The sequence below is a fragment of the Phalangium opilio genome, unplaced genomic scaffold (genome assembly GCF_054372755.1).
Source record: "Phalangium opilio isolate 3A_F unplaced genomic scaffold, DU_Popi_V2 ptg000390l_1, whole genome shotgun sequence".
Classification (NCBI taxonomy): domain Eukaryota; kingdom Metazoa; phylum Arthropoda; class Arachnida; order Opiliones; family Phalangiidae; genus Phalangium; species Phalangium opilio.
The window spans coordinates 609919-731658 of NW_028324234.1; the positions used below are offsets into that span (position 1 = coordinate 609919).

The 121740-nt window shown below is 38.1% G+C and overlaps 6 protein-coding genes across 20 annotated transcripts; 4 read left to right on the plus strand and 2 right to left on the minus strand.

Annotated features, from left to right (window-relative positions):
• Positions 1 to 5895: 5895 nt before the first annotated feature.
• Positions 5896 to 34649, plus strand: LOC149594148 (uncharacterized). Of its 4 annotated transcripts, none has more exons than XM_089861500.1 (4): positions 5896 to 6339; positions 9208 to 11191; positions 33659 to 33708; positions 33952 to 34649. In XM_089861500.1, exons 1-4 carry the CDS (start codon positions 6055 to 6057, stop codon positions 34207 to 34209), a joined length of 2577 nt encoding a protein of 858 aa, XP_089717626.1. In that variant the 5' UTR covers positions 5896 to 6054; the 3' UTR covers positions 34210 to 34649. The 4 variants fall into 4 exon arrangements, with proteins under 4 accessions (XP_089717626.1, XP_089717624.1, XP_089717625.1 ...); XM_089861498.1 differs by having other exon boundaries at positions 33659 to 33672; positions 33709 to 34649; XM_089861499.1 differs by having other exon boundaries at positions 9208 to 10919; positions 10956 to 11191; positions 33659 to 34649.
• Positions 15511 to 21197, minus strand: LOC149594149 (uncharacterized). Its single transcript, XM_089861509.1, has 3 exons — positions 21027 to 21197; positions 20638 to 20939; positions 15511 to 16076 (listed from the first exon to the last, which is right to left on the minus strand). The coding sequence occupies exons 2-3, from the start codon at positions 20932 to 20934 to the stop codon at positions 15594 to 15596; spliced, it is 780 nt and encodes a 259-aa protein (XP_089717635.1). The 5' UTR covers positions 20935 to 20939; positions 21027 to 21197; the 3' UTR covers positions 15511 to 15593.
• Positions 34650 to 34773: 124 nt separating the features above from the next.
• LOC149594150 (chymotrypsin B-like) lies at positions 34774 to 59757 on the plus strand. Of its 6 annotated transcripts, none has more exons than XR_016379437.1 (9): positions 34774 to 35476; positions 41778 to 41920; positions 45243 to 45471; positions 46185 to 46295; positions 48985 to 49195; positions 52795 to 52921; positions 54347 to 54476; positions 56199 to 56273; positions 58171 to 58308. XR_016379437.1 is itself a non-coding variant. In XM_089861503.1 (9 exons), the coding sequence occupies exons 3-9, from the start codon at positions 45246 to 45248 to the stop codon at positions 59702 to 59704; spliced, it is 1110 nt and encodes a 369-aa protein (XP_089717629.1). In that variant the 5' UTR covers positions 34774 to 35476; positions 41778 to 41920; positions 45243 to 45245; the 3' UTR covers positions 59705 to 59757. The 6 variants fall into 6 exon arrangements, 5 of the variants coding, with proteins under 5 accessions (XP_089717629.1, XP_089717633.1, XP_089717631.1 ...); XM_089861503.1 differs by lacking the exon at positions 56199 to 56273 and adding an exon at positions 59540 to 59757 and having other exon boundaries at positions 58171 to 58310; XM_089861507.1 differs by lacking the exon at positions 58171 to 58308 and having other exon boundaries at positions 56199 to 58159.
• A 19617-nt stretch (positions 59758 to 79374) lies between these two features.
• LOC149594151 (uncharacterized) lies at positions 79375 to 80603 on the plus strand. Its single transcript, XM_089861468.1, has one exon. It carries the CDS (start codon positions 79398 to 79400, stop codon positions 80595 to 80597), a length of 1200 nt encoding a protein of 399 aa, XP_089717594.1. The 5' UTR covers positions 79375 to 79397; the 3' UTR covers positions 80598 to 80603.
• A 136-nt stretch (positions 80604 to 80739) lies between these two features.
• On the minus strand, positions 80740 to 82576 carry LOC149594152 (uncharacterized). Of its 4 annotated transcripts, none has more exons than XR_016379427.1 (3): positions 82244 to 82576; positions 81510 to 82018; positions 80740 to 80960 (listed from the first exon to the last, which is right to left on the minus strand). XR_016379427.1 is itself a non-coding variant. In XM_089861469.1 (2 exons), the coding sequence occupies exons 1-2, from the start codon at positions 82542 to 82544 to the stop codon at positions 82011 to 82013; spliced, it is 309 nt and encodes a 102-aa protein (XP_089717595.1). In that variant the 5' UTR covers positions 82545 to 82576; the 3' UTR covers positions 80997 to 82010. The 4 variants fall into 4 exon arrangements, 1 of the variants encoding a protein (XP_089717595.1); XR_016379425.1 differs by lacking the exon at positions 80740 to 80960 and having other exon boundaries at positions 80997 to 81725; positions 81887 to 82018; XR_016379426.1 differs by lacking the exon at positions 80740 to 80960 and adding an exon at positions 80997 to 81452.
• Positions 82577 to 100452: 17876 nt separating this feature from the next.
• Positions 100453 to 106356, plus strand: LOC149594153 (adhesion G protein-coupled receptor L2-like). Of its 4 annotated transcripts, none has more exons than XM_089861370.1 (16): positions 100453 to 100487; positions 100555 to 102122; positions 102185 to 102300; positions 102495 to 102708; positions 102774 to 102886; positions 102955 to 103286; positions 103350 to 103592; positions 103655 to 103983; positions 104045 to 104543; positions 104607 to 104760; positions 104819 to 104885; positions 104959 to 105025; positions 105086 to 105168; positions 105236 to 105362; positions 105508 to 105630; positions 105696 to 106356. In XM_089861370.1, the coding sequence occupies exons 2-16, from the start codon at positions 101983 to 101985 to the stop codon at positions 105975 to 105977; spliced, it is 2889 nt and encodes a 962-aa protein (XP_089717496.1). In that variant the 5' UTR covers positions 100453 to 100487; positions 100555 to 101982; the 3' UTR covers positions 105978 to 106356. The 4 variants fall into 4 exon arrangements, with proteins under 4 accessions (XP_089717496.1, XP_089717498.1, XP_089717497.1 ...); XM_089861371.1 differs by having other exon boundaries at positions 100478 to 101878; positions 101960 to 102122; XM_089861372.1 differs by having other exon boundaries at positions 100476 to 102122; positions 105508 to 105621.
• The last annotated feature ends 15384 nt before the right edge of the window (positions 106357 to 121740 follow it).

Sequence of the window (121740 nt, forward strand, 5' to 3'; positions counted from 1 at the left end):
GCACCGACAAATATTAATGAAGATGAATTTGATATTGTCGAAGATGAGGGTGCAGAGTCTAAGAACTGGATTCCTCTCAATGAAGGGAAAGGATATATTCGTAAAAGAGGGAAACCCAAAATAATTAGATTTCGGCACTACAGCTTGGAGAAGGATGAAGCCAATTTTTACCGAGAGCAACTAATGTTATTTTAGCCATATAGAGACGAAATTGGGGATATTATAAACAAAAGCAGCGAAGAAATGTATAAATCAAATCTATCAGCGTTAACCGAAAAAAGAAAACAGTTTTTCCACGAATCTGATGAACAAGCTATAGCAGAAGCGATGGCTGACTTTCAGCTTAGTGAAGTTGTGGATGTTGAAAATACCCAGCCTCTTATGGAGCATCAAGACGCAAGAAATAAGACATTCACAATGGATGATCCTGATTTTGCTGTCGAGGCTTTGCAGACTGCTGTTGGAGACATCAGTAGGGATATATCGGATAACGGGACTGTAGACAACACTATCATCCAAAGAGTTTTATATTCAACGAACGAAGAATATACAAACTTAGTTAGAAGTCTCAATTTGAGGCAAAAGGAGGTTTTCAACTACATTTTGGGCCGTTTTAAGACGAACGAAGGAAAACCTCTGCGATTGTTTGTATCTGGGGGAGCTGGAGTTGGGAAAAGTGTTTTGATCAATGCTGTCTTTGAAGGAATTACAAAATATTTCCATAAGCAGCCTGGTGCGGACAACTCCAATCTTGTTGTTCTTAAAACAGCACCAACCGGGAAAGCGGCCTTTAAAATAGGGGGCTCTACACTACACAGCACTTTCAATCTACCCGTTAGTCAATACGGTGGGCAAATGGCCCGTTTGGAGGCAGAAAGCTTGAGTAAAATAAGGGTGGCGTTGACCGATTTGAAGTTGCTCATTATAGATGAAATATCCATGACGGGCGTAAAAATGTTAAATCAGATACATGCCAGACTTCAGCAAATAATGGGTTCCCAAGAACATTTTGGTGGAATTTCTGTATTAGTAGTAGGAGACTTTAATCAGTTACCCCCGGTTGGTGGTAACTTTGTTTTCCGGGCCCCTCGGCCCAGCGAAAATGTTTATGCGACATTGATCGACAGCCCGTTATGGGAAAAATTTTCCCTGTTTGAACTTTCGGAAATTATGCGTCAAAAAGAAGACAAAATTTTCGCATTGACTTTGAATCGAATGTCCGTACCTGAAGATGTGATATTTTTCGAAAATCGTCAGGTTAAGGAAGGCAATGAGCCCCCGTCAGACGCCATCAATTTATTTGAGAAAAACAAGGATGTGGACCGGTTCAACGAAGATCGCTTGATGCAGATGACAACCGAAACTTGCATTGCGTTAGCCTTCGATTGCGCTGGTGGAGACGTCCGGAACGATATAAAGAAAAAGGTTCTAGAAAACGCACATTTATGGAAAATTTCAGATACCTATGGCTTGCCACGAGAATTAAGACTCACAGTAGGAGCTAGATACATGATGACAAACAACTGCGATATAAATGACGGTTTGTGGTGCGACAGGTAGTCTTAGACGGATTGACTATGGAACAACTAAAAGAGGTACTAGAGTTCCGGTTAGGACGTGGGTAGAGTTTGATCATGATACTGTTGGAAAACAATCTCGTAAGACGTCGGCCGGGTTAATAGCTGCCACGAATGCGGATAAAACGTGGACTCCAATTGAAAAGATTGTTAGATCGTTTAATCGAAGATTTGACCAAAAAAATATACCCGTCACCAGGAAGCAATTTCCTTTGAGAGTAGCCGAGGCCATAACGGTACAGAGTCAAGGTGACACTTACTCGTCGGTTGTGGTGCACACTAAAAACAAACGTCTTCAACGTCCCAAATTGTACGTCGCTTGCAGTAGAGCAAAAACAGCGCAAGGCCTTTTTATAGATGGTGAATTTAAAATACCCAATAATCAGGCAGAAGATAAAGACTTGGTAAAAATAGAAATGGCCAGACTGAGAAGAGATGCAACCCTTGTCATACCAACACTGGTTTCTCAACCAGTTTTTCATTTCCAAAACGTTACATCATTGCGGAGTCATGCGGATGATTTGCGCTGTGACAATCTTATTATGAACGCCGAAATTATTTGTGTTGTTGAAACGTGGATGAAAAAGTCTGGTGGATTTTTGCATTTGGGTGGAATATTTTTGGATGAAGAAGTGTCTCAAAGAGTTGCCTTTGGTTCTTCTATATATGTTAAAAATAGTGTCAAAAACAGTACCCTTAATTCGCAATTTATGCACCCCTCGCTTCCCGCTGGAAGAGGTATTAACCGAAAAGCTCACCTTGAGCGTGTGTGGATGGAATTCGAATTTGAGAATGAAAAAATGGTTTTGGTATTGCTGTACAAATCGCCCAACGCTTCTTTAGCCTTAGTACTACAAAATCTACAGGCTTCATTCCGCGAGAAGTACAACAAAAACGTTCCTACTGTTGTAGTCGGCGACATAAACGTCGATTTCTTGAAGTCTAGCACCGCTTTGACGAAATTTTTTTCCAAATGGGATATTGAGTTAATGCCAAATCTGACTGGCAAATTTTCGACTGACTTTTTGGAAACAAATTATTCAACGAAAAGTATTGGGCGGACTATAGGGAGTCTTACTATTCCTATCACAAATCCATATGTTTTTTTCAAAAGGGTATACTGATGACTCTCCAGAATATTCGGAGTTGAGGTAAAAGAAAACTTTATAACTTGAAGCCAATCCACCTTCGCCAAATTTAATTAAATTTTTTTGTAGATATAACTGCCGCAACATTATACACTGCCTTTATAACCGAGATCAAGATATACGAAGAATAAATCCTCGTTTTAAATATGATTTATATTTCCAACCCCTCGGCGATAGAATTTTGCAATCTGAAATAAAACTGCGCTAGAGAAAGTTATTAACAACTGTTTTTAGTTTTTGTTAATAGTATTAATACAACACATGGTTATTTTTGTATTAAATTTAATTCAAGTTGGCAACCTCAAACAGCTGCATTCCTTTAGGTTAAGCCTATCTCCAAAGACATCCCTAGCCATTTTCATTTATTTTAATAATCTTCAGAGCCTCGCTCTACCCAATAGTGAATTACCGCGAGTTACCCGGACCTAAATTTGAGTAGGAACTCAGAAACCTAACCTAACCATCCAGCATAATCTGATGTATCACGCGCACAAAGTGCAGTAGTGCACGGAAATTATCATCTTGTTTCCTTCACAACAAAAAAGCCCGCGACTCCTCTCCGAGCGGGATGCCCCTCTCCCTCTAAACCGTCCCCTCTATTTTACGAAACCTAACCTAACCTAACCATCCAGCATAATCTCTGATGTATCACGCGCACAAAGTGCAGTAGTGCACGAAAATTATCATCTTGTTTCCCTTCACTCAAAAAAGCCCGCGAGATTTAAACTACCTTTCTTTCCTCTCTCTCCTCTCCGAGCGGAATGCCCCTCTCCCTCTTCCCCCTCTCACTAATATACCAGGCAGGCAGTTCTCTCTCTACGCGGTAGGGCCGTGCAGACTATTCGTTACTATTTGGTCGGACCAAATAATTTGGTCAAAATTGACGTTTACTATTCGCACCGACGAATCGAATAATGATTTTCAAAATTCTAGAATACCAAATAATGAGCTTCGAAAAACCGACTATTCTATAGCGGATAAAACAATTTGAAAGTGAATGTTTTTAACAGTCTATTGACCAAATTATTTGGTATTCGCAACCAGTTTTTGAATTTTTCTGTTGATTTTGTGAATTTGAGGGCGCTGTCATAGAGATAGAAACATAAATGTAATGCTCTTCTCCCTATGGGCGCTGTGAAAGTGTCCGCTGGACCGTGGCCTCATAGATGACGCGACTCGGCAGACACAGCCTTAAAATTCTGACGTGGCTACTGTTATTAAAAGTATTACCCGCGTTCACCGAGTCGCGTGATCTAGGAGGCAATAGCTGGAATCAGCCACTCAGTCTTTAGAAGTTCATAGACCAGGGATAAGGGAGTCAGATGGATTGGAAATGATGATGGGCGACCTGCGGCACCATATCTCTCCCAGTGTACCTCGCGCACGCCCCTACCCTTCCGTAGGCGATTGCTAAGTGCTGCCGCGTAGCGCCATTTTATTTGAATGAGAACTAGCTTCTATTTTTGAGATAGAGGGAGCGTCCTTTACAATTTCGTCCGGCACGACCCTACCTAACCGCTGGGGATGATGGGAGGACTATGGTGCCGTAGGTGGGGGTACAAAGTCAACGCTTATAAGGTATGGGGGTTTCCACTCCATTACTCTCTCTTTCAAGCATAGACAAGAATAAATCATTAAAGGTTTTAACTTAAAGGGTACTGGTTATTATCAACTTCTCGCTTCGGAGCTAACTATATTGAACTTCCTAATAATATGTCACTAAGGTATACCTATTAAAAAATATAGTATCATGAAAGAGGTCATACATTGCAAAGCGAGTAGAGATATATTGACAACTAACCTAATTTTGATTAAAATAAAACCTTTGATTCGTTCAAAAATAAGTTTTCAGCTGTTCAAAAGTACCTTTCCGTGTCCCATTATTTATAAATTTGAAATTTGGTAGAATAGTTTTATAGAAATTTAAATTTGGTCGAATTTTTGAACTTCACACTATTTGGTCAAATTATTTGGTCATTTTCCTATTCCGAGCCGAGAGATGGCTCCCAAAAACACTGCTATTTGGTATTCGACGAATACCTTAAAAAGTACTATTCGCACAGCCCTACTACGCGGAGCTTCGTATCGCCATCGCGTACGCTAGCGATCTCTCCCCCCCCGCACACTTTCGTTTTCCCTCTCTCTCTCAACGTAAGCGTTCGTTTCGCGGACGCGTCCGGCACAGGGACAGGGACAGGGGTTTGGTGCCCTTTCTTAAATTTTACAGGAATAAAATTCCGTGTAAATTTAAAAATGGGCCTAATATCTGAATCATCACCAAAAATAGGTCAAATAACGAAAGTCGGCCAAATATCTGCACCAGAAGTAGGTCAAATAACAAAAATAGGCTTAATATCAGAACCAGAAACAGGCCTAATATCTAAATCAAAAATAGTCCAAATAACAAAAATATGCTTAATATCAGAACCAGAAATAGGCCTAATGTTTATGCTGAACTTTCTGCCATCGTAGTCTCGTACTCTTACCTGATGATGAGACTGTAATCTTCAGCCTTGTTGCCAGATTGAAAATGAAAACCTAGAACCGGCCGCCAAAATAAAATTGTAAACAAGCCCAAAAACCGCCAACCAATATTTCGAAAACAGGGTGGGAAATAAGGCGGTGGCAAAGGCCCGCAAATGACCAGTTTAAAAATTGCCTGGTCCAGTTTAAAAGTTAAATTGGAGGGGGTCAGGGGTCCTCGGGACCTCTAAGAAAAAACAAGGGTAACCAGAGTTCAGACATTAAAACTCTAATATTTAAATTATCCACTTCTGGTCCATGACCATTGACCAGGTCGCGTCGTCTGCTAAACTAAAGGAGTGGTAAATTAAAATACCTGATCCTGGCCAGGCTGGGAAATAGCACACTTCCTCTGGTCCAAAACCAGTTTATTAATTGCTTGGACTAGTTTTTTAATTCAAGAAGTGGGGGTTACTGGTCCTCGGGACCAGTTTATTAATTGCAAATCTATTGGAGAGCAAAGGCTGGGACCAGTCCGGAGACCAGTAAATAATTTCAGACACTAGGGGGTCACTGGTCCAAAGGACTAGTTTAAAAAATATCCTTATTTCCCAGCCTGATCCTGGCTACGGAGTACGGATCCCTTTTCGGTGCCATTGTGAGTGAGTGATCGAGTGGGCTATGTTCATAGCAAAAAAAAAAAAATAAAAAAATTAAAGAGCAGACAATCGGAAATTGGGAAATGGCACTCAGTTGAGAGTAGAGTTTAATATTCAGACAAGATCCGGGTCATAATACTGTTGTTGAAAGTTTAAAACTGATGCATAATGTCGTTCTTGAAGTGATTAATACGTAAAGTTGCGAATATGAAGCAGTGTATGTACTCACTGTGCCGAAATACTACTACATACGCTAAGCCTCACGAGAAACCGGTTAAATACTACCCATTTCCGAGACCAAAAAAAGACTTGGACAAGTGCTTAAGGTGGATATCGGCTTGTAACAGATACGATGAAAAATTGAGTGTTGAAAGACTTAAAAAACAAACATTATACATATGCTCTAACCACTTTGTTGGTGGTAATGGGCCAACAACAGAGCACCCAGATCCCATAGTCTTCGAAGAAACTGGAGAAACATTGGATTTAATGGTAGGGTATTTTTTCTTTAAGTTCATACCAAGATATGTTACATCCATAAGTTTGTCACTGGTTACAAACTGGTCCGTAGTAGGTCATTGATTCGTGGTAAAGCGACATACGCCTGATGGTCAGAGTCAGACGCTGCTGTCAAAGGCTTAGTAATGCAGACTCAATAGGGACTTGGCAATTCGGGCTTAACTCCGCCCCCAGCGCCATTATGGTATGTTTTTTTAACAGAATGAAAGCTACATAAGCCCCTCCTCCTGGTATGTTTGTTAGCACTAGTGGAAGGTAGCCTGACGTTGCATGACGTAGTACTGCCAAGTCCCTATAGGACCTAGCTGGAAGTCCTGCCAAATTAACCCTAGGTAGTGTCATACTTATGGAAGGAACATATCTTATAAACTTATGAAACTATGTATACATAATAGAGTAATGTCAGGTCTACGTATGCAAACGTCATACCCTTCTATCTCTTAGCTCAGTGTCATCCCCCCTACCAGGCGCGTACAGTATCCTCTCTTACAAAAGCGCGCCTAGAGGGAGGGGTACACAGTCTACTCCCCTCTCTACCGACACTACTCTATAGAGCCATCTTAGTTGTGACGTCAGTGTCTAGGTAAAACTTCACGGCTTTAGGTTAGGCAGTGGGTAGCCATGTTTGGTACCTCTTTGGTTCTATGGGCAAATAGCATGGGTGACGTCACACTAAGCCTTCTGAGATAGCTCTATAGAGTGCTGTCAGAAACGCCGGTGTGACGTCACCCATGCTGTTTTCCCATAAAGAAAAAACGGTAACTGTCATGGCCGCCCATTGCTAAAGGCAGACTCGTGACGTTTAACCTTGGATCTGGCGTCACAACTGACAGCACTCTATAGAGCTATCTTAGTTGTGACGTCAGTGCCTAGGTAAAACGTCACGCGCTAAGGTTTGGCAGTGGGTGGCCATGTTTGGTACCACTTTGGTTCTATGGGCAAATAGCATGGGTGACGTCACACTAAGCCTTCTGAGATAGCTCTATAGAGCTATCTATGTTGCTTTGTACGTTGCCTACGTTAATCAAGGCCTGTGCACATTAATTTCGAAGGGGGGGGGGGACTTTTAAGAAACGCGACTCCTTATTTTCTGCCTATTTTTACCGCGAGACGGCATTGATAGCTGGACCAAAACGCGCGCGAAAAAGAGTATTTAAACTTCCAAGCATGAGAAAATGAACATTTCAAATTCCAAGCGCGAGAAAATGAACATTTCAAATTATTTAGGTCCAGCTAATAGCGCCTCAGCTGAGAGAATTTGGCAACTTAAATTGCCAAAATAAAAACAAAAATCGGCGCCGCGCAAGGCTTTGATTAACGTAGGCAACGCTTTGTACAATTTGGGCTGATATTTGGTTGTCAAGACAAAAATCCAGTTCATTTTGAATCAGTTCTTGAGCAACTTTACTTGACTCTCAGATGGGGTGGCAACACTGTATTGAGATTGAAGCAAAGAGAGGAAGGAATTTGTTATAGTGAAAATTTTATTGAACCACGAACATATTCAGGATAGCAAAAGTGTATAGATATAAAAACAAAAAGTACACTTCATACAAACTTGCTGGCACTGTGTAATATGAGAAGCCCTAACTACTTTATCCCCCCCCCGTAATCTGCTGAGTATGATTACCTTCCATCTGCGTGGCACAGGGAACAAGCCGTCAAGTGAATAGGCTCATAAAGTAGTGCTCAGGTGCTAACTCTAGTACCAAAAATGAATGTAGAGTTTCGCCGTAGTTGACCGTTTTATTGGCGTAGCTATACTGGGCCTGTTCACTCCCTTAAAATAGGTCTTGTGTAAGTTGTGTTAATTCGCGGTTACGCGGTTACCGTCGTCTGCTATTGTGTATGCTTGAACTTCCTCGATTTGTGTTTGTAGTCAGGACAGAGTAGCTGGTAATGTTTTAAAAGGTATTTGAAGGTATAATATGGATTGTAGTAAGGTTATCGAAGCAATAGAAGAGCGCATAAAACTAGATACGTTTAAAATAAATCTCGGTAATTTAGCTATAGCGCGAGCAGCTTGCGTCGTGATGCGCGTGATCGAGTGGGCTATGGTTAAACCAAGGAGCATAAATGTCTGAACTACTTTCAGTCGCGAGTTTGCAAATCCATCAGTCACTAGTAAACTACATAGTCATTGGCGAAACTTTGATGTCCGCGTTTTTCAACACAGGCTCTATGGCACTTGTCATACTTTCCCTCTCATCCACATACGCCACGTAAATAGTTCCCTCATCATTACTCTATTATCGCTGACTATTTGCCAAGGCGAATGCGCTTGTGGATTAATTTTTGTCCTGCGTTAAGACGTCTGAACCAAAAATAGGCCAAATATGTGTGCCAAGAGAAGACCTAATTCAGGCTGAAATAAACTTAATAACGGAACCAAGAATAGGCCCTATATCTGGACCAAAGTAGGCCAAATAAGAAAGATTTACATAATATCTGAATCAAAAGTAGGCCAAATATCTGAACCGAAAATAGGCCCAATATATCTGAATCAAAAGTAGGCCTAATACTGTGCCAAAAGAAGACCTAATAACGGAATCAAAAATAGACCAAATATCTGAACCAAAAATAGGGCAAATAACAAAAATGGCTTGATCGCTGGGCATTTAGTAAAGACATACCAAACAATTATAGAATTGACCCTTGCACAGTGCGATAGTTACCCATCTGAGTTAAGTTTGATGAGCGGGAGAGCAAACAAAAAGGGTTCCCTCGCCTGGGAAGAATCATGTAACATATCTTAAGTATTATGAGGATACAGAGTGTCACACTTCTTCTATTATCCCCTTCCGCTAATATTAATTTTTTCAAATTATCTTTATTAAATAGTATCAAAGCTACGAGCCACCAAAAGCCACCGCCATTGGTCGCAACAAAGAGAGGAACCAGCTGAGCATTACATCGGTGACAAGTTTATTAGCGGACGGAATTCACCAAATCGGCCCTACAATTGAAACCCAAAATATCTGTTACACGAGTTATGGCACTACCGATGTTCGACTAATCAAGCAAGAACCGGAAGTAGACTTTTTTATCCAAAACGATTCGAAGGAAAATTCAAACGAAGCGATATTGCCTTCCATAAGTGAACCGGAAATAGATCAAAGCGAACATAATTTATCTTATTCGAATTACGACGACAATTGCGTTAAATTAATTAAGCAAGAACCAGCTTCGGACGAAAATAGCAATGAGGCCATACTACCTTCTATAATATCTGAACCAGAAATAGGCCTAATATCTGAACCAGAAATAGGCCTAATATCTGAACCAAAAATAGGCCTAATATCTGAACCAAAAATAGGCCTAATAACTGTACCAGAAATAGGCCAAATAACTGTACCAAAAATAGGCCAAATATCTGAACTAGAAATAGACGAAATATCTGTGCCAAGAGAAGACCTAATAACTGAATCGAAAATGGGCGGCCTTAGCTCGCAATTACATCAAACTTTGGGTAATTATCCCATTCCCAATGGTTGGGTTGTCGGCCGTCTTGAAAACGGAGTCACGTGTTGTAAGCTTGATTTGAAAGCTGGACTCGTAATAACTTCGTTGATTGTCACGGACAATTCAACACGGGCTTTATTGAAAGTCTACGGTAAAGACGTCCCACTTGATCACGTGATATTCCAAGAACTTCCGTTAATCGAAAATGTATCATCGTTAATTTACGCTATGGCAGTGATAGATCTTTACAAAATTTGTAAAGGGATCAATTCCCAAGGACTAATTAAATATTTCGACGAAACTCCAAAGACGAAAGGATTTAAGGATAAGCAAACGAATGCGATTCACGCTTGCGATTGCGAAATTGTGGTAAAATCTACGAGAGAATGTCGCAAAAGGGAAACGGAGAATTTGTGTAATTGCTGTTTGAAATATCGAGCGTCTTTGTTAAAAAGCGCCGTTCGAGCCAATAAGAGACGACCTTTACAAATTGCAAATGGCGGCAGTTCAATTTCGAAAATGGATGATGAACTCTCGAACAGTTCAACTTCTAAAATAATGGTTGAACTCTCGAACAGTTCAACTTCTAAAATAATGGATGAACTCACGAACAATTCAACTACTAAAATTGAATTCATCTCAAATAGTTCAACTTCAAAAATGGGTTTTGAACCCGGTGGCAGTTCAACTTCTAAAATAATGGATGAACTCACGAACAGTTCAACTACTAGAATTGAATTGATCTCAAATAGTTCAACTTCTAAAATGGGTGATGAACTCGGTGGCAGTTCAACTGCAAGAATTGAAGACTGTACAGTTCGAGCCAATAAGAGACGTTTGCGAATAGAAAATGGCGGCAGTTCAATTTCGAAAATGGGTGATGAACTCTCGAACAGTTCAACTTCTAAAATTATGGATGAACTCTCGAACAGTTCAACTTCTAAAATAATGGATGAACTCTCGAACAGTTCAACTTCTAAAATAATGGATGAACTCTCGAACAGTTCAACTTCTAAAATTATGGATGAACTCTCGAACAGTTCAACTACTAGAACTGAATTGATCTCAAATAGTTCAACTTCTAAAGTGGGTGATGAACTCGGTGGCAGTTCAACTTCTAAAATGGATGATGAACTCTGTGGCAGTTCAAGTGCAAGAATTGAAGAATGTACAGTTCGAGCCAATAAGAGACGTTTACGAATAGAAAATGGTGGCAGTTCAACTTCGAAAATGGGTGATGAACTCTCGAATAGTTCAACTTCTAAAATAATGGATGAACTCTCGAACAGTTCAACTTCTAAAATAATGGATGAACTCTCGAACAGTTCAACTACTAGAATAGAATTGATCTCAAATAGTTCAACTACTAAAATGGAAGAATGTACAGTTCGAGCCAATAAGAGGCGTTTACAAAATGACGTTTACAGTTCAACTAATAAAATGGATGAACTCTCAAACAGTTCAACTACTACAAAAATGGATGAACTCTCAAACAATTCAACTACTACAAAAATGGACAAACTTTGTGATTTCAATTTGTTAAAGAAAAGATTAACGTGTGCGACGAGCTTTGAAGATTAATTCGTGTTTAGAGTGACGTTATTTATTATATTAAGCACGTCATCAATGACGTAGTAGTTGCTGGGTAATCAGTATTAACAAAGGTTCATAGGTGAAAACAAAAGTGTACTTCGTTCACAGTTTCCAGCCGGCTCAATGTAAAAGGAGAAGCTAGTGACCCTTCTCTCAGAGAATAGGCGTTTTCAAAGGGAATGAAAAGCTTCGTTTGAAAAACCTCTGATTTATATAACAAAAGATAGAATTAATTTCTGTGAATTCTAAAATATCAAACTTTTAATTCTCCGTTTTCTGGTTATTTGACAATATGCATTTCAAAATGCTTCATATGAATTTATTTGAAATCCACATTTTATGAAAAGTAGCCTATTATCGGCTACTATATTGGGCCTAATCCCGCGTGGGGAAGGTAATACTCAAAGGGAGGTCGACACTATTCTGATTGTAAAGGGGGGTTCTCGTATTACACGGCGGGGGAAGCTTCAGTGAAGTGTACTTTTGCTTTAATCTATAAGCTTTTGATGTTGAACGAAAAATAAAGGTTTTAAATATTTATCAACTTTTCTTAAAATTCCGAAAAAAAAAAATAAAACAGTATTTCCTCTAGGATATTTCCAGGTTTCAGGGCCCCCATAGATCCTATAATTCCTATAAGATCCTATATTTTTGGCAGAAATCCTACAAAATCGAGGGGTTAGTCACTTGAATAATAGGGTGTAGAAAACGCAGAAATCGATTACTTGATTTCTAGAATTCTTAGAAAATCATCAGGAATCACAATCATTTTTGTGGGTAATCAAAGAAATCTCCGATAATCACCGGAAATCACGTGAAATTTCGAGAAAATCAGAAATTATCACATGATTTACTAGTAATCTTTGTAATCACCTCGGTAATCACACCTCTCGTGAAATAATCACGCATAATCAATCGAATCGACGAATTCGAAAATCCAAAATAAAAATCGTAAGCAGTTGAAATAGAAATAATCGCTACATTCATCGTAATTCACGAAGAATCCGGTGGTAATCAAGGCATTCACCAACAAATCACCGGAATTCAAACAGAAATCACACGTAATCTGCGGCAATAGCGAGAACCATTCCAACTTTTGAAAATCGGCATGGTCGCTTCATTGTTAGTCTCGATGCTCGGTTTTCAGTTCGCTAGAACTATTACAGACTCATTCTAGAGTATAGACGCTAGCATGAGTTAATAATATGTTAGCTCCCTATAAGTTACTCAGGCAATTCATTTTTATACTCCAGCGTTTTCTCCCGCGCCGCCGGCTTCCAAATTATATGCGACGCTCTGCGGCCGCCACCTGAACGAAAATCTTATTTACTCTTCATTCCGGTTTTTCCCCGGAAGCGCGTGTAGTGGAAGCTAGCCAATGATATCGGAGCTATTTAAGCAGCCGAATATTTCGCTCAGTAGCCTCGGTTATGAAAACAGTTAAGTGGATTGCATTTAGCTTAGATGTATAATTTTCTGGTTTCAAGTCAAAATAACAACTCTTATCTTTAGCATTCTTTATCAATTTCGGCAAATTGCATTGAGTTCCTGCACTTTTTATTTTGTCTTAGTACTGACACAAACGCCATGATTTAATGTTAAATTGTTAAAACATAAACATTCACGACTAAAACACTTCCTTGGTGAAAAAGCAGCCGACGACTCGAGGTCGAAGAGCCGTACGAGCGGGATTTTTTTTTTTCGACAAGAGAGAGCGCAACATTCGGTTTTTTCCGCGCGGGCGAAATGGGAAGAAATCGCTGGATACATTACGCCTATGGAGCCTGAATAACTTATAGGGAGCTAACATATTATGAACTCATGACGCTAGTCAAGATCAAAAGTCAATAGACTCAAAGAATATACACGCTCCAGGAATGGAAGCTCGGGACTTTTTTGTCTCGACCTTTGCTTCCGGCTTAAGAACTTTGGAGTTTGGGAACGAACCGGAAATTGATATTTTATTTTCTTTCTGCTGCTTTGGCCATGGATTAACTAACGCTAGGGATTGTTCACTAACTGTGTTTCCCATGTAATGCTATCGCCAACTACATGTTCCGAATTATTCCTTGATTCCCCTCTTCATTCCCCCAATTTATTGGACCAAAACGAATGTAGATATAGCGCCATCTCTAGGCAAAATAAATCGTTTTTGCCCAATTTAGGCAGTATTTCAATTTTGACGTCATAGACCACGTGATATTTGGTCCAATTTTCTTATAACTTCCTGTTAGGGATAGTAGCTGCTGCTAGGGGGCGTTTGGAACATGCATACTTAATCTTTTTGGGGGAACGAACTATCCCTAGCGTTAGTTAATCCATGCTTCGGCTCAGCTGTTCGGCTTTGCTTCGGCGCAAAACTAAGGCTTAGCGCTAAGATTTCTTCGCTTTTGTTTTTGAGCACGGATAACATGAAAGGAAATTTGGACTCAAAAATGATATAAACATAATTTTGGATTTAGTTCGTGTTAATTACTACATAATATATGTTACTCTAATAGATTCGGTTTTGTCTGCATTGAAAAGCAGCTTAGCTACCATGGCTCAGCACATAAGTGATTATTCCGCGGGGTCGGTCATTCATGAAATCCCGTACGCTACCCGTGAAATCCAACTTAAGAAATCCGAAATCAATGCTGATTTCGAAATCAAATAAAAAATCCGAAATCAGCAACGAAATCACAAAATCAGTAAAGAAATCATAAAATCAGTAAAAAAATCACAAAATCAACAAAGAAATCACGAAATCAACATAGAAATCACGAAATCAGAAGCAAAATCAGTAAAGAAATCGTGAAATCCACTACAAAATTCACGAAATCCAAAATCAAAAGAAATCTCAAAATCCGACGATATCACGGGGAAAATCTCAAAATCCGAGGAAATCACGCTAAAAACCTCAAAATCCAACGAAATCAAGGGAAATATCGCAAAATCAGTCGAAATCACGGTAAAAATAGCAAAATCCGACGGAATCACGGGAAAAATCTCAAAATTCGATGAAATCCATTGGATTTTATCGAATTCTGAAATCAAACAAAATCCGATGAAATCAAACGTAATCCGATGAAATCCGATGAAATCAAACGTAATCCGATGAAATCCGACGAAATCAAACAAAATCCGATGAAATCAAACAAAATCCGATGAAATCAAACAAAATCCGATGAAATCAAACAAAATCCGATGAAATCAAACGTAATCCGATGAAATCCGACGAAATCAAACAAAATCCGATGAAATCAAACGTAATCCGATGAAATCCGACGAAATCAAACAAAATCCGATGAAATCAAACAAAATCCGATGAAATCAAACAAAATCCGATGAAATCAAACGTAATCCGATGAAATCCGACGAAATCAAACAAAATCCGATGAAATCAAACGTAATCCGATGAAATCCGACGAAATCAAACAAAATCCGATGAAATCAAACAAAATCCGATGAAATCAAACGTAATACGATGAAATCCGACGAAATCAAACAAAATCCGATGAAATCCGACGAAATCAAACAAAATCCGATGAAATCAAACGTAATCCGATGAAATCCGACGAAATCAAACAAAATCCGATGAAATCCGACGAAATCCGATGAAATCAAACGTAATCCGATGAAATCCGACGAAATCAAACAAAATCCGATGAAATCAAACGTAATCCGATGAAATCCGACGAAATCAAACAAAATCCGATGAAATCCGACGAAATCAAACAAAATCCGATGAAATCAAACGTAATCCGATGAAATCAAACAAAATCCGATGAAATCCGACGAAATCCGATGAAATCAAACGTAATCCGATGAAATCCGACGAAATCAAACAAAATCCGATGAAATCAAACGTAATCCGATGAAATCCGACGAAATCAAACAAAGTCCGAAGAAATCAAATTGGATTTCGAAATCCCGTACACTTTTTCCTAAACGTCCGACCCCTCGGATAATTATTCACATTTAGATGTTAATTTGTCCCTTTCAGTTTCTAAAAGACCCGTATCATTTAAATGAGGAGCTGTTGTTAGTCAAAATCTTTATGAGATTATTTCTGAAGATATTAAGAAGAGTAGGTAAAAGCCACGAAGATTATTGTTTTAAAACACACAAATTTTATTATGCTTAGATGTAATGATCAACGAAAAAGGTTTAAAGGAATATTATTGAATCATTTAAGCAGCGCGTAGTTTCATTTTCCGTAATGTTGCTCGGTAAACTTTACAGTGTGAGCAGCGTTTTTGGAGAGTCTTCAATTTCATAAAGCGCACACACCTTATACTATGTACAGATTTGAGTCTATCATTGTAGTAGCCTTTCTTTCTGCAAACTAGATCACCCTTTGAATTACGTCTTTTAAACAATTCTATCAAATCATTTTCCGTATTTCCAGCGCATAACTGAAATTCATCGATCTTGCTTAATAGTTTCATAATATCATCATTGCATTCTATATTCAATTCTGAGCGTATATTTTCAAAGGGAAACGTTTCACCCAAAATCTTCAGGCTATATTTCAAGCTCGCTTCAAAATCAACGATGCATTCTATAACTTTAAAATCATTTTGATGCTTGGAAAAGATCACGGCAGATTTCTCTATTTGCATTGCCCAACCGGGAGGAGGTAATAATTTGGAAGGTGTCACGCCACCTGGTACCTTTACATTTTAAAAGGCCAGTTAAATATTTATTGAAACTACGGAAATATAGAGCTATTTCAGTGGGGGAAAAATTTCGTCTGCTACGAAAATTGGGCCTGCCTAGCAGGCTGGGAAATAAGGATATTTTTTAAACTAGTCCTTTGGACCAGTGACCCCCTAGTGTCTGAAATAATTAACTGGTCTCCGGACTGGTCCCAGCCTTTGCTCTCCAATAGATTTGCAATTAATAAACTGGTCCCGAGGACCAGTAACCCCCACTTCTTGAATTAAAAAACTAGTCCAAGCAATTAATAAACTGGTTTTGGACCAGAGGAAGTGTGCTATTTCCCAGCCTGCTGCCTAGGACTGTTCACGCCGAGGGGGCCGTCGCTCCTTCAAATCTCGTACACCTGGTTTTTTAAATCATTTAAATTAGTGATGCCACGAATATTCGGTTACTATTCGGTATTCGGCCTATTCGGCCATCTTTTTCGTATTCGGTATTCGGCCGAATATTTCGTAATATTCGGCCGAATACCGAATATCCAATCATGAAGGAAAAAAACGGAAAAATTACTCAAAAAATTATTTATTTCAATAACAATTTTTACTTTAATATTTATAATTTATCAGTGGTAAGTTGTGATGAATAAAAAAAAGCATATAGGGAGAGGGCGTTTGTCAGGGAGGGAAAGAACATCCGACGTCGTTTTATACCTCTACTTAGGGGAGCGTTTGTAGGCGCGATACTGAAATTCCCCCGTTAGGGGGATGGAATCAAGGTAAGAGATATAAGCCTATGACGTGGCAAGAATGGGTTTGCCCTCTCCCTATAGTGACACGATCTACTCGCAAATGAACCAAAAACCTAAAGACGTTATAGACGGGTCCTATAGTGTTAAAGAGAGCGCGTTGAAAAATCGCCCTTTTCATTCCCTCCTTCCCGAGTTTATCACCAACGTTGAAAGCTTCCGCGCAGGCGCCCTGTAGCAGAGGCGTTAGAGAGCGGATCTAAACAGTGTATCCCTCTCTCTGCTTGCGCGCCAATATTGCGCAGAGCAGTAATCGCGTTACAGCTAGTGCCGAGAGGAGAGGAGAGTTTTCCCACGTGACCCTACATTTCGCCAAGGAATATGGAGATAGGGAAGTTTCGTGTAACGCTATAACTCCGGTCGCCCAAAAATCCCGTTTTCGGCGTGGATGTGCATGTGCGCACGCGCCGCACTTTTCTCGCGCATCGTGTTGAGGATACTCGGCACTACCGGTTTCCTGCGCAGTTCAAACTAACGCCGAATATAAGTCACGTGACCTGCTACATTTCGTGAAGAGAGATTCCTATACTGACCAAACTTCCCTATCTACATCTTCCTTGATTTCGCGTAGCCGTCTGCCTATTCACCTCACCATGAGACCTGTCCCATAGAGTGCTGTCAGAAGCGCCGGTGTGACGTCACCCATGCTGTTTTCCCATAAAGAAAAAACGCACACTGTCATGGCCGCCCATTGCTAAAGGCAGACTCATGACGTTTAACCTTGGATCTGACGTCACAACTGACAGCACTCTATTGCGGTCCGTGCGGGGGATGTACGTATTTCGCGGAACGGGTTACAGCTCATAACCGGTTTCGCGCGAGTTGCACATATCTCACGGCCGAATATTCGGTGGCCGAATATTCGGTGCTTCGGCCGAGAGCATGGCCGAATATTCGGTATTCGGCAAAATCAATATTCGCGGCATCACTAATTTAAATCACATAAATCACTTCCCAAATCTAGAAAATCACTAAAATCGCTATGAAATCAATCAAATCCTTCAAATCGCTGCACAAATCAGTGAAATCGCTAGTAAATCATTCAAATCAGTGAAATCAATCGTAAATCAGTCAAATCAAGAAATCATCAAATCAATCAAATCATTAGAATCACTATGAAATCACTAGCAAATCATTCAAATCACTAGCAAATCATTCGAATCACTAGCAAATCATTCAAATCACTAGCAAATCATTCAAATCACTAGCAAATCATTCAAATCACTAGCAAATCATTCAAATCACTAGCAAATCATTCAAATCACTAGCAAATCATTCAAATCACTAGCAAATCATTCAAATCACTAGCAAATCATTCAAATCACTAGCAAATCATTCGAATCACTAGCAAATCATTCAAATCACTAGCAAATCATTCAAATCACTAGCAAATCATTCAAATCACTAGCAAATCATTCAAATCACTAGCAAATCATTCAAATCACTAGCAAATCATTCAAATCACTAGCAAATCATTCGAATCACTAGCAAATCATTCAAATCACTAGCAAATCATTCAAATCACTAGCAAATCATTCAAATCACTAGCAAATCATTCGAATCACTAGCAAATCATTCAAATCACTAGCAAATCATTCAAATCACTAGCAAATCATTCAAATCACTAGCAAATCATTCAAATCACTAGCAAATCATTCGAATCACTAGCAAATCATTGAAATCCTCGACAAATCATTCAAATCGCACCAAATCATTCGAATCACTAGCAAATCATTCAAATCACTAGCAAATCATTCAAATCACTAGCAAATCATTCAAATCACTAGCAAATCATTCAAATCACTAGCAAATCATTCGAATCACTAGCAAATCATTGAAATCCTCGACAAATCATTCAAATCGCACCAAATCATTCAAATCACTACCAAATCAAGCAAATCGCACCAAATCATTCAAATCCTCGACAAATCATTCAAATCGCACCAAATCATTCAAATCACTACCAAATCAAGCAAATCGCACCAAATCATTCAAATCCTCGACAAATCATTAAAAGCCACATTAAGTCACCAGTCATTCAAATCGTACAAATCATTCAAATCATTTCCAAATCCTTCAAATCACATAAATCGAATCGAAATCATCGTAAAATCGTGAAAATCACTCCCAAATCATTCAAATCGGCTCCAAATCAGCAGCTCAGTCAAATCATTCTTAAATCATTGAAATCATCAAAATCGCGAAAGATTTCAAATCTCGTACGCTCTCATGAGTAATGAAGGCCCCCTCGGCTATTTCAGTGGGGGAAAAATTTCGTCTACTACGAAAATTGGGCCTGCCTAGGACTGTTCACGCGCTCGAGCCAGCTCGGGCTCGTGACGAGCCGAGCCGCCACTTTTGCGGCTCGATTAATTAACGAGCGAGCTTTTTTATTGTCGAGCCGAGCCGAGCCGACAGGCATCGAGCCTCTACGACTCGCGAGCTTAGTCACTGATATAGTGCTTTCCTTTTAGTCTTTATTCTCTCCACCAATAGCGTTCCGTTGTATTTTTAAATGAAATAAAGCGTGGGAAAAATCTCTCCTCTAACCTTGAGCATATGTTAAAGAGCGGGTTTTACTGAACCACTCACTACATTCCTAAACATAGGATGACATTTATAGTCATTCTCAAGTTTGACGTTGGTAGTAGCAATTTTTTTTAAACATGTATATATTAATCGAGCCAGCTCAGCTCGGCTCGATCATTTTCGAGCCGAGCCGAGCCGAGTCGAGCCTAGCCGCCGTTTTTTTGACTCGAGCCGAGCAAGGCTTTTAAAAAGCTCGCTCAGCTCAGCTCGGCTCGTGAACAGTCCTAGGCCTGCCTTTGAGTGTAGGGCGGCCATTTTAGGAGGGTTTTCTCTATGGGCAAATAGCATTGGTGACGTAGCCATTACCCCGAGGGGGCCGTCATTACTCATGAGAGCGTACGAGATTTGAAATCTTTCTCGATTTTGATGATTTCAAAGATTTAAGAATGATTTGACTGATTTGCTGATTTGGAGCCGATTTGAATGATTTGGGAGTGATTTTCACGATTTTACGATGATTTCGATTCGATTTATGTGATTTGAAGGATTTTGAAAATGATTTGAACGATTTGTACGATTTGAATGACTCGTGACTTAACGAGGATTTGAATGATTTGGTGCGATTTGAATGATTTGTCGAGGATTTCAATTATTTGATGCGATTTGAATGATTTGGTAGTGATTTGAATGATTTGGTAGTGATTTGAATGATTTGGTAGTGATTTGAATGATTTGTCGAGGATTTCAATGATTTGGTAGTGATTTGAATGATTTGGTAGTGATTTGAATGATTTGTCGAGGATTTCAATGATTTGGTAGTGATTTGAATGATTTGGTAGTGATTCGAGTGATTTAATGTTGATTTCATAGTGATTCTAATGATTTGATTGATTTGATGATTTCTTGATTTGACTGCTTTGTATAGTGATTTGACTGATTTACGATTGATTTCACTGATTTGAATGATTTGCAAGCGATTTCACTGATTTGTGCAGTGATTTGAAGGATTTGATTGATTTCAAAGCGATTTTAGTGATTTTCTAGATTTGGGAAGTGATTTATGTGATTTGAATGATTTAAAAAACGAGGTGTACGAGATTTGAAGGAGCGACGGCCCCCTCGCCTGCCTTTGAGTGTAGGGCGGCCATTTTGAGGGTTTTCTCTATGGGCAAAGCCGCAAATAGCATTGGTGACGTAGCCATTACCCCCCTCTGAAATAGCTCTATACTTAATCTTACAGTGTGTACTATCACCGCTGTTGGAGACATCACATCCAGGAAAGGAATGGGATCAGGAAATTCAGGGGTTGGACCTCGAAAGCCATGAAAATGTTTTGAGCAGATGTGACTCCATTGATTTATTTTAGCAATCGATAGGTCTTCTCTACCACAGGCCAAAACCCACCGCTCACACCTTTCCCTGTCAGTTTTAGGTGAAGGAAATTTAAAAAACATAATTCCCGGTGCTCCATTTACGCTTTTAGTTTTGGGATTCTGCCTAGAGTTGCATGGCCCATAATAGCACGTTTTCACCATAATTTCTATATGTAAACAACATAGATTACGTTTCACTACAGTATATTTCTTGTATCATATCAGTGACTAACATTAAAATAGGTATAGCTCACCTTTTGACAATTGATGAGCATATATCAATTATTGCACTTGCAACAAAAACGACTACGTAATATTAATTGATATAGTAATACTTAATTTAACAGAGTAAATAGATCATACTATAATAGGACGGCATTCACTAAATTACCGCCAACTTGAAATCTGCCGAAAATTGCCGAAAGGAAAAAACTCTACAATAGTACTTTTTCCACTATGCGTCGTCTGCTAGAAAACACCCTTTGGCTAGATTGACTTGGCTTTCGACTTAGGCGGTAAAATAGAGTATTAATTCGGCAAATCAAAAGACTAGGCGGTAAAATCCAAAAAGCCATGATTAAAGCTAAATATCGACTTCATTTGAATATAATAACGCAAGACCATTTAAATACGTTTAAATATTACAAATCAAAGTAATTAAAACGTTTTCTCTCAACAAAAAAGCCTGTGAAATAGTGGTGGTACAGTAGTGTGTTTATTTTCGTCATTTTTCGAAACCAAAAAAAATATTAAAGCTAATTATCGACTTAAACAAGTTTTAATTAATCTTATAAATGCTCTTTCAAAATTTTCGGACGTTTAAACTATACTTAAAATCCACTAAACTCCTCCATTGTCTAACGCAATGCCATTTAAACACGTTTAAATAATACTATAATCAACGTAAATTCGAAAGTTTACTCTCATAAAATAACAGCGCGAAAACTTAGCGGTAAAATTGTCTCTTCACTTTTGGCATTTTCCCAAAGAAAGAAAGAAAGAAAGAACACTAATTAAAACTTCTTTTGGTTCTATCCAACTATTTCACGCAAAAAAAAAAATTAAAGGAATAGCGACGTGATTTAAAAATTATCTCAAATCTAAAGAAAACCTTACTTTTTTGAGAGTTTAAACTCTTCTGATTCCAAAAATATGCTTGAAAAATATTTAATTATGAGGGAAAACACAGAAAAAACACTTTGAAAACTTGAAATTTGGGGGACCAAGGCAAATTTGCGGAGAAGATTTTTGGCGCGTTTTTCTCCCTGATACGTCACTCACAGCATCTCGCGGAAAAGCCAAGCGCGAGACTCCCGAGTCTACTAATGCGGCGCGCGCGCGAATCTGAATAAATTAGGCTTAACGCGGCGCGGCGAAACTAACAGGCGCGTCACGTGAGCGACATCTAGAGTGAAAATTTCTCCTTACTACGTCATCAAACGAAAGAAAATCTCAACTAGGCCTTTTCCAAACACAAAACTTTGATTGCAATTTAATAAATTGCTACGAAACCAAATGAAAAAGTAAACATATCATAATAAACTAGATTTTTCAAGGATTTTTTTCGCATTTTAAGTTTGAGGATGAGGAAAATTATGTCACTAACACTTTAAATTTGGGCAATTTCCAGAAAAACCCTAAACTACTTAAGATAATTGTTTTCAGATACCAAATCGTTTTGCTAGTTGTACCCCGAACCACGTAGCACATAAATTGACAACAATGACCATAAATATTACTTTACAATTAACTTTAATCATTCTCGGCGTATTAATATTCTAATTTAAACATCAATTAAGTAGAGAATTCCTTTAATGCTGATTACGTTCCATCATCGTCGCCTTTACACACCTTTAATCATTAATTACCAAAGTTAATTATACTTAAATGACTTCGTTACGATTTATCTCATTCAAATATCCCGCGACAAAAACATGGCTGTCTAAAACCAGCGGTAAATTAGAGTATGGATACTTCCATGAGTTAATAATATGTTAGCTCCCTATAAGTTACTCAGGCTCCATAGGAGTAATGTATAGAGCTATTTCAGAGGGGGTAATGGCTACGTCACCAATGCTATTTGCCCATAGAGAAACCCTCACAAAATGGCCGCCCTCTACACTCAAAGGCAAGCCCAATTTTCGTAGCAGACGAAATTTTTCCCCCACTGAAATAGCTCTATTCAGCGATTTCTTCTCATTTCGCCCGCGCGGGAAAAAATCCGAATGTTGCGCTCTCTCTTGTCGAAAAAAAAAAATCCCGCTCGTACGGCTCTTCGACCTCGAGTCTTTGGCTGCTTTTTCACCAAGGGAGTGTTTTAGTCGTGAATGTTTATGTTTTAACAATTTAACCGGAGCCTCCGAAATGAACTAGGCCCATGCATGTCAAATTTTATGTGGGGAAATATCCAGTTTGTTAGAGAAAATATTTTCACCATAGATGGCGCTAATTTTACCGTTGTGACAGGGCTCTTCCTTAAATTATCGTTGATATTTTAGGGGTCAGTCATAAAATTTTTATGATAGAGCAAAGTTTAATTCTAAAATTAACGTAAATGTTTTTGAGGCTATTCACTTTTTATTGAATTTTTCGGTCCGATGGCGGTAGGTGCAGGGCCGAAAATAAGCACAGGACACTGGACATTGTCCAATAAAATTTTTAAATGTCCTATAAATTTTTTCAAAACTAAGGGGGTCACTGGACAGTTTGACCAATAAATTTTCCTAAGTTTTTATAGCTTGAGTATGGAAAAGCGACACTATTTTTGCACACTCCTGTGGACAATGTCCTATAAATTTTCCAGTGAAACAGGGGGTCACTGGACACACGTCCTATAAGAAATTTTTCTTATTTCCGGCCCTGGGTAGGTGTGCGCTTGCCTTTAAATCGAAAGCAAATCAATCTAGCCCAAGGGTGTTTTCTAGCAGACGACGCATAGTGGGAAAAGTACTATTGTAGAGTTTTCTACTTTCGGTAATTTAGTGAATGCCGTCGCGAGTCGTTAGGCTTAGAAATTTGAAACTATGTTTTTTTTCACGTTTTAGTTATAATAATAATAGCTTTATTAGGGATATTTCCATTCAGAATGAATCTGGTTTACAAGGAAAATTAAATAGTTATATATAAAGTTAAAAATGCCTAAAACTAAGGCGTGTTATTACAAAGATTGCATGAACAATAGTCGCGCTATGCATCAAGAATATATGGAAGGGATATTTTTTATTCCATTCCCAAAACCCAAAAAACAGCTTGAAAAATGTAAACGTTGGATAAACGCGTGTGGTAGACCAGATTTTTTTACTATTGATAAGATAAAACCACATCATTTCATATGCTCGGAACATTTTGTCGGTAGTCAAGGTCCCACCCAAGAATATCCAGATCCAATGGTTTATCATCCTACCGAATATATGATTGTAAGTCAAATCATAAGAAAATAATATATAGCTCCCTATAAGTATGAAACGTAGTACATTTTCATACTACAGCATTTGCTCCCAAATTTGGCGTGCTTACGCTTTTACGCCCCGCGGGAGAAAGTTCGGTACTACGAGTAAAAGGGGGGGGGGCGAAACCGGCGCCGCCACCTAAGGCACTACTTCCTATATAAGTATCAAGGCCCGAGTATACTCCCTCGTCAGATGGGGATTTGAACTTGTATATAATTGTGCGGTTTCCCCGTGAGGTGGAGCTCGTTTCAGGATTTCTTATTTCAAATCACGCCCGTTCGCATTAGCACAATGACTTTGACTATTTGGCCAACATTGGTTAATTAGAACTATTTTATGTTTAATATTAATAGACTTAATTCAATACCAGTTTCATACTTTTAATTTATAATTATAGGCAAGCTTAAAAAACAGGTGTTATTAAAGTTGAAAAATAGTTTTATTAAAACTCAGTGCATCAGTTTTAATTTTAAACTTTTAATAAAAACAATATCTATTAAAATTCAAAATTATCTTATCAAATTTTTACTTTTAAATATCATTTAAATGAGTGAACTAAAACATCAACTTATCTTGTTTAAATAGTTATATTCAGGGAACCATTTTGAACCTGTTTTGAAATACTCTTAAGAAAGAATTGAAAATTTATTTCTACACTAGCTGTTACCCGCGGCGTCGCTCGCGTGTAATAAGAACTACCATCAAAATGATACAAAGAATGGGTAGATTTTACTGATGACTAATATTTTTGTAGCATCCTAGGCGCGAAGGCACTCGGCGTTGCCCGTCAGCCCGTCGGGACATTTTTTATTACTTTTCACGCGGACATTATTCTATAAAGAAGGGTTTTTTAGTTTTTGGCCGCCATTTAAAAAGATGGCAACAAATCGAACCCAAAAGAGCATTCAGTCTGTCTATAGGTTAAACGAAACCCGTGTACTCAATATCTGTGAAATCGGTTGAAACGCGCGGACTTTGTTGCATAGAGAAGAGTTTTTACATTTCTGGGCGCCATTTTTTAAGATGGCGGCGGATTGCAAAAATCTTTCTTAGTACGCGCCTACTACTTATGAGTAACGTTCCTGCAAATTTTCAGCCTTCTAGGGCAAGCGGTTTGGGCTGGGCGTTGATTATCAGTCAGTCTGTCAGTCAGTCAGGACTTTGATTTATATAGATATAGATTTCCTATTATGAAAATAGACCAAGGGTTAAATGCAACCTTCAAATTTTAATAATGCTTTTTAAGTCAATATTTAATACAAGTAAATCGATAATCAAATATTTAGTACTTCTTCAGTATTTTGAAAGAAAAAGTTAAAGAAATTACCTTAACCAAAAGTAATATAAGAAACATCCCTACGGGATGTTTCTTATATTATTTTTGCCTTAACGCATAATTCACAAATGTGACGAACAAAAAGTTCTCGAGCAGTCCCTCCCAATCCGCCAAGACAACCAAGAGAGCCTCTCGTCTGCTACAGACGTCACAAACACGTGATAGCTGTGACGTCAAAGTCTGGAAACGAGCGCCGCGCTGCGTCTAAATCCCGCGAATTAAAATGCCTCATTTCGAAGATAAAAAAATTCCCATACTCGGGCCTTGATACTTATATAGGAGGTAGTGCCTAAGGTGCCCGCGAAAGGCACGATGGGCCAGGGAAATATCGCCGCGCCCGTAGGGACACAAGTCTGCTCCTTACCTCGTAATAGTGTAGGCGCTAGCCTCGGTCGTCCAAACCTCGCGCCATCTATTAATTTATTGTGATAATTTTGACATGTACTTAATCAGTTATAATTATCATAATAATAACTTCTAGAGCTTTAACTATTTAATTACAATATAAATTTGAAAATTTTCTAAACAAATATTTCATCTTTTTAACGCCAAAAACTCTTAATAGGTGGCATTAGTAACTTTTTACAAATTCCAATTGAAGAGAATGCTGTTTACATGGCTTAAATGGAGAGTTTCATACTTATAGGGAGCTATATATTATTTTCTTATGATATTACTCTAAAGAAAATATTTCACGAGTATACCCTCGTAATACTATAATTATATCTATTAGGATCCAAGAAAGGCTGATTTAGATGATGGAATCAGTGCCTTAGTTGAAAATTCAGTGAGTAAACGCAATAACTCAACTGAAAATGTGCAAATGGAAATTAATTCCACGCGTCATGAACTTTTCACTGGACAAAATGCTTCCACAACGAATTCTGAAGAGTCCAGGGTTCATGCAAGCCTGGAAAACAGGGAAAACCTGGAAAAATCAGGGAAATAAATAGTTAACAAAAACCTCGGGGAAATTTAGAATTTTTACTAAAATTCAGGGAAATTTGCGACGAACAGGGACCGAGCAATTAAGGAAAATGTTCGTGAACATAGCCTCCATGGGATTAACATTAGACTATACTTTGGAGGCTCGTAACTCTGGTTCTACTAGAGATACAAGGATGCCCTTTGAGTATGTTATAGTCCTATTTGTCCCCCCCCCCCTTCCTTCGTTAACATTTGCTCGATATACGGGAAAAACCTGGGAAACTCAGGGAAGTATATGGGAAAAAACCTGGAAATCTCAGGGAAATTTGTTTTCCAAAAGTTGTATGAACCCTGGACCTGTTAGACGTTAATATTTGTTTTCCAAACCAACCCGATATTGAATTTTCCTCATTAGAAGAAATGTTTTCAGCATTTTGTCAATATCAGTTAGAAAATAATCCAAAGCTGTTTTGGGTCTTTTACCGAAAGCCAAATTCTCCGTGTTTAGTTGCAATTAGCGCAGAAAGATTTAACGAAGTTGGGTTCAGCATTGAAATTAATGAGTCCTTCATGTTCGAAATTAAAACATTTGGAAGAAACATTAATAGTGTGTTACCACGAACTTTGTAGTGACGTCTTACCTTATTTTCAGGCGACCATATTGGAAGTCGCGAGGCGTCGTCAGCTTGGGCAATACAAATTCGGGACCCAATATTGACGTCACAGTTTCCTCCCCCCAGCTTCGCGGTAGCACACTATAGTATGCCTAATTGCGAAAGAAAAATATTCGAAACTTTTCCCAAAATCAACTAGTTGATTTCCTAGTATTTTTGGATTCATATGAATCATGTGCTGGTAACGATGATGAAGCTTTCGTGTATTATTCAAAATCTGCTTTCAAGAATCCCTACACCAATGCATTACATTCGCCTAATTGCCTGGGGATCATTGTTTGTATTTGTAATAATAAACAGCGAAGATGCCATAACTGCATGCGTAGGATTACGAGCTCAGAATCCCTCAGATTGGGAAAAAAAAATATCAAGGGCTAAATTAAGGGATGGAATAAATAAGGGAATAAACAAATCACTACAGAAAAAATGAGAAAAATGAGAAATGAGAAAAGATCCCAAGAAGTAAAATCATAAGGAGATTATTTCTCTCTAAGGGCCCAAGCGCATCTATTAGCAAAAACATCTAGTTCTGCTAGATGTGACGTAGATTTTGTATTGGGGCTCCTTCCGAATTTTTCGTGAAATTCGCGGGAGAGAAAAATAATTTTCAAAATCAGCCGCGACCGATATCCTAAGCCGGTCGTGGTCTAGACGCGAGCTCTGAGATAACGCTCCCAAGCGGTTGGGAATCAAACTAAAACAGGCGGGGAGGCGAGTGGCGAGACGCGAGAGAGGAAGGACTGAGGGGAAAAAATAAGTAAGAGAATTTCCAGAATCCCCCAGCTCTCTCAGACACAAGAGGTAAATTCGCGCTTAGTAAAAATCACGAAGAGCTGTCGTGAGAAATCTTTGAAGGAGGGAAAATGTTCAATGCCGGGTTACTCTGCAGCGAATGCGCTCGGCCTCTGTTTAGGCTATACAATTATTATACCACTTGAGATGAGACGGATAGCTGACCAAATCGGACATACATACATTTCAACCGTAACATAGAATCTTGGGCCCTTAGAGAGATGATCTCCTTACGGTAAAATTTGTAAACTTCAGTGGAAAAATCAATGAATAAGCAGAAAGTTGAGGCATTTGGAGGCCTTTTCTCAGAAATGAAAACCCATTCTGTAGTAAGATCAACTTTTTGAAAATTCTAATTTCTAAACCCTTCATTTGTTAGGAACTTTAAACCACCCCTGCTAAGTAATTCTGTCCAATTTGAAAAAGAGTTTCCCGCCGATACTTGTTTACCAACGCAATTAGCAAAAATAACTGTTAATTCACATTCTTCAAATCGTTTCGATAGTTTTTTCATAATATATCCACCAATATGATAAATAGTCATTTCTTCTTTGCGCATAATTTCCCTGGTTGTTAAGAGTCGTGACTCATTCGACCCAAATTTCGTGAAACTAAACTCTGGCAGAGAATTGTCTGGCTTTAGCGAAACCAAATATGGATGAAAGGGAAAGTATCATGACAATGGCCATAGAACCTGTGTTAAAAAAAGCGGACATCAAAGTTTCGCCAATAACTATTTAGTTTACTAGTGACTGATGGACTTGCAAACTCGCGACTGAAAGTAGTTCAGACATTTATGCTCCTTGGTTTAACCATAGCCCACTCGATCACGCGCATCACGATGCAAGGTGATCGAGATTTGTTTTAAACGTATCTAGTTTTACGTGCTCTTCTATTGCTGCCATAACCTTACTAAAATCCATATTATACCTTCAAATGCCTTTTAAAACATTACCAGCTACTCTGTCCTGACTACAAACACAAATCGAGGAACTTCTAGCATACACAATAGCAGACGACGGTAACCGCGTAACCGCGAATTAACACAAGACCTATTTGAAGGGAGTGAACAGGCCCAGTATAGCTACGCCAATAAAACGGTCAACTACGGCGAAAATCTGATGACTCGCGACTTTTGGACATTTTCATACGCGAAACCCACTTACAGAGAGTTTCTTCTAAAAAAGATCTTATCCAGTTCGCAACGACTAGCTCCAGATTTTGCTCCGTTAGATTCTGAAGCATCTCCATCTTTTGAAAATTATTGAATAATTCGTCCAGAAGCTCAAAATCATTTCTTAAAACTCTAGCTTGAATCATGAATGTCGCCTTGTCTTTTACGTGCTTTGTGTTAAGTGAAGCTAGTTTTTCCAAAACATTGTCGCTTAACTTAAGAAAATCATTCTGGAACAAACTACTCAACTCGATGGGCAAGAAATGAGAGTTTTCCATATTTTGACGGGTCTTCTCAACAAGCTCCTTTTCATTAGTTTTGAAAAACTCTTTGTCAAAATCTGTGGGAAATAAATTTAATTTCCACTTTTTATGCCTTGCTTTTACTTGTTAAGTTCATTAATGATTTCCTACCATGTTGACCAAAGTTCTGGTCATTATAGAGTTTTGGCTTTTCAGGCTTTTTTGGGGTCTCAATTGGAATTTCAACAGCTTTTTTGACAGATAAATCTAACGGCGAATTTTCATCATTCTCCTAATAAGAAAATCCATTTTGAGCAACTACGTTAGAAATATTTGTACCTTAAAGGGGCTAACCGGCGCTGTTGGGGTGAAGTCCGCCCTTAGTTCAGGGGGAAAACACCCAGCTCTTTGGCTATAAGGAGTGGGCGGGTAAGCAATATGCTAACCAACAGGTTGACCCCCCCTTCACCCCAACAGCTCCGGCCAGCCCCTTTAAGGAAATATTTTACTTACATCAACAACACCAAAGTTAGCTGAGGGTTCTACACTCCCGTTAAATCAGGGTTCATACAAACCTGGAAAACAGGGAAAACCTGGAAAAATCAGGGAAATAAATAGTTGACAAAAACCTCAGGGAAATTTAAAATTTTTAGTAAAATTCAGGGAAATTTGCGTCAAACAGGGGCCGAGTAATTAAGCAAAATGTTCGTAAACATACCCCCCTCCATAGGATTAACATTACACTAATCTTTGGAGGCTCATAACTCTGGTTCTACTAGAGATACGGCGATATCCTTTGAGTATGTTATAGTCCTATTTGCCCCCCTCTTTCGTTAACATTTGCTCCATAGGATACTCCATATAAGGGAAAAACCTGGAAATCTCAGGGAAATTTGTTTTCCAAAAGTTGTATGAACCCTGTTAAAGTGCTCTGAACATATGTAGTGGCGCTTATTTATTTTTTCAGGCACCAAGTCACTTCTTCCAGTCGCCATAATCCACTTTTTACATTGTTCCAGTTTTGTTTTAGGTTTGGGAAACGGGTGGAAAGTAATGTTTTTACTATAGATGACCCACTAGCGTCCTAAATAGTAAACTAGTTTGTAGGACTGGTCCCTTCTTAAATTTCCTATACATTTTGCAATTAATAAACTGGTCCCGATGACCAGTGACCCCCTATCGTCCTCAATAGTAAACTAGTTTGTAGGACTGGTCCCTTCTTAAATTTCCTATACATTTTGCAATTAATAAACTGGTCCCGATGACCAGTGACCCCCTATCGTCCTCAATAGTAAACTAGTTTGTAGGACTGGTCCCGTCTTAAATTTCCTGTAGATTCGCATTTAATAAACTGGTCCCAAGGACCAGTAACCCCACTTCATGAATTTTAACACTGGTCCAAGACAAACTTTCTTTCGATATCCTGAATGTGTTCCTGATAATTAAAACGTATATTATATTAACAGAAGTATATAATACTTCTATTCGAGAGAAGTGTACAACCACAAAGCGGGCGGGGTAATTGTAACATGATTCTTCCCAACATCAGATTAACATTTGGAGTGCACTAGGTTACTAAACCGAATCACATACTCCACGTATATAGTTCCTTCATCATTACTCTATTATCGCTAACTATTTGCCAAGGCGAATGCGCTTGTGGATTAATAGAGCTATCTCAGAAGCCTTAGTGTGACGTCACTCATGCTAATTGCCCATAGAACCGAAGCGGTACCAAACATGGCCGCCCACTGTCAAAGCTAAGCCCGTGACGTTTTACCTAGGCACAGACGTCACAACTGAGATAGCTCTATTTTTGTCCCGCGTCAATAGGTCACATATGTGTGCCAAGAGAAGACCTAATTCAGGCTGAAATAAACTTAATAACGGAACCAAGAATAGGCCTTATATCTGGACCAAAGTAGGCCAAATAAGAAAAATTTACATAATATCTGAATCAAAAGTAGGCCAAATATCTGTGCCAAGAGAAGACCTAATTCAGACTGAAATAGACCTAATAACGTAACCAAAGTAGGCCAAATATCTGTACTTAAAATAGGCCAAATATCTGCATTTAAAATAGGCAAATTATATCTGCACCAAAAATAGGCCAAATATCTGCACCAAAAATAGGCCAAATATCTGGATTAAAAGTAGGCCTAATATCTGTTCCAAGAGAAGACCTAATATCTGAATCGAAAATGCGCCTAATATCTGAACCGAAAATAGGCCCAATATATCTGCACCGAAAATAGGCCCAATATATCTGCACCGAAAATAGGCCCAATATATATGAACCGAAAATAGGCCCAATATATCTGCACCGAAAATAGGCCCAATATATCTGCACCGAAAATAGGCCCAATATATCTGAACCGAAAATAGGCCAAATAAGAAAAATTTACATAATATCTGAATCAAAAGTAGGCGAAATATCTGTGCCAAGAGAAGACCTAATTCAGACTGAAATAGACCTAATAACGGAACCAAAAATAGGCCAATTGAAAAGTAGGCCTAGTATCTGAATCAAAAGGCCTAATATATGTGCCAAGAGAAGACCTAACAACGGAATAAAAAGTAGGTCTAATATCTGAACCAAGAATAGGCCTAATATCTGAATCAAAAGTAGGCTTAATATCCGTGCCAAGAGAAGATCTAATAACCGAACCAAAAAAAGGCCAAATATCTGTACTTAAAATAGGCCAAATATCTGCATTTAAAATAGGCCAAATATCTGCACCTAAAATAGGCCAAATATCTGAATCGAAAATAGGCCCAATATAACTGAACCGAAAATAGGCCCAATATATCTGAACCGAAAATAGGCCCAATATATCTGAACCGAAAATAGGCCTAATACTGTGCCAAACCAAAAATAGGGCAAATAACAAAAATGGCTTGATTGCTGGGCATTTAGTAAATACATACCAAGCAATTATAGAATTCGATCTAGCACAGTGTGATAGTTACCCATCTGAATTAAGTTTGATGAGCGGGAGAGCAAACAAAAAGGGTTCCCTCGCCTGGGAAGAATCATGTTACATAACTTAAGTATTATGAGGATACAGAGTGTCACACTTCTTCTATTATCCCCTTCCGCTAATATTAATTTTTTCAAATTATCTTTATTGAATAGTATCAAAGCTACGAGCCACCAAAAACCACCGCCATTGGTCGCAACAAAGAGAGGAACCAGCTGAGCATTACATCGGTGACAAGTTTATTAGCGGACGGAATTCACCAATTCGGCCCTACAATTGAAACCCAAAATATCTGTTACACAAGTTATGGCACTACCGATGTTCGACTAATCAAGCAAGAACCGGAAGTAGACTTTTTTATCCAAAACGATTCGAAGGAAAATTCAAACGAAGCTATATTGCCTTTGATAAGTGAACCCGAAATAGACCAAAGCGACGAGAATTTATCTTATTCGAATTACGACGACAATTACGTTAAATTAATTAAGCAAGAACCAGCTTCGGACGAAAATACCAATGAGGCCATACTACCTTCTATAGTGTCTGAATCAGAAATATACCTAATATCTGCACCAGAAATAGGTCTAAAATGTGATCCAGAAATAGGCCTAATATGTGAATCAAAAATAGGCCAAATATCTGCACCCAAAATTGGCCTAAAATGTGAACCAGAAATAGGCCTAATATCTGGATCAAAAATAGGCCCAATATCTGAACGAAAAATAGACCAAACATCTGTGCCAAGAGAAAACCTAATAACTGAATCGAAAATGGGCGGCCTTAGCTCGCAATTACATCAAACTTTGGGTAATTATCCCATTCCCAACGGTTGGGTTGTCGGCCATCTTGAAAACGGAGTCACGTGTTGTAAGCTTGATTTGAAAGCTGGACTCATAATAACTTCGTTGATTGTTACGGACGATTCAACACGGGCTTTATTGAAAGTCTACGGTAAAGACGTCCCACTTGATCACGTGATATTCCAAGAACTTCCGTTAATCGAGAATGTATCATCGTTAATTTACGCTATGGCAGTGATAGATTTTTACAAAATTTGTTACGGGATCAATTCCCAAGGACTAATTAAATATTTCGACGAAACTCCAAAGACGAAAGGATTTAAGGATAAGCAAACGAATGCGATTCACGCTTGCGATTGCGAAGTTTTGGTAAAATCTACTAGAGAATGTCGCAAAAGAGAAACGGAGAATTTGTGCAATTGCTGTTTGAAATATCGAGCGTCTTTGTTAAAAAGCGCCGTTCGAGCCAATAAGAGACGACCTTTACAAATAGCAAATGGCGGCAGTTCACCTTCGAAAATGGGTGATGAACTCTCGAACAGTTCAACTTCTAAAATAATGGATGAACTCTCGAACAGTTCAACTACTAGAATTGAATTGATCTCAAATAGTTCAACTTCGAAAATGGGTGATGAACTCTCGAACAGTTCAACTTCTATAATAATGGATGAACTCACGAACAGTTCAACTACTAGAATTGAATTGATCTCAAATGGTTCAACTATTAAAATGGATGAATGTACAGTTCGAGCCAATAAGAGACGTTCACAAAATGAAAATCGTGGCAGTTCGACTTCTAAAATAGATGAACTCTCTATCAGTTCAACTCCTAGAATTGAGGAGATCTCAAATAGTTCAACTACTACTAAAATGGAACAATGTACAGTTCGAGCCAATAAGAGACGTTTACAAAATGACGTTTACAGTAACGTCCCCTACAATAGTTCAACTAATAAAATGGATGAGCTCTCAAACAATTCAACTACTACAAAAATGGACGAACTTTGTGATTTCAATTTGTTAAAGAAAAGATTAACGTGTGGGACGAGCTTTGAAGATTAGTTCGTGTTTAGAGTGACGTTATTTATTATATTAAACACGTCATCAATGACGTAGCAGTTGCTGGGTAATCAGTATTAACAGAAGTTCATAGGGAAAACAAAAGTGTACTTCGTTCACAGTTTCCAGCCGACTCAATGTAAAAGGAGAAGCTAACGACCCTTCTCTCGTTAGGCTTTTTTAAGGTCTAAGGTTTGTAGAAAATAATACATGATGCTGGCGATACAAACGTTAATTTTTGGTTCTAAGCCTATTATCGGCTACTATATTGGGCCTAATCCCGCGTGGGAAAGGTAATCATACTCAAAGGGGGGTCGACACTATTCTGATTGTAAAGGGGGGTTCTCGACTTACACGGCGGGGGAAGCTTCAGTGAAGTGTACTTTTGCTTTTTATCTATAAGCTTTTGGTGTTGAACGAAAAATAAAGGTTTTTAATGTTTATCAACTTTTTCTTGAAGTTCCGAAAGAATAAAAACATTTCCTCCAGGATATTTCCAGGTCTCAGGGCCCCCATAGATCCTATAATTCCTATAAAATCCTATATTTTTGGCAGAAATCCTACAAAATTGAAGGGTTAGTCACTTGAATAATCAGGTGTAGAATTCTTAGGAAATAATCAGTAATCAAAAAATAATTTTTGTGGGTAATCAAAGGTAACCAGAAATATCCCATTATCACTGGAAATCACGTGAAATCTTGAAAAAATTAGAAATAATCACATGATTTACTAGTAATCTTTTGTAATCACCTCGGTAATCACACCTTTCGTGAAATAATCACACATAATCAATGGAGGAATTCGAAAATCCAATATAAAAATCGTAATCAGTTGAAATAGAAATAATCACTGCATTCATCGTAATTCACGAAGAATTCAGTGGTAATCGAGGCATTCACGAAAAAGTCACCGGGATTCATTGAAATTCAAACAGAAATCACAAGTAGTCTGCGGCAATAACGGGAAATCAGTGTAAAGACTATGGAAATCACCTAAAATAATCGTAATCACGGAAATCAGAAAATTCATTCAGTAATCAACGGAATTCACATAAAAATTCAGAAATAGTTAATCAGGCGTACAAAATTTTGGCGAATGACTAGCCCCTTGCTCTATTATTATCCAGTTGGCTATGGTTGCTATTTATACTTAATCTGAAATTTCAGAAAAATCTCTTTGGAGTTTAACATTACGAGTTCATTTTTTTGCCAGTTCGACCAAAGGTTTCCAGACACTACCTAACTTCATAGCACTTGCGAAGGCGGAAAAGGTATAGTATCTCAATTCTTGTAGTATGAAGTTAAGTTGAATAGGTTTATGAAAAACAAGTCGGGAAACCAAATAAAACCTCTCCGAGTCGAGACGCAATTAAGAGGTTTTTCTTAAATATTTAAATAAATATAATTGGTATTAATTATTTTAATCGTCATTAATTTACATTAATTATAGTTAAATCGTTTTAAGAAACTTTATTCCTAAAATCATTTTAAACATAGCTATTACTGACGTTTGAATTCAAGCGTACGCCTCTTTAAGAATTTTTGGAAGTTTAGGGTATGTAAGGCGATTGATTCCCGAGGACCAGTAACCCACTTTAGAGTCCTCAATAGTAAACAAGTCCGTAGGACTGGTCTCTTCTTAAATTTCCTATAGATTTGCAATTAAGAAACTGGTCCCAAGGACCAGTAACCCACTAGAGCAGGGTTGGAAATAAGCTGAATTTTGTTAGTGGTCCTCGGGACCAGCGACCCCTCATGTTGGAATTATTAAACTGGTCCTTGGGACCAGTGACCCTCGCATTAATTATTATTTTACCGGTCCCACTATAAATTAAATTTCTAAAATGGTTAGAATAAAAAGCACGTAAAGACACAAAAGTAAAGAAGCTGAAAATTCTAATTGATTTTGAATTTTTTACTGTACGAAAAAGTAGCATATAGATAGTTTTCACACATGGAGGATTCATACCATTTACACCAGGAGGCCGGGCTATCTGGCGGACAAAAACCCGTCTGCTTTTGTCCTCCAGATAGCCCGGCTTCCTGGTGTAAATGGTATGAATCCTCCATGTGTGAAAACTATCTATAACAATCCATAACAGTTAACTTTTATTTCTTATCACAATTTTTCAACTAGTTGCCACTAAATATCAATCAACATGTCTAATGATATTTGAAGTTCTTAATCCTTTTCTGAACTATCCTTATTCCTTATTGCATTTTACATAAATTCGGTGGCAATATCTTCTCTCGCTATCAGTAAGCCAGATCAAAATCCTGTAATGTGACCATACACTACGGCCTAATACGACTACTGACAACTAGTACTGGCTATGGCCTAGACTGTCAACTACAAGAGACTCATTCTAGAGTATAGACGCTAGACAAGATCAATAGTCAATAGATTACAAAACTTTTGTAGGGAAGTTGTAGCCAAGGAGTACTAACTACCTATGAGTAGAATTGGTAGAAAATGTGTTGAGCTAGAAAAATTCTTTTAAGGAACCCCGAATTAATAAACTGGTCCCACCGTCTATTTTTTCCAAAAACCATAATTAATAAAGTGGTCCCTGGGACCACTGACCCCAAGTTTTGGAATAAATAAACTGGTCCGAGCAATTAATAAACTGGTTTTGGACTTGTAAACCTGTCTTATTTCCAACCCTGCACTAGAGTCCTCAATAATAAACTAGTTTGTAGGACTGGTCCCTTCTTAAATTTCCTATAGATTCGCAATTATATAAACAGGTCATTAGGACCAGTGACCCCCTAGTGTGCAAAATAATAATAATAACTGGTCCTTGGACTTGTTCGCCTTTAGTTTTCTTATAGATTTGCAATTAATAAATTGGTCCTAAGGACCAGTAACCCCCACTTCTTGAATTTAAAGACTGGTCCAAACAAAAGTCAATTTTTGAAACCAATCGTAAATGGTCAGTTGACAAAGCTACTATCTCAAACTTCCGGTTTTATAATTTTTCAACTCAAGTTATATTGAAAACGCCTCATACATTTTCACATAATATTTTAAGGGCCAACTTCCATCGAAAAGAGTTCTAGCGAACTGAAAACCGAGCATCAAGACTAACAATGGAGCGACCGTGCCGATTTTCGAATCCCCGCTGGGGTAAAAGATGGAAGGGTTCTAGCTAACTGAAAGCCGTGCAATGTGGTTCTAGCGAACTGAAGATACGCATCAGAGAATTTCCTTCAGGGGAAAGCAAAAATTCTAGAGGAAATAAATTTAAAAGGATTTCTATTGTTCATCTTCAGTTCGCTAGAACCACATTGTACGGATTTCAGTTAGCGAGAACCCTTCCAACTTTTGACCCAGCGGGGCTTCGAAAATCGGCACGGTCGCTTCATTGTTGGTCTCGATGCTCGGTTTTCAGTTCGCTAGAACAATTTTCGCTGGAAGTCGGCCTTTAAAAGCCATATTATTATTAGGGATCCATGTAATTTTAGAAGCAGGAATGGAGAACGGTTAGCCTTTACTTCAGTCCGACTCATAGCCCGGTATAGAGCCCCTCCCCTCAACACGAATGAAAAATTTAAATTATCTAATTGGCTCACTTAAACATACGTTATGATGACGTTGAAGGGGACGGCGAAAAATACGAAGTTCCTTTTTACCTCTGTCGCTTTGACCAGTGAGCACAAACAGAAAGGGGAGTCAAAGAGAGAAGGGGAAGGTAACTATAACGGCTCTCACGCGCACCTACCTCGGCGCTCAGCCAAGGAGTAAGACGTCACGTCATCCGTTGGGAAGGAAATTCAATAAGGACAACACGAAAATATGGTTAGAGGCTCACGCCTCGGCCGTAATACTATTGGCCGAAACGTAAACAAACTTCTCCTATTTTCCCCCTCTCCGTTGCTCCGATTGCGCATGTGCGGTACTCTCATAGAGAGCCCCAGCACTGGTAACGTTTTAGAAAGGGGGGGGGGCTGACGGAGAATTTGGTCTCTCCGAATCTCCTTTCTATTTGTACTCACTGCTATGACCCTCCTCTTCTTGCATGCCGCCCCCCCCCGTCCCGGGGAAGGGGGTCCGGGACTTTGAGGTGCGCTCAGATTACCCCGTTCTCCATTCCTGCTTCTTAAATTCCATGGATACTTGTTATTATAGATTACTGAAATAAATTCAGAAGTGAGATAAATGAACGAAGATAATTTTTATTATCATTGAAATCGTGTGAAAAATACCTTCTGTTTTGTAATATCAGGGATAGATTGGTAATATATAATATCTTGGCTCTGTACGTGACGGTCGAGTTATCAAATCACATTCAGATGGTTTGGTCTGAACAAAGTATTGTTCTATTTAAATAAATACATCGATAGATTTATAAGCGTTCCAATATGGAACTACTAAGGATCACATGTATATTTTTCAGCATAATAATTATTCAAAGTATAAGTAAGTTGCTAATTAATATATTTCATCATTGAATTCAATTTCTACTTGTATATACTACCAAGAAGCGATATCTAGTTTACTAGAGAGAAGGTATAAATTCGCCATATTTCTAGCTTTATCTCCAGTCCAAACGTGGTCCGGAGTTAATCCCCGCCTCTTAATTACATTCAGCATCTCATTGGTTCTTGAAAACTCACGTCAGCGCGATGCCAATGACGAAAATTAAGTATTTTCCGACTGAGGAGAGGCGAAATAGCCCGGCCTCCTTTTACGTCCCCCCTTGTATTTTGAAAGGAGGACTGGGACTATGGTGCGCGTATACTAAGGCATCTTATACCTTCTCCCTAGTAAACTAGACATCACTTCTTGATACTACCTTGTTTATTAGCGTTTTTTTTTAAACTGGACATTAGATCAGTGACCCCCCTGGCCTGGAATAAATAAACTGGTCCATGACCATTGACCAGAGCACGTCGTCTGCTAAACTAAAGAAGTGGATAATTAAAATATTTGAGTTAATGTCTAGATCCTTGAATTTTTTAGTGGTCCCGTGGACCACTGACTTGTGACCACACTTCAGATTTAATATTTAAACTGAACCAGACAATTTTTAAACTGGTGATTTGCCCTGTGCCACCGCCTTATTTCCCACGCTGGTCTACGTTGTAATTGATCATCTAAGACCTTTAAACACAGATGTACTGGAATAATTATAAGCTAAAACCCCCGTTCTTCTAATGGCATTGCCTTTGGTGGTCCCTAGCCTTAGAGTCCCGAAACCTTTTGACTCATGGACAAGGTTATGGCTATGGTTTGATTTAAAAAAATTTCAATATTGTTCGCGGCGTGGCGCTAGAGAGGCGCTGCCCTCAAAGAACCTCGCGCCCTATCTCCATTCAAATCCATCTGAGTTTAATGGTCTTAGTTTAATCAAAAATAAATACGAAATGCATATCAAGCTAAGGCAAAGGCAGGAAAATATGGCAGTCCGGCACTTTCCCCTATTTATTTTAGGTTTAATCATAAGTTTATAAGATATGTTCCATAAGCACCTATACTTCGTAATGCTAGTGGCTTAATTAGAGCTAGTTCAAGAACGACGTGAGAATTGACTACACTCGGTTTTGCAGTCCATCCTCCTATTTAGTCTATACTAAGCCTTTGACAGCGCCTCACCAGGCGTCGCTTTACGAGAATCTATGGCGTTTTGCCTACGTCACTTCATGACAAACTCATTAACGAGTGACACACTTATGGAACATATCTTATAAACTTATGGTTTAATGTATAAGGAGGGTTTTTGATTAGATGTAACTTTTTGCCTCTCCGAGTGACGATGATGTCACTGGACGTTTCAGTCTGTGTGTCTCACCGCGTTCGCAGTTGGGAAACGGAGCAAACTTGCTCGCAGAAAGAAATCTTTGGCTTCTACTGCATTATAATCGTAGGGTTAAGATTTAGTCGGCGGTCGGCTATGGGCTACGATTCTCGAAAATTGTGCGGAAATGGGCATCCTCGTAATATAGAAATGTTTTTCGTGAAAAATGGAAACACTGGAAATACGAATGATTTTAAAATTACAATTTGGTTCATAGTTTCTGGGTAATTTTAAATGAGGACGTACGACCAATCGCGTAACTCCCTGCCTTCCTGTTAACAAAATTTCCTTTGCACGCTCTACATCTCGCGCCACGATTGTTACACCACGAGCAACTTCTATCAAATCTCGCGATAAATTTCATTCGGCTTGGAGCGTGCCACGAGAATTTTGTTAACAGGAAGGCATTGCGTTACGCGATTGGTCGGAGGTCCTTATTTCAAATTACCCATAAAATCTAAACCTAATTTTAATTTTAAAATCATTCGGAGACTTATTTCCTGAATTTTTCACACTATGTAGAATGGTTTTGTAATTAGTAGAAGAATCGATAAAAAATCACTCTCACCCTCCCTTTAAGAACAATTAACTTTAATATCTTTCGCTCTGCACCTTCTTTATACCTCTCCGAGTGACGATGACGTCACGGGGAGGTATTACCCTGGACATGTTTGTATGTGTGTCTGTCACCGCGTTCGCAATTGGCAAATCGGATCAAACGTGTTCGCACAAAGGGATTTTTGGCTTCTACTCCATTATCATCGTTAGGCTTAAGAAGTACGAGGCGATTGGCTAGGGTTACGAGAAACTTCCAATGGCATCTAGGGCATCCATCAAAGGTTCGCGCAATTGCCGCTTTTCTTATCATTTCTTGTGAATCAATCGCCTTATACAGTATACCCTAGGAATAAAGTTTCTTAAAAAGATTTAAGTAGAATTAATGTAAAATACTGAAGATTAAATTGATTAGAGTCAATAATATTTAAGAAAAAACTCTTAATTTTGTCCCGATTCGGAGAGGTTCATTTTGGTTTTCCAACTTGTTTGACCCAACTATAATCTGTCGCGAACAGCTGGGTATCTTCCCTCGCTCAATTTAATACCCTCTTATGACATATCCTTTGTTGTTTATCCTCGTGTTTTTAAAGGGAATCAGAAGCTTTGTTTGAAAAACTTCTGATTTATCATTTATACAACAAAAGATAGAATTAATTTCTTTGAATTCAAAAATATCAAGCTTTTAATTCTCCGATTTCTGGTTATTTGGCAATATGCATTTGAAAATGCTTCATATGAAATTATTTGAAACCCACTTTTTATGAAAGGCTAAAACGTTTCCCGTAGGCTGACGTCACAGACATATTTTTCACGTGAGATGGTACCACTCTCTCCGCCCTCAGACCCCTATTTTAGACTGGCGGGAAGCTCGAGACGCGTATAGGATTCCCGCGCTTTTTTTCCTCACGTCATAGTGATGTCATCAAACGGGCGAACAAGCTCGACAAGACAAAATTATTGATATATCGAAACTGAGTTTTCGTGATTTTTCAATGGATTTTAAAAATAGAAACTTTGGTTCAATTATATTAAAAACTTGATATTTTGAAAGTAGAGACTTGAAAGTGAACAAAATACCACTTTCGTGGTTAAATATGATATGAAATTGTAAATTCGCATACCCCTTAAGTCAGCGAATATGAGATACGAAGCCATAAATTATTAATTCTCGCTGACCTTTCATTGGTTATTCTTTCATATTGTACTTTCGATTTAGGGATATCATGGGCATTAGACACGGAAAAATGTTTAACCGGTGGTAAGACAATCCGTGATTCAAATGCTGGAATTCTCACTAGTGCACCAAGCTGGTCTTCAGAAAGAAGTTGTTTATGGATACTACCAGTTCCTGCCAATAAGGTTTGTTATTTTAAAAGTATCTTCATAAATTTATGGGAAACTCTCGTATGGTCAATTTAGGAATTGTTATTCCAACCCCAGTAGCATTGGGGTCAATTTAGGAATTATTATTCCAACCCCAGTAGCATTGGGGTCAATTTTGGAATTGTTATTCCAACTACAGTAGCATTGGGGTCAATTTTGGAATTGTTATTCCAACCCCAGTTGTATTGGGGTCAATTTAGGGATTGTTATTCCAACCCCAGTAGCATTGGGGTCAATTTAGGAATTGTTATTCCAACCCCAGTAGCATTGGGGTCAATTTAGGAATTGTTATTCCAACCCCAGTTGTATTGGGATCTGTTTAGGTATTGTTATTTGAACCCCAGTTGTATTGGGGTCAGTTTAGGTATAGTTATTTGAACCCCAGTTGTATGGGGGTCAGTTTAGGTATTGTTATTTGAACCCCAGTTGTATTGGGGTCAGTTTTGGTATTGTTATTTCAACCCCAGTAACATTGGGGTCGGTTTAGGTATTGTTATTCGAACCCCGGTACTATTGGGGTTAGTTTAGGTATTATCAAATGTGGATGAGAGGGAAAGTATGACAATGGCCATAGAGCCTGTGTTAAAAAACGCGGACATCAAAGTTTCGCCAATAACTATTTAGTTTACTAGTGACTGATGGACTTGCAAACTCGCGACTGAAAGTAGTTCAGACATTTATGCTCCTTGGCTTAACCATAGCCCACTCGATCACGCGCATCACGAAGCAAGCTGCTCGCGCTATAGCTAAATTACCGAGATTTGTTTTAAACGTATCTAGTTTTATGTGCTCATCTATTGCTTCGATAACCTTACTTAAATCCATATTATACCTTCAAATGCCTTTTAAAACATTACCAGCTACTCTGTCCTGACTACAAACACAAATCGAGGAAGTTCTAGCATACACAATAGCAGACGACGGTAACCGCGTAACCGCGAATTAACACAAGACCTATTTGAAGGGAGTGAACAGGCCCAGTATAGCTACGCCAATAAAATGGTCAACTACGGCGAAACTCTGATGACTCGCGACTTTTGGCCGTTTTCTCATCCACTTTTGGTATTATGATTCCAACCCCGGTTGTATTGGGGTCAGTTTTTGCAGAGCTGTACTAATTAATTTACATTACTACTAACATTTACTAATTGAAAATGGTAATTGAATTTTAATTACATTAGTGCTAATTGAGAAGTAATTCTAATTAATTAGTATGAATCGGAAAGGTAATTATCTAATTAAAATTTAATTAGATTTAGGATTAACTAATTAGCCAATTGGATTTTCAATTAATCTTTTACGCCAATTTGTTGTAAAAAAATCGAGGAATTCATCTATTTGAATATGAAAAAGCCTTATCTTATATCGATGCGGAAACCTTAGTGCTACTCTAAATTTTTCAGCTCCTCAAATAAATTTCGTAGATCGCAACTGCCCCATTTCGAAATTTCGACTGTTTTACCTACTCGAATTAATAGCAGTACGCATGTATTTACTACTCAGGAGTCCATTATAGGAACTGTGGCAAGAAAATGATGAAATAAGACAAATTTTAACATGACGGAAGGCTCGAGGCTTGTCTCATTTTTCGAGAATAATTCATGGCTTCCGTACCCGTTTTTCAATGGCATTAAAACATTAAACTTTGCATTACCAAAGTACTTAATCCATGGGCACTTTTAAACTTTTATGTTTACTTATGGTTTCTTTTTTACCTTAATTAGACAAGTAATTAATTAGAAATTAGTAATTCTAATTAATTAGTTTGATAAATAAATGTCTAATTTCTAATTGAATTGAATTAGTTTCTATGTCTAATTGCTAGTTGGCTAATTAATTAGTTCATAAATATTTCCCTAATTGCTAATTGGCTAATTAATTAGTTCATAAATATTTCCCTAATTGCTAATTGGCTAATTAATTAGTTCATAAATATTTCCCTAATTGCTAATTCTAATTCAATTAGTTGTCAGCTAATTAGCACAGCTCTGAGTTTAGGTTAGGTTAAGGTATGATCGTCTTGTTGTAATAATAGATAATGTAAAGTGCAGGGTAAAAACTTGTTCAAAACACATAAATATTTACAATGCTATAAGGCGACTCTGTTTTCACAGCCATTAGTTTTTTCGGCTCATCTACACTGTACTTAGAAGAGCTTTTGACTTCTACTAGAAGTGTATAATAATTATCTTCGAGAGAAGTGTACCACCACATAGTAGGCTAATTGTAACACGATTCTTCCCAACATAAGAATTTACAATTGGAGTGCACAAGGTTACTAAACCGAATCACATACGCGATAAATAGTTACCTCATCATTACTTTATTAGTGCTGCTTAACTATTTGCCAAGGCGCATGCGCTTGTGTGTTTTTTGTCCCACGTCAAGTCCATCAAGGTTTGTGCCTACTTGATTGCTGGGGATTTAGTTAATACCAAACAATTCAGCCCTAGGTGCGATAGTTACCTAATAACGGGATCAAAAATAGAACTAATATCTGAACTAAAAATAGGCCAAATAACAAAAATAGGCCTAATATCTGAACCAAAAATAGGCCAAGTAACAAAATGGGTTGATTGCTGAGGATTTAGTATACCAAACAATTATAGAATTCAGTCCCAGGTGGGATAGTTACCCATCTGACGTTTGATGAGCGGGAGAGCAAACAAAACGGGTTCCCTCACCCAGGAAGAATCATGTTACATAACTAAAGTATTAAAGGGAGGGTGAAGTATAAAATGAAATGATTTTTAATCGATTCTTCTACTAATTATAAGACCAGTCTGCATAGTGAAACATTCAGGAAATACAGTCTCCGAATGATTTTAAAATTCAAATTAGGTTCAGATTTTAAGGGTAATTTGAAATAAGAACCCCTGACCAATCGCGTAACGCCCTGCCTTTTTATTAACAAAATTCCAATTGCACGCTTTATATCTCGCGCCACGATTATCACATCGGGCGGAAATGTTTTCAAATCTCCGGATAAATTTCATTTGACATGGAGCGTACCACGAGAACTTCGTTAACAAGAAGGCAAGGAGTTACGCGATTGGTCAGAGGTCCTTACTTCAAATTATCCTTAAAATCTGAAACTAATTTTAATTTTAAAATCATTCGGATCGAGACTGTATTTCCTGGATGTTTCACTTCGCAGACTGTTCTTATAATATGTGTAAGAAATGATAAAAATTTGCTTCAGCCTCCCTTTGAGAGGATACAGAGTGTCATCCTTCTTCTATTATTATCCCCTTCTGCTTTTACGTAAATGCCAATAACAGCGCCATTATCATTGCAGTATATGAAAATTAAGTTCAACAAATTCAGCTTGAAAGAACAACAATTATGTCCGAGTTCTTTCGTCGATATAACTGTTAACAAAACTATAACAACTCGTTATTGCGGAAGAGAACTACCACCTTCATTCACCGTAGCTGGTCCACAATCGCTCATAATCTACCACAGCATTGGCCGCGTAAATGAGGAACCAGGGATTGAAATTCAATACGAATTGGTTAACCAAATGAGTAGGTCCTGGAGTTCATAATAACCCCCTTCGGGGGGAAGTACGAAACTGGTTAAAAAGCCAGTAACAACAAAGTTTCGCCATAAAGCTCAGCGAATTTATACACCGCTTAACTCCCAAAGAAATAGTTACCCCAATTTTTAGCGCCCACACTTCCGGTTTAGCACTATTTTTATCTTATGATTTTGGGAGCGAAAATGGCTCGCGTCTGTGTCTGTCGGCGCGGTGGAAATTAAGCCTTGGCTAAGAAGTTGGCTTTTTGGTGGTTTCTAGTTTCTACAAAACATTTAAACGATCGTCATTAATGTTTTGTTGTGATATGTGTGTGTGAGAATTCCGTGGTTAAATTAAAACGGTTTGGACAAATTTATTCGCAGTATCTTTAATATAAGCATTCCATCGTGTTTCTACGTCCACCATAGTCGCCATTTTTCTTTTCGACGGAGATCCCAGCCAACGGAAGTTTTGAAACGAAAACCAAGGAGCATAGATACCACTGCAATCTACTACTAAAGTTGTATGTCCATCAACAGGCTAATCCTTTCTATGCGCAACGACAAAATCTTGTTGTTCGCGATTATTACCAATAGCTCTATGGCCAGTTCGTACTTCCCCCCTACCCCGAAAGGGGGTTATTATGAACTCCTGGTATGTCTAAGCTTTTTACAAAATACGTAGCTGTTTCGTGAAATGTACTTACTATATATTTCGCAGATGAATGCGGTACTGGACAATTTTCGTGCAGGAACAAAAAATGCGTGGAAATGAACGTAATTTGCGATGGGAAGGACGACTGCTATGATGGATCCGATGAAGAGAACTGTGGTAAATATTTCCGCGTGGCGTTAAGTGAGCACAAATAGAAAGGAGAGTAGGAAAGACCAAATTCGCTGTCAGCCCCCTTCCAAAAATCACAAAATCAGTAAAAAAGAATCACAAAATTAGTAAAGAAATCACAAAATGAGAATATAAATCGCAAAATCAGTAAAGAAATCGCAAAATCAGTAAAGAAATCGCAAAATCAGTAAAGAAATAACAAAATCAGTAAAGAAATCGTGAAATCCATTACAAAATTCACGAAATCCAAAATCAAAAGAAATCACAAAATCCAACAAAATCACGGGAAAAAACCTCAAAATTCGACGAAGTCCGTTGGATTTCACCAAATTTTGAAATCAAACAAAATCCGACGAAATCAAATGAAATCCATTAAAATTAAACGAAATTCGAAGAAATCAAATTGGATTTCTATATCCCGTACCGGAGCCTCCGAAATGAACGAGGCCCATGCATGTCAAATTTTATGTTTGTTAAGGAAAATATTTTCACCATACATGTGTATACGAGTTGGCGCTTATGTTACCGTTGTGACAGGGGTCTTCCTTAAATTATCGTTGATATTTTAGGGGTCAGTCATAAATTTTTTATGATAGAGAAATGTTTCATCCTAAAATTAACGTAAATGTTTTTGGGGCTATTCACTTTTTATTGAATCTTTCGGTTAGATTGTATTGATGACAACAAAATAAATTATTTCAATTAAAATAATTCAGTAAGAGTAATAAAAACGTATACTTTCGTAACGTATTTGGGCGACCTTGGCCCAAATACTTAAGCAGTCGACAGGGTCACGGGGTTGAACTTTGTTTATTTTACGGTAATATAAGCGCCCCCAAGCGTAAAACCACGGCGAACTTAATTGGTTAAAAAAAATATTCTCGCTTCGCGACACGCATGGGCCTAGTTCATTTCGGAGGCTCCGCCCGTACACTTTTTCCAAAACGTCCGACAAAAAGTGTGACCCTCTAACCGTATTTTCATGTTTACCCGTATTGAATTTCCTTCTGAACGGATGACGTGACGTCTTACTCCTCGGCTGTGCGCCGAGGTAGGTGCGCGTGAGAGCCATCTTGGGCGGCCGTTATAGTTACCTTCCCCTTCAGATATCTTTGACTCTCCTTTCCATTTGTGCTCACTGATTAAGTGGTGTTATAATACCACGAATGTGTATTGCTAGGAGGATATAGGGGTGAAGGAGTCTTCGACTGCCCGTTTTCCCATTGAAACGCGCTTACAGATTATCGGCCGTGGTTTCCCCCCGTTTTCACTCGTTCTGGGAGATTCTTAGCCGCGCACCTAGTTCCGCGCTCATCGTCATCGGGCGTCGTCAGTTCGTTTGTTTTAATTTTTGTTAAAAGCTTAATGCTTCTTGCACTTTTTTAGTGCTTTAACAGAACATTTATCATTATTTATTTTTTTATTAATAGTAAATTATGGTTCTTAGATAAAACTGAAGTAAAGGTAACGGTTTTTTACTCTTTGCCAACACCAAAAACTCAACTAGATAAGTGTTTAAGGTGGATTAAAGCCTGTGGGAGGGTCGAATTAACGCCCGATATAATTAAAAAAATATCTCTACATGCGCAATGAACACGTAATATAGGCGGCTTTGCTTCTAAGGTCTAAGCTAGCATGAAAAACCCGCTATGTTTTGAATTGGATTTGCGTGGTCACGTGATGCGCGTAACCAATGTAACTAGGTGCGTCTGCACGAATCTCCAATCGGAGTGGCCGAAACCTGAGCTCTAAGAACGGCAGTCGAAGACTCCTTCACCCCTATATCCTCCTAGTGTATTGTAGAAGGAGTAGAGACTACCCCTTAGGGCCTAGACATAAGCGTACCAGTGCTCCGCGCACAATTTTCGCGCATACGGAGCCTATGTAAACAATCTCTGACGTCACGCGTTTTAAAGAAGACGTCGTTTTCTTCTTTCCCGGTTTAATTCTTTAAATATTTTCCATATTATAGTTAATATAAATAGAAATAATAGTAAAAATAAAAATAAAAATTTAAACAAGATTTGCAATCGCTTGAGAAACTCCCGTCACTCGGACTCGATACACAAAAGACCAAGACTTAACCCTCCTCAACGTCCGTAGCTCGCGGCCATCATGGATTAACTAACGCTAGGGATTGTCCACTAACCGGGTGTCCCATGTAACGCTATCGCCAACTACATGTTCCAAATTATTCCTTGATTCCCCTCTTCATTCCCCCAATTTATTGGACCAAAACGGATGTAGATATATGGCCATCTCTAGGCAAAATAAATAGAATATGCGGATTTTAAAGATGGCGGCGCCCAATTTAGGAAGGATTTCAATTTGACGTCATAGGGCATGTGATATTTGGTCCAATTTTCTTATAAATTTCTGTTAGGGATAGTAGCTGCTGCTAGGGGGCGTTTGGAACATGCATCTTTTATCTTTTAGGGGGAATGAACAATCCCTAGCGTTAGTTAATCCATGCGGCCATCTTTCTTGTTTACATGGGCTCGCCTAGGTTTGGAGGGAGGGTTAAAATTCATACCCCTTTTTATGGACCAATAAGGTCTAGCTTTTTTAGTAGAGGGGAAGCTACGAGTCTCTACTCTTTCTACAATACAGCTCCGTGATAATATCAGCCAAAAACTCTTGTAATGTTATTGACAGTGCAGTCCTAATTTTGTTATAGGGCACACTACTAAATCACCGACCGAGTGCGGCGCTCCAGCCATTAACCCCGATACTTTAGCTGAACGAATAGTTGGTGGGGAAGAAGCTATCCCTGGAAGTTGGCCGTGGCAAATATCTATTCAAAAGAAAGATACTCTACCAAGTGGTCACGTTTGTGGTGGATCCCTTATCAATAACTTCTGGATTCTAACAGCCGGACACTGTTTCGAGTATGGTTTTAATCTTTATTACAAGCTCAGTAACTTAACAACAAAAGTTCATAGGTTAAACCAAAAGTGTACTTCGTTCAAAATTCCCAGCCTTTAGCCCCCCCCCCAGAGGTCCTATAAAATCCTATATATTTTGCAGATCTCGTCAAAAATCCTATAATTTTGAAATATGCGCGAATTTTTAAGCAACCTATCGGTTAAACCAACAGGACTCGAGTCTAAAAATATGAAAAAACTAGCTGTTACCCGCGGCGTCGCTCGCATGTAATAAGAACTACCATCAAAATGATATAAAGAATGGGTAGATTTTACTGATGACTAATATTTTTGTAGCACCCTAGGAGCGAAGGCACTCGGCGTTGCACGTCAGCCCGTCGGGACATTTTTTTATTATTTTTCACGCAGACATTATTCTATAAAGAAGGGTTTTAAGTTTTTGGCCGCCATTTAAAAATATGGCATCAAATCGAACCCGTAAGACCATTCAACCCGTTGTAACCTCCCGTAATAATCAAGGGACCTCCTGGGTTTCTACTCCAGGGGTGTACGGTTACATAGAGGATTAACACACAGCGTTACCTCTGACCTTCCCCCGTACTATATAAGCGTCGACTGCTTATCCTATTAAGTCAGTCATTCTCCACTACTAGAATGTAGTAGTATGCTCGAGCATAGGGCGTCTTGCCCTGGTATTGGACTTCATCCATTAATAGCAATTATTATTTAATTCTTTAGTTGTATAATGCAAGTTGGCATTTAATTATTATTTAATTAGTTAGTTTAATAAAGTATGATTGAAGCTAAGGAACAGTGTAGTTTATTCTTAGTTATAGCCAAGGCTTTTATGGCCACGTGCGAATGTGGCGAGTTTAGTAAGTCTCGCAAGCGTGGTTACACCGTCTATAGGTTAAAGGAAACCAGTGTACTAAATATTTGTGAAATCGGTTGAAACGCGCGGACTTGTTGCACAGAGAAGATTTTTTACATTTCTGGGCGCCATTTTTCAAGATGGCGGCGGATTGGAAAAATCTTTCTTAGTACGCGCCTACTACATATGAGTAACGTTCCTGCAAATTTTCAGCCTTCTAGGGCAAGCGGTTTGGGCTGGGCGTTGATTATCAGTCAGTCTGTCAGTCAGGACTTTGATTTATATAGATATAGATAGGGACAGCTTACCTAATATTGCAGCTTAACTAGTTAAAAATGCCTCGGTGTATATTATGGTTCTGAGAATTGAACGTTCAGTGCCGACCACCATGCTGAGCTTTGTGTCTGGACGGACAGCCAATAAGGAATCTATTTGTTGTCGTCTGCTAGATCAAAAAAGTCGGGAAATGATTGTTTTCACCGAACTGGACTGTTATTTAAAAACAAATGGACGAAAAATAATAATATTTTAGTGTCCTATATAATCCCATATTTATGGAAAAAAGTCCTATAAAATCCTATATTTTCATTACCTATAATTCCTATAGAGCTATTTCAATTCGGCGGGGTTTCGCCAGTCCCCGCCTAGGCGCCATATTGTGCGGGAAATTTAGCATAGAGTTCTTCAGTGGCCCGCACGGAGGGAGGGTGAAAACCGGCTCCGTTTATTGGCAGGCTCAACTGTGACGTTTCCCCCACTCAACTGATATAGCTCTATAAATATTTTTGAAATTCGGCTGGGGGCCCTGCATGTAAACCTCTACACGAACCAATTAAACGGAGAAGAGCTTTTTTGGGGGTCAAAGGTTTATTAAAAATGGTACATACTCTATCAGATAATCCTAAGTTTGATATTTAGTACTAGAGCTAGCATCGGCTACTCTATACTTGTGTTACTTGTGCTACGGTCGTAAAGGTAATCATACGCAGAGGGGGTCGACACTATTCTGAGAGGTAAAGAGGTGTTTTTCAGATTACACGGCGCGAGCAAATGGAAACGAAGTATACTTTTGGTTTTTATCTATCAACTTTTGATAACGATTGAGTTTTGAAACCATTAGACTATTTGAATTTCTTTCGATAACGTTTGAGACCAAAAGCTGAAGTCCATTAAATTAGCCTAGGAAGTAACGAAAAGAAGGGTTTGGTACTCCCCTCTCTTGTGTAGCAATACTGAAGAAGGGCAACACATTCACCACCTAGCGATAACTTTTCTCAGACCTCCGGTTTAGGCGCGACTCCAACGCCAAAATTTGCCCTATTGGGAGAGAAACAGCTATTGGCTGAACATAAACTCTGAATCTCTAAAGGGACCGGAAAACGCCCGCTTCTCACTGTACAAACCGAGTTCTCTATAGCATAGCATCGGGGGAAGGAATGAGGGCTGTAAATATGGGAACAGTCAAGGCCGTTCGGTCTTTTGTGATTTTTTTTTTATAAAGCAAACGTGCTATAGAGAGGAATCTCCCCCGTTTTCCGGTCCCTTTAGAGATGCAACGTTCATGGGCTGAAGGATTCACGCCCCGCTCACGTGAAGAAAGATTTCCAAGAGAGGACCTCGAGATTTCAAACAGGCTTAATAAATAGGGAAAAACGAAACCCCCATCCATGGAGTTAAAAGGAGTTCTTACCCAGAGCTGTACTAATTAATTAGTTAGCTAATTGAATTTCTAATTAATTAGCAACATTTACTAATTGAAAATGGTAATTGAATTTTAATTACATTAGTGCTAATTGAGAAGTAATTCTAATTAATTAATATGAATCGGAAAGGTAATTATCTAATTAAAATTTAATTAGATTTAGGATTAACTAATTAGCCAATTGGATTTTCAATTAATCTTTTACGCCAATTTGTTGTAAAAAAATCGAGGAATTAACTCTTGATTCATCTATTTGAATATGAAAAAGCCTTATCTTATATCGATGCGGAAACCTTAGTGCTACTCTAAATTTTTCAGCTCCTCAAATAAATTTCGTAGATCGCAACTGCCCCATTTCGAAATTTCGACTGTTTTACCTACTCGAATTAATAGCAGTACGCATGTATTTACTACTCAGGAGTCCATTATAGGAACTGTGGCAAGAAAATGATGAAATAAGACAAATTTTAACATGACGGAAGGCTCGAGGCTTGTCTCATTTTTCGAGAATAATTCATGGCTTCCGTACCCGATTTTCAATGGCATTAAAACATTAAACTTTGCATTACCAAAGTACTAAATCCATGGGCACTTTTAAACTTTTATGTTTACTTATGGTTTCTTTTTTACCTTAATTAGACAAGCAATTAATTTGAAAATAGTAATTCTAATTAATTAGTTTGATAAATAAATGTCTAATTTCTAATTGAATTGAATTAGTTTCTATGTCTAATTGCTAATTGGCTAATTAATTAGTTCATAAATATTTCCCTAATTGCTAATTGGCTAATTAATTAGTTCATAAATATTTCCCTAATTGCTAATTCTAATTCAATTAGTTGTCAGCTAATTAGCACAGCTCTGTTCTTACCCCAGCAGAGACGTACGCTACTGTAATTGTTTACTTCCTAGGCTAATTTAATGGACTTCTGCAAAAGATAAAATGACATGGTTTGCTTCTATTAATCCAAGATACATTGTTCTAATGCCAAGCGTATCTTAATTATTTTTGATTTTGTGTGAACAAAGAAAACGAAATGGCTCAGTGGTAAGAATTCTATTGGGTGATCATAACACGTTCAAATATGAAGGAAACGAGATAACTCGATATGTGGAAAAGGTTTACGTACACCCTGCCTATGATCCTGAACCAAAGGTTAGTCAAGTTAACAAGTCACGTAAATAAAATTTCCGTATTAGCTAGGTGTAGTTGGGTGGCGTGTTAGTCGTGTTTTCTCCAGGGGCTAATCATTTGTACACCTTATTTCTGAATTTTCATGTGAATTCCATTGATTACTGAATGAATTCCTTGATTTCCGTTAATACAATTATTTTCCGTGATTTCGATAATCTTTTCACTGATTGCCGCAGATTAGTTGTGATTCCTGTTCGAATTCCCCTGATTTTTGTTGAATGTCGTGACTGCCACTGCATTCTTCGTGAATTATGATGAATGCAGTGATTATTTCTATTTCAACTGATTACGATTTTCAATTTGGGATTTTCGAATTCCTCGATTGATTATGCGTGATTATTTCACGGAATACTGGATTACCGAAGTGACTACAAAGGATTACTAGTAAATCATGTGATTATTTCTGATTTTCTCAAGATTTTGCGTGATTATTGGTGATTCACTGATTTCTGATTACCTTTGAATGCCCATAAGAAGGATTTTGATCACTGATGATTTTCTAAGAATTCTAGAAATCAAGTTATCGATTTAAGCGGTTTTTTAACACCTGATTATTAAAGTGACTAACCCCTCGTGTTTTCTAACTATCTAAGCTAATATTTGAGATGGCCCTACCGTTGGGGTTCTTACTAAACAGGTATTTTTGTCTATCTAACCAAAACGCACGAAGCACAAACATACACACAGATCATAATCGTAAAAGTCAGTATTTTTTCACATTCGTAGCTTAAAACCTACATTGAAGGGTAGGAAACAATATTGGCATTGTCAAAGAATTCACAGGGTTAGATTGCGACAACCCCCAAATTTAGTTTAATTTGATGGACAGCTGTGGCGAAGCCCATTTGCTGAAAGCGTTTTAAATTAAAATATTTTCACTTTACTCCGGTTTTTGGGGTTAGCGCGGGGAGGCTGAAAAGGAATGCGAGCAAGGTAGCTAGAATGAGAGATTCATTTTCATTCGGAAAGGGCACTATGTGTAAAGGCTGCTGGGTTGCTGTAATTTATTTATAATTGTCGTTGAAAACATCTCCTGACCCTTCTATGTGTATCTAGTTTTTATAGGTTTTTATCTACGTTGTGAATGACATACTGGCTTTCACGATTATAATCTGTGTGGTTTGTCTGTAGAGTCTGGATAGACGAAAAGACCTTTTCAGTTAGGTGTGGTGTAACCTTAATGTACCCCAACCGTTGGTTCATCTCAAGTATTACCTTAGCGAGCTAGAAAGCAAGAATACTGTACTACATTAGCACATACGAAGCTAACACGTCCTCCCCACACTCCCAACCACACCTAGCTAATACGTAAAAGTCCTTTCCGTGACTTGTTTCAAAAGTTGAAATAATAACTGTTATAAATTGCTATATGTTTATTTTTAATAGAACGATATTGCATTGCTGAAGCTAAATGCACCAGTGCAGTATAATAATAGGATTTCACCTATATGCTTACCCTCGAATGACGATGTGCTTGGAGGTTCGGCAATTGTGACTGGTTGGGGTGACACCATGAGTAAGTAACAATACCTACAAGCCTACCAGACGGAAATAAACAAAGATGGCACGTAACGTAATGGCTGTAACATCTAACAAGACTATTACATTTCCTTCCATTATTGGCTTAAGATTGATGGGGGTTGTGAAATCTCAGAGAAATAGGCGGGCTAATTGTGGAAACTTGCTGTGGAACAGCTCAGTTCCGGTGGGACGCTAAAAAATGGGGGAATAATGCTCGGAAAAAATGGCCTGCGATCTACGAGGGAAATAAGAATACTTTTTATGCTATTCCTTGGGACCAGTGACCCCCCCCCCTAGTGTCCGAAATAATAAACTGGTCTGCGGACTTGTTCCCGCCTTTGCTTTCCTACAGATTTGCAATTAATAAACTGGTCCCGAGGACCAGTAACCTTCTAGTGTCCGAAATAATAAACTGGTCTCCGGACTGGTCCAAGCCTATGTTTTTCTACAGATTTGCAATTAATAAACTGGTCCCGAGGGCCAGTAACCCCCCTAGTGTCCGAAATAATAAACTGGCCCAGAACTGGTCCCCACCTTTGTTCTCCTATAGATTTGCAATTAATAAACTGGTCCCGAGGACCAGTAACCCCCACTTGAATTTAAAAACTAGTCCAAGCACTTAATAAACTGGTTTTGGACCAGGGTTGGCAAAAATCCGGATTTTTCTTGAAAAAGCCGCTGGTATGGTTTTTTGCTGGTTTAAACCGGATTTTATTGGTTTTATCCAGCTTTTTTAAACTACTCTTTAGTGCTTAAATTTTAGCACTTCTTTTTACATTTAGTGCGATAGTTGTCTTCTACTAGGCCGTCTGATTGAGAATCATTTTTATTGTACATAAAAGTTGTTAAAACTATAGACATTTCCCTTAGAGATGAGTAGGGCCCCTGATTTAATCGAGAATTTTCAATACAACCCGACATATATCGGTCGAAAAATCCTAAGTTTTAGTTAGAAAATGACTTAAAACTTTTTGCTGGTCGAGTCGGGTAGGGTTTTCATACCGTCTACCCGGGTAGGCATTTTTATTATCTTCAATAGGGCAGGGTTGGGCCCAGGTAGGCTCTTTTTGTGATCTTCAATGGGGCAGGGTCGGGCCCGGGTAGGCTGTTTTGTGATCTTCAATTGGGCAGGGTCGGGCCCGGGTAGGCTGTTTTGTGATCTTCAATTGGACAGGGTCGGGCCCGGGTAGGCTGTTTTGTGATCTTCAATTGGGCAGGGTCGGGCCCGGGTAGGCTGTTTTGTGATCTTCAATTGGGCAGGGTCGGGCCCGGGTAGGCTGTTTTGTGATCTTCAATTGGACAGGGTCGGGCCCGGGTAGGCTGTTTTGTGATCTTCAATTGGGCAGGGTCGGGCCCGGGTAGGCTGTTTTGTGATCTTCAATTGGGCAGGGTCGGGCCCGGGTAGGCTGTTTTGTGATCTTCAATAGGGCAGGGTCTGATAAAGATTTTTCTAAACGCGCGGTCCGACCAACCAATTTAGCATGGGGAAAAATTCAACTCGGTCTCACGAGTTTCGGGTGGAGCAGTGGGAGAAGGGTGCGTCAAAATAACCCACAACATATGGGAATGGACCATTTCGATGAAATGAAGAGGTAAAGACATGTGGGTCAAACTTTTCCTTCCATCTCACTTTATGGTGCCTGCGCTGTACTCTATTATTATATTTTTTTAAAAATCCACTGGATTTTTCAACGTGGTTTAAACCGGTTTAATCCAGGTGGATAAAACCGGACTGGATACCAGCGTGCCAACCCTGTTTTGGACCAGAGGAAGAGTGCTGATTTCCCAGACGGTGAGTTGTCTGACATAGACCGACTGCCCTTTTCCGAGTATTTCTTTTCCATTTTCTAGCGTCCCACCGGACCTTAGCTGTTCCACAGCTGGCGCGTCTACTTTCCAGTGAGCACAAATAGAAGGGAGAGTTGGAGAGACCAAATTCTCCGTCAGTCCCCCCCCCTTTCAAAAACGTTACCAGTCCTGGGGCTCTCTAAAGCCGCTATTACACGGGAACTTCGAAACGTTTTGTAACGTTTTGAAACGTTTGGGAACCACCGTGTAAACAGAAACCGTTCTCGCGCGAAACGATTCGAATCGTTTTGGCCAAAACGCCCCCGGGGAGCGATTTCAAAACGTTTTCAGCACCTTCTGGCGTTGACATCCCGTGAATAAGTTTTTTTTTCTCAAATCAAATTAAAAGATGGCCGCAACTTGGCGTGATAACTATGTTTTGGCATTAATAAACCTTTTAAAAGAAAAAAAACATTATCGGACAGTTGGACAGGGTCCGAAGAAATAATTTGATAAGAGTGTCGCACATGCACAATCGGCGCAGCGGAAAGGGAGTAAAAAATCGGAGAAGTTTATACTTCGGCCAACAGTGTGAGCCTCTAACCGTATTTTCGTGTTTACCCTTCTGAGGGGATGACGTGACGTCTTACTCCTCGGCTGTGCGCCGAGGTAGGTGCGCGTGAGAGCCATCTTGGCCGGCCGTTATAGTTACCTTCCCCCTTTTCTCTTTGACTCTCCTTTCTATTTGTGCTCACTGCTATTTCTCCTTCTTTCACCATCCTTTATTGGATGTCGTCGTTGTGCTGTTCAGTGGCGTGAGAATGCGCGTGGAGATCCAAATAATACTAGAGGGTGTATTCTGCATTCCTTTAATAAAGATTGCGAAAGCTAGAGTTGTGAAACGGAATAAAGACATCGCCAGGGCAAAAGTATATAGGGAAAAGTACACTTTGATGAAACTTGCTCGCGCCGTGTAATAGGAGAAGCCTAACTCTTTTAGCCCAGCCAGAATAGAGTCTGTGTATGATTATCTTCCCGACCGTGGCACTGGAGACAAGCCGTTTCGTGAATAGGTTTATGGTGTAGCGGATGCTTGCTCTAGTACCAAAAATGAACGTTTGGATCAGCAGCATCATGTTACTGCTACTTTAAACCTATGGCGCCAAGAAGCTCTTCCCTGATTGGTTAGTTCTTGAAGGCGGTTAATTTAGAGGACGGTAGTTTCAGTCTACATGTCGTCTACAAGCAAAGGCAGGGGATTGCTAATGAAGTGTATTTTTTTATTACTATACACTTTTGGCCAGGGTAAATTAAAGTTTTTCGTGTACCTTGGTAAATTTGGTTATACGCTGTGTGAAGGTATTTATGAAGTTGGGCGGACAATCCTGAACCCATATTCCTCACTTGCCCCTTCTGATAATACAGGAAGTACATAATACTACTCTTCGGGAGAAGTGTACAACCACAAAGCAGGCGGAGTAATTGTAACATGATTCTTCCCAACATCGGAATTAACATTTGGAGTGCACAAGGTTACTAAACCAAATGATGCACACACGCCATGTAAATGGTTCCCTCATCATTACTCTATTAGCGCTGCTTAAATATTTGCCAAGCGCATGCGCTTGTGTGTTTTTGTCCCAGCCACGTCAAGACAATCAAGGTTTGTGCTTATTCGAGTGCAGGGGATTTAGTACATACCAAACAATTATAGAATTCAGCCCAAGGCAAACAAAAAGGGCTCACTCACCTGGGAAGAATCATGGAACTACATAACTAAAGTATTAAGAGAATACAGAGTGTCATCCTTCTTCTATTATCCCCTTCTGCTAGTACTGGTTTTCTAAATTCGTTTCAATTCTTAGTTGCAATGTAATTAAATTATGCATTTTATAATAAAGCGCATGGTGAGTCAGACGTCTTAAGACAAGCGGTTATTCCATTTATTAACTCAACAAAATGCAACGAACTTTACTTCGACACTGTGTCACCAAACACTTTATGCACTCTACAACCTGGTGGTGGACGTAGCCCTTGTAACGTAAGTATATTCAAGTCCGGCACAAATTGTAAGGGAACTGTTATTAAAGAAGGGTGTAATTTGCATCTCTTACTCGCTTTTTCTTGGCTCTCATTTTTTTGGCATTATATTTTTACTGTTGATTTTTGTACTGTTTCATTGTGTTTTATGCAGATTTATTGTGTTTTTATGCTGTTTTATTGGGGTTTCAAGCTGTTTTGTGTTTCTATGCTGTTTTATTGTTTCTATGCAGTTTTATTGTTTCTATGCTGTTTTATTGTGTTTTTATGTTGTTTTATTGTGTTTTTATGCTGTTTTACTGTGTTTATATGCTGTTTTATTGTTTCTATGCAGTTTTATTGTTTCTATGCTGTTTTATTGTGTTTTTATGCTGTTTTACTGTGTTTATATGCTGTTTTATTGCGCTTTTTTGCAGTTTTATTGCGCTTTTTTGCAGTTTTATTGCGTCTTTTGCTGTTTTATTGCGTTTGTTGCCGTTTAATTACGTTTTTATACTGTTTTATTTTTGTGCTGTTTTATTTTTATGCTGTTTTATTTTTTGTGCTGTTTTATTTTTATTATTTAAAAATGCTGTTTTATTTTTTATGCTGTGTTATTTTTTATGCTGTGTTATTTTTTATGCTGTTTTATTTTTTATGCTGTTTTATTGTTTATGCTGTTTTATTGTTTATGCTGTTTTATTGTTTATGCTGTTTTATTGTTTATGCTGGTTTATTGTTTATGCTGTTTTATTGTTTATGCTGTTTAATTGTGTTTCTATGCTGTTTAATTGTGTTTTATGCTGTTTAATTGTGTTTTTATGCTGTTTTATTGTGTTTTTATTGTGTTTTTATGCTGTTTTATTGTGTTTTTATTGTGTTTTTATCCAGTTTAATTTTGTTTTTATTGCTTTATTGTCTTTTTATGCTGTTTTAATCTGTTGTATGCTGTTTTAATCTGTTGTATGCTGTTTTAATCTGTTGTATGCTGTTTTAATCTGTTGTATGCTGTTTTATTGGGCTTTAAAGCAGTTATATTGTTTTTTATGGTGTTTTCTGCTGTATACATCGAAATAACGCTTCTTTTGGGAGTAGTAAAGTGATCCTTCTTCGAATGGGTACAACCTTAACTATTTGGCGTTTTCACTTTATCAGAATCATAGAATTTACAATAGTATTTGATGCAAAACTCTAATAAACGCTGATAGCACTGTACAGATAATAATTCGTGTCATTTTTACGATGCAACAGGGCGACAGTGGTGGCCCGCTTGTTCAGAAAAAAGATAATCGATGGACTCTTCGAGGTATTGTTTCGTGGGGACACAGGATATGCGGAACCGAACGTGGGCCAGCTGTTTACACGGATGTGCAGAAATATCTAACATGGATTAAAAATATTGTTGATAAAGAATAGATGTATTTACATATTGTTATTAAAAAGCAAAATAAACGCAAAGCCTAGCTCCATCACGTTTTCCAAAAGTTCAGTAATTGGATAGTTCGAGGGGTCCGACATTTACACCAGTGACCACAAATAGAGGCCAAACTCTCCGTCAGCCCTCCTTTCTAGGAGCGTACCGCACATGCGCAATCGGCGCAATAGAGATGGAAACAAGTTGGGAAAACCAAAATATTACCTCTCCGTGTCAAGAGGTCTACTACTACAAACGTATTTACCTAGATATGGAATTATTTAACTTTTTTGAAGTAAAAATTTACGAAATATTGAAGCAGTATTCCAAACATAGCGAATGTACAGTAAAGCAGACGACATTTTACATCCAATAAGGATAAATCTTGGACACATGGAAATCAGTCAATGGGGAAAAGAACAGGAAATGAAGTCTACGCTTCAGCTGTTTACCCTATATTCTGAAAGCTACATTCACAACTGGTTTGCAGTGTAAACACTATCGTCTCGTCTCACCTCAACAATATTCTTAGTTTGCCAACATGAATGTTAACGTTAAATAACACCAAAGCTAAATTGTAGCTAGACGCACTAATAGTCAATGTGCGCCATAAAGAGAATAATAAGTCTGTAGTTACTACCCGTTTACCATTAGCCCTTTTACTAACCTTATAATTATTATTTAAGAGTGTATTTAACTTTCGGCTCACTCTGAACCGTTGATGTCTGTTCATTCCAGACACGAAAATCAAAGCCAAGAGTTTACTTCACCTCAGGCCTCAATTATTTACTCTTTGTTTCACTAAGCCTTTTGCGGATAATACTTGTTATACGCGCCGGAGTTTAGGTCTTAGTTTTCTTCATGAAATCACTAAACCAAGGATTATTCTATATACAGATGTAGTATAGCTTAAGCAATATATAAACAGCCATTTCAAATAACAATATTAAAAAAAATCTTTGGAATATCAAAATGAAACAGAGCTTTAAAGCTACAAAAGTACTAAATGCATCATAATTACGAAAAATACTTCCACATATTCACTTTATATTATGGAAAAAGGGAATATTAAGGTTCTGTATGATTTCTTAACACATCAACACAAGGCTAACTGCTAACGCGACGCACTAGTGTAACAATGGACGGACACACACAGACAACAAGAGTAACAAGGAGTGTAAACCCATTAGTGGAAGCAGTATTTGTTTTCCGAAACAATCTCGCTTATTTTTATCCTCTCTAGACTTCGCTAAAAACGTATTACTACTACGTAAAATATTAATAGACAGGCAAGGATTGATACCATTAAAGAAGGAGCGCAATATTATCCATATTTTCATTTCATATACAGAGAAAAGAAATTATTATGTTTCTGAGAGGAGCTTCCCATTTTGGTTGTTGTTTTGAAAAATATATCGCAATGCACGGGCCTTGGCAGATATAGGAGGCGATGATAATCTCTCTCTTTGCACGAGAGGTTTATCTTTTATATTTAAATAAATATAATTATTTTTAATTATTTTAATCTTCAATAATTAACATTAATAATAGTTAAATCGTTTAAAATAAAGTTATACCTATTATCATCTCAACTTTGCTAATATTGACGTTTAAAGTGAAGGGTACCCCTCTTGCCCACTTTCTTCAAATTTTGGGGTATACATACGATTCGTTTCCATCATAATGGTAAGAAAAAAGCGCAATTGCGAAAACCTTTGGTGGCGATCCCACCTTAGGGAGGCTAGACGTTTCTCGTAACCCTAGCTGATCGCCGCGTATATCCTAAAACCAAACGATGATAATGGAGTAGAAGCCAATGATACAGATTGGTGTCTATGTGGAATAGACGGAAGACCAGTGGATGGTGGTGTTGGAAGCCAATGATACAGATTGGTGTCTATGTGGAGTAGACGGAAGACCAGTGGATGGTGGTGTTTAGGAGCCAGTATGTACAGGCTGGTGTCCAAGTGGAATGGACGAAGATCAGAAGATGGTGGTGATTAGAAGCCAATATGTACAGACTGGTGTCCAAGTGGAATGGACGAAGACCAGAAGATGGTGGTGATTAGAAGCCAATATGTACAGACTGGTGTCCAAGTGGAATGGACGAAGACCAGAAGATGGTGGTGATTAGAAGCCAGTATGTACAGAGTGGTGTCCATGTGGGATGGACGAAGACCAAACATGGTGGTGTGAGAACTCAAATATAGAGTAGCCAACGGAGAGAAATACAATTTTCTAAATTTCTGTGACCTGTCAATGCGGTCCGGAAATTGGGAACACGTTTGCTCCGATACGCAAACTGCGAACGCGGTCACGTGGGTGTAACAACGGACAGACACACAGACACACACACCCACACACACACACACAGACACACACACAGACACGGCCGTTACAGAACCTCTCCTGGACTTCGTCACACGGAGAGGTAAAAATCAGAGAAGTTTGCTTACGTTTCGACCAAGAGTATTACGGCCGAGGCACACACTAACCGTATTTTCGTGTTTACCCTTTTTGAATTGCCTTCTCAACGGATGACGTGGCGTCTTACTTACGTGTTGAGGGGAGGGGGCTTTATACTCGGCTATGCGTCGGACTGAAGTAAATACTAACCTTTCTCAATTCCTGCTTCTAAAATTACATGGATCCCTGGTACAAGGGTAGTATGTCTAGGCAGGGATAGATTTAATTTTGAGAAGCAGGAATGGAGAACGGTTAGTATTTACTTCAGTCCGACTCATCGCCCAGTATAGAGCCCCTCCCTCCAACACGTAACGAAAAGTTTAAATTATCTTATTGGCTCACTTAAACTACGTTTTGATGACGTTGCTGACGGTTACGGCGAAAAATACGTAATTCATTTTCACCTCTGCCGCTATGACCCCCTCTTCTTTCATACCCCCCCGTTCCGTGGAAGGGGGTCCAGGACTTTGACGCTCGCCCACATTATTCTGTTCTCCATTCCTACTTCTAAAATTAAATCTATACCTTGTCTAGAATAAGGGAAGTATTTTTTTTGGTACTCAAGAAATTTTCAAATAATTTGGTAAAATGTACCGAATTTATTAGATCAGTAATTTTTACAGTTACTACACTGTACAAAAGGTTGACAAAATTTAATTTTTAGGTTCGCTTTTGTATGCAAACGCATTTACTTCCAGTATGTGCGCAGTAACCTTGATTGTAGCCTATTGAAAAACAGTAAGTTCTGCATTTAAAGTCATTCTTTGGGCATCCGTGTTCGGCAGCAACCGTGTCAACCTCTGAATAAGAAAGATAGAGAAATAGATTTCAGCGCAAGAATCGAAACCACAGTCAATAATTAAAGTTTAATAAGCCTTTGAATCATCCGGCATATTCAAAAACCAGTGCTGACACGAGATTCTTAAAATTATATAGGTCATTTGATAGCGTAAAACTATGGATAAGGCTGAACATATTCTGAAAACTTCAACTATCTAGTTCACGTCTAGAATTCCAAGATGAATATAATCTATAATTTAGGGTTGTTAATTTGGGTGTACCTCATATGAGCAGTTCCCTGTAGAGCAGTTCTCGAAATAGCAACCGCGATTCCAAAAAACAGCGGAGTTTTTCAAAACTGCTGTTTAGAAATAGCGGCCGCTGTTTTGAGAAATAGCAGTGTTTGTCTTGAGTTTCGAGCATTTCTTAACAATACAGTTATATTCGTTGGTCTCAAATACTACCTTTTCCGTGATCATTTAATCAGGAATGTGACCTAATAAAACATCATGTTTTTGGGTAGATAATTGTAAACAGTAATTTTTTGGAAAAGGCATATTATAATTCGAGAAAGGTTATTTTATTTCGGAAGTAGATAATTGTAAACAGTAATTGTTTGGAAAAGGCGTAACATTGTTACACCATTTCCAAAATATTACTAACCTGACCTAATACTATTTAGTTGAAATAATCAACTTTAACCTAACCAAATTATCCATATCTGACCTAGTTCAATTTGAGTTCATATAACCCAGCTGGGCCAGCTTACACCATAATAAACAACTATAGTTTTTCGCATATCTGTTTTTCCGCTCATTAGAGAACTGCTGTAACGGTACGCCGCGTTTACGAGAACCGCTGTATCGGTAATTGCTGTAATGGGTAAACTGCCATTTCGGGAACCACTATTTAGAGAACTGTTGTTATGAGGACCGCTATTATGAAATCCGCTCATATGGGAACTGCTCACATGAAGGCTTCCCGTTAATTTTCAGGTAAAATGAAACGTGGAAAATATTCCGTAAACTTTAGACTGAATTTTCAATTCTTTTTTTGAATTGATAGAAAATGTTTTTTAAGACTAAAATTTTAATTTAATTATTGGAATCTAATTCGCTATCGATTCAATTTCAACTCCTACAGAAGCCTAAAGTAAAAGTAAGACTGCGAACTCCGTTCTTCGGAACCCACTGCGTCTATAGTCCAGTTTGTAGTTAACACGAAACAAAACAATTGGGTATAAAAACCAGATAATTTTCCGATTTGCAACCTTACTCAACCCTCAAAGTGTAAAGGCCCGTTCAGAGTACCAAACTTTAGACACCTGACAAAGCCGAACTGAACAGTCAGGCCAGATTGTCAGGCAATATGAACGTGTCACCCAACCGTACTATTGTCTGGTTGAAGGTCCGATTGGATTCGGGCCGACTAAAGTCAGAGAGGGAACAAACCAATCACAATAGGCGAAACTATTACGTCATGGGGCACGTGTCGTTTTTTTTTAACGCGAGAGAGAGAACCGAGAGTAGCGGCCATTTTTTAATTATCGCTGAAAGCCTGAAAAACGATTTCGGGCCTTGGCCACTTTTTAACATGGGTTAATTATTAAGTCTTGATGGGTGTTCCTCATTGAATATTATCGGAAGTATTATAGTAGGGAAGTTTCTTATCTTACTTCTGATATTATTGACCTTTATTATGTTTTGAACTGCAGAAATTTAATTGGATTAGCTCTTAATTATGCTTGTAAATTAATGACAAGTCAATGATTTGTCAGCTGACTAAAGTTGGGTAATCTGAACGGGCCATAGACGTTACTTGACTAAATTCCTTTGACGAGGGAAGAGTTATAAATTGCGTACACATCGGATTTAAAGCCAAAACTAGAAGTTAAGTTAAAAGTCTCGAATACGGTAATTCCCCCAATACTGGTTGGAAACCTTTGCTTATCTAGATACTTTTCAAAGAGCCGTGGTGTTTTGGAGGAATACCTTCTAAGGAACTTACTAGCGAGAGTTTCTACAATATATATCTTAATCTTGACTAATTCTAGTGTCCTAACAGAATATCATGTTAATAAATAACACCTACCGATTGAAGCCATTGCAATCAGGACAAGGATTACGAGCGCAACAGCCCTCATGATGAATGTTCTGCGAAAGTAAAATAACCCTTAACAATTAATATCAGAAGGGGATAATAGAAGAGGGATGACACTCGGTATCCTCTTTAATACATTAGTTATGTAACATGATTCTTACCAGCCGAGGGAAACTTTTTGTTTGCTCTCCCGCTCAACAAACTTCAGATGGGTAACTATTACACCGTACTAGGGTAATAGCAAGAACGAATTCAGGATACCATAAGAACGTGGAATGGTAACATTGTCCCCATACTTCTTTCGAAAACCGTTACCGCCTTCGTTCTAGGTATCCTTAAAATCCGTTTTTAGCGCCATCGGTGGGTTATAAATCAGTTAAAGTGGCTAGTATCACATTCAGCTTCTCTGGCCTTAAGCCTTGGCGTTACACGGCGACGTTTGGGAAATCCGTTGCACTGACTTTGTCCCAGATAAATCAGGCTCTCTAATAAAAAAATCTAGATTGTTTATAACCACTCTTTTTAAATATATCAGTTCGTCATTAACGATTTTAACAATTTTTTTCTTGATACCGACACCAACACTCCTAGACCCAGGAGACTACATTTTCCATATTCCCAAAAATAGGCCCCTCCCTCATACTATGAAAAGTATGACTTCATGGCGCCAGCATTGCCTGGTTTCAACGTTCTTATGGTATCCTGAATTCGTTCTTGGTAATAGTATGTACTAAATCCAAGTAGCAATCAAGTAGGGACAAACCTTGATTGTCTGTTCGTGGCTGGGACAAAAACGCACAAGCGAATGCACGCGCCTTGGCAAATAGTTAAGCAGCGCTAATAGAGTAATGATGAAGGAACTATGGTGTATGTGCATGATTCGGTTTTGTAACCTTAATTGTGCACCCCAAATGTTGATATGATGATGTTGGGAAGAATCATGTTACAATTACCCGCTCGCTTTGTGGTGGTACACTTCTCTCGAAGAGAAGTATTATATACTTCTGGTAAAATCTAGAAGATTTCACTTAAGGTGACTTCTATCGAGTCGATATCTCTGTATAGACTCAAAACCCTGCTTAGGCGTTACTTATAATCTGTCAATATGACATAGCCAAGCAACAAAGAAATATTTCAAACAAAGGGGCCAGAGAAAATTCTACCACTCTCTCTCAGCTTTAACTTTAGGCAGGGATAGATTTAATTTTAGATGTAGGAATGGAGAATGGTTTGTATTTACTTCCGTCCGACTCATCGCCCAGTATAGAGCCCCTCCCTTCAACACGCAACGAAAAGTTTAAATTATCTTATTGACTCACTTAAACCACGTTTTGTTGACGTTTCTGACGGTTACGGCGAAAAAGAATTAATTTTTACCTCTGTCACTATGACCCGCCTCTTTTTTCATACCTCTCCCTCCCCTTTGAAAGGGATTCCGGAACTTTGACGCGCGCCCACATTTACTCTGTTCTCCATACTTCTAAAATTAAATCTATCCCTGCTTTAACGAAGGGTTGTACTTGTTACGCACTCTGCCAGGCAAGCTAGACAAGTACCGATTCGAAACTGAACTGATAGCCTTTCTTTTCTCAAAGGCCTGGCAACACTGGTGCGAAGGCAACGCGTATTACCCGCTCGGCAACTTTACTCAGCGAACTAATCTATTTAGCAATTGACCAAGAGTAAGACCATGGATAAAGAAAGCGAGGAAATTTGTTTTCAGGCTATAGGGTAGGCAATTCCCTATCCCCGACGACACCTTACTTTGTATATACTCTGTTACTGCATCGGTTGTCAGCGCGCGCAAAGCTATGTCTCTATGTAACCTAGCTTCGTGCCTGCTCACAAGAGACGAAAAACTTCAGGATTAAAAATATCCACGAGTTTCCTAGCTCGGGTGCATCTAACTATGCCTTAGTTTCAAAGACGTGTAGTAGGCTGTAGGTAATTTCACTTGTATTTGAAACTCAGGCCTAGAGGTCCGTGCACTCGAGCTGAAGAACTCGCGGATATTTTAACTCCTGAAGTTTTTCGTCTCTTTTCAGCACGCATTAGCTTTGCGCGTGCTGACAACCGATGTTGTAACAGAGTATATACAGAATAAGCTGTCGTTCGAGATAGGGAGTTGCCTATCCTATAGCGTCGTGGAAACAAATTTCGTCATGCGCATTCTTTATCCATGGTAAAACGAACAGTTTCCTTTTCCCTATATTATTCACTCGGCAGTCTGCTCAAGGCGTATCTTGATCCGAGATTAAAACTAATAAGCTAGAACCGTTTACCTTAGAGCGTAAAAACATAACCAAACCGTGATTTTAAAACAAACTAAGCTAATGAAAGAAAACTAACTTAGTTTGACTGAGATGGAAGTCATTGAACGTAATGAAAATACCTCTCGGTCTTACCTTATTTCGTACTTTGATTGTAGAAGTGAAACAAATGAATTTACCTTGTTCAACTTCCCTTATTTATACCTGCAGTTCTGGATGTCGCTATGGGAAATACGACAGAGGCTTTTAAGTTCTTTGAAGATTACGAAACTACGTGTATCTCGCTGTCTATCTTATTATGAAAGGCGATAACTTATTTAAATATTCAATGATAATTGGTGGTGTTATTCGATTCTCAGCAAGCTTGAGGAAAAACTAGGTTTTTGCAGTGAGCACAAATAAAAAGGAGAGTCAAAGAGAGAAGGGGAACCGGGAATGTAACTATAACGGCCGGCCCACATGGCTCTCAGGCGCACCTACCTCGGCGCACAGTCGAGGAGTAAGACGTCACGTCATCCGTTGAGAAGGAAATTCTAAAAGGGTAAGGTTCCCATTTGACCGAAAATGACGACCGAAAACTTAAGCGCTGCGTCAAAAAATTGAGTTTTACGTAGGCCTTCGACGGAAAGATTTTAGTTCGGTTCACACATTCGACCGAATTCAGACCAAAAAGGGCGGTCAACAGGTAGTCACGTGGCACGAATTGGAATTGGGACTCGGAACCAGAAGAACTTAAGCCTTGCCTTTGATTTTCCCTTGATGATATCTTAATTAATTAGGGAGTTTACTTCTACCAAATGAAGGTCAGAGAGATTCAAAATACAAACACGGGAATAGCGACTCGCGATCTAATCCGGTTAGAGAATTCAGACTCAAAAGTTCATAACATGCAAATGTGGCAATGGCGGCTGACGAGTTAAAAAAACCTCAAAGCGGCGATAAAAAACTTCAACAGAAGCTTCATCCCGAAACGAATTTTGATTGTTTATAAAAATAATTTTACGTCGGCCTCTGCGTCAAAAATTGAACACCATTTCTGTCCGACCGAAATCTGTTTCGATCGCGTTCTGCGGAAGATGTTTTACCGCAGAGGTGCTTACGCAGTGTTTCCGTCGTGTTTTCGGTCAAGTGGGAACTAAGCTTAAACCAGAAAATACGGTTAGAGGCTCATACCTCGGCCGTAATACTATTGGCCGAAACGTAAAAAAACTTCTCTGATTTTTTCCCTCTCCATTGCTCCGATTGCGCATGTTTAGCATGCTCTTAGAGAGTCCCAGCACTGGTAACGTTTTTGAAAGGGGTGGGGGGAGAATTTGGTCTCACCGACTCTCCTTCCTATTTGTGCTCACTGGTGTAAGCCAACTTCTGGGGAAATATCTATTACAATTGTTTGCAAGAAAATGTAACATCTGTCAGAATGCAATGTTTAGAATAACAGATTCGATAAAACCAGAAGTATATAATACTTCTCTTCGAGAGTAGTGTAAAACCACAAAGCGAATGGGGTTATTGTAACATGATTCTTCCCAACATCAGAATTAACATTTGGAGTGTACAAGGTTATAAAACCGAGTGATGCACATACGCCATGTAAATAGTTCCCTCATCATTACTCTATTAGCACTGCTTAGCTATTTGTCAAGGGGCATGCGCTTGTGTGTTTTTGTGCCAGCCACGTCAAGACAATCAAGGTTTGTGCCTACTTTATAGCTGAGTGTTTAGTACCACCAAACAGTTATAGAATTCATCCTAGCACGGTGCGATAGTTATCCATCTGAAGTTTGATCCCTCCCTGCCAGAATGTTGTTGAGAACATTTTCAAATGACTAAATTTCAACAAAAGGTTACGTGAATTGACTAACAATGCAAAAAAATAGTTATGCTTTTCGGCTAAAATATACTTGAAAGCGATGTTAAAAAATATAAATGTCATTGACATTGTTGTTAAGAGACTAAAATTTAAAATCCATTTAAGATATTAAAGGGAATGCGAATTTACAATTTCATATCATACTTTACCACGAAAGTGGTATTATGTTACTTTCAAAATATCAAGTTTTTAATATAATTGAACCAAAGATTCTATTTTTAAAATCCATTGAAAAATCACGATAACTCAGTTTCGATATATCAATAATTTTGTCTTGTCGAGCTTGTTCGCCGGTTTTATGACATCACTATGACATCAGGAAAAAAAGCGCGGGAATCCTACACGCGTCTCGAGCTTCTCGCCAGTCTAAACTCTGGGTCTGATAGCGGAGAGTGGCACCATCTCACGTGAAAAAATATATCTGTGACGTTGGACTACAGAAAACGTTTTAGCCTTTCTTAAAAAGAGGATTTCAAATAATTTCATATGAAGCATTTTTAAATGCATATTGCGGCCAAATAAGCAGAAATCAATGAATTGAAAGCTTGATATTTTTGAATTCACTGAAATTAATTCTATCTTTTGCTATATAAATCAGAGGTTTTTCAAACGAAACTTCTCATTCCCTTTAAGATTATCTTTTAGTTTCAGGGAGTGTGACGAGGGGTCTTAGACATTTGGTAATAATTCTTTGAATTTATCGAAATTACTACTTTCAAGGCACGTAATCTGAAGCTTCATACTTATTTCCATTCTAAACCGAATTAATTGACGCGTTGCCTACGGAATAAGTATGAAGGCCAGTTCACGCTTGGCTGAAGGTGGGACTTTACCTTATCTCGAAAATATATATTTCGCCGCGTGATGGCGCTCTTTGCTATCCTTCTATAAAGGGATCATTTATAAAAGTAAATTTGCTTTTGTTCATTGAGGATTTAAAAAAATGTATTGTTTTATTTTTTATTGTTAAATATATGTAATTTAATACAAATAGCTGAAATTCTGATTCGAGAACCATAGACAGCACGACAACCATAGACAGCGCGACAACTAACGTTGTATAACCTTGTACAAAATGAACGCCAACCGAAACTTCTTTCTTAAAGACCCCGAAACATTTTTTTCCAATGGTTCTGCATTCAATTCGTCTCATTCTAGTTAATGCAGTCACGCAGGGAAAGGGGTAAAATCCGTTTAGAGGATGATAAAGAAATCTACACCTTTAGCTTTGGGCCTTGTTGCCTCGAGGCAGGCTGACCGCAGCCCCTCAGCACGGTGGGGAAAAAATTTAAATCGAAGCGTGGCGTCACTGAAGGTATAGCAAAGAAATAATAAGTTTATTGACGGGTAAAAAAGAAAGCCAGAGGCTTATTGTGGCCCGACTTGGGTACAAACAATTTGGAAAAAAAAGTAATAATAATAATAATAATAATAAATTGGAACGGAGCAAATGGGTTAAACAAATAAAATAAAAAAGAAAAAAAACAAATTAAATTTAAAAACAAAACAAAAAACCATAAAGAAAACAGAACAAAATAAAACCAAAAAAAACAAAACACAAAAAAAAAGCAATGACGCGACTCAATGGACGAATTGGTCCAACCGAGCCTTGAACGCATGGACGGACGAGTCCCTCTTCACCTCACTAGGAAGACCATTCCACGAGTTAATTACCCGTTGCGTGAAAAAGACACGCCGAGGCAGGGACGTACAGCGGAACTTGGAAAGGGTGGGCGCCCTCCTCCCAGTCCAGCGAACGGTAAAAAACGCGGTGGCATCCACGTCGTAGTGGCCATGGACCAATTTGAAGGTTTCCACCAAATCCTGACACATCCGCCTATCAGCTAGGGACATAAGGCCCAGCCGTCTGAGGCGCTCCGGATAGGGCAAAGTTCGTAGGCCAGAAACAAGTTTTGTGGCCCTGCGCTGGACCCGCTCAACATTCTCAATGTCCCTGACGAGGTGGGGAGACCATATGCTTGAACAGTAGTCAAGATGAGGGCGGATGTAAGTTCGATACAGGACGCCAAATGACCTGACGCTAAAATGCGAAAAGGAGCGCTTTAAAAAATTAAAATGTAGAGAGCACGGGTGCCACGGGCCGCCGCCACCCTACTATGGGTATCCCCCAGCATTCCACCAGCCAACATAACCCCGAGGTCCCTCACAACAGACTGAGCCTCAATAGGCCTACCCGCCAAACGGTACTGAAAGCGAGGGTTATCTTTTCCGCAATGCAGGACCACGGATTTGGTGGGGTTGAAGCTCATGCCGTTTGAGCTGGCCCACACCTCGAGAGCATCCACGTCCCGCTGCAGTGCGAGAGAGTCAGCGGGCGTGCGAATGCCGCGCCCAACCTTGGAATCGTCCGCAAACAGGCTCACAAACGAGTGTCGGATAGCACGCGGGAGGTCGTTGATGTAAACAATAAAGAGCGTGGGCCCCAGTACCGAACCCTGAGGCACACCACTGGCCACTTCACACCACGAGGAGTAAACACCCGGAAGTGCCACGCGCTGAAGCCGATTTCGGAGAAAGGCCGCAATCCAGGTCACAAGCGTGAAGGGCACGCCAAGCCATTCTAGTTTCCGAAGTAACAACGAATGCGGGACCGTATAAAAAGCCTTGCGCAAATCAAGGTAAATTAAGTCTACCGAGGCTCCCGAATCGAGGCAACGGGAGGCGTTCTCAAGGGTGCTCAACAAATTTGTGAAACACGACCGTTTCATCAAAAAACCGTGTTGGTCAGGCGTAAAGAAATTCTGGGCTGTTAGGAAGGAGACAAGAGCATCCCGGACATAGAGCTCCAATTGTTTACACGGTAAACAGGTCAGGCTAATGCCTGGGTGACTTCTTGATAGCCGTAATGTTCGCCCTCCTCCAAATAGCAGGAACGACACCCGACAAAATTGACCGTTGGAATATGGCCAACAGGGGCGCAGCCAAAATCGTGGCACCCTCGCGCAAGAGCCGCGGATGAAGATCATCCGGGCCAGGAGATTTGTCGAGCCGCAAACGTCGCAAGTAGCGGCGAACCTCCACATAGGACAAACCAAAATCCGAGGGCTCCATTTCTACTTGGAGCGCGGTCTCGTCAGAAGCTACGCGTGACATAAAGTCCCCAAGATAAACCGCCTCCTCGTGGGGTTCCGGATTTAAAGGAGATTAAAGGCGAACTACAAGTTGGGAAAACCAAAATATTACCTCTCCGTGTCGAGAAGATTATATAAACAAAATTATCCAATGAAAACACTTTTGCCCTCATCCTTTATATATATAGGAGGCAATGAATGAAATTTATCACAATTCACGGGCCTTGATAGATCTGGAGGCAATGAAGGAAATATATCGCATGCACGGGCCTTGGTAGATATAGGAGGCAATGAAGGAAATATATCGCATGCACGGGCCTTGGTTGATACAGGAGGCAGTGATAATCTCTCATTGTACGAGAGGTTTATCTTTAATATTTAAATAAATATAATTATTTTTAATTATTTTAATCTTCAATAATTAACATTAATAATAGTTAAATCGTTTAAAATAAAGTTATACCTATTATCATCTCAAACTTTGCTAATATTGACGTTTAAAGTGAAGGGTACCCCTCTTGCCCGCTTTCTTCAAATTTTGGGGTATATATACGATTCGATTCCATTATAATAGTAAGGACAAAGCGCAGTTGCGAAAACCTTTGGTGGCCGATCCCACCTTAGGGAGGCTAGACGTTTCTCGTAACCCTAGCTGATCGCCGCGTATATCCTAAAACCAAACGATGATAATGGAGTAGAAGCCAATGATACAGATTGGTGTCTATGTGGAATAGACGGCAGACCAGTGGATGGTGGTGTAAGAAGCCAGACTAGGGCAGACTGGTGTCAATGTGGGATTGACAAAGAACAGAAGATGATGGTGTTGGAAGCCAGAAAAGTACCAGACTGGTGTTCATGTGGGATGGACAAAGATCAGAAGATGGTGGTGTGAGAACTCAAGTAGAGGAGCCATTTCCGTGACTGTGAAAGCAGTTCGGAAATGGCGAACACGTTTGCTCCGATACACAAACTGCGAACGCGGTCACGTGGGTGTAACAACGGACAGACAGACAGACAGACAGACAGACAGACAGACAGACACGGCCGTTACAGAACCTCTCCTGGACTACGTCACACGGAGAGGTAAAAATGTCAGAAATATAGTCTGAAAACCCTACGGCGAACTGCCCTTAATACTTATTCCATGGACAAAGCAATACTGAAGGACGGATGGCAGAGGGAGAAAGTTGAAAAATACTTGTTAATTCGCCTTCTAGCGGCAGATAGTAGCAAACCGGATAGGGGCGGGCATATGGGGGGATCAACGTTTTAGAGAGGGAAGCAGCTAACGTCTTAAGGCTCGTTTACATGTGCGCGAGAAATGGAAAAAGTCGAAGCGTAAAGCGGAGAGATGAGGCGTATTGGGGTTTGCGTTCCCTAGGCATACCGTTTACAAACAAGCGAAAGCTTTTCAAGTCGCGCTTGTTGCTCATAGATGAAGCGGGTGTTCGGAATAAGCTCCGATCTGCCGCAGTAGAATCTTCAGCTCGTGTTTCCTTTTCGCAAAGAGTCACGTGATTTTCCAAGCCAATAATATCCAAGGACCGAATATCGTTTGATATTTTTGCGTTTGTTTATCTCGCGAAATAGGCCTAGGCACCACCATTGAGAATGTCTTTAAAAGAACAAGATAAAATTTTTGAAATACGTGTAATCACATTTCAAGCTCGACAATTAAATCAAAATCATTCTCAAGCTCAAGTAGAGAAAACATACGCATCTTGACAAATTATATCAAGTAACGTTCCAAAAGGCGAAAATAGCATTCTTTGTTTCTATTTCTACATATAGGATGTGCCCACCAACGACGTTCCGTTCTAATTTTCTGTTGTTTTTTTGTTATAAATGTCGAATGTTTTTCAAAAGCAATAGTTTCTTTTTAAGCAGAAGTAAACTGACGACAGTCGACGCCATTTTAGTTGTTTACTTCCGACTGAAAGACAACTCTACAATCTAGGATCATACTACCGCCCAGCTCGTATGTAAACGAAGGAGCAGGTGGAGCAGCGGGAACAAACGCTTTTGGCAGACGCGATTTTTTAGGCGCGAGAAAAAGATTCGACTTTCAACTTCTACTCTCCGCTTTAAGCTTAATTCTCGCTCACATGTAAACGAGCCTTTACTTTGTCTAGATGGCGCTAGCTTTTTCCGGGATTTGACTCAGTATTTTTTATAACCCCCGTCCATTTTGGGGCTGAAAAGGGGGAAGTAAGCTTAACGTTGGATGTTTAGTCGTTTAGTATGGGGCTCTATGGGCTGCAATCGGTCCTTCAGTATTGCTTAGTCCATGCTTATTCCGTAGGCAACGATTGGAGTAAATCACGGTATATCCTACTTACCCTATAGCAAAACCTAAAATATGTCTGCTAATAAGCATAAAAATTTACATTTCCTCAACAGAAAATAATATTTACTAATGAAATTTCGTGAAAACATTGGTCCACGGTGCGAATATGCTTAAAATTGCCAACTTTCCCCCTCCGAGAGGTTTACCCATACCCCCATATGGTTCACGTTGTGGTTAGGGTGAGAATTTTAAAATTTTGCATATTCCTATGAGTTCATGTGGCCAGACGTAGTATAGTAAATTCGATAATTTTAAGAGTTTTTTCGAAGCGTACGATAATTTTGACGCTATACTATATAGTACGCTAAATTCGATAATTCGGCTTTGGCGTACGATAATTGTACTATAATTTCGACTTTAGTGGGAAATTGAACTAATCTGGGCACAAAAGTCTCGCTAGGTTTTGAAAAAGGCGAAATAGGATGCAGTGATACATGTTTAGAATAAATACACCCGCATTGGTTTTACCGCTATTTTGGAGGCACTTAGAGCGTCTTTGGTACGATAATTTGGTAACATTGTGTCAAGTGGTCAATGGTTCCCTCCGGTTTTTCCCCGCCGACGGGCAACGCCGAGTGCCTTCGCTCCTGCGGTGCTACAAAAATATTAGTCACCGGTAAAATCTATCCATTCTTTATATCATTTTGATGGATGTTCTTAGTACACGCGAGCGACTTCGCGGGTAAAAGTTAAAGCTAGTATCAACTTACTTAATTATTTAAGAAAAAACCTCTTAATTGCGTCGCGACTCGGAGAGGTTTATTTTGGTTTCCCAACTGTTTTTTTTTTCCTCTCACAAAATCTTTTTTATTGTTGTAATCTTATCAGACAATTGTAAAGAAAACGATTTTTTTTTCACTTTCCATTTCCATTTCATTGCCAGCAGACGCCTGTGCCTGAACTATTTGTTAACTCCAGTATCAAACCAATAGTTGACTTTAAAATTATATTACAAGTAGTATCATGTTAAAATTTATAGATTTGGAGGTAGATGCACTGCGGTATTTTACAAAAGAGTTTCGGTATCGAATGGAGCGATCTCCAGACGGATGCGTCTTCAAGAAAGATCTTAGTACAATTTTGGACAACGCTCCCGATGTCGTCTATTTACATATAAAATCGCGATATTCTCCTAGACCTCTGCGCAATTTTTTGTTAAAGCATCAAGATATCTTTGAAGAAATTTACCCGGGATCTGCAGAATCAAAAATTCGAGTAAAATCGCCATTTATCGTTGAAAAATATTTAGAAGAAGTTGCTAAAGGTCATTCTGTGAATCAACAAGCTGCGGTGTCCAATCAAACAACACAAAGCCCTGTTTCAGACAAAGGTAATGCGATGAATGATTAGGGTTCTAAATCGGTAAATTACCATGATAATTTACACGGTAATTTACCAGGGTAACTGTAATTTACCATTTTCTGGGGTAATTTATGAAAATGATAATTACCATGGTAACTTACACTGTAATTTACCATTTCCTCGGGTAATTTATGAAAATGGTCATTACCATCGTAATTTACCTGGGTCACTGTAATTTACGATTTTCTCGGTAATTTACGAAAATAGTCATTATCATGGTAATTTACGAGGTAAGGTACCGGGGTAACTGTAATTTACGATTTTCTCCTGTAATTCATGAAAATGGTCTTTACCATGGTAATTTACGACGCTAACTGTAATTTATGATTTTCTCTTCTAATTCATGAAAATGCTCATTTTTTACCTTCTTAATTTACCAGGGTCATTGTAATTTACGATTTTCTCGGTAATTTACGAAAATGGTCATTACCATGGTAATTTACCGGGGTAACTGTAATTTACGATTTTCTCGGGTAATGCATGAAAATGATCCTTACCATGGTAATATACACGGTAATTCACCAGGGTAACTATAATTTATGATTTTCTCGGATAATTTAAGAAAATGGTCATTACCATGGTAATTTATCAGGGTAACTGTAATTGTTTTTCCTTTATATTTGCTTTCCTTGTTTGCAAGATGGCGATACTGTCCACATCGGGTTTTTCGCTACTTTGCGTCCTCACCTCGCAAAGTTGCAAACTTCTTGCGATAGGCCAAAAATTTCGCGCCTTCGCGAACATACGAACACGGGAGCGCGAGCCAATTATGGACAATGATTCAGTTGATATATGTAAAGCGAAACTTTCCTAACATCGAGAATTTATAAGAAATGTTAAAGGGAATGAGAAGCTTCGTTTGAAAAACCTCTGATTTATATAACAAAAGATAGAATTAATTTCTGTGAATTCAAAAATATCAAGCTTTTAATTCTCCGATTTCTGGTTATTTGGCAATATGCATTTGAAAATGCTTCATATGAAATTATTTGAAATCCACTTTTTATGAAAGGCTAAAACGTTTCCAGTAGGCTGACGTCACAGATATATTTTCACGCTAGATGGTGCCACTCTCTCCGCTATCAGACCCAGAGTTCAGACTGGAGAGAAGCTCGAGACGCGTATAGGATTCCCGCGCTTTTTTTCCTCACGTCATAGTGATGTCATCAAACGGGCGGACAAGCTTGACAAGACAAAATTATTGCTATAGCGAAACTGAGTTTTCGTAATTTTTCAATGGATTTTAAAAAATTTCGTGGTAAAAATATGATATGAAATTGTAAATTCGCATTCCCTTTACATACCTTATATAAATATCTTATTTGCGCTAAACGCTGTTACCAATAATAGATCTCCACGGGAACTGTCTCGCTATAAACATTATTCGCCCAGGGTTGTTTTCCATGGTGTGTGGCACACTTTGTTGACAACAATGTTCACCCAGAAATTAACATAAACCATAAACCACAAGTTCATAAGATATGTTCCATAAGTGGTCACTGGTTACTGAGAGCTTGTCATGAAGTGACGTAGGTGAAAAGTCATAGTCTGGTAAAGCGATGGCAGGTGAGGCGTAGCCAAGGCTTAGTACAGACTAAATAGGAAGATGTAGTGTACTCCTAAACCGAGTGTAGTCTCGCGTCGTTCTAGAACTAGCACTCTGCAAGCTTGCTCTCTGTTTGTCTCTAGTATTTCAAAGTATAGCTATCGTACTTATGGAACATATTTTATTAACTTATTATAAACTCACTAGCTGTTACCCGCGGCGTCGCTCGCGTGTAATAGGAACTTCCATCAAAATTACATGGGTAGATTTTACTGATGACTAATTTTTTGTAGCACCCTAGGAGCGAAGGCACTCGGCGTTGCCCGTCAGCCCGTCGGAATATTTTTTATTACTTTTCACGCGGACATTATTCCATAAAGAAGAGTTTTTAAATTTCTGGCCGCCATTTAAAAAGATGGCAACAAATCGAACCCGAAAGACCATTCAGCCGTCTATAGGTTAAAGAAAACCAGTGTACTAAATATTTGTGAGATCAGTTGAAACGCGTGAACTTTGTTGCTTAGAGAAGTTTTTTTCACATATCTGGTCACCATTTATTAAGACGGCGGCAGATTGGAAAAATCTTTCTTAGTACGCGCCTTCTACTTATGAGTAACGTTCCTGCAAATTTTCAGTCTTCTAGGGCTAGCGGTTTGGGCTGGGCGTTGATTCTCAGTCAGTCAGTCAGTCAGTCAGGACTTGATTTATATAGATATAGATTTGGCGGATAAATGTTTTCAACATTCGGTATGGAATACTCCGTTCCATTTATTCCATAAATTGCTTTCCCCCACTCTATTCGGGAAAGTAGGGCTTTCATACAACCGGGCTGCCAGGCCTTTAGTGCGGTTTCTGATAGGAAACCGATCCCCATGATTATAAGCACTGAGCGCATTTAGTCTTAGAGCTCGGCATAATGCCGACGGCATTATCTATCCATTATCCATGTTATATTATCTTTATCCATACTCGAAAATTATCCACAGATCTTACATGTTAAATCCACAACGTTGTTTATAAATAATCGGTTATCCACCAATTTGTGGATAATGGATAGAAAATGCCGAGCTCTGTTTAGTCTTGGCTTTTAAAGTTGCGAAACAGCAAGCTGAAACTTCACTTAAGCGATTAACCCTTGGCTAAATTTTTCCAAACAAAACCGTCTGCTACTGCCGATAGCCGAAACGCGGTGCACTTTACAAGGCTGCCGGACTAACAAAATGTAAAATCCACAAAATAGCGGAAGTTTGACTAGTCCATTTATATATTTTTATTTGGTCTTTGTTGACTATTACGGTTTTCCTACCCCCATTAATGGAACGGTGTATTAACATTCAAGGTTCACCGGAAAAATAGTTGCCAGCCACGTCGTAGCCGCGCAAAATTTGAATATTGGCTGGGCCATCTTGTTTAATTTCTTTCTCAAGGGATGATGTGACGTCTTACTCCTCGGCTGTGCGTCGAAGTAGGTGCGCGTGAGAGCCATGTTGACCCGCCGTTATAGTTACCTTACCCCTTCTCTCTTTAACACTCCTTTCTATTTGTGTTCACTGCAAAAATTATCATAATTTACGGTATTTTATATTTTCACTTGATTATTACCGCGGTAATTTACTGGGAAATTACCATTTCAAAATTGCGGTAAGATAAAAATCGGTAATTTAGGGATGGTATTTGGTAAATTACCTGTAATTTACGGACGATAAATTACCGACTCACATCTCTACTCTAGATAAACATTCGTTCATTTACTTCAAGTATTTAGATTTTAATTAAAGTTTTTGACTTTTATATTTTAATTTCATTTAGATACTGAGCAAGCAAATGTGGGATACGTTAAGAAATCAAGCTCAAATGCAACTATGGAAACACAAACAATATGCAATAGTGCGATTGCCACGAAGCTGAAACCTAGCTTCTTCGATGCCAAGAAACCATTTGAAGGTTCCGCTTCGAATCAATTCACGAACACTAAAGCGTCGACATATGAACGGCCAAATTTTACTGCGAATGCTATAACCTCGAAATACGAAAGGCCAAATTTAACTACGAGTTTTAAACCCTCGACTTATGAAAGGCCTAATTTAACCACGAGTTTTAAAACCTCGACGTATGAAAGGCCAAATTTAACCACGAGTTTTAAAACCTCGACGTATGAAAGTCCAAATTTAACTACGAGTGCTAAAACCTCGACATACGAAAGGCCAAATTTTTCTAGGAGTTTTAAACCCTCGAAATATGAAAGCCCTAATTTAATTACGAGTTTAAAACCCTCGACATATGAAAGCCCTAATTTAACTACGAGTTTTAAACCCTCGACATATGGAAGCCATAATTTAACTACGAGTTTTAAACCCTCGACGTATGAAAGCCCTAATTTAACTAAGAGTTTTAAAACCTCGACGTATGAAAGTCCAAATTTAACTAAGAGTTTTAAAACCTCGACGTATGAAAGTCCAAATTTAACTACGAGTGCTAAACCCTCGACATATGAAAGGCCAAATTTAACTAAGAGTTTTAAACCCTCGACGTATGAAAGGCCAAATTTAACTACGAATTTTAAACCCTTGACATACGAAAGGCAAAATTTTACTGCTAGTGTTAAACCCTCGACATACGAAAGGCAAAATTTTACTGCGAGTGTTAAACCCTCGACGTACGAAAGGCCAAATTTAACTATGAGCGTTGAAACCTCGACGTACGCAAGTCCAAATTTAACTAGGAGCGTTGAAACTTCGACGTACGAAAGTCCAGATTTAACTGCCAGTGCTAAAACCTCGACGTGTGAAAGTCCAAATATAACTGCCAGTGCTAAAACCTCGACGTGTGAAAGTCCAAATTTAACTGCCAGTACTAAAACCTCGACATTTGAACAAACGAGTGATTCTCAGCCGCGCTTCAGTACCTTTTGCGAATTAGAAGAAACTATCGGTGATGACCAGCTTGAACTTCTTCAACATTTAGTAATTGCGCAAAATACCGAAATTAGAGGTGACATGAAGGATGCAGCGTGCCAAACAGAGTCTAGCGGTGAAATACTGTCAATGATAATTTACCAATAAGGTAGTCCATGGAAAACGATATAAAATAAATTTCAAGCTCAAATGGCCGATTTTGAGTCTAAAATGTTCATTGACATTCTACCCTAAGAGAAGCCGGTTTCAAATTATGATTTGAGTGTTTTACATATTACCTCAATCGTAACCTGTTTATGGTGGCTCTAATGGCAAAATTTCATAGAAATTTTGACTACAAATCGGCCATGGGACCAACTTTAATTCGATCGTATCTTCTTTCCATTTTACCCATAAGAGAGTAGGGGTGACGGTATAATTGATGACGTCACGTGATGTTGTTGAGCCACCTGGTGGTGGTTTTCTTGATGACGTCACGGCTAATTTTTGATGACGTCACGTGGCTGGTGCCTGTAGGGATAGGCTTATGCTATAGTGGATCCTGAAAGGATAGGCTTATGCTAGGTTATTCTAGGCTTATTATTATTATGAATCAGATTTTCTAGTCAGAAAACATTTAATGAACACAATCAATTCCAATTAATTCGCGAATGTATGCGTCGTTATTTAAGCAAATGTAGAATAAATTATATAATTGTAGCTTACGCGTCAAGTTTTTGTCACGAACTAAGTTTCAAAAATCTTCGAAAATGCTCGAAGGAGCTATACATGCTGCTATGAAATTTTTTACACGGTCGTAATCATTGTGTGACATAGTACCGCGACTTACATAATATTTTTGATATATATCGTGCATGCGTTTTACAATAGCTTCGTACATTCATTTAATAACTTCGGCTTGATCATTTAAAAGCTTGAAGTGAAATCTCATAAAACTAAATTTCTCGTTCAGTTTCCCTTCCCCGGCCTTTGTTAGAGTGAAGACGCTACCATCGTCGAATACTATATTCCCCTCCATAACGGTTATTTTTATTTTCAAGTTCAATTCACCATAATTACCGCAGTCGCCAGTTTCCATAGCTGAATAGATCTCCGTCCACTCCTCCATAAATTCCTTCAAAACGTCTTCCGAGATGGTGAGAGTAGTTCCGTCCTTTTTTGTCAAAAGTAGGCTTGGCTCGTATCCATTCACCCCGAAATCGGCAGAACATTCATCCCCCAGTCAGTAGTCTAACGCGGGTGTTCACGCGGTAATCTCCGACCTTTGTGGACATTCTTACTACAGGTCTTTACGGCTTCAACGGTGGCAACCGAATGATCTTTATCGCGTGATTTTTGAGTGCGGGGTTGATAATGTGCCTGAGGATCACGCGATAAAGATCATTCGGTTGCCACCGTTGAAGCCGTAAAGACCTGTAGTAAGAATGTCCACAAACCTTGAATGTTAATTCCATACCGAATGTTGAAAACATTTATCCGCCAAATTTATATCTATATAAATCAAGTCCTGACTGACTGACTGACTGACTGAGAATCAACGCCCAGCCCAAACCGCTATCCCTAGAAGACTGAAAATTTGCAGGAACGTTACTCATAAGAGGAAAATATAAAAGTCAAAAACTTTAATTAAAATCTAAAGTTTAAATTACCCGAGGAAATGGTAAATTACAGTGTAAGTTACCATGGTAATTATCATTTTCATAAATTACCCGAGGAAATGGTAAATTACAGTTACCCTGGTAAATTACCATGGTAATTTACCGATTTAGAACCCTAATCATTCATCGCATTACCTTTGTCTGAAACAGGGCTTTGTGTAGTTTGATTGGACACCACAGCTTGTTGATTCACAGAATGACCTTTAGCAACTTCTTCTAGATATTTTTCAACGATAAATGGCGATTTCACTCGAATTTTTGATTCTGCAGATCCCGGGTAAATTTCTTCAAAGATATCTTGATGCTTTAACAAAAAATTGCGCAGAGGTCTAGGAGAATATCGCGATTTTATATGTAAATAGACGACATCGGGAGCGTTGTCCAAAATTGTACTAAGATCTTTCTTGAAGACGCATCCGTCTGGAGATCGCTCCATTCGATACCGAAACTCTTTTGTAAAATACCGCAGTGCATCTAACTCCAAATCAATAAATTTTAACATGATACTACTTGTAATATAATTTTAAAGTCAACTTTTGGTTTGATACTGGAATTAACAAATAGTTCAGGCACAGGCGCTTGCTGGCAATGAAATGGAAGTGGAAAGTGAAAAAAAAATCGTTTTCTTTACAAAAATAAAAAATATTTTGTGAGCGAAAAAAAAAAACAATTGGGAAACCAAAATAAACCTCTCCGAGTCGCGACGCAATTAAGAGGTTTTTTCTTATAGCGTTTTCCTTTGGGTCCTCGTGGAGCGCTCCCAAGGAGCAATAAAAATGGTAGTAGTAGTTTCCAGCTTCATTGAAGACTGCTTTTGAAGAATAGGATCTCCTAGTTTTATTCCTCCATGGGAGCGCTCCTCGAGGACCCAAAGGAAAACGCTATTAAATAATTAAGTAAATATAATCAAAAGTGGATGAGGGGAAAGTATGAAAATGGCCGAAAGTCGCGACTCGCGAGAGACTAGAGTTTCGCCATAGTTGGCCGTTGCTATATTAGGCTTATTCACTCCCTAAAAGTGCTACTTGTGTTAATGCTCGGTTACGCGGTTACCGTCGTCTGCTATTGTGTATGCTAGACTGCTAGAGCTTCCTCGAATGTGTTTGTAGTCTGGACAGAGTTGGTAACTGGTAAGGTTTTAAAATATTTAATGTTATAATATGGTTTTAAGTAAGGTTAGTAGTAGAAAAACAGTTATCCCGGATTTCCACAGAGGACTCTTTTCCAGGATCGGAGCCTCCGGGATGAACTAGGCCCATGCATGTCAAATTTAATGTGGGGAAATATCCAGTTTGTTAGGAAAAATATTTTCACCATAGATGGCGCTTATTTTTCCGTTGTGACAGGGGTCTTCCTTAAATTATCGTTGATATTTTAGGGGTCAGTCATAAAATTTTTATGATAGAGAAAAGTTTCATCCTAAAATTAACGTAGTTTTTGGGGCTATTTACTTTTTACCTCTCCGTAGTCAAGGAGAGGTTCTGTAACGGCCGTGTCTGTGTGTGTGTCTGTGTGTCTGTCCGTTGTTACACCACGTGACCGCGTTCGCAGTTTGCGTATCGGAGCAAACGTGTTCCCAATTTCCGGACCGCATTGACAGGTCACAGAAATTTAGAAAATTGTATTTCTCTCCGTTGGCTACTCTATACTTGAGTTCTCACACCACCATGTTTGGTCTTCGTCCATTCCACACGGACACCAGTCTGTACATACTGGCTTCTAATCACCATCATCTTCTGGTCTTCGTCCATTCCACTTGGACACCAGTCTCTACATATTGGCTTCTAATCACCACCATCTTCTGGTCTTCGTCCATTCCACTTGGACACCAGTCTGTACAGTCCCTGTCAAAAGTTTCTGGACATTTTCATTTGGCTGCCATTTTGTTCCTATTTGAGCTAGAATAACAAAATAGGACTTTCTAAATAGGTTTACTTCTCAAAATTATTTTAAAATTACAAATGACACTGTGGCGCTAATAGGGCGTTAGCCATAGCGGAAATAGTAAAGCCCCCCGATAATGACGTTACGAAATAATGCTTCAAATATATCAACAATGCTATCGTTGCACGCGTCTTGTCACGTAGAATCCGAAACTGTTTTCAAATTGTAAATCGGTTTTGAAAATCAAAAGTTATGACAAAAAACGTGACGTTCAAAACAATAGCAAATAAGCCTAACGATTATATATTTTATCTATATCACCTTAGGTCAGTAGTAAAACATTACGATCAGAAAAACAGGATGTTCAAGCCATAGCATGGTTTTACTCTGAAATTATAGAAATGAGGTTTTAAGAATTACGTTCAGTAATTTATTTATTTATTAGTTAATTGCCAGTAGGGTCTTGATTTTAAAAGGACAATAGGGTTCCAACTTAGAAATAACGGTTTTGGATGGCTCTTTGGAAAGTAGAAATTTTGGATTTGTGTGCAGGGTAGTGTTAAGTCTGTGAATTTGGAATAATAAGCAAGTTGTAATTGCTAAAGTGGAAGGATTTTTGACATTAAAAATATTGCAAATATTCTATCATGTGCGAAGTTTGCGTTTTGGGTTTAATTCTTCTGTGGCTTTTCTGTAGTAAATGTTTTAAGCTCTTAAAGAATAAAATATTTTGTGTAGCTTCTGGGTGGGTGGGTTTTCGATGATTAATGTTTTTGTGTCTTTTCGGTAAATAATGTTTGGGTGTCTTTTCGGTATAAAAATGTTTGGTTGGATTTTGTAAGGAAATGTTTTGAGTGCTTGGAGAATAAATATCGTGGCAGAACTCCTGTTTGCAGAATAGGTGACGTGTCTACCATGGAAATGTAGCGAAGAATCGGGGATGAAGATTCACGATGACATGAATTAGAGAAGAATCTAACAACGACAAATTCTTGAAGAAGGATACGAATAATAATTTTTATTGTGAAATGGATGGTAATCTCCGAAGATAATGGTTCGAATTATTATATTATTTAAATTAAAAAGACTCATTCGCCCTAATGGCATGCAAATATTGATATTCGAATACTCCTCCTTTTGTCTGGAAGTTTAATTTTTCCACCACTTTTGAAATTAGACAACTATCTCTTTAACTTTTAGAATGCCATATATTTTTTGTTAAATCTAAGGTTAATTATAGAACGTTGTATTTAAAAAAGTAGTCTTCAAAAAATGAATGAAATGGATTTTCAATGTGTATATAAAAAACTATATAAGTAGTTCACTGGAATTTACATAGTCATCAACATTATAATAATAATAATAATAATAATAATAATAATAATAATAATAATAATAATAATAATAGAGGCTGGGCTCCATGAAACGAGAAATAAATACCTTTTGTATTTTATTTCCGAGTAGGTAGGCAGCCTTGTTTTTTAAGCTTGCAGCATGGCAAGCACTTAATTCATCAACCACGCCAAAGTGTATAATCACGGTAAACAAGTGCCTGCCTACGTTGGATATGATGTTACGATTTACGTTTATTCACTAATGAAAATATTCAGGAATTTTATCATGAATATTTGGAAAAATTCAATCATGAATATTTTTGAAAATTTGATCATGAATATTTTTGAAAATTTGATCATGAACATTTTTAAGAATCTCATCATGAATATTTTCAAGAATTTAATCATGAATATTTTCAAGAATTTAATCATGAAAATTTAGAAAAATCAATCATGATAACTAAGAAAAAATCCATCTTGAATATTTGAAAAACAGTTCTTCATGAATATATAGAGAAAAAATGCATCATGAATACTTGGAAAAAAATACATCTTGAATATTTTCAAATTATAACGAATGGTATTATAGATGTTAAGCCTAAAAGTGTCTGACTTTTACTAGACGTCCTTAAGATTTAAATTGAAAGTCCCAATGTAAAAAAAAACTCGATGTCTTAGATTAGTGGTGTCTTAGAAATTTGAGTAACAAATAGGGCATTGTAGAACATGGGTTTGATTTACTGGTCTTCCAGTACTAATTTCTGTATTAGTATACTTACGACGGTTTATTAACTTATGCAAAAAACGCGATACAGGATTGATTGACGTATAAACAGCTGGTAGTGTGTTCAAAACCTGTTCAATATCTCGATTTACATATTAGAACTGAAAAATTGCTTTTAGGTTATATCGATTCACACGGGTATACGGACTAAACACTTCCAAGACAAAGAACCCCAGGCATAATCTCCAATTACTGAAATTGTAAAAAATCCCCCATCCCCAGACAAAATCCTCGGTTGTTAACCCTATCCGAGAAAAGTGAAAAACCCCCCGATAATTATTCCCATCATAGAAAAAATACATTATCAATATAATCCGAAACACTTCAGCAATCCGGTAGTGCAATAGATCAGGCGTTGGACAATTTCTAATTAATTCGTTGACTTTTATTCATTTCAAGGGAGAAATAAGTTCAACCACTGAAAGAACACTTGTGGGAGTTTTAGAATTACTCATACCATTCACGGGGTCTCAGGAAACTCTTTGCCAAATTTCAACCTTCTGTTTTGGATAAAGAATGCGCGCGAGGAAATTTGTTTTCACGCTATAGGGTAGGCAACTCCCCTATCTCCGACAGCAGCTTATTCTGTATATACTCTATTTTCAGCTTCGGTTGTTAGCACGCGCAAAGCTAGGTCTCTATGTTATGTAGCTTTCGGCGTGCTGACAAGAGACGAAGAAAAAAAGGATTATAAATGTCCGCGAGATTTTTATCTCAAATGCACGGACCTGTAGGCTTTAGTTTCAAATACATGCATAGTCGTATGTAATCAATTGGTGGGTCCTTCAAACATTATCAAGGAACGTTGCGCTATTAAAAATAGCGAAAATTATTTCTTGAGATTCCCAAAAGATTTAGAAACGTAATAAATATTTATAATACTAACTCTAACATCCTTCTTAATAGTCTAAATTAGTATTACTTGAAATTTTAAAAGTCACTGGCTCGACTATGAAGTCGACACTCGACAGTCGAGGCACTTCAACTTTTTTCGAAGCCTACTAGAATTTCCGCCCATACATTTGACCTAAAACTCGCGGATATTTTAAATCCAGAGAAACATTATTTTCTTCGTCTCTTGTCATCACGCACAAAGCTACGTTACATAGAGACCCAGCTTTGCGCGTGCTGACAACCCAAGCTGAATCAGATTATACAGAATAAGCTGTCGTCAGAAATAGGGGAGTTGCCTATCCTATAGCGTGAAAACAAATTTCCTCACGCGAATTCTTTATCCATGCTCCTATGACACCCGGAAGTAGGATAAAAACCCTTGGAAAGAAAAAGAGACTGAGATCCGCCTTTTTACATAAATAGAAATTGATTTTTAACATTTTTAGCGGTAGAACTTTTGGTAAACATTATATTTTACAATATTATTACAACATTTACATACGAAAAGGTTTCCTCTAAAATAGCAATAATAGCGCTTAATAAAAATTATAATATTTGAAAAATGCTAAAACCATTCATAATTTGATATCGCAGCTTTTTGAAGATCATTTCATCACCTAATAGAGAAATTATGAAAGGCAACATATAAATTCTATTATTTGAGTGTTAAAAAATGGCATTCTTTAACTTCCGTTTTAAGACTTTTACCCTACTAAACCACATTAAGCCTTTCGAGTGGATGGGCATAAATTGGTGCACATCCATCCTCTAAAAAATTATCTGGCCATCGTGTCCGACGATGAAACGTTTATCATTCGTAAAGTCTACACTAACTGCTCGAGTGTCTAATTTGTGTTCTCTGTTCCAGGGTTGTTTGATTTAAATCAAGCGATTTTTTTTAAAAAAATCATTTGATTAAAATCAAGAATATATTTTTATTTTTAAAAAATGTTTTCTAAGATTCCAAGAAGTAGGTTAAGAAACTCGAGAAGAAACTTAACTAGAAAAGACCTATAATTAAAAACAATCATAGTGTTGTTATATTTCAGTTTAAGTTTTTCCCAGAACTTCAGTTTGTCTTGCTGGATAGGCTAAGAAATGAAATAGCGGTCAAGCTAGTTTTTTTATACAAGCATTTGAATAGCAACAATATCCAATAGCTGCTTAAATGTCATGATTATTTTCCTTTTGGTTAGTTTTGACTCAAGACTTTTCATGTTGGTAATTTACTATCTAGTAGTTCAATAAAAAGACAATAAATCAATTAAAATTAAAAAAATCCGATTTAAATAAAAACATCAATTATTTTGTTTTTTTGAAAAAATCAAAAAAATCAACAACCCTGCTCTGTTCCAAATTGAAGCCTCTTTAGACTTTTAGAGAAAATAAACTTCACGTTTCTTAAGTGCCACGCGAAGCGTTCAAGAAGACCCTGTCTCACCAAAGTTCATCTTACGGTTTTAAACTTATTTGAAGTTGCTCACAAGTATCACGCTTAAAAAACTTCTCGGAGGTCAAATCTTTGGTCGTCCAATTCTTTGCCTATCACCTCCATCGTTAAATTAAGTTTTTAAGAATGTCTATTTTCAACCAAAAACTAATTTTTATCTTCCACTCGACGAAAAAATATTTTCACCTATTCCAAGTTTACTATATAAAAGAGACCGCAAACCACTCTTTTTATCAGTTAATTTTCATATTCTCCGAACAATTAAAATGGCTGATAGAGTATTAATTCGTCGTCAAATTGTTGAACTTCATGAGCAAGGTCTTTGCAATAGAGCAATAGCGCGGCAATTAAATGTTTCACCGACCACAGTGGCTACATGGATTGATCGTCAAAGAAATAATGAATTTAACGGTGGAGCTGATAGGGAGAGAGCCGGACGACCAAGGGCCCTAACGGACAGAGACCTCCGTCTGATAGGTCGGACGAGTAGGGCACAACCTTTTTTAACCGCGAGGCTCGTTAGAGCTGAACTGGAGCTGCAAGCCAGTGTAAGAACTGTGGGAAGAGCCTTGGCAAGCCAAGGGCTGCACGGAAGGGTCGCTTGCCAAAAAGATAAGTTGACTGCGGCAAACCGACAAGCGAGGTTCGAATTTGCTCAAGAGCATTTAAATTGGACACTGGAGCAGTGGGAAACCGTGGTCTTTACGGATGAGAAGAGTTTCGTCGTTGGACATAATGGCCAGGTAATTTTAATTAGTTCGGAAGTGTGTTGAATGAGGAGATAGACATAGAGTAACAAAGCCTATCGTTAGAGTATTTATTACTTTACACTCGCTCACCATTAATCAAGTATGTTTGACGTTTTAAAGATATGGGTTAGAAGACCTGTTGGCATGCGCTACAGAGAGCCCTACATCATCGAGGTTCAACGCAGTGGTCGATTTTCCGTAAACGTTTGGGGTTGGCTATCGGCGGTGAATTCCGGATGTTTGGTTCATATCGAAGGACGAAACAATGCCCAACGATATGTCCAACTCTTGGAAAACGACGCTTTGCCCAGCATATTGGAAAGGTTCCCCGACGGAAACTTTACCTTCATGCACGACCGCGCTCCAATACATACGGCAAGATTGGCCACAGAAGCGCTGGAGAGGCTTAGTGCGACTCACGGTTTTAGGGTAAGTGTCTTATCACCGATGTTAAATGTTCTATCACAGCTTAATTAACAATAGCATTACATTATTTCTGTTAATGTATCGTAAAGGTTATGAACTGGCCTTCAAAAGGGTGCGACATGAACCCGATAGAAAATCTCTGGGCGGAAATGGTCCGAAACGTTGACCATGTCAACGTTAGAAATGCAGAACAATTACTGGAAGCTGTGCAAAAAGCTTGGCGAGATCTAAAATTAAACGTGGAGTTATTCCAGTCCTACCACAACTCGATGCCTAATAGGATTCGAGATGTCTACGAAAACCAAGGATATTGGTCGCGTTATTGAAACGTCGTTTTGTGCAATAAGCCCATTTATTTTTTTGTTTTTTCTTTATTCCAAGTATGCCAAGTTAAATAACCCCGATTTATAAAATATATGCAGCTATGTTTCTATAATGTCCAATGCTAAGTAACATTATTTTGTTTTGGTTCGAATGCGGTCATCATACTTAGAAAATATAGCGGCCACACATTTTCGATTTATGTTAAAACTATTTCAAATGTGCAGGATTTAAGCAAATTCAACACTAAACCGATAAAGCTCGAAAGTATAGAAAACTTTAGCACATAAATATATTTCTGTCATAAGAATAATTGTAGTCATAACCGTAAACATACTTCAATAATTTGAATTACATCAGGGATTCTACATGTAAGAGGTATCGGAAGCGGACATATAACCAAAGTTAAACATCTGGCTCGGGCAGAGGGGTCTTTTAACTAGTAGAGGCGAAGGCTAGTGGTCCCTTTCAAGGACAAATTGAAAACAAATCCAAAGCTGGTGAAACACGGCTCAACTGCGCATGGCACACCGCTGCCGGAGCCACTCGTTTCTGATCCCTCTTACATCTAGAATCCCTGAGATTGATAAACATACGCGTAGTATTAAATGAAGGGCCCTTGTAACCATTCCCCATAATTTGTAACACTTTTTCTATATTCTTCATTTTCGATTTTCATCTATTTCAGATATTATGTCACTGGAATTCGATCAAACATTATTATAGACCAATTTGAAATTTCCTTGGCATAAGCCAACACTCAAGGGGTAAGCCCGCCATCGGGGTAAACTCGTGATTCTAAGAAGCTCCGCTAGAGGCAGTGCGAGTTGGCAATAGCCTCCTGCATGGCGTGAGCTCGGGACCCAATATAGCCGTGCTTCTTGGCGTGAAGCAGTTTACCCCGATGGCAGCCTCGCCCCTGCGTGTTATTTTATCTGTGTGTAATTTCCGAATTGGTCTATTAAAGTCCATTCTAACATCTATTCCTTAAGAGTTTCACAACCTTCAATACACGTTGCTCCGCATTCGAAACATTTATTCTCTAAACGCTTCAAATGTATAATTAAACTTAAGTCCAACTCCTAGCCCAGTATACGTGATTTACGAGAAGCTTCCTCTAGGGCGCTGCCATAGCGAGTGACAGCCGGGCGTGCCTTTGTTAGTGGCTGACATGGAGAGTGAGTAAACGTGCCTCTGTAGCCTTGACTGAAGAATTCTCTGAAAAGGGGGAGGTAACCTCGTAAGTCCTGTATAGAGCCCCTCCCTTCAACACATAATGAAACGTTTAAATTATCTTAATGGCTCACTTAAACTATGTTTTGCCAACGCTGCTGACGGAGACGGCAAACAATACCAATGGGCCTTAGTTGCTAACTCGCTATAAGGAAAATAAGACTCGCCTCTTCTTTCATCCCCCCCCCCGTCGCGGGGAAGGGGGGTCGTGGACAATGACGTGCGCCAAAATAACCCTGTTCTCCATTCCTTCTTAGAAAATTAAATGTGTTAATAATAAAACGAAAAGCCACCCAAATAGTATCGATCAAACATTTATTTTCCCAGGCGCCAAATACCATCATGCAAAATTCTGGAAACGTTTTCTTCTCGAAAATCCTCTCACTTTTAACCTATCACAAAACTCGTGTATTATATTTAATTCACTGAATACCATTTATGCAAACTCTAATTGTAATTCAAACATTTCTCAATTTCCAAACCGCCCTGAACATTCATTCCCATGTTAGTCTCTTCCCTTATTGCGTAACACCCGGTTTTCACTGGGCGAATTTTATGCGTTTTTCGCATTATTTTACGGAAAAGGAAAAACCTTTCCTCTTTTTTTTTGGCGAATTTCGCGATTTTGCGTTGTGGGTGCTATTTCTATTTTTGCGAATTTTCCCGAGGCGCGTTTTTCTTTTCCGTTGGCACGAACCAATTATTGAAGGTTTGCTGGTCACGTGGTTAAGTCATCGCTTTTAATATTTCTGAATTTCAGGGGTTGACCATCTTGTTTATCTCCGCTTTTCCTTTACTACAGAGTTAAGTTGATTCTGATACAACAAAATAATCGTTAGGCTTATTTTTCATCATTTTGGACGTCGCGTTTTGGGTCATAACTTTTGACTTTCTAAACCGATTTTCAATATGAAAATAGTTTTGGATTCTGTGTGGCAAGACGCGTGCAATGACCCCATTGTCGACCCATTTGGTGCATTATTTCGTCATGTCATTATCGGGGGTCTTTACCATTTCCGGTATTACTATCACCCAAATTATGCAAATGTGCAATATTTCTGCGCAAAATAATTTCGTGAAGCAGATCTATCTAGAAAGTCCTATTTTATTGCTCTAGTGCAAATAGAAATTAAATGGCAGCCAAATGAAAATGTCCAGAAACTTTTGTCGGGGACTGAATACAATATTCTTGGCGCGATCTCAAGTTGAACGTGGAACTATTCCAGGCGTATCATCATTCAATGCCTAGTAGAGTTCGGGAGGTTTACGAAAACCAGGGATATTGGTCACATTATGACACCGTAAACTTCGCATTTACGTCATGTAAAAACTTTAATTTGTTTTGTGTAATTTGTTAGAGTATGTTTAGATCTATTATTAGATTTCATTAAAATTTTCTTAAAATCTTGTATTATAAATATCGTAAGAATTACTTCTAACTGGTATTTATTGGTTTTAGTGTAATGGTGTCCACACATGTAAATACTGAAATAATAACTGGCGAAGTCAACTGGTTTTTCATTGCTCAAGTTTTAATAAAGAAAGAATTAAATATGATCGTATAGTTCTTTTAAAGTTCATTGCACAAGTTGTCCTGTGATCTTATTTAAAACCTAATTACTTCCAATAACGGAAATGTCGACATTGAACTACACACAAACCTCTATCGCGTTTTTCGCAAAAGTAAATAACCATCAAAAGTATACTACAACCGGAAACAATAAAAAATAAACCAACAAATCGAACCCGTGTCCTTAAGTGTTCTCTAAACCATTAATTACTCAAACTTCGAAGACACCACTAATCTAAGACAACAAGTTTAATTTAAACTCGAAATTTTAATTTAATTCACAAGGACACCTACGTAAAGCTCAGTAGCTTGTATGCTTAACATCTATAGTTACAATTTGACTGATAATCTACTCCGAGTCCAAACTCCTTTATCAGAGGTATGAAATTTTGCAGGGACGGTACTCAAATGCAGTAGGCGAGCTCTTAGGTTTCTTCTATTCCACATCATCTTGAAAAATGGCGGCGTCTACGTGTTTCAACCAAAGCTATAACATTTAAAACACTGGTTCCCAACATCCGTAAGACTGACTTCATGTCTTTTGAAGCTCAATTTTCCACCTTCGTTAAAAATGGCGGCCTGAAATGCAATAATATATCTCGATGGGCAACACCGGTAGTTTTTTTTGCTACTCTGTAAATACTAAAGGTTATTGTTTTGAAAACATTGAAGATGGATTTTATTATTCTAAATATTCAAGATGAATTCTTTTCTAAATATTCATGATATAATTTCAGTAAAACATCATCTGCGAATAAAATACTTAAATAAAATAAAATTTCTAACCGAACAACCTTGTAGAAGCTTCAACCTTTGACAGGGCAAGAAAATGGTATTTAACTCTATACATGGGCGCCCGTTAAATTTCTCATTTCAAGTAAAAAATCCATGGCGTCTTAGAGTATTGTGTAAATCATGGCGTCTTAGATTATTGTGTAAATCTAAGTGTCCCTCTATCCATATAGATTATGAAACGTAAACTTTAAACTACAAAAGAATAATATCAAATTATTTTAGGGGAAATAGTCAAGGTTAATAGTGGAAGCAGACTCAATTTAGTTTTTTGCCAAATTAACGATAGTAAAATTGAGATATTAAATTCTCAATGTCACAAACCAAGGCGATTACCGACTATATTATAGCAGGAAAAGTATGGGCTATTGAGTCTGATTGTTTTCCGATGATCATTGAAACTGCTCTACTCTAAGCTAAAAAATATATAGAGCAACCTTCATACGCTGAAACACGACACAATTGCAAACGCTGTGTTTTGTATCGTTTGTAGGGCCTCTCTCTCTTTTTTGCTCTATGTTCCAAAAACAGCCATAATTTTCAAAAAAACAAATTCTTAAGTAAAGTTTAAAGGGATAGTTATCACGTTTAAAATGTGCTGGGAATAAGAAAACTTGCAGAGTAAAGCCGAGAAAGCGGGAATTACGTCAAAATTATCCACGTCGTAAAATATTTTCATGTCATAAGAACTTGCGAATAATTTAACTTGTATACATATATTATTATAATTCAAACCATTCTTATCCACTTTGAATTGAACAATGTCTTCTCAACCATCCTCATGAATTTGCCGTTGAAATGTTATTCCCACAATATTACTTTCAGAGCATTTCTCAACATCCAATTCTCAAGCGTCCAAACATTAATTACCGAACGTCAAATAAGTTCTGTTACCCCTGTATTTTAGTCATGCCACCTATTTTGCTCCATGAACTATCTCTGTAACTTACACCTGTATTTTAGTCATGCCACCTATATTGCTCCATAAACTATCTCTGTTACAACTGTATTTTAGTCATGCTACCTATTTTGCTCCTTAAACTTTCTCAAAGTATATTCTTGAAACACTGTCCATCATTCAATACCGCGGCTCGTCCAACTTTTAATAGCGATTCAACAGATAACGCCGTCTGCCGTAAAATATCCGTCGAAGGAATTATCCCCAATTATCCACCCACTGTATTAGCAACTAGGAAATTATAAAAAATCATTAAACATATCCAAATCTCTAAATATTTAGACGTTTACAAACCGCCACCAATAATCCTCCATTTCCGAAGACTGAGTCTAATTCATAAGTTCCCATTTCTCATATGTCAGTGTGGAACTAAAAATTCTTGGGTTGGAACATCTTGTTTTTCTAATCGTAATGTTTTACTACTGAGCTAAGTTGATATAGAACAAATAAATAATCGTTAGGCTTATTTGCTATTGTTTTGAACGTCACGTATTTTGTCATAACTTTTGATTTTCTGAACCGATTTACAATTTGAAAACAGTTTCGGATTCTACGTGACAAGACGCGTGCAACGATAGAATTATTGATCCATTTGAAGCATTATTTCGTAACGTCATTATCGGGGGGCTTTACTATTTCCGCTATGGCTAACGCCCTATTAGCGCCACAGTGTCATTTGTAATTTTAAAATAATTTTGAGAAGTAAACCTATTTAGAAAGTCCTATTTTGTTATTCTAGCTCAAATAGGAACAAAATGGCAGCCAAATGAAAATGTCCAGAAACTTTTGACAGGGACTGTACATACTGGCTCCTAAACACCACCATCCACTGGTCTTCCGTCTACTCCACATAGACACCAATCTGTATCATTGGCTTCTAACACCACCATCCACTGGTCTTCCGTCTATTCCACATAGACACCAATCTGTATCATTGGCTTCTACTCCATTATCATCGTTTGGTTTTAGGATATACGCGGCGATCAGCTAGGGATACGAGAAACGTCTAGCCTCCCTAGGGTGGGATCGCCACCAAAGGTTTTCGCAATTGCGCTTTTTCCTTACCATTATAATGGAAAAGAATCGTATATATACCCCAAAATTTGAAGAAAGTGGGCAAGAGGGGTACCCTTCACTTTAAACATCAATATTAGCAAAGTTTGAGATGATAATAGGTATAACTTTATTTTAAACGATTTAACTATTATTAATGTTAATTATTGAAGATTAAAATAATTAAAAATAATTATATTTATTTAAATATTAAAGATAAACTTCTCGTGCAAAGAGAGAGATTATCATCGCCTCCTGTATCTGCCAAGGCCCGTGCATGCGATATATTTCATTCATTGCCTCCTATCTATCAAGGCCCGTGTATTGTGATATATTTTTCAAAACAACAACCAAAATGGGAAGCTCCTCTCAGAAACATAATAATTTCTTTTCTCTGTATATGAAATGAAAATATGGATAATATTGCGCTCCTTCTTTAATGGTATCAATCCTTGCCTGTCTATTAATATTTTACGTAGTAGTAATACGTTTTTAGCGAAGTCTAGAGAGGATAAACATAAGCGAGATTGTTTCGGAAAAAAAATACTGCTTCCACTAATGGGTTTATACTCCTTGTTACTCTTGTTGTCTGTGTGTGTCCGTCCATTGTCGCGTTAGCAGTTAGCCTTGTGTTGATGTGTTAAGAAATCATACAGAACCATAATATTCCCTTTTTCCATAATATAAAGCGAATATGTGGAAGTATTTTTCGTAATTATGATGCATTTAGTACTTTTGTAGCTTTAAAGCTCAGTTTCATTTTGATATTACAAAGATTTTTTTTAATATTGTTATTTGAAATGGCTGTTTATATATTGCTTAAGCTATAACACATCTGTATATAGAATAATCCTTGATTTAGTGATTTCATGAAGAAAATTAAGACCTAGACTCCGGCGCGTATAACAAGTGTTATCCGCAATAGACTTAGTGAAACAAAGAGTAAATAATTGAGGCCTGAGGTGAAGTAAACTCTTGGCTTTGATTTTCATGTCTGAAATGAACAGACATCAACGGTTCAGAGTGAGCCGAAAGTTAAATACACTCTTAAATAATAAGGTTAGTAAAAGGGCTAATGGTAAACGGGTAGTAACTACAGACTTATTATTCTCTTTATGGTGCGCATTGACTATTGGTGCGTCTAGCTACAATTTAGCTTTGGTGTTATTTAACGTTAACATTCATGTTGGCAAACTAAGAATATTGTTGAGGTGAGACGAGACGATAGTGTTTACACTGCAAACCAGTTGTGAATGTAGCTTTCAGAATATAGGGTAAACAGCTGATGCGTAGACTTCATTTCCTGTTCTTTTCCCCATTGACTGATTTCCATGTGTCCAAGATTTTTCCTTATTGGATGTAAAATGTCGTCTGCTTTACTGTACATTCGCTATGTTTGGAATACTGCTTCAATATTTCGTAAATTTTTACTTCAAAAAAGTGAAATAATTCCATATCTAGGTAAATACGTTTGTAGTAGTAGACCTCTTGACACGGAGAGGTAATATTTTGGTTTTCCCAACTTGTTACTGAATCTTTCGGTTAGATGGTATTGATGACAACAAAATAAATTATTTCAATTAAAATAATTCAGTAAGAGTTATAAAAACGTATACTTACAATCCGCGACCTTGGCCCAAATACTTAAGCAGTCGACAGGGTCACGGGGTTGAACTTTGTTTATTTTTCGGTCGTATCAGCGCCCCCAAACGGGAAAACACGGCGAACTAAATTAGTTAAAAAAAATATTCTCGCTTCGCCACACGCATGGGCCTAGTTCATCCCGGAGGCTCCGCCAGGATTAAGAGAGAATTGGTTTTGTCTTTATTATTAAAGGCTCGTTTGGATTCTCTTCTAATTTTCTCTTTTTAACTTTATCATTGTGGTCACTATTTCCTGGAAAATGCATAAATTCCCACTTTACAGTAATGCATTGTATTTCACAATTGTTTTTGCCAATTTTTTATGTTTCTGGTGCATATTGTGATGAGAAATCAACTGAGGTTACTATCGTCTCCATTTTGTTTTGAAATCGCTTCAACGCCGAAGGTTAAACCAAGGAGTATAAATGTCTGAACTACTTTCAGTCACGAGTTTCCAAGTCCATTACTCACTAGTAAACTAAATAGTTATAGGCGAAACTTTGATGCCCGCGCTTTTTAACACGGTCTCTATGGCCATTTTCATACTTTTCCCCTCATCCACTTTTGATATGATTGATACTAGCTTTTACCCGCGAAGTCGCTCGCATGCACTAAGAACTTCCATCAAAATGGTGTAAAGAATGGATAGATTTTACTGATGACTAATATTTTTGGAGCACCGCAGGAGCGAAGACACTCGGCGTTGCCCGTCAGCCCGTCGGGACATTTTTTATTACTATTCACGCGGACATCATTCCATAAAGAAGAGTTTTTAAATTTCTGGCCGCCATTTAAAAAGATGGCAACAAGGCGTTAGGGGGTCAAGTGACCTCCTTCGGACACGGGTCAGTCGGCACCTATAGGGTAGGATCGCCGACATGTGTCTTATTCCCTCAAACTTTGCCGCCCATAAGCTTGGCTTACAGGAGTTCGCCACACTCCCGGCTTTTCAACTTTCTTTTTTACAATTTTTACTAACAAATTCTTTTTTGCAGGGCCCAAAATAGATTTTGATTAATTTTTACTGGTTTTCAAGTAGTATAGAAAAGAAACTATCATGCCATTGACGCTCAGTTGACGCCTGACACCAAGATGGCGTCCTCAAACTTGGCGTCAGACTTTTCGGCGGGGAAACACCGAAGGGAACCATTGACCACTTGACACCATGTTACCAAATTATCGTACCAAAGACGCTCTAAGTGCCTCCAAAATAGCGGTAAAATCAATGCGGGTGTATTTATTCTAAAATCAGTACAAGGGTCCTGAAGGAGAAAGGTAAATAACGTCTCCAAGCGTTTCTCACATCCAGCCTTTGGCCTTAAGTGTATTAATACTATCAGGAATGTATGGAGGGGCTGGAATGGCTAAGGGGGCTCTCGTTGTACCCTTGATAGTGGAAACATAAGGCGAATCCTTTTTTATTTTGAGAAGTGTAGCTCCTCCCCCTACGTCTGTTTAACTGTCTACCGAAGGCGAAAAATGTCATGACTTGTTAAAAAAGGTATGGCAGAAGCGAGCTTTTAGATTTTTTAAAGTTAAATGCGCTGATTCGCCGCCGTTCGCGTTCATATTCGATTCTCTCATCCTAGCCAGAGGACCTAGGGTAGAGGGTGGAGAATTATAGCAAACAAGTTTTTTTGGCAGCCAATGAATGAATGAAAATAATTTAAGTGGTAAATACGATTTTTACGTCAGGCTATGACGTCACTAGCGTAAATTAAGCCACGCCAGTTGTTTCCAAGATCATTTCACGCCGATTTGTATTTGACCTTAGCCATTCCAACCCTTCCATACATTCCTGATACTATGTGATGAACATGTATCACTGCATCCTATTTCGCCTTTTTCAAAACCTAGCGAGACTTTTGTGCCCAGATTAGTTCAATTCAGGGACGCTATGTTGAATTTCTGCAAAAGTGGTCGTCGAGAAAAAACCCAAGGAAGTTTATTGTCCAATTGGCGCCATATTTTCTTCGACCACATGGTCGGTAGGGGAATTTGTAGAGGGAGAAAGAGGGAATATATGCTAGGAGTTTGTTAACATGGAAGATTCTCTTATCAATGTTAAACTTTTTCGAAGCCATAGTATAAGTTAATAAAAATATATTGTTAAAAAGAAGAGAGAACTTTATGGCAATTAAAAACAAGTACTTTATTTAGGTGTAAGTTGCCTATTAAAATACATTAATCTAACGCGCGTGACACTTACGAGGTAACCTCGGTTTTTAAAAAATCATATCACGCCCTCTCTTGAACAAAATGCCTGTCGTCTATGACTCCCCAATATTTTGCTTCAGCACAACCTTGATTTAAATTTAATATCCCTGATTTTTTAATAAATATACCCTCAATAAATTTTCTTTTTCGCCAATTTTTTTCCCGATATAAAACTTTCGGATATTTAAAATCCATTATGTGACCTTTCGACTCCCAAACATGAACCGCTATGCCGTTTTCTTTATCACAATTTTTAATGCATTGCTTATGCCCTGAGAACCTATTTTTTAACGTTTGTTGTGTTTCACCAACATACGTTTCGCCGCATGTTTCACATTTTACTTGGTAAACGACGCAGCGATTATCCAATAGGTTAATATCTCTTTTAGGCCTATTTTTAACTAAGTGATAGTTTAAATTTTGTCCACCTAGAGACTCTCAACCATGTTTAGCGCTTCCGTACATTAGGGGAATTAGTGAAAAATTAGGTAGATTATTAAAAAATAAATTCAACGTTAAATTATTAAATATAGGTGGACAAAATTTAAACTATCACTTAGTTAAAAATAGGCCTAAAAGAGATATTAACCTATTGGATAATCGCTGCGTCGTTTACCAAGTAAAATGTGAAACATGCGGCGAAACGTATGTTGGTGAAACACAACAAACGTTAAAAAATAGGTTCTCAGGGCATAAGCAATGCATTAAAAATTGTGATAAAGAAAACGGCATAGCGGTTCATGTTTGGGAGTCGAAAGGTCACATAATGGATTTTAAATATCCGAAAGTTTTATATCGGGAAAAAAATTGGCGAAAAAGAAAATTTATTGAGGGTATATTTATTAAAAAATCAGGGATATTAAATTTAAATCAAGGTTGTGCTGAAGCAAAATATTGGGGAGTCATAGACGACAGGCATTTTGTTCAAGAGAGGGCGTGATATGATTTTTTAAAAACCGAGGTTACCTCGTAAGTGTCACGCGCGTTAGATTTTAGTATGACTGATGAAGGCTCGCGAGCCGAAAGCTCTCATCTTAATGTATTTTAATAGGCAACTTACACCTAAATAAAGTACTTGTTTTTAATTGCCATAAAGTTCTCTCTTCTTTTTAACAATATATTTTTATTCTCTTATCAGTTCATTTCTTCGTAAAGGCGCTCATCAGTTCGAATCACGGCAAAGTCTCTTAATAATTTGATAAGTGCAAAGTATAATGGCGAAATTTGGAAAATGACAAACGTGAACAATGGATGGAACGCTCTTTCTTAGTTGAGAACTACAATTGACTCTCAAATCGTGGTGGTGTATTTGAAAATTACGAAACTCAGGCTAGTAAAGTTTTCCAATGTAACGATTCACGTGATCCCCTATAAGGACAGAGTCAATTACAGTTTTCGCCATTTACTTTGGTTTAAAATGCAAATAAGGTCCAAGTATAATTCAACCAATACCGAAACATAAACTAGAATTGATTACACCACTATCGTCTGGCAACATGAACTCATAGGAATATGGAAAATTTTAAAATTCTCACCCTAACCACAACGTGAACCATGCGGGTACGGGTAAACCTCTCGGAGGGGGAAAATTGACAATTTTAAGCCTATTCGCAACGTTGACCAATGTTTTCAGGAAATTTAATTAGTAAATATTATTTTCTGTTGAGGAAATGTAAATTTTTATGCTTAATAGCAGACATATTTTAGGTTTTGCTATATATATGGGTATATAGGGCAAGTAGGATATACCGCGATTTACTCCAACGCGCCAATTAATTCGCTTAGTATGAACTCAGACCACCTACCCATGGATAGGTGGTCTGAGTTTTTCACTTTGTATTTTGTGTTGAGCAAGGAAGTGACCATAACATTGTGATGTTTGTATTATAGGGGCAACTTTACAAATAAACTTGTAGAACAGGTATGGGTATTTTATTTTTGGTCTCTATTAATTAACTAGTTAATTTACTTTGTTTTTACGAGATCTGTCGTATCGCGAAGGTTAATGATGTAGAGGATTTCATTTACCTATTTGATTAAAGAACTTAAGGGTTATAATTATTATGATTAAAAAAGGCAGATTTACTTGGTGTTTTTAATTTATTTGAGTGGTTTAGTTTTATTAAGGTTACTCGAGTGTATTTTAATGTTCGTTAGCGTATCTTAATGAAAAGCATATGTAAATACTTCAGTTTGCCTTTTCCTAATGGATTTTGGCCCGAGGTTTATTATCCAGTTGCAAACTGAAAACGTTCTCTCATCGGTTCAGAACTTACTTGTTGAAAGTTCAGGCATCTTTATGCTGGTAATTAATGGCGATGGTAGGGTGGGCAGGGATTTGCTTGGTTTTACGATGGTGTTGTGAAAGTAATGTTTTTTCCTATTCTACTTTGAACAAGTTTTATTTGATTTCTTGTAAATTTTAGCCTTCTTAATAAGAGATCCAAAAATTATCTCTACAAGTAAAGTACAATGAGATTAATTTAATTTTAACGTGAAGACCAATGTGAATTGATTAGTTTCTGCGAATCTTACTTCTTCAGGCAATATCGATCCTTCGCAGGCAATGACGATGTATCAAGCCGTAACCTATTGCCTCTATTTAAAAGGAAAACCAGTTTGTTCAAATGGATTGTCTGATTATCGCTGTGAAAAAATTACTTCTGAAACTTTTTACTCCTTAAGAAATAATTGCTCTGAATTCAAGTAAGTTATGGGCTTTTCACCTGAAAAAATTGCTAGTGATGTCAAACCTTTACTTACAACAGGCTTAGTAGGAATGTCCAGCTACAAAAGAACGAGAACGGGCAAGGATTCCATATAACCGACATCTTTCTAAAGAATGAGAGTATGAAACCGTCTTTTCTTCACTGCGAAGTTAATGGTAAGACTGAATGAAACATTCAAACGAAAGTGAAAATCAACAGTTAATGTGTTCAAAAGTGCGCCGTAAAACCTTTATTTGAACGTGAAAATTGAAAAATTCGCATTGTTTTTCACGCGCTATGCTTGGAAGATTAAAAATCTAGATATATTCTGTGTTAATGGTATATTTTCGCTCAATTTGTTAAACTCTAGATTTAGGAGAAAAGCCACCGAAGATTGCACCAAGAGATCTTTTCTTGATGCACGATTTACTTTCGTGGGAAGATGCTAGAGATTATTGTACCTCAAAATACGATGGAGGACAATTAGCTTGCTTAAGCGAACGTGATACTGAAAGAATATTTTCCGATTTTGAAGGTTATTTTATTTGGTTGTGGACAAGTGGATCGAAATGCGACACGATTGGGTAAGCTTAATAATTATTATTTGAATTTAATTATATTTCTAATTCATTGGTGTACTGTACTTTAGGCCAATGTCACCATCCACTATACTTTTTTTACAGAGGTCTTTAGAATTAAGTTCCTTCACGTATGTCTACCAATATAACTATAGTAGACAATTTTATTGCGTCATTCAGCAAAGTTAGTGGTCTATAACATAAAATTTGTACGTGTCTCAATATTCATTTCAATTACTTTCGAATCTCTAGAAGAAACAACTCCGATAATGATTGAAAAGTCTTCAGGTACGACTGAAAGTACGTTAAACGTCAACTTTCAGAGTACCACAGTGTCCCTTACAACTGAATTCAAAGAACAACCGATGTTCGACAAAACCACGAAAATTATATGTTGCAAGGAAAGAACATCACGTGGTCTGACTTGGAAATATAATTGCGAAGGTAAAGTGGTGCAGAAGTGTCCAGGAGATGATATAGGCAACGCTGTGTGGTTTTGCGACAGTGCCAATGGTAAATGGATTCCAAGGATGCCGGATTTGAGCGGCTGCCGATCTAAATCCGTTGACAAGTTACTTAACTCGGTATGAGAAAGAAAAACCAAAGCTTAAAAAACCATCGAAATACATTTTATTTTTATAACTAAGCTAAATACGTCGGATGTAACAGGAATGTACAGTACATTCTTAAACGCTGCCTCCCAAGCTAACACTGGCGGGGACATCATCTCAATTACGGACGTCATGAAAAATGTAACATCCTTATTGATCAAAGATGGTAACTTAACTTCGAACGAATGGTTGGATGTAGTTGAAAATGTTACGAATTCGGTAACTGATACTATGAACACATTCTTAAACTCAACGGAGAAGTGGACTGATTTACAAGAGGTATTTTCACGTACCTTTAGGCTAGGCCTTAATGATATATTCAGATTTTATTCCTTTTTTAGAAAGACAGAGTGACAACCGCTGAATCTTTACTGGAAACCTTCAATTCCGTTGGATTTGCATTAATACACGCTATGAATGACACATCAGAATCTACTCGTACAGTCATCAAGGGTAAAGTTTTGTTGCAAGCTATCAAACACGAAAAGGGTTGGTATGAAGACCAAGACCTGGTGCTACCATTGGACGTAGCCACGAACCGAGAATCGACTCTAACCTTAAAATCCGGGTTTGAGAATGATATACAAAGAATGGATGGTTCGAATTCCACTTTTGTATTGTTCACTAGTTTACAAAATATGCAAGAGGTTTTACTAGCACGTCATGGAAGGTAAGTTCTGGTTAGGGCTCTTGGAATCTTGGTAAAGTGCAAAGGCGTATGCTTGTTATAGTTCATTGCCGAATCACACTGACCGGACAAAGGTCAACAGTGCTGTTTTAAACATCAACTTGGTGGAAAATGAAACCATCTCGATACAATTATCAAAAAACGTCATATTCATAGTGACTCACAAAAACCTATCATCCGAAAATCCCGTTTGCACATTCTGGAATTTTCACATTAAAAACTGGGACATAGAAGGCTGCTCGATAGTGGACAGTAACTTGACCCACACTACTTGCGCATGCGACCACTTGACCAATTTTGCCGTCTTGATGGACGTACACGGGGTTTTGGACGGGATGTCCGAGTCAAACATAATGAACCTAAAGGTCATCACGTTTGTTGGCTGCGTCGTGTCCATTGTTGCCTTGGCCATTTGCATTCTATTGACCACTTTCTTTAAGCAGTTATGGTGCATTCGCAACATGATACATCGTAACCTGTCAATATGTCTACTGATATCAGAAATTATACTGTTGGTTGGATTGGATCGTACACAAAACATAGTAGGTCCTAAATCCCGATAAATTTATGAATACTGAAGCGTAAATGTTTTATCTGCGTCGTAGGTTTTATGTTCAATTATCGCTGGTTTGATGCACTATTTTTTCTTGGCCGCGTTCTTCTGGATGTTCCTCGAGTCTGTTTATATTTATATTCTGTTGTGTGTTGTTTTTCAACCACGTAGACCCTTTACCGAAAGGTATTACTTGTGCGGATATGGTAAGTTTATTGTTTATATAAACTTCCGGAAGTTGACTTCAATACTTTGATTTCCAAGGTATGCCTTTAGTTATTGTCGGTATTAGTGCTGCTATCAACCCTAAGAGTTATGGTACCAACAAACAGTATGTTTTTTTTTAATTATTAAGAATTAGGCCTAATCATTGACCCTTGACCTAAAGACATGATATTTCGCAGTTGTTGGTTATCAGTCGATAATGGTATGATATGGAGTTTCACTGGTCCTGTTTTAGTGATAATTACGGTATGGTTCGCCATTGTTCGCTAAGCCTAATCAAGTCTTAATAATTCAAATTTATTGTAGATTAACTTCATAGCCTTATTTTATACCTTATGGACGGCTGTTGTGGTTTCTAAGAAAGCCACTGACAATAAGAAAGCCGCTAGGTATTTATAAGTTTTCATTCAAGGTTATTTAGAGGTCACGATGGCAATTTAATATATATAAATATAGAAAATGGATTTATGGCGCGTTAACCCTAATTTCTTTGCTGGGATTAACATGGAGTTTCGGGTTTCTCTTCTGGAAGGATTCCTCTTTGACCGGAGCTTACATATTTACGATTCTGAATTCACTTCAGGTAAGTGTAACCGTAAGATTATAAGAAATGTTTCATAAGTATGACACTAGTACGTAATGCTAAAAACTTACTGATAGCTAGTTTGAGAACGACAAGCGAGAATTGACTGACTACACTTAGTTTTTTTCTTATAACTATATTACAGGGATTAGCTATCTTTGTGGTTCAAGTGGCCATGAACAAAAAAATTGTAGATCTAATTCAATGGACAATAATGAACCTTTGTAAACGAATAAAACCGAAACCAAAACCAAGATCAGTAAGTCAAGTAAGTTGTTATTGATGGCCGATGTCCCAAAGTGAAGAAATCTGATTGAATCCTGATTGTTTCAGAGTACTTCTAATCCTCGTACCGCCCCAACATCGGACATCGGTTCAAGTAGGCGTGCTAGCATCCAAACCACAAGTACTTTCTGCGCGGAAACCCCGATTTTGATTCTAAGGGGTATCGGAACAACCATTAACAAAAGCTTGTCTCGAAGTCGATCTTATGATCTCAACAATGAGAGTCGCGGATCCCAGCAGAGTGTCGGGTCTAACGGGGTGGGTTTCGTTAACTTACCAGATGTACTTAGACGTAATGATAACGAGACAACTGATTCTAGTGTGGTATAATCAATTCCAATGGTGCCATTGTCTACATAAGTTTATAAGATATTTTAAACGAATGTGTTTTAATTTAGGACAGTATGAACTTAACAATACGTACAAAAACTGAACCATTTTTCACTTTGTATTTTGTGTTGAGCAAGGAAGTGACCATAACATTGTGATGTTTGTATTATAGGGGCAACTTTACAAATAAACTTGTAGAACAGGTATTAAAACTCATTTGGGTAATTTATTTTTGGTCTCTATTAACTAACTAATTAATTTATTTTGTTTGTACGAGATCTATCGTATCGCGAAGGTTAATGATGTAGAGGATTTTATCTACCTTTTTGATTAAAGTTAGGTTTATAATTATTATGATTAAAAAAGACAGATTTACTTGGTATTTTTTATTATTTGAGTGGTTTAGTCTTATATACGAAGAATTATTAATTAAGGTTACTAGAGTGTATTTTAATGTTCGTTGGCTTATCTTAATCAAAAGCGTATGTAAATAAAATTGTCCTAATTTATTTTGGCCTGAGGTTTATTATCCAGCTGAAAACTGAACGCCTACCTTCATCGGTTCAGAACTTCTTGTTGAAAGTTTAGGCATCTTTATCCTTATATACTAAAGGCGATGCGATTTATAGATTTCATGGGTTTTGCATGACTCTACGATGGTGTTGTGAAAGTAAGTTTCTTTTTCCTGTTCAACTTCGAACGATTTAATTTGATTTCTTGTAAATTTTAGCCTTCTTAGCAGATCCAACAATTATCTCAACAAGTGATTAGTTTAATTTTAACGTGAATTAGTTAGTTTTGGTGAAGACCAATAAGAATTAATTAGGTTTTGCGAATCTTCTTCAGGCAATTTCGATCCTTCGAAGACAATGACGATGCTTCAAGCCGTAACCTTTTGCCACTATTTAAAAGGAAAACCAGTTTGTTCAAATAAAATCTCTGCTTTATGTGAAAAATGGAGTGCTAAAGATCCAGACTTATTAACAACTAAATGCTCTGAATTCGAGTAAGTTACGGGGCATTTCACCTGAAACAAATACTAGCGATGTTAAAACTTTACTTACAACAGGCTTCGTAAGAATGTCCAGCTACAAAAGAACGAGAACGGGCAAGGATTCCAATTAATCGACGTCTCTAGAGAATGAGAGTCCAATAGCGTCTGGTCTTCATTGCGAAGTTAATGGTAAGTCTGAATGAAACATTCATACGAAAATGTAGGCCTATGTTGGTGAAAATCAACAGTTAATGTGCACAAAAGTTTGAAAATTTCGCGTTATTTTTCTCGCGTAATGCTTGGAAGATTTTACATCTAGATACATATTCTGTGTTAATGGTATATTTTCGGTTAATTTCTTAAACTCTAGATATAGGAGAAAAGACGCCGAAGATTGTACCAAGAGATCTTTACTTTCGTGGCAAGATGCTAGTGATTATTGTACCTCAAAATACGATGGAGGACAGTTAGCTTGCTTAAGCGAACGTGATACTGAAAGAATATTTTCGGATTTTGAAGGTAGTTCAATATGGTTGTGGACAAGAGAGAGTAAGGATGTCCTTATAAACCCAAAAATTTTACCCCCCTTATATTGATAGCGCATGAAGCAGCGCTTAATAACGGTACTGCCAAATATAATTTTACGCGCACCGAACTTAAAACTAAAACTATCTTTACCGGAATTAAGTAGCACCGAGAGTTTTAACAATATATATATCTAGGTCCTCAGCCTAATCGCGTCATTATTGGAATAGTATCCAACGCGGCGTTCAAGGGCAGTTACACTCTGAATCCCTTTAACTTTAAAACTTGGGATTTAAATTTTTTGTCTCTGTACCTCGATAACGAACAAATACCCTCGAAACCGTTGGCTCCTGATTTCGGTAAAAACTTGTATATACAAGCTTATCAAACATTGTTCGCGGGCACGGGTATTCATTATAAAGACGACGGTAACGATATTACTCCCAACGAGTTTGCCAACGGGTTAACTCTCTACGCTTTTGATCTGACACCGGACCTATCGGCTAGCGAAACAAACCACTGGAACCCCGTTATAAGCAAGGACAATTAAGATTGGACATGGGATTCACTAAACCTTTGCCCGAAGCCGCAGTCTGCATTGTATACGCCGAATTTCAAAGCATGATTCAAATCGATAAAAATAGAAACGTAATTGTAGATTATTAAAATGTCAGCAACTACCACCGTAGACTTGATTCTCGCTTTATCAGATACGCCCAACTTTTTGGTTGTTTTCGCGTCAAATAGGTTACCTAAGGTTACCAGATATCCCGCATCGTTAATTATAAATTTAGATCAGCACTATGAAAAGGGGTCTCACTGCATGGGTATCGGTCTTCATAGACGGAGCTCGTGTAGGGTATAGCTACGGTTTGCCACCATTTCTGCCTAGTATAAGAAGATTTTTATCTTTAAACTGCAGAAAATGGACTTTTGGTAAGCGACATCTTCAGAGGTTAGAAAGTAGCGTATGCGGGCAGTGTAGCGCCCTCTATCTTATTTATAGAAGTAAGAAGAAAAGTACGAAAGCTTTCCTAAAAGCTTTTACCGCAAATCGAAAAATTAACGATATGAAAATTGCTAAACAATTTCAAAATCAGATACGGCGACTAAAAAAGTGTAAAAGAAGCTTATTAACAAACCGTGTGGTTGCCTGGTGGTAATGCGTCCAGCTCTGTGTTGTTTCAACAACATTTGAGTTTCCATTCCAGCGGAGCCTCCGAGATATCTAGGCCCGTGCGTGTCGATTTTTATGTGGGGAAATATCCAGTTTCATAGAGGAAATATTTTCACCCAATATGTGTTCTAGATGGCGCTTTTATTACAGTTGCGAAGGGGGTCTTCCATAAATTGTCGTTGATATTTTAGGGGCCAATTATAAAAATTTTATGAAAGAGAAAGGTTTCACCCTTAAATTAACGTAATTGTTTTAGGCGCTATTTATTTTTTATCGAATCTTTTGGTTAGATTGTGTGGCCAACAAAATTAATTATGAAATTTTAACATTGTTGTTTTTTTAGTAAAACAAAACTTCTTCAAGTTGCTAATTCACAGTTTTATTATACCAAGAGGAATTTTTTTACTCGTTCGTAACCTTTAATTTTTTTAACCTTAGCTTTTTTATCCTTTACTTCTTTGGCATTATTGTTTAATAAAGGTCTTCGGAAATTTTCTAAAACTTATTTTTATTTTACGATACTAAAAGCGCCCCCAAGTGAGAAAACACGGCGAACTAAAGTAATTAAAAAAATATTCGCGCTTCGCGATAGGCACGGGCCTAGATATCTCGGAGGCTCCGATTCCAGGGTTCGACTTCCTACCAACGGCGCTTTATTAGTCCGGTATAGAAAAAAACATCTTCAGATACGGCTTGAATCAAGTTTAAGGAGGTTTTTTTAAATATTTAACTAATTTATTATTGTTTTAACTTAATTATGTATGTTATTATCACGCTAATTAAATGTTTTTTGATTTAAAATCCGATTGTAATAATAATAATAAGCCTAGAATAACCTAGCATAAGCCTACCTTTCAGAATCTACCATAGCATAAGCCTACAATAGCATAAGCCTATCCCTACAGGTACCAGCCACGTGACGTCATCAAAAATTAGCCGTGCCGTCATCAAGAAAACCACCACCAGGTGGCTCAACAATTCAAATTTCCCGCCAAAACCATCACGTGACGTCATCAATTCCCCCCAATCCCCCTAAAGGGTGAAAGTATAAACCAAAATTTTTTACCCCCCCCTGAAAGGGGGGAAAGAAGGGGGGTAAAATTTTTGGGTTTATACCGTCACCCTTACTCTCTCTCCCATAATTAAAACCCACTTAATAAAACTAAAAGTGTATAGATTTAAAAACAAAAATTGCCCTTCGTTATCAATTCCCTAGCTGCCATTGGTTAACTGTAGACGACATGTAGACTGATATAAAAGTAAAAAAAACCGCTACAGGAACTAACCAATCAGTTAAGAGCGTTTGACGTCATAGTCTTATAGAAAGTAGTAGTAACAAGATGCTGGCGATCAAAACTTGTTATTTTTTGGTACTAGAGCTAGCATCCACTACTTTATGAGCTTATTCACGGAACGGCTTGTTCCCTGTGCCCTCCACGTTCGGGATGGTAATCATACGCAGAGGGGGTTGACACTATTTTGGGATAAAGGATGGCTTCTCATATTTAAAGGTAGAGATGGGCCGATACCAGTTTTAACCGATACCGATATCATCCGATACTTGGGAAACCGATACGTACCGATACCGATATTTTATCCGATCCTTCGAATAAACCGATATTAAACCGATACCGATATATTAACCGATATCAATAATAAAATAAATAAGAAAATAGGTTGTAGAGATGGGCCGATACCGATCCCATATCGGTATCGGTAACGATATTTGACTTTAACCGATGTACTTCTTTAAAAAATATCGGGTAGAAATATCGGTTCACTTTTAACCGATACCGATATATCGGTTAAATTCAAATATCTGTATCGATACCGATATGGGATCGGTAACGGCCCATCTCTATTAAAAGGTGCGAACAAGTTTCAACGAAGCGTACTTTTGGTTTTATGTCTATATAATTTTGATAAAACCCTGATCACTAAGATCTTCAATTTTGATGAATTTGAATGCTAAAATAATATCATTTTAAAGATAGTTAAAGATTTGTAGTTTCAACTTCAAAAGCTTTATTTAATATTTGTGTATCTTCAGCCTTTCTATCATATTATGTGGGGATGGGAGGTACCTTTCTATTATATAGGTGTTTGACGTCATCGCGGTAGCCAATCAAAATCGAGACACGTGGAAGTTCGAACAGCAGACAACCAGTTTAACAAAATTGTATGAGGGATGCAATAGACCGATAAAAATATTCGCCTACTAGTTGTTTTTACCGCAATTCACACCGTCTCGAGATGCTCAAAAGTGTGGTCCTTCATCATTGGTCAGAATTTCTGGGCAACTTAGTAGAGCGTTTTATACTAATAACCCCTATGTCTAGTTGGCCGTCAAAAACAACGTACGTGCTGCCAGATCTTTTTCAACGTTTCAGATCAGGCAGGGAAATAAGGTTTTATGTATATTTGTGGGTAAAGCAGACGGGGCGCGACTCTTCTCGTAGTATTATAATAAAGGCGTAAGTCGTGTAGAGCTATAGGCTGGCGTGTCCAAGGCTTAGCCTCTATTTTGAAACTGAAAATTAACAACTTAAATAACTATATAAAAAGTGCTAAGCCTTAACTGCGTTGTTGATAGTTACTTTTGAAAACACAATGAAACAGCATAAAACACTATAAAACAGCATAAAAACACTATAAAACAGCATAAAAACACTATAAAACAGCATAAAAACACTATAAAGCAGCATAAAAACACTATAAAACAGCATAAAAACACTATAAAGCAGCATAAAAACACTATAAAACAGCATAAAAACACTATAAAGCAGCATAAAATACTATAAAACAGCATAAAAACACTATAAAGCAGCTTAAAATACTATAAAACAGCATAAAAACACTATAAAACTGCACAAAAACACTATAAAACAGCATAAAAACACTATAAAACAGCATAAAACACTATAAAACAGCATAAAAACACTAGAAAGCAGCATAAAAACACTATAAAACAGCATAAAAACACTAGAAAGCAGCATAAAAACACTATAAAACAGCATAAAAACACTATAAAACAGCATAAAAACACTATAAAAACAGCAAAAAACACTATAAACCAGCATAAAAACACTATAAAACAGCAAAAAACACTATAAAACAGCATAAGACACAATAAACCAGCATGAAACACAATAAAATAGATTAAAACAGTATAAAGACTATTAAACAACATAAAACACAATAAAACGGCACAAAAACCGTAAAAAGAAATAAAAGAGCATAAAACATTTTCAAATAGCATAAAGACACAAAACAGAGTAAAAAACACAATACAACAGCGTAAAAAACTCAGTGAAACAAAACCACAATAAAATAGCATAAAAAATGAGAAAATAAAACACAATAAAACAGCATATAAAGAAAAAACAAAAAACAGCATAAAACACAATAGAACACCATGAAAATAAAATGTATGAATGAATGAATTTGGGTTTATTGTGTATAAAAATAACTACAAAGAGTTAAAGACAATAACAGCCTAAAAATAAAAAACAGCATAGAACAGCATAAAAATATAAAAGCATAAAAACAATAACAACACAACTGAACGGAAGGTACCTTCGGTGGTGAAAGAGATGCCTCGTAGTCGCCCTCGCTCTGATCAGCACCCGGACACCAAGTTGAAGAGAGATATTTTCATCATAATAATATTGAAAGGCGCTTTGATTTAATTGGCGATGTTCATTTTAGGAACAAAATGCTTACTCAATACAAATGACTCAAAAAGAATAACTTTCATAGAATATTTTATTAGAATTTGTTTGAATTCAACAAATAGCTAATATAGAGGTTATAATTTTCAGCATTTCGTGTTGCGTTTGATCAGCGCGCATGCGCGTGCCTCTTTACAAATAAAATATAATATGATGTCATAACGCGGATCACAATATTTAGAATAATTTGTACATCGCTATTCATTTCGTTTACAAACAGAGCACGGAAAAACGAATACAAAATCAGCATTTGAAATAGAAAAATGTTCACTTTTAAATAATGATATATAAAAGTAAAGAAAACATTTTAAAACACGCACTAAATTATGATTGCCGTCCTGGGGGTTAAATGAACTAACACTTGAGATATCTTCATGGCATTATCAAAATTGCGACAGATTTTTATGATACAATTAACCATATAATCCATCAACTTATTAATCCAAATTTGCAAAAGACTTAACCAACAAATAAACAAGTTGGCATGGGCTCGTCTCCATCTAAGAGATAGGATCACGTGACTAACACAATTGACTGTACTACCATCTGTCGTTGAGCGACGAAAATAAATCCTAATTTTTCTGATTGGATTAGAGTGATTCTTGGGGTAAAACCGGTTCCGCGCATGGCAAATCGAGATAATCAGGTTATCCCTATCTCGCCTCAAAACCCTAGAACGACATCTGAGCCGTTATAAAAATTCAAAAGATTTTTTGGAATTTCGTTAAAATCGGTTAAGATTTCACCAGGGTTCATAAAAACCCGGGTTTTGTTAAAAAAACACCGCAACCCACCGGGTTTTAATGGTTTTTCTATCTTTGGCAGCTGCGTTCATGGTAGAAATTGTCATTCAAAAGTAACTGCTTAGTAAAAAAACACTTAAATTGTTTCGTTGAAAAATAATAAATATTATTAAATATTACTTTCGAAGTTGTAACAAGAAATATCTTTAAAATGAAATTATTCTAGCATTCAAATTCATCAACATTGGAGATCATACTGATGGATTTTATTAAATCGGGGTTTTATGGTGGATAAAACCAGGAGTTCATAATAACCCGAAGTACGAAACTAGTTAAAAAGCCCGTAACAACAAAGTTTCGCCGTAAAGCTCAGCGGATTCATACACCGCTTAGCTCCCAAAGAAATAGTTACCCCATTTTTAGCGCCCACGCGCATTAACTTACACGCTTCCGCTTTAGCACTATTTTTACCTTGTGATTTTACGAGCGAAAATGTCTCACGTCTGCTTCTGTCGGAACGGTGTAAATTAAGCCTTGGCTAAGAAGTTGGCTTTTAGTCGGGGTTTCTAGTTTTCTACAAAACATTTAAACGATCGTCAATGATGTTTTGTTGTGATATGTGTGAGTGAGAACTCCGTGGTTAAATTAAAACGGTTTGGACAAATTTATTCGCAGTATCTTTAATATAAGAATTCCATCGTGTTTCTACGTCCTCCATAGTCGCCATTTTTCTTTTCGACGGAGATCCCAGCCAACGGAAGTTTTGGAACGAAAACCAAGAAGCATAGATACCACTACAATCTACTACTAAAGTTGTATGTCCATCAACAGGCTAATCCCTTCTATGCGCAACGACAGAATCTTGTTGTTCGCGATTTTTACCATTAGCTCTATGGCCAGTTTCATACTTCCCCCCGAAGGGGGGTTATTATGAACTCCTGATAAAACCCAATAAAATCCGAGGGTTTTGCTACCTAATCATCATAAAAAATAAGCTATTTAGTCTATTATTTAACAGTGTTGAATCGAATGCGAAGCTTATAATATAACCAAAATATATAGATATAGATATAAAAACTGAAAGCACTTTTCTTTTACACTAGCTCGCGCCGTGTAAAATGAGAAGCCCTAATTCCTTTACCCGGCCAAAATAGTGTCGACCCCCTCAGCGTATGGTTATCTTCCCTCTGCGTGGATAGGCTCGTAAAGTAGTGGATGCTAGCTCTAGTACCAAATATTAAGAAGTTTGGATCGCCAGCATTATGTGCTAACTACTTAATATAAACCAACGATGTCAAAAAGATCATCCCTGATTGGTTAGTTCGTGTAGGGGGTTGAGCGGAGGGTAGATTGCATCTCAGTTTATATGTCGTCAGAAGTCCATTAAATTAGCCTAGGAAGTAACCAATAGCGGGGTTTGGGACTCCCCTCTCTTGTGTAGCAATAGTGAAGAAGGGCGACACATTCGCCACCTCGAGACAACTTTATTCAGACCTCCGGTTTAGGCGCGACTCGTACGCCGAAATTTGCCCTATTGGGAGAGAAACAGCTATTGGCTGAACATGAACTCTGAATCTCTGAAGGGACCGGAAAACGCCCGCCTCCCACTGTAAAGCATCGGGGGAAGGGATGGGGGCTGTAAATTTGGGAACACTCAAGGCCATTCGGTCTTTTGAGATTCTTTTTCTTTATATAAAGCAAACGTGCTATAGAGAGGAATGTACCCCGTTTTCCGGTCCCTTTAGAGATGCAGCGTTCATGGGCTGAAGAAGTCACGCCCCGCTCACGTGACGAAAGATTTCCAAGAGAGGAGCTCGAGATTTCAGACAGGCTTAGGAAAGGGGGGAAAAACTAAAGCCTTATCCGTTGAGTTAAAAGGAGTTCTTACCCAGCAGAGACCTACGCTATACCAGCTATTGTAACTGTTTACTTCCCGGGCTAATTTAATGGACTTCTCGTATCAGTACTAGAGAAAACAGTTATATCACACCAAGGAGGATGTATAAAAGTGGAGATGTAAACAAGGCAGACAGTGACACCGCATGAAGTGGCGCGCAACTTCGAATCGCAAGTCGTTGGTAAAGGCGCGCGTCACGTGATCGTTGTTGGAAGCGAGGGATATTCAAAAATATAAACAAGCTAATACAAGGCTAAAGCAGTGTGTCAGTACAATAACCTCCCCAGGGGGGCATTAAATTAAAACCCCTTTGTTGGTTTCAACAAACCCCAGCAATGACTTTTTTATTGATAACCGGTATTTAAAAATTACATTTAACAATTCAACGTTCGTAAATTTTTGACCGCACCACTTTCAACGACACCTTTAGCGTTAGCTTAGACAATGAACCATATGAAAAAAAAGTTTCGTCACATCAGAAGGGGATAATAGACGAAGTGTGACACTCTGTATCCTCTTAATACTTTAGTTATGTAACATGATTCTTCCCAGGCGAGGGAGCCCTTTTTTTTGCTCTCAGCTCATAAAACTTCAGATGCGTAACTATCGCACCGTGCTAGGGTCAATTCTATAACTGTTTAGTATGTACTAAATCCAAGTAGCAATCAAGTTGGCACAAACCTTGATAGTCTTGATGTGACACAAAAACGCACAAGCTCATGCGCCTTGGCAAATAGTTAAGCAGCGCAAATATAGTAATGACGAGGGAACTATTTACATGGCGTCCAAATGTAAAATGATGTTGGGAAGAATCATCTTACAGTTACCCCGCTTTGTGGTGGTACACTTCTCCCGAAGAGAAGTCTTATACACTTCTGGTCATATATATATAAAGTTTATAGTAACGTAGGCATGTTATTTAATTATACAGAGTTATAACTTGTGACCATGGATATCCTAGCGTGTTGTGACAAGTTGGATTTAAAATTCCAATTAATTTAACAGAATTTTAATTTTCATCATTTTTTGATGATATGATGCGTGTTGAGAAAAGCAATTATAATTAATTCATAAGTTTATAAGTGATATGTTCCTTCCATTAGTTTCCACTATCTATACTTCGTAATGCTACTCAGAGACTTACAGCTTGAGATAACTAATTCGAGAATTGAAGTCCTACACTCGTCACTCGGTGGTTAATTAATTTTGCAGAACTTCCATCTAGGTCCTATTTAGTCTGTATTACTAAGCTTTTGACAGCAGCGACTGATCACCTGGCGTATGTCGCTCGCTTTACCTCAAATCTAAGACCTACTTCAATCACTTCATGACAAGCTACTCCATTTTGTAACCAGTGACAAACTTATGGAATGAACATATCTTATAAACTCATGATAAATGGTTATGAGTCATTCGATCAAAATATTAAAAATAAATTAAATAAATTATAAATTTTGAGCAGTAAATAAATTCGACTCAGGAGTTCAGTCTAGCAAAACCGATCTTCTACTCCCAAAAACTCTATTTAACAAATGTCTTTAGAAAAAAAGGTTGAAGACTTTATATACATTGCGTCAAAAGTCCATTAAGTTAGCGTGGGAAGTAACCAGAAGCGGGGTTTTGGGACTCCTCTCTCTTGTGTAGCAATACTGATGAAGGGCGACACATTCGCCACCTCGTGATAACTTATCTCAGACCTCCTGTTTAGGCGCGACTCGTACGCCAAAATTTGCTCGATTGGGAGAGAAACAGCTATTGGCTAAAGGAACCGGAAAACGCCCGCCTCCCACTGTACAAACCGAGTTCTCTCTAGCATAGCATCGGGGGAAGGGATGGGGCAGTGAATTTAGGAACAGTCAAGGCCATTCGGTCTTTTGTGACTCTTTAGAGAGGAATCTACCCCATTTCCCGGTCCCTTTAGAGATACAGCGTTCATGGGCTGAAGAAGTCACGCCCCACTCTCGTGAAGGAAGATTTCCAAGAGAGGAGCTCGAGATTTCAAACAGGCTTAGGAAAGGGGGTAAAACTAAACCCCCATCCATTGAGTTAAAAGAAGTTCTTACCCCAGCAGAGACCTACGCTATACCAGCTATTGTAATTGTTTACTTTCTGGTCTAATTTAATGGACTTCTGGTTGCTTGTTAATTAGACAATTATCCATTTACGTATCGTATAATTACACTAATGTAACATGTACACTACTTACGGGAAAGGCACGTCCAATCCTTTTTTATCGGATATTCAATACGTATTTACAAACTTATTCGTTATATTTCATCGAAGATTAATTTAATTTTAACTTTAAAGGATTTGTGCATATTTAAATTCAGGTGCGTATGACGAGAACGTTTTTGGTTTGCAATGTTTAAATTCGACACCGCGCTGATTTCACCAGCAATTTAATAAAGGCCATAGACATTTTGAAACGTGGGAAATGTAATATACGCCCAATCTTTCAAGGGGTACGTCCTTGAAATCGTAAGTCTTCGAGTTAAGATTAACATTAAAAACCAATTAGAATTTTGGGATCTACCAAGCCGTTAGAAATGTTTACGAGTTGAGCCGAACGAGCTCTTTAAAAGCTCGGCCCGGGTTGAAAAACAGCGGCTCGAGCTCGACCCGGCTTGAAAATAATCGAGCCGAGCCGAGCTGGCTCAGTTAAAATATGTATGTTTAAGAAAAATAGCTACTACCAATATAAGACTAGAGAACGACGCGACATACTTTTATGTTTAGGAATGTAGTGGTTCAGTAAAAACCGCTCGGTAAAAAGTGAAGAAATCGTTACAATCTCACGGTTAGAAGCGAGAGAAAGCGAATTTTCCACCACTATTTTTCATGGAAAAAACAACGGAACTCTATTGGTGGAGAGAAGAAAGACTAAATGGAAAGCACTATTTTAGTGACTAAGCTCGCGAGCCGGCTCGCCAGTCGTAGTGGCTCGATGTCTGTCGTCTCGGCTCTGCTCGAGCTTAAAAAAACTCCCTTGTTAATAGTATTGGTCCATTTGAGCACCGCAGAGTTCTCAAGAATCTCGCGGCGTTTTGCGCTGGAAAAATATGATCACGTGATCGGCCGCCATTTATGGAGAGAGGGTTTTTTAACATGGCTATCTCGATCACGTCTGTGAGCGGGTTGGCCGTGGTTTTGGTAACTGATTATCGTCTGCTTCATAATTGAGAAAACTACAGGGCACAATTATAAAATGGCAGCGTCCTAGCCTTATTCTTAAATTTTTTTTACTATACTTTCTTCCACGTTTTGAAACTGAGGTTTCCAATTTAATTAAATAGAATTGAAATTAAGCCAATTAAAGTTTCCATAAACATAAATTAGCCTGTGTCAAAATACGGAATGAATAGCAGCCGACGACAATCAGTCCAAAAAATACTAGGGAAAAGTGCCTGGCAGCATTGCACCTCCGAAAATGAGAGACTGCCGTATCGTCGGCGTTATTTCAATATGGACTAGGACTATTAATCGAGCCGTCAAAGTGTCGGATCGGCTCGGCACGAGCTCGTGAAAAGATCAAACAAGCCGTTAAATGGACGACAAATATAATTTTTTGACCTTCTGCTAACGCTTGTCTCCAATTGGTTTATATAGAGAGCTGCCAATATGAATTGTTGTACGTCATTTTGAAGGGAGCCCTTTTTTTTACCTCTCCAAGTGACGATGATGTCATGGAGAGGTATTACACTGTACGTGCCTGTGTGTGTCAATTGAAGTCCTACACTCACTCGGTGGTTAATTTTGCTGCTTTTTGCAGGACTTCCATCTAGGTCCTATTTAGTCTGTATTACTAAGCCTTTGACAGCAGCGCCCCAGTTATCAGACGTATGTCGCTTTACCTCGAATCTATGACCTACTTCAATCACTTCGTGACAAGCTCTCTCCAGTTTGTAACCAGTGACAAACATATATTATCAAAAGTGGATGAGAGGAAAAGTGTGAAAATGGCCAAAAGTAGCGAGTCGTCAGAGTTTCGCCGTAGTTGTCCGTTTTATTGGCGTAGCTATACTGTTCACTCCTTTAAAATAGGTCTTGTGTTAATTCGCGGTTGCGCGGTTACCATCGTCTGCTATTGTGTATACTAGAACTTCCTCGACTTATGTTTGTAATCAGGACAGAGTAGCTGATAATGTTTTAAAAGGTATTTGAAGGTATAATATGGATTTAAGTAAGGTTATCGAAGCAATAGAAAAGCACATAAAACTAGATACGTTTAAAACAAATCTCGGTAATTTAGCTATAGCGCAAGCAGCTTGCGTCGTGATACGCGTGATCGAGTGGGCTATGGTTAAACTAAAAAGCATAAATGTCTAAACTACTTTCAGTCGCGAGTTTGCAGGTCCATCAGTCACTAGTAAACTAAATAGTTATTGGCGAAACTTTGATTGTCCGCATTTTTTAACACAGGCTCTATGGCCATTGTCATACTTTCCCTTTCATCCACATTTGATATTATGAACTTATATGGTATCGTATTCAGAACAGTAAGATGAGTAGATGCTTAGCGCAAAGAATTCCTAAGATGCAATGACTCGGATGATTAAGACTTAGGAGAGACGTACCCCTTAGAGCGTATTCAATTAAGAAGAAAATAAAATACGAAATAAACATTATCTAGGCCTAATTACGTACCATCAATTTAGTTACTGTCATATAGTTTTTTCGTTTTTCAAAACTTTTGTGTATAAAAATAGACATGTAATAGAGAACAATATATCTTATATCCCGTATAGACAATTACGACACTAATTTCAATAGTTACAATAATTTCCAATAGGCCTAAACGATTGATATGTTTCAATTGTATTGAGAGAAATTCTAACCCTTCAGAATTTCAAATATAGTCATTTTCATTGGCAGCCTTCAACCAAAAACTGTGTCTCGAGTATTCAAATCGAGTATCGAGTAGTTTTTAAATTTGTTTCGAGTATTTATCAAGAAATTGGTAATTTATTTTCTTTTATTTCACACACTTTCTGTTTATTCATCGCCGAGGGCCAAGTCATTGGCCAAAATTTTGCACACCTGATTTCTGAATTTTTATGTGAATTCCGTTGGTTACTGAACAAATTGCTTTATTTCCGTGATTACGATTATTTTCGGGGGTTCCCATGATCTTTACACATATTTCCCGTTATTGCCGCAGATTACTTGTGATGTCTGTTTGAATTCCATTGAATTCCGGTGATTTTTTTTTGTGAATGTCGTGATTACCACTGGATTCTTCGTGAATTACGATGAATGCAGTGATTATTTCTATTTTAACTGATTACGATTTTTACGAAATGCGTGGTTTCCGAGGTGATTACAAAAGATTACTAGTAAATCATGTGATTATTTCTGATTGTCTTAAGATTTCACGTGATTTCTAGTGATTATCGGAGATTTCTGATTACCGTTGATTACCAACAAAAATGATTGTGATTACTGATGATTTTCTAAGAATTCTAGAAATGAAGTAATCGATTTCCGCGTTTTGTACACCTGATTGGTTATTCAAGTGACTAACCCCTCGTTCATCGCTCTCATAATATACATTAACAAAAACGGATTTATGTAAGGAGAACGTTGAACGTAGCAAATTCACTACCCATCCTCGCATACTTTATTGAGAAACTTCGTCTGCTTATATTTTGACTCTACCCACAAATTCTGTATATAGCTACTTCTAGAGATCGAATTTGTGGGTGGAGTCAAAATATAAGCAGACGAAGTTTCTCAATAAAGTATGCGAGGATGGTACTAGAGGCTAAGACTACGTTCAGTAACTGCTAGCGTACGCAGCGCTGCGCGCATCGGAGACCGATGTTTTTACTGGACGGTTTTTCGCACTTCCGGTTTCTACGTCACGCTACGCATCGATGGGACACCGATCGCAGCGACTGGAAGAGCAGGTTTTTCCGATGCGAATCGGATTTATGACGTCATTAATTGATGTTTAACATGGCGAGCAATCCAGTCCAAAGCCACTAGCGAAACAATAACACATTTTTCTTTTTTAGATCTTTTCGATTCAACTGCAATTAAGGTTAATTCCGTTTCATCATCATCATAGATACTTCATTTAATAACAAAAATAATAGTTTTCGATTCAATCCAAGATCTCTAGCAGACGCCATCATGGAAACCATCATCAAACGTTCAGTGACGTCTGACGTCACTCTGACGTAGCGTTCGGAAAAATACACATCGGTAGCGGTAACGGCTTTTTCCGATTACCAGTTACTGAACGTAGCCAAAGCTACGATCCGACGTTCTTAGTACATAAATCCGTTTTTGGTTCCATTTAAATTAAACAAACTAATTAATAAAATCTTCTTCAGAATCTCATTCCTCACCAAAGTCACTGATAGCAAAAGAATATAGATATAAAAACAAAAAGTCAACTTCGTTGAAACTTACTCGCGCCGTGTAATATAAGAATCCCTAATTTTGTGTCGATTCCCCCCTCTCTGCGTATGGTTACCTTCCCTCTCGACTGTGGCACAGGGAACAAGCCGTTCCGTGAATAGGCTAATAAAGTAGCAGATGCTGGCTCTAGTACCAAAAATGAACGTTTGGGTCGCCAGCATCACGCACAATTTTCTTTAAACCTATTTCCGTCAAGAAGCTCTTCCCTGATTGGTTAGTTCCTGTAAGGGGTTAATTTAGAGGTGCGTAGTTTGCTTATTTCAGTTTGCATGT

Excerpts from the sequence above, each read along its gene's own strand:
- LOC149594148 (XM_089861497.1), top strand. The coding sequence starts at position 6,055 with ATGAAGCAGTGTATGTACTCACTGTGCCGAAATACTACTACATACGCT. Across the intron at positions 6,340-9,207 it reads GAGAAACATTGGATTTAATG|TATCAAAGCTACGAGCCACC; the intron begins GTAGGGTATTTT and ends TTTATTAAATAG. Across the intron at positions 11,192-33,658 it reads ATTGATCTCAAATAGTTCAA|CTTCGAAAATGGGTGATGAA; the intron begins CTACTAAAATGG and ends GCGGCAGTTCAC.
- LOC149594149 (XM_089861509.1), bottom strand. The coding sequence starts at position 20,934 with ATGGTGAAAACGTGCTATTATGGGCCATGCAACTCTAGGCAGAATCCC. Across the intron at positions 16,077-20,637 it reads CAGCGGTGATAGTACACACT|GTACCAGGTGGCGTGACACC; the intron begins GTAAGATTAAGT and ends TAAAATGTAAAG.
- LOC149594150 (XM_089861503.1), top strand. The coding sequence starts at position 45,246 with ATGAAAATTAAGTTCAACAAATTCAGCTTGAAAGAACAACAATTATGT. Across the intron at positions 46,296-48,984 it reads ATCCGATGAAGAGAACTGTG|GGCACACTACTAAATCACCG; the intron begins GTAAATATTTCC and ends ATTTTGTTATAG. Across the intron at positions 58,311-59,539 it reads GTGGACGTAGCCCTTGTAAC|GGCGACAGTGGTGGCCCGCT; the intron begins GTAAGTATATTC and ends ACGATGCAACAG.
- LOC149594151 (XM_089861468.1), top strand. The coding sequence starts at position 79,398 with ATGGAAACACAAACAATATGCAATAGTGCGATTGCCACGAAGCTGAAA.
- LOC149594152 (XM_089861469.1), bottom strand. The coding sequence starts at position 82,544 with ATGGAGCGATCTCCAGACGGATGCGTCTTCAAGAAAGATCTTAGTACA.
- LOC149594153 (XM_089861370.1), top strand. The coding sequence starts at position 101,983 with ATGACGATGTATCAAGCCGTAACCTATTGCCTCTATTTAAAAGGAAAA. Across the intron at positions 104,544-104,606 it reads TGGATCGTACACAAAACATA|GTTTTATGTTCAATTATCGC; the intron begins GTAGGTCCTAAA and ends TCTGCGTCGTAG. Across the intron at positions 105,169-105,235 it reads GACAATAAGAAAGCCGCTAG|AAAATGGATTTATGGCGCGT; the intron begins GTATTTATAAGT and ends ATATAAATATAG.